General features: G+C 51.8%; 6 protein-coding genes across 11 annotated transcripts in view; 3 read left to right on the top strand and 3 right to left on the bottom strand.

The window, feature by feature from the left end:
• Window positions 1–26061: 26061 nt before the first annotated feature.
• Window positions 26062–37862, bottom strand: TMPRSS9 (transmembrane serine protease 9). The gene is given in 18 exon segments (XM_033136693.1): window positions 26062–26462; window positions 26672–26808; window positions 26994–27259; window positions 27791–28058; window positions 28552–28873; window positions 29156–29292; window positions 30311–30582; window positions 31428–31599; window positions 31700–32012; window positions 32109–32245; window positions 33481–33758; window positions 34225–34396; window positions 35272–35385; window positions 35745–35786; window positions 36202–36368; window positions 36474–36541; window positions 37424–37551; window positions 37803–37862. Coding segments are annotated over 18 exon segments (3159 nt in total). The 5' UTR covers window positions 37807–37862; the 3' UTR covers window positions 26062–26300.
• Window positions 37863–50796: 12934 nt separating this feature from the next.
• SPPL2B (signal peptide peptidase like 2B) lies at window positions 50797–66515 on the bottom strand. Of its 3 annotated transcripts, none has more exons than XM_033136512.1 (15): window positions 66390–66515; window positions 62757–62876; window positions 61058–61240; window positions 60003–60092; window positions 59664–59803; window positions 58679–58821; window positions 57877–57973; window positions 56310–56426; window positions 55860–55941; window positions 55499–55573; window positions 55201–55263; window positions 54659–54758; window positions 54174–54251; window positions 52474–52634; window positions 50797–51599 (listed from the first exon to the last, which is right to left on the bottom strand). In XM_033136512.1, exons 1-15 carry the CDS (start codon window positions 66453–66455, stop codon window positions 51288–51290), a joined length of 1827 nt encoding a protein of 608 aa, XP_032992403.1. In that variant the 5' UTR covers window positions 66456–66515; the 3' UTR covers window positions 50797–51287. The 3 variants fall into 3 exon arrangements, 2 of the variants coding, with proteins under 2 accessions (XP_032992403.1, XP_032992404.1); XR_004425777.1 differs by having other exon boundaries at window positions 51493–51599; window positions 52399–52634; XM_033136513.1 differs by lacking the exon at window positions 55201–55263.
• A 343-nt stretch (window positions 66516–66858) lies between these two features.
• LSM7 (LSM7 homolog, U6 small nuclear RNA and mRNA degradation associated) lies at window positions 66859–69669 on the top strand. Its single transcript, XM_033136514.1, has 4 exons — window positions 66859–66979; window positions 67979–68069; window positions 68304–68375; window positions 68916–69669. Exons 1-4 carry the CDS (start codon window positions 66956–66958, stop codon window positions 69056–69058), a joined length of 330 nt encoding a protein of 109 aa, XP_032992405.1. The 5' UTR covers window positions 66859–66955; the 3' UTR covers window positions 69059–69669.
• Window positions 69670–70981: 1312 nt separating this feature from the next.
• On the top strand, window positions 70982–75188 carry LOC117039513 (kelch-like protein 21). The gene is made up of 3 exons (XM_033136648.1): window positions 70982–71996; window positions 73009–73423; window positions 74790–75188. Exons 1-3 carry the CDS (start codon window positions 71084–71086, stop codon window positions 75100–75102), a joined length of 1641 nt encoding a protein of 546 aa, XP_032992539.1. The 5' UTR covers window positions 70982–71083; the 3' UTR covers window positions 75103–75188.
• Window positions 75189–76585: 1397 nt separating this feature from the next.
• On the bottom strand, window positions 76586–95543 carry ADAMTSL5 (ADAMTS like 5). Of its 2 annotated transcripts, none has more exons than XM_033136798.1 (12): window positions 95270–95543; window positions 90214–90274; window positions 85606–85742; window positions 84513–84573; window positions 83264–83372; window positions 82349–82476; window positions 81747–81870; window positions 80116–80199; window positions 79368–79531; window positions 79025–79268; window positions 77941–78012; window positions 76586–77598 (listed from the first exon to the last, which is right to left on the bottom strand). In XM_033136798.1, exons 1-12 carry the CDS (start codon window positions 95476–95478, stop codon window positions 77267–77269), a joined length of 1725 nt encoding a protein of 574 aa, XP_032992689.1. In that variant the 5' UTR covers window positions 95479–95543; the 3' UTR covers window positions 76586–77266. The 2 variants fall into 2 exon arrangements, with proteins under 2 accessions (XP_032992689.1, XP_032992691.1); XM_033136800.1 differs by having other exon boundaries at window positions 85606–85745; window positions 95270–95341.
• A 15229-nt stretch (window positions 95544–110772) lies between these two features.
• LOC117039587 (serine/threonine-protein kinase PLK2-like) overlaps window positions 110773–116782 on the top strand; it is a 15514-nt gene continuing 9504 nt past the window's right edge. For 2 of the 3 annotated variants that reach the window (XM_033136750.1, XM_033136749.1), the window contains exons 1-4: window positions 110774–111284; window positions 113536–113643; window positions 115630–115746; window positions 116699–116782. The exon at window positions 116699–116782 is cut by the window's right edge and continues 46 nt beyond it. In XM_033136750.1, coding sequence (XP_032992641.1) covers window positions 111171–111284; window positions 113536–113643; window positions 115630–115746; window positions 116699–116782 — 423 coding nt within the window. In that variant the 5' untranslated portion in view covers window positions 110774–111170. Of the gene's footprint in view, window positions 111285–113535; window positions 113644–115629; window positions 115747–116698 lie in introns of all 3 variants that reach the window. The other variant, XM_033136751.1, reaches the window with a different exon arrangement.

Genomic DNA, 116782 nt, shown 5'->3' with positions numbered 1-116782 from the left:
CGATCTGGATGGATAAATAAATTCATGGAGGGGGAGAGGGTTATCGAGGGCTTCTAGCCACAGTTGGCTCTGCTCTGCCTACACAATTGGAGGCAGCAAAACTTCCAAACACCAATTGCTGGAAACTACAGGGGGGATTCCCTTGCGAGCATCTGGTTGACCCCTGTGAGAACAGGATGCTGGACCTGGTGATCCCTCTTTGGCCTGATCCCGTAAGCGCTTCCGACGTTCTTGTGCCCCGGAAGTCACACACACACACACACACACACCGTAATATGGACTCAGCGTTTGTGAGCAGCGAGCAGCAGGGGCGGTGCGGTCTGGATTTACTGGGTGATTTTGGAGCAGGTTAGCAGGACTCCCATTTGTTGAACGAGAGGAACGTTCGCACAACACACACACACACACACACACACACACACACCACTTTCCAGTTGCAGGTAGGTGGTAGCCGTGTTGGTCTGCCTTAGTCAAAACAAAATAAATTTTTAAAAAAATCCTTCCAGTAGCACCTTAGAAACCAACTAAGTTTGTTCTTGGTATGAGCTTTCCTGTGCATGCACACTTCTTCAGATACACTGAAACAGATTGTGCTGCTGAAAATAAGAAAGCTTCATGGAGCCAGGAGTGGAAGGAACAGGGGATTCCGATTGTCAGACTCTCGATGCTAAATGTATAGTGTTAGTCCTACTCTGAGTAGACCCATTGAAATTAATGGGCACAGCCTGGAGGCTGTTTCAGAAAAGAAACCTGAGCCAGGTAGCTGTTCCATGGCTGTGCAAAGCAAAACACAGGATTCCTCTGGGGTGACCCAGAACTCAGCTCAGACAGGGAGATCATCAGCGCTTCTTCCTTCCTCCTCCTCCTGGGCCACTTTTCCCCCGTTTACTGCCAGAAACATGGAGGTTGGTCCAAGCATGGCAGATGTCTGAGGCAGAAGCACAGAGGATGGAGCTGCGGGCTGCTCTGGCCTGGCAGGGGCCTCGACACAAGACGGCTTTGTATTCTGGATGTCTGACATCCCTCCTGCCATGTAGCATCTTGCTCATGCTGTGACAAACCATTTTGATGGGAAATTGAGCCCCAACTCCTGGGAGGTCCAAACAGCAGCTGCTCTCTATATAGTCTGGACCACTGATGGGTTGATGATCCTTTCCAGTCAAATGTGGTGGGACACATTCCTTGAAGGGATGCCACATGCCCCCTCAAGAGCCGTCATCTTGCAGCACTTCTTAGGTCTCTCCCCATCACACACACACACACCTTTGCCAACTTGAAGCTGGCCATCTGCTACACTGGCTGCTTGCACATTAGATCTGAACTCTACAGCAGTAGAAATTTAGCAGTTTATTGTAATGAATATACACAGCAGAGTAGGTGACGTCTTCTAAAGAGACACATTTCAGGAGGGATCAGCACTAAAACCAGAAGCAGTGGAAGGTCAGGGGAATGAATCATAAAGATCTGTCATCTCAAGCACTTTAGCTGAAGCAGCAGCAAGGAGGAGAGACAGATTGACAAGGCCAAGCAAGGGAAGGCTCCCTCATTTGTAACCCTGCAGTGCTGGGCTTGGCTGCAGCCTGAGGTGGCCTTGCAAACACCAGCACGTGGCCCCTAGAGCCCCATCCCACAAAGACCACTGTGCATAGGAGACCAGGAACTCAGAGCAAGAGGCCAGGAGGGGTCCTAGGATAAATGGTTGCCCACTGCTGCTGAGTCTGGAAGGGAAGAAATTGAAGGGTGGATCTCTCCCAACACCTCACCTTGGTGTGCCAACAAACTCTTGGCTGAAGTGATGGCGGAAGCTGGAGTAGAGTTACGGCACTTCATCCATTATGCAGACACCAGAACTTGGCACATGGCAGGACAGAGGGCAGGAGGCAGAGAGGTCCCTCATTACGCTCTCCTTGTAATGGAGACCATTGGAAGGGAGCCCAGCAGGTTCTTCGGCAGAGGGAACAAGCAGCTCTTGCAGCGTGTGCAGAGCAGGGAGCGAGTGTCCACCCAGGCACAGCCATGTACAAATACCATTATTGTCATCACCCACTGTGCTTTGTCTGGGGCATGGACCAGAATTTAGCACCTTGAGAAACTCAGCTTTTGCATTTCACAAAGAACATTTAGAAATTCACCAAGTTCCCAGCCCTCATGACTGCAGAGAAACAAGCCAGAAAATTCAGTTGTGTGAGATCACAAGGTGTATATCCATGTGCTTGTGTTTTTGATGTCCAGAAAGCCAAAGCAGTGTCACACCAGTGGAGTGCAGACTCCTTGGGGGAATGTCAAAGAGCCACCAAAGAACAGCCAAGCCATCCTTGGCCACAGGCACCGAGGCTCAGAGTCTTGGAAGGTGTCTCCCCGCTCCCGGCCAAGCTCAGCAAGTCATGCTCCTTCTCCCTCCTCCCATGGGCAAAAGTCAAGGGGAGATGAGAGGGTCCAAGACCACAATAACAGACCACAAAGTGAGGAAAACATCCTTGTGGACAGGGAATGTTTGAACAGGACACCCCTAACACGCTGAATGATGTGCTCCATTTCCAGCCAGATTTCCAGTGGGTCTGGGTGGCCAGGAGAGAACCTGGCAGGGATTGAAGGAGCTTCAGAGCTGCTCTGGGGCACAAAGAGAGGGGCATCTTCCTGTGACACCTCACGCCTGGGCCTTTGATTCTGTGGCCAGGCTACAACATCCGGCAGAGAAACCCAGCAACTGACAAATTAAGTGGGTCTCTCTGCCCCGGGCTTCCCTTCCGAAATAGATTGCCAGTCCCTTTCTGGCTAATGAGGGAAGCACCCTGGGGGGTGATTTGCTCTGGAAACTGAGCGGGGGAGGGGCAGGGAGCTCCTCTGACACATCTGCTGCGGTTTCTGATAACCTCATTACCCAGCTGTTATTAAGGAGAGCAGCCAATGCTCACTGGCTTTCCATCTGAAGTCCCCCCCAGTGCTTAATAACAACCACCACAAGAGGGTGACTTGGAAACCACACCAAGCCACAACCAGGAAGCAGAGCTATGGAGATCCCAGCCACCTCTTCCTCCCCTGGCAACTCGTGGCAGCTGCAGCAACCTTCTTGCTCAGCACAGATCCCTAGGCCAACCCCCGTCTGGTTCAGAAGCAGGTCACCTGCTTTGTATGCAGAAGATCCTGGGTTCAATCCCCAACAGCACCTCCAGGTGAGGTTTGGAGAAACCCCCTCTCAGAAACCCCAGAGCGTCACTTGCGCTGACCTGGGTGGACCAGTAGTTTGGTTCTGTTTCTATGCTCCCTTCGGACAGTGGCTCCTTGAAGGACATCAGAGGAGCCCTGCAGCATCTCACCATTTTTATCAGACCTACCTGGAGATGCCGGGGGTTGATGCTCTCCACCCCAACCCTTTGCCCCAGAACCCCAAACATGCACATGCTCAGAAGGCCCTCGTTGCATGCACTCACGGGCTGAGCCTGACTGCAGAAATAGGCTGGTCTAGTGAGCATAGATGGTATCGTCATTTTGATGGAGAGATGCTTCCTCTCCCCTTTCCGATTTAGAGATGGGGGAGGAAGAGAATTAAATTACACTGGCAGCAAGGAGGTCCAGAGGCATCAGAGTTGCTTAGCAACCAGAGGTTGTGGGTCTGTGATGCTAGAGCAACAGGCACCTCCTCCCACCAGGTGACCACTGGGTGGGTAGAAGGAAGAGGCAGGCATTTTTACCTGGTGCATCGCTGTGGCCAACCAGTTTCTGTGGATGACTCATCTGAGTGCCTGCTGTCCCCTGAAATACTTACAAGGCAAACGTTCTGGCCCCAGCAAAGCCGTGCAATTACACCCCCACCCCTTGCCGATATACCATCCTAGATTCACAGAAGGCCAATCTCACATCAGACCCAAATCCCATGCAGTCAGCTTTCTCTGTGATCATATCCAGGTACAAACAGGTCATGGAAACCAAACCAAACCTATTATTCCAAACAAAACCAGCCTTGCTGAAAGAACAATTTACAGAACAAGCAGCCCCAAATGCATCCAAGTAAAAGGGCACATGCTCTGGATGAGCAATGATGCTGTAACTGTTAGAAAATCTGGAGTCTGTGACTCTTGCTTGGTCAGTTTAAAACACTTCTGTTGCCCACAGTGAGGCAAAGAAAGATTAAACTGCAGAGCAGACCCTGCAAGCCTGGATCCAGCCCATGCCTGCCCTGCTGAAAACCGGCTGCCCAGATAAATTGGTGAACATATTTCAGCTCCTCCTCCATGATAATATGACAGCAACAACCGCAGATAACAATGGCTCTCAATGAACAATTCACAGTGAGATCAAGTGTTAAACAGGGTTGTTTTATTGCCCCAACTCTATTTTTTATTTTCATTGCCATGATCCTACCCATTGTTGATTGGAAACTCCCCACCGGGGTAGAAATCATATATCAAACAGATATATAAGCTCTTGAGTAGGCTGAAAGCAAAGAGTAAGGTTAAAATAACTTCTGTCATAGAACTTCAATATGCTGGTGACAACGTAGTGTCCGCACACTCAGAGGATGACCTCCAAACCATCCTAAGTATCTTCACAGAAGCTTACGAAAAGCTTGGCCAATTGCTCAACATCCAAAAAACCAAAGTGCTGCACCAATAAGCACAAAACAACCCCTCTGCAGTGCCACAAATCCAACTCAATGGTGAACATTGGAAAATGTCGATCACTTCTCCTACCTGGGCAGTTACTTTTCCACAAGGGTCGACATTGATGCCGAAATCCAGCATCGCCAGAGCTCTGCAAGTGCAGTTTTCTTCTGATTAAAGTGCAGAGTGCTTAAGGACCAGGACATTTGCAGGGAAGCCAAAATGCTTGTTTACAAACAAAGCTATTGTACTACCAACCTTACTGTATGCTAGTGAAACTTATAAACGCCATATCCAACTTCTTGAAGGATTCCATCAACAGCGTCTCCAATGTTTTTTTTACACATCACTTGGGAAGACAGGCAAACTAATGCCAGTGTACTGGAAGAAGCAAAGATCACCAGTGTCAAAGCCATGATTCTTCAACATCAACTTCATTGGACTGGTCATGTTGTTCGGATGCCTGATTATCATCTTCCAAAGCAACTACTCTATTCCAAACTTAAAAATGGAAAGCATAATTCAACAAAAGAGGTTTAAAGACTCAAGGCAAATCTTAAAACATGTAGAATAAACACCGACAATTGGGAAACACTGGCCTGCAAGTGCTCCAGTTGGACAAATGCCTTTCCCAAAGGTGTCCTAGACTTTGAAGGCACTCGAACTCAGGACGAGAGGGAGAAACAGGCTAAGAGGAAGGTGTGAGGGATCCTATTCCCTCCCCTTTCGATTCTTCCCCAACCGTGACTCTCCCTAAGTTTCACTGTCCACTAGGATGAATCCTTCAGTGTTTATATGGGAGTTGTCTCTGGGGTACCTCAGTGCTTTACGTTCTTAAAGTGAAACTCCTGCCACCTTGGGATTCGCCCGCCCTGGGTTCCCAAACTGCTGCAGCTTGCCCTTTCCTTTCTGGCAACTGCGTGGCACCTTTGGCTTCCCTGCCCAGTCCTCTGTGTGTTAGGGAAATAAGCCACCCGTCCCCTTTCCCTCAAGGAAACCTCTAGTGCTTTTCCCCTCAACCACACCTCTAGAGGCACTGACGCACTGCCAGAGTCCACGAACGTTAAACACTTTTAACTTTATTAAGGTAACGTGAAAACATGGATGTCTTGAGTTATTACTGGTACAAATCTTCTTATATAATTCAGCTCAGTTATAATCTTTCCTGCATCCCGTTAGCAATGGTAATGACCTTTCCTCCCATTCCCCAAAGCCTAACCTCACAGTTTCTCTTTCTAAACCTCCACACCCAACTGCCAAACCCCCAACTGCCTTTCAAGGTTGTTCCCCCTCCTTTTAGAATGCCAACTAGCTCCGCCTCCCAGGGAACACCTACTTAACATGGGAGTGATAGGTTAACCCATGATGAACCAGGCCTTATTCCGCCACGCTTGGCAAACCCTCACCGTAATCAACTCCTGCCCGGAAACCTATGACCCCACTGTGGAAGGACGTGTGGATCCAGAATTGGCCTCCACAGTCACTTATGGAACTCACTCGGCTATGAATGATCGCCAAAGAAGTTGCTTTCTCCATGAAAACCCAAAGTGACTGTTTAGCAACGTTCAGCTCGATAGAAGTAAAGAATACCATCTTGAGGAAAAAGTCGAGAAAAACAGTTGGTCATAGATGGGAAGTTAATTGTGGTGTTTAGGGATATTCCAAATAGCTTTTTGCATAAAAGAAATGTCTATAAGGAATTGACCAAAAACCTAAATACTAACAAAATAAGGTTTCAATGGGGATATCCAGAGGGAGTCTCTTTTTACTATAAAGACAAGAAATTTAAAATTAAGACGGTACAAGAAATGCAGAAATGCAATCAAAAGCCAGTTTTAGGTAACCCTTTCATCGGGATAAATGAAATGGTTGCAATAGTAGTGAGCTCTTATTTCTGCTTGTTTCTGGCCTCTTCTCATCATGAAAAGAGACTCTGCCAAGGCAGCATCAAAAACTGCAGGGTCAAAGGAAGAGCATTGGCTGCGCCCACCTTGACTGAAAATATAAAAATCAGGCAGTTCATTGGACTTGCCTCCAACACACCCAGGTGGGGATCCTTGGAGAAACACAGGCATTCAAGGACCAGGCAGACCTCCAATCTCCCTCCCTCCTGCCCCCTTTGGAATCTGATGTTGCACGCTTTTTGCTTTGAGAGGTTCAACTCCTCTTAGGGAAGGAAGCGCAGGATTGGCACGCAGGAAGACTCACCTTTTGTTGCATTCTCCAAGTGGAAGTTTTCATCTTAGGAAAGCAGGATGACAGAAGGGAAGGAAGGAGAGACGTGGTGGGAAGATTTCTGAATTGGTTTTTTTTTTTTTAATGAAATCAGAGATGCTTTGCATGCAGGACACTTCCACCTCTGGGCCACAAAAGATACATGCCTCTTTGCCATCACAAAGTATCATCCTCAGGGTCTGTGAGCTTGCCCCTCCCATCACTAAAAGGAAGATAGCAAAGCCCTCAAATGACTCTACAAGCTGCAGGCGAGAACAGATGTTCTGCCCCTGGGAGGTTTATCATGCCTGGAACTGATACATAAAATAAGAATGTATTGCCAGGTCAGCAAAGCAGGTTGAGCTCCGTGGAGTGAATGGGCTGAAGAAGCAGCCATGGACAGACTTGTGAAATGGAGTCTGTGTGGAATTACGAGATAAGGCAGAGGGGCTCTCTGGGTGAATGGAGATCTTGAGCCAAGCCATTCAGGCGGACAGCTGCCTGCTCCGCACCTCCCTGTCATGCAGGATTTGCCCAGCCAGAGCACAGGGCGGAAGAAGCACCCACCACCAGCATGCTCATCACGTACCACCCCCAGCCCAGGCGCATGGAGACGCATTTGGCGCATGGGCCTCTTTCTCCACATGCACCCCACTAGCCACCCTAACTGGGTTGTGCAAATTGCCCGATAGCAAATGTGAGAGGAGGGATTTGCCTTGCAAGCCAGCCTGAGCATCCAACACCTCTCTTCTGAAGACACTCACCGCTGAACTGACCAAACCTTTTATCCGCTCGACCACATACAGAGGAGCCCTAAAGCCAGATGAGAGAGAGGGTGCCTTTATTTTTCCTGTGCATCGCAACCACTTATCCAGTCACTATAAACACAAAGGAAAGTAGGACAATTCTGTGCTTATTTTCCTTGCTTTGGGGGGGGGCAGCCAATGTCTGCCAACATCCAGTAAGGAACAAAGGCAGCAGACTGAGAAGTTAGAGGAGGATTTGCATAAATCCATGCAAGAGCCAGCGTCAGATTTATGCTTTGGAGACAGAACCATGGGGAAAGGCTGATTGAAATCAGGACAAGCCTTTTGGGAGTGAGGAATCCAGGCACTGCTTCTTCTCACCACCACTCGGATAAGAGAGCTCTGCAGCTTCAGACTGGAACCATCCCTGAGGCACCAGAGATTGATCAGGGTGTTTGGAGGGTGGGGAGGAGAACTAGGCTTCCAGTGGCCTACTTGTCGCTGGGTTTTGGAAGCCTGCGAAGACACAACAGCCCTTCAAAGTAGGCATGTGCTTTTTACAAAAATGCTTCCTTAAGTTTTCCTCTGCTCTGCTACATCAGGAAGCCCCCAGTTCTGATCTTGGTTCTGTCGCTAGGCGGCTGCGGGTTCAGCCCTTCCCTCTGCAATATGGGGGTAACAGAACCCTGACCCACATTACAGAAAGGGGGAAATAGAGGAAGGTTTAAGCAAGGGCTATTGGTGGGGTCCTCTCTGACAGGAGTGCCCAGCCAATTTAAGACCCTGCTTCTGAGTTGTTGCTTTAATGGAAGGATGTGTGTGTGCTCATGTGCCTCCCAGAGAAGCCGTGCCTGACTGACTAAGAGTAGGACACTGAGCGCTCTCCTTTCCGCTTGTTGCAAGACTTCACACACACAAAACCACAAAGCCTTCCGGGCAGATGCCACCTTGGTACTTCTGGAGTGATGGCAGCAGGCAGCACAAAGGTGGCCACTTTGAGAGACCCGGGCGGAGATCTTGGCCCTGGCAGGCCATGTTCCCCAGGTCAGCCAAACCCCATGGCTACTGTCCTTTTTGGGCAAGCACATCCTTCCAGGATGTGGGGTCAAAAGGGCCTCCCTACCCAGAAGCTTGAGGTGGCTACTGGCTGACATCTCCCAGCTGTGACCAGCAGTGTTTCCAGAAAGTTGTGTTTGGGAGCCCCTAAGGTTGGACCTACACGCACTGCATAGTTTTTGCCCACAGAAGCAGATGCCAGGATGTCCCGGAGGAGTCCGCTGGCCACCCCTCAGGAAAGCAACACTCACGAGATTCTTCACTGGCTGATATTCCTGGGTGGGGAGGAGGGTATATTTAATGCTAAGCATTCCAAAATACATTTGGCAGCCCAAGGGCACCTTTAAAAGAGAGGTTTGCTTCTCATTCCCAAAACGCAACAAAATGTTGCCAGTTTCCCAAAGAATTGTTATCTGTGTTGGATAACACATATATAGGCGATGGCTGATGTAGCCTCAGCAGGAGAGCCATCAACCTGCAAGGGGCAGAAAGGGATGTACTTAGAAGGGGGTGAATTTGGGAACCAAGCTCAGCAGCTTCTGTGCTTTAAGACTCCCATTTCCTTCTGGAATGCTCTGCTTGACTACTAAAATAAAGTTTATCATCCACCTTTTGACTGCAAAGTCTCCAAAGGTAGGAAGCAAACATGCCAAAAATTCATGAACTAATTGGAGCAAGGGGGGGGGGGTCTTCTAGATGCTGTTCGACTACACTCTCAAAACTGTGATTTTACATAAAGCAGTACAAATTACGCCTAGGCCCTAGGGTTGGACTCATTGGCCTTTATGGCCACTTGGATGACAAGAACCAGGCACATTAAGCGTTGCGCATTTAGTAACTTTGCCTGCAACTGAATACTCTGCAGGCTCAAAAAAAAAAAAAAGTCCATCATTTGTTGTTGTTGTTTAGTCGATTAGTCGTGTCTGACTCTTCATGACCCCAGGGACCAGAGCACGCCAGGCACTAATGTCTTCCACTGCCTCCCGCAGTTTGGTCAGACTCATGTTGGGAGCTTCTATGACACTGTCCAACCATCTCATCCTCTGTTATCCCCTTCTCCTTGGGTCCTCCATCTTTCCCAACATCAGGGTCTTTTCCAGGGAGTCTTCTCTTCTCATGAGGTGGCCAAAGTATTGGAGCCTCAGTTTCAGGATCTGTCCTTCCAGTGAGCACTCAGGGCTGATTTCCTTAAGAACGGATAGGTTTGATCTTCTTGCAGTCCATGGGACTCTCAAGAGTCTCCTCCAGCACCAGAATTCAAAAGCATCAATTCTTCGGCGATCAGCCTTCTTTATGGCCCAGCTCTCACTTCCATACATCACGACTGGGAAAACCATAGCTTTAACTATACGGACCTTTGTCGGCAAGGTGATGTCTCTGCTTTTTAAGATGCTGTCTAGGTTTGTCATTGCTTTCCTCCCAAGAAGCAGGCCTCATTAGCTCATGCTAAAGGCACCACAGAATTGTGGGACCCTGGTAAGGGTCACAATTCTGCCATGGGGCAGGGAGGGGTCTTCAAGAAGTCCCAGCCAGTCTAACGGTTAAACTCTGCAGTTTGGGCCTTGGGTGTGCAGCCACTGGGGGCCAAGCCTCCTGCCCAGGTTCCACCTTTTCCCTCTTCCTGCAGTGCAAGATTCTGCTCTCATTGACTGCACTGACCTGATCCTGCATCAAAAGGCCAAAAGGGAGCACAGCAAATCCAGGTCAGGGCAAAGGTTCTGGCGCAGCCTGGCACACACTGGATGTTAGTGAAAAGAAGCAGCCTTGCAAACACCCATGGTTAGGGAGTCCTGCCCGCCCCATACCCAGCACTGCAACTCAACAGCAGCCAAGGCCCACAACTCAGCAGGGCCCAGTCTCCGAAAGCTGCCCACCCCAGGCCAAACGGCCAGTCTCAGCCATCCAGAATAAGCTAATCCCTGGAGGCAGAGAGCTGGCCTGAGAAAATGAATGGTTCCCCCCCCCGCAAGCCTCAGACAGCCCACCCCACAAACAGCATTCCTGCCACCCCCACAGCAAGTGCTCTAAGCCCTGTGAGGTAGGTCAGAACTATTACTGGGAACTATTACTGAGGGAACAGGGTGCAAAAACACATTCTGGGTTTCCAGGTCTCTCTTCAAGCAAGAGGAGCTACGGTACTCCTGGTGTCCCAAAGCCATCCTTGCAATTTCCTGGCAGCCGTGGTGGGATGGGAGAGCAGTTTCTTCCCCTGCTGCACAGGCAGGAGCTCTTTCCTTGTCCCCAAAGAACATTGGCTGCTGGTGGCCTGCTAGCTGCCTTCTCCAAGCGAGGCAGGGAGCCCAGAGGAGAGCCAGGAGAAGCGTCCATAAGCTAGCAGTTTGCAGCTCCTGGTACTGTCAGTCGAGGCAGCGTGCTTTTCCACAGGCCTGCCGGCAGCTGTGCCTCCATGGTTGTTTTGCAACTCCAAGAGCGAGATGGGAGAAGGTTTGGGCTGCTCCCACCAAGCTCAAACTGTCCCTGTTTCTTTCTCCAAGCCATTTCTAGGCTGCTCCTGAGGATCGCTGATCCAAAGAGACTTACAGCATAAACAAGGCAACCAAGGCATGGACAACTATAAAGTCAATTACAAAAAGGAAGAAAGAAAAGGGCAGTTGCTGAATCCATGGCAGATGCCACAGCCAAGCCCCTCAGAGGACAGCAGCTGACCCCACAGAGACACTCCCCCTCGGGGATCGGCCTCTCCTGGCTCCTCAGATAAAGGTCTGAGCCACCAGTCAAAGCATTGGGGGGGGGGGGGTTGTGGGGAGGCAGAGGACTATGCAGATCATGGCCACAATCGTCACAGCCCCACATGCATTGCACACACCTGCGAGAGGCCCCTGGATGCAGACCCACGGACTGCCTGAGCCCTTGGAAGCCCCACCACTGCCCAGGCCCGTTGCTCAGCTTCTCTTATTTCCCACCTCTTGCTTCCAGTGCTTCAAAGAGGCACCGCTGGTTCCCTGCCTCCTTTCCACATTTCAGCTCCCACCTGAAAACTCTCTCTCCTGCCACCACTTCCTCTGGGAACATTCATCTGGGGGTGGCAGTTAATACCCAGGCTGCAATCAAAGGTGGATTAAGAGGCATCACAATGAATCACGGAGCCATGGCTTCTGCCTCATCACACACACACACACACACACACACACCAACATCCCTCCCCATCTCCCTTAGGGAATCCAAGCCTACATTGCTTTGTGGGTAGGATCTCTGGTACCAACTGGTGACACTCTGGACTCTCCTTCCACTGCCGCCACCATCCGCCCTGCCAGAAAATGTCTGCTTCAGCTGTGCTTCCCCCCCCAGCAAGTCCCAGGTGGGCTTCGCATCAGAAAGACCTGATTCAGGGGTCCAGCCAAGGAGATGAATGTGGGCCGACAGGTGGGCTGGCTCTTTGGACTACCCTTTGGAGTGGTTGGGCCAGTCCTAAGGCCACTGCTCAAGTCCCCTCCGTCACCGGAAAGACGGCAGCTGCTGAACTGCCTCTCCCAAGGAATAGCACAGGCCTTGGGGAGGGGGACGCTTATTGCCCTGCAAGGCTTGCAATGAATGAAGTCTTGGGGGATTTTTTTGGGGGGGGAACTCCCAGGGTTCACTCCCACCATTTCCCAGAGGAGTAGCCATGTTGATCTATTGCAGCAAAAGCACACCAGAAGCCATGGAGGCTCCCTCCCAACCCCATGGCTCCATGGGGGCACCTGCAGGGGCCCCCACCCCAGTCTCAGCACCGACCAGATAAGTCACAGCAATGCTGACATTTCCACAGCAGTACCCGAAAGACCAACCAGTTTAACAAATCAGCTTTTTTTGGGGGGGGGGGGGATGAAGGTTTCCGACAGCTGGCAAGTATTTGTTTCATACATTTATTTACTGCAAATAAATGTAAAATACTTGGGAGTGCAAAGGATTCCAGGGTGTGGAGGAAATTAAAAGGAAGTGACATATAAAAAAATACAATCTGTCACCATTCACAAACCATCCAGCTAATTAACATAAAAAAAAACTGGAATAAAACCTGCTATCCTGTTTCAGGCAGCGGGTGATAGGACTTCAGTCTGGCAATTGAAGCCCCCGAAGTGATGCCCTGCCAAACATTTGCTGGTCTTTCAGGAGTCAAGGCAAAACTCCTGCCTGACTCAGCCTGCCCTCAAGTGCTGCTCATCCTGAACATCTCTGGGGCGGCTGCTCCAAACTGCTTGGCGTAATGCTGGCTGGTTCTGGTCCTGCAAAGACTTGACTCCGGGTAGGAGGAGGCACCCGCCCCCTGCCATCCCTCAGCCTGTGAGGGGAACGTGGAAGAGGAAATGGAGACCAGAATAGCATCATCCAGTGACAGAAAGTATATCTGGCTTTTCAGAAGCGTTTCTTCAGGTGGGCGTCAGCTTGACAGGCTCAGTGTGGCAGGGAAGGAAGGAGGGGAATAAAGGGGGTGCTTGTTTGGCAGCAGACCCAGGGCCTCTTCCCTGTACCTGCTGCTGCCACAAACTGCCGAGAGAGGAGATGTGGTGGCAGGACCCATGCTCTGTGAGAGGGGGCAGGCAGGAGCCCCTCTGCCCACCTCCAGCTCCTGCAAAGCAGCTGATCTGCCTGCCTGCCTGCCTGCCTCCCCTTTCGCCTTGCAGCAATCTGTAAGAAATGTGACTTGACAGGCAGTGCTCCAGCGTGGGAGGGCTGCTCTCCTCGGGTGGGGGGCACGCGTCTTTGTGGGGCCCCAAAGGAAGTGCTCTTAAAGTGCACTGATGTGATCAAAACAGAAAGGCAGAGAGAAGGCAGGCTGTGACGGTGCAGGCTAGAGGCCTGGCTGATGGGCAAAGGGAGGGAGGGAGGGAGGGAGGGCAGAAGGTCCTCAGCCCTTGGGTGAGAATACCAGGGGGGGGGCAGACACCGTTCCTTCCACGCTCACTGAATCATGGGTCAGTGAGGGGAGAGGGTTGGCATCCTGAGACGAAGGACCCCACATGCCAAGACAGCGGGAATCCAGGGCCCAGACTTAAGAGGGGCAGAAGCCCAGTGAAAGGTGGATTTTGGGAAGCAGCTAAATCCCCCTTGAGAAAGGAAAGTACGGTAAGTTCGGCCTGCTGGAGGTGCAGCTGTGGGCCAGATGGGCACCTGCATGCAGGGGCAAATGGGGGGGGCTCTGTGTCCCACGGGGACTCCTGGATCTTTTGCATGCAGGAAACTGACACCTCCTGTTTCCAAGGCTGTCTCTGCCCTCCTCCCTCACAGAGACTGGCAGCTGCCTATTCCCAAAATGGTACGAGTGGGCTGGGTGGAACAGTGGAAGCAGCGCCTCTAAGGGGTCTTTGGGGCCTCTGCTCAGGTGATGGTGGGAGAGATGTTCCTGAGAGTGAGGTCCCAAAGGCATGGCTGGGTGCTAGACGGCCTCGCGGATTCAGAGAAGCCACCCAAGGGGAGTCCCTCGAGGGACACCATTGAATTGGTACTTTGTGAAGGAAGGAGACTCTTTGCCATTTGGGATTGGGTGCCAAAGCCTGGGTTGCAAAACGGTTGGTTTTTGCTTTAGCAGTGCAGAAAGGATTCTGAGCAACGGTTTGCAAGCCCTCCTCCCAAAACACATTGGCTGCAAAATGGTCGTTTATATTGCTCCATATATCTGAGTACTTTGAAAAGATTATTGACACTACGCTGAAAGGAGATCTTGCAATCTTCCAACAACCTGGTAAGGTAGACCATTAACCAACCTCTCCACCTGGCCCATGAAGAAAAGGAGGCTGCCCCATACACAACATCCAGGTCCCACTTGCTCCCCAGTGGACCAGGCCAGGGATCAAGGCCTCTCAGAGAGGAAACAGGGTGAGGTGCACAAGTAACTCAGGGCTCTTTGTCATGGCTAGCAGGGCAACACTTTGGGAAATTGCCATGTTGAAGTATTTCTTTTGTCAGAAGAGGTAAACTGCAGATAAACACTTTAAAAATAGCCTCCCATAAAGCTTAGGCAGTCATGGCCAGAAGTCAAATTGATGTTCTCAGCTGAGCCATCCATCCCATCCCTCCCTTCCCCTCCTTTGCAGCACTTTCACCTGATGTGATGCCTTCGCTGCTGCTCTAAGCGGAGATTTGCAAGAGATATCGAGTCAATATGAAATGTAGTCTGTTTCCATCTCCCCCACTTCCAAGACTCTTATCTTGCAAACCCTCGCTGGTCTCTTCCCAGACTTCTTCTTGTTTTTCAGAATACATTTTTTTAAAAGACACAATACCTGGACAAAAGCATAAAGGTAAAGGTAAAGGGACCCCTGACCATTAGGTCCAGTCGTGGACAACTCTGGGGTTGCGGCGCTCATCTCGCGTTACTGGCTGAGGGAGCTGGCCGCTTCTGGCGAACCAGAGCAGCGCACGGAAACGCCGTTTACCTTCCCGCCAGAGCGGTACCTATTTATCTACTTGCACTTTGACGTGCTTTTGAACTGCTAGGTGGGCAGGAGCAGGGACTGAGCAGGCCAGCCAGTGCTGACGTCAGCTGAAACAAGAGCCTCCCAATTCAGGGAGAGCCTAAAACTTCACGTGAACCAACAACAAAGCAATCCATCCTCTTCCTTTGGCCCACCATCATTTCTGCCAAGGCAAGTGCTGGGCAAAGTGGGTCTTGGTGTTCTCCCCGCTCCTTGGTTCCTTGGCCAGCTGAGATACCCCCCATCACAGGGGGCTGTACTGGTCTAGGGAGACCCTCACTCAGATGGTGTCCACCACCATGGCCTCCTTTATCCCTCTCCCCCACCAGCTGCCAGACACCCTGGGTGAGGTTCACTGGTGTTGACCGTGGCCCTTAGGAATAACAGAAGTGGCCTTATTCCAAGTCCATCTTGTTCAGCACTGCCAAAACTGACCGGTTTTCAGGACTGGAAATGTCACCATCAGGATTGAACCCGGGATCTCCTGCATGCAAAGCAGAATGGCTCCCTGATTTGAATGCTTTAGCTGTGATTTCTGCATCGCAGGGAGTGGACTAGATGACTCTTGGTGTCCCTCCCAACTCTACAATTCTATGATTCTAAGGCAGAATGAAGTACAGACAAAGGCAAAAGAAATAGAATAGAACATATACTAATAAAACAAAAATTAGATCTAATATGCTTGCAGGAAACGCACGTCACGCAAAATCATATAAGGATCCTGATAAATAGAAAACTGGGGGAAGAATTCGTCTCTTCAGATAAAGTTAAAAAAAGAGGTGTCGTAATATATGCCAAACCGTACTTGGAGCCAAAATTGATAGATAAAGACTCTGAAGGAAGAGTAGTGATAATAGAGATAAATGTGAAGGGGGAAAAACTGAAGGTGGTGGGAATCTATGCACCAAATGCAAATAGGAAGAAATTTTACGAATCCTTAGAAAAAAAACTAATTGATTATGTAGGAGAAAAGATTATTCTTCTGGGAGACTTTAATGGGGTGACCACTCCGGAGCTAGATAGAACAAGGAAGAATATTGGAAACAAACAACCTAAGTTACCATCCCCCTTCTTTAGAATGGTTGATATTCTCAGTTTAAACGACGCTTGGAGAGCACGCCATCCTCTGGAAAGAGAGTACACTCACTTCTCCGATCCTAATAATTCTGCAGGAAGGATAGATGCGATCTGGATACCCAAAGATCTTACACTAAAAATAAATAAGGTTGAAATACAGGCAAAAACAATATCGGATCATAATCCAGTTTACCTATGGTTACAAGGAAAGGAAAATGGACCGAGGAGGTGGAAACTAAACGAGACTCTGTTGAATGACGAAAATATATTAACCAAAGCTAAAAAAGCATTGGAGGAATTCTGGAAATTTAATTTAGACAAAGGAACAGACATAAAAGTGGTGTGGGATGCAGGTAAGGCGGTCCTTAGAGGTTTTTTTATAAAGGAGAATGCAATACGAAAGAAACAAAAGGAAAAAAGAAAACAAGAAATCTTGAATGAGATTCTTAAAAACGAAAAGGAACTTTATAAAAAACCAGAAAGCGGGGATATTAAGAGAAACATAAAACTGCTGCAATCCCAGTTTGCTATGATCATAAATGAAGAAATTGAGTGGAAAATAAAACTGGCAAAACAGAAGAATTTCGAATTTGCAAATAAACCGGGAAGACTATTGGCATGGAAATTAAAAAAACAACAAAGCGACAGAGTAATTAATAGAATTAAAATAGAGGATAAGATAATAACTGATCCGAAAGAAATTGGGAAGAATTTTGTCAATTTTTATAGAAATCTTTATAGAGAGGGAGATGAAACACTAAATGAAGTACAGGAATATCTGGAACAAGGCAACCTCCCAGAAATCACGGCAGAACAAAACAAAATGCTAAATGAGCCAATCACAGCATTTGAGATACAACAGGCTATTAAGAACGCCAAGGTAGGAAAATCGCCGGGACCTGATGGTCTTCCGGCAATTTATTATAAAAAAATGGAGGACATACTGTCGGACCCTTTGAAAAAAGTAATGAATAATATTTTGGAGACAGGCATTCTGCCAGAATCGTGGAAAGAAAGTTTTATAACTTTGATTCCAAAGCAAGGAACGGATCAGTTGGCAATTGCTAATTACAGACCCATCTCGTTGCTTAATAATGATTATAAGCTTTACGCTTATATCTTGGCTAAAAGAATGGAAAAAATACTTCAAATAATAATACATAAAGACCAGACAGGCTTTCTCCCCGGCCGCCTTATGCAAAACAACATTAGGAGTATAATTAATATATTGGAATATCTGGATTTACAAATTGATAAACCATCAGTATTAATGGCGGTCGATGCGGAGAAAGCGTTTGATAATGTTTCATGGAAATTTATGACAGCCTTACTAAGAAGAATGAAGTTTGGGGAAGTAATTAGCAATGGAATTAAAGCTATCTATACCAAACAGATGGCAAAAATCATAGTCAACGGAAATATTTCGGAAGAATGCGAAATTGGTAAAGGAACCAGGCAGGGCTGCCCTCTGTCGCCGCTTATCTTTATTCTAGTCCTGGAAATATTAAACAGGAAGATAAGAGAAGAAAAGACCATCAAGGGAATAACATTAGGGAAAAATACCTACAAATTAAGAGCATTTGCTGATGATTTGATTATAATGTCTGAAAATCCCAGAGAAAGTTTAATAAAAATATTGGAATTAATAACAGCATTTGGAAAGGTTGCGGGATTTAAATTAAATATTAGCAAGACCAAGCTGATGGCAAAAAATCTGCCATTAGTAGAAAAAGAAGAATTAGAAAAACTGACAAAACTCAAGGTATGTCAAAAGATAAAATATTTGGGAATCTGGATATCTACCAAAAACATAAATCTATATGAGGATAATTATGTAAAAACCTGGACAGATATTAAAAAGGACTTGGAGAGGTGGAGTAAATTGAAATTATCATTCTGGGGACGTATCTCCGTGGTAAAGATGAGCATCTTACCTAAGCTATTGTTCCTATTCCAATCTATCCCTATCATAGGGAAAATGAGTTACATTGAGGCCTGGCAGAAAGAGGTATCTAAATTCATATGGTCAGGAAATAGACCAAGGATTAAACATACTCTGTTAATAGACCATAAAAACAGAGGGGGGTTTGGGCTTCCCGACTTCAAATTATATTACGAGGCAGCATGCCTCGTTTGGATTAAAGAATGGTGCCAACTTAAAAATACTGAACTTTTAGATCTGGAAGGCTACGATAACCGTTTTGGTTGGCACGCGTACCTTCATTATGATAAAGCAAGAATTCATAAAGGCTTTACAGGACATATTATAAGAGGCGCGTTGTTTAAAGTTTGGGAAAGATATAAAGGCTTTTTGGAAGTTAAAACGCCCAAATGGATCTCTCCAGAAGAGGCTAAAGCCTTAAAGAAGAAAAATATGAAGGGGAACTGGTTAAAGTATAACGATTTATTAAAGGAAGAAAATGGCCAAATAAAATTAAGAGAATATGAGGAGGTAAAAGAACATCTGACAAGTTGGCTTGACTATCATCAAATATATGGAACATTCAGAGAAGATAGAAAAGTCGGCTTTGCCGAAAAGCCATCTAAATTTGAGACAGAAATAATAAATAATAATTCCAAAACATTATCAAAAATATATCAAATTCTCCTGGAATGGAAGGTAAAAGAGGAGGAAGTCAAAGAGGTTATGGTGAGATGGGCCCAAGACATTGGCCACCCCATAATGTTAGAACAATGGGAAAAACTCTGGAAAACAACAATGAAGTTCACGGCATGTTATAGCATTAAAGAAAATATTCTTAAAATGCAATACAGATGGTACCTGACTCCCTCACGGCTCTCAAAGATGTACAAAAATCTCGCAAATATTTGCTGGCGATGTGGGGAGGCCAATGGTAACATGTACCACATGTGGTGGACTTGTAAAAAGATTAAAGAATTTTGGAACACAATATATGAAGAACTTAAGAAACTATTAGGAATATCTTTTTCTAAAAAACCAGAGGCATTTCTCCTAAGTATTATTGGGAATGACATACCAGAGAGATTAAAAGATATCTTTTTATATGGAACAGTGGCTGCACGGATGCTGATCGCAGGAAATTGGAAAGGGGAAAACGCCCCAAAAATTAAGGATTGGCAAAATAAATTTCAAGAATATGTAGAGATGGCTCAGTTAACCAGCAGCCTGAGAGGAAATAATAGACAGGAGTTTGTTAAAAAATGGGAGAGATATAAAAAATACCTGCAAGGAATTGAAAATGGTATAAAGTCTGTGGCGGCCTTTGAATAACCCTGGAGGAAAAAAAAATGAAAATGAAAATGAGTTTGAGAAAAAGAAGCTGTATTCGGTAATGTAGAAGGTTTTGGATATAAATAAAGAAAAAAAAATGTTAAGTATCTTCACAAGCAGAAAAGGAGTACACAACAGGAAAGACAGGAAGTCTATTTATGTATTTATTTATGTATTTATGTACTTGAATTTGTTAGTGATGTAAGTATTAATTTGGACTTGGGTTATGCGTAGTTCTATGTAAATAATTAAGGTTTATATTGTTGTTTGTTTATCTTCTGATTTTGTATTATTATTTCTATGTTGAGTTTGACGAGTGTACGTTTATGTGTTGAAAATAAACTTAATAAAAGTGAAAAAAAAAAAAAAAGAAGTACAGACAAGCAGGAGATGGCCTTCTCCTCCTTTGTGGTCCCAGAGCTGCAAGCCGGCTTCCGTACAGAGGAGCCCCCTAAAGCTGCCCACTGTGGGGGTCCTATAACAGGCTTGCCTCTGCATTGTCTCATTTCTCCAGACCAAAAGATTTCCCAGAAAGCAGAAGCGAGTCCTCCAGACTGTGAGGAGCACAAACCAGCCATGAAAAGACCTCACCGCATGGATCCGCTCAAGCCCTCACTCTCTCCTGCTTCCAAATACCAAACACAACTTCATCCAGACAGGCTTACAAATTAAAAGGGAACTTATCAGCAATGAGACACCCAAGCAACAGAAATGTGTCCAGAAGCGATTAGCGAGCAAAAAATGATGCTGGGGTGTTGACAGCCACAAAGCATCTCAGGGAGGAGGTGACAGGAATCAGAGGAGAAGAGGCTTCCGGTTTCTGGGACGGACGGGAATGGCCGAGATACCATCGCTCCCAATCCCCATGGGGAATTTTGAGGCTGTAATGGGAGTATGCAGCCTCCCTAACCTTCCCAGGAGTGTGGGAAGGACTGCCTTGCCCACAGATGCCCCTAAATCTGCTCTGACCCTTTGGGAAAATGAGCAGGGGGGCCTGGGCAGAGAGCACCCAGGGGGGAGGCACTCCTGCGGCTGGCCCGATCATCCAAGATTCCCAGCGCTTTAACGAAAGAGGAAAAAGTATTTTCTTTAAAAACTCAGCCACTGATGGACAAGAAGAAGAGAAGATTTTATCACTGTATTGGTATGTGAAGCGGGACGGAAGGTGGGGGGAGCCCCGGACTCTGTGATTATATTTTGCTTTAATATTTTAAATAACGGGCAAATACCCCCCCAGAAGACCCAACTTTATTATATATAACAAGTGAGATCTGAAAGACTGATAATTCGAATTTGGTGGAGAATATTTGAAAGTATAAAGTACAACTGTGCGGGACTTAATGAAAAGTAAACACGCTGTCCTAATGAGTGGAGAAAATGATCATTAACATCTGGAAAAGGATAAAAGGCATTTTTTGCATGTTGATTTTGGCAAAAGAGAGAACCCCTTGGACACTGACTGATTTTAATTGGAAGAATTTGGTCGACTGCCCAGAAATGACGCAGTTGGAATGGCTGCCCGGACTGCATAAACTTGAAAATCGGAAGGGAGAAGGACGTCAAATCTTCTTTAATATATGAATCTTTAATTATGACTGGCTAATTCTCCTAAAAGATGTAAGTGGGTGCAGACGGGTGTATAATAAATTTGGAAAAATATTTGGAATATAAAAAAGAAGATGGCGATTGTTCATATGTGGCTTTTGGACTCAGTTCGACAAGGGGGAAGGAACTGTATTGGAGAAATACGGACTTAAATCCACACAGAGACACTGTTTGCTTTGATTTATCTTTCCTGTTGGAACATATCAGAGGCTGTGAAAATATTGGAATGCGAAAACAAAGGACAATAGTTAAGATAAAAAAACCTCTGGAATTTGAAGCATGGGAAGCCTTAAACAAAATCAAAATAATAATTCGGTTGATTTGGAACTTTTCTTGTTTTATTGATAATTGGATAAATAATTTGGAATGTAATTTGGAATGTTTCATATGATTCTGTTGTATTGGAAACTCTAATAAATATGATTTGGCAAACAAACAAAAAAAGGAATCAGAGGAGAAGAGGCCGTCTCTGTAGCAAAAGCCTAAGGGGCGAAGGAAGGCTGTTCATTCATGGCACCTCCTTGGAGATCAGACACAACTCAGGCAATCTGCAGTGAGGGCTCTGGAGGGCTCCCCTGCCCCAACTCCGCCATGGGTGCCCCCAATCTCTACCAGAGCAATAGCTGTGAGGGAGGGGTGCTGAAGCCACACACAACATCCTGAACAGCTCTTTGCACCCCAAATGCAGCATCCTATCACCAACAGCAACACTCAGGCTTGGAGTCAACAAGCTCTCCTGGAAGAGAAGTGCTTGCTCATTTCAGCTGAATCAGTTTCCAAAGGAAGCTGCCAAAATAACCTGGAAAGCTGGGCAAGTTGCCAAATGAGAAGCAAACCCAAGGCCATCTTCTCCCCATTAGAGCAGGTTGGCCATCAGTGGATGCAGCCCCTCAACCCTGGAAGGTGCTAGTCCAGGACCACTGGATGCGGAAAGGAAGCCGGAGGAAGCACTGGGCCAGGCAAGGCCATCAGAGAGGCAGGAAACGAAGACCCTGAGCAAGAACAGGGACAACAGCAGCATTTACCAAAAGGCCAGAAGGCACAAATATTCTCCACTGGGGAACAGGAAACCAAACATCTGTTCCAGCCTTCGGTTAGAATGTGTGTGTGTGGGGGGGGTAGGTAGGTTGGAAGGTAGGTAGGTACAGATGCAGAATAAATAAGCAGCCATAAATATCTTTATCAAGGCATCTTAAAATGAAACTTGGAGGGAACCATCTGTGCCCCAATTCACAATTTGCATGCCTCACAGGACTGTCTTGCGGCTCTTTATAACTCACAGGGACTCTCAAACATGCACCAACCCCTCCAAAAACTACTACTAGTGGCCTGTTTTATAGCACTTCCTGGTGTACGAACTGTTCTGGGTCCTTCAAAATTCAGTCTTAATTGAAGAAGCGAAGCCATGAACTCCAGCAATTCAAACCCAACCAGAGGGTCAGAGATGACTTCCTAGTTCAAGTTATTCAAATCGCAGAAAATGCCACAATCACCAAGAAGCTTGTGGCAGGCAGTTCAGGAGAGGGGTTATGGGCTGTATGGGGAAGGGGCAGTACCTCTGGTGATGGACACGTCCTGCTCCTTTGGGGGTAATTGTCCACTTTTGGTCCCCACCCTGCTCTCAGCTCTCACCTGTGGCTCCTGGAAGGTGTCTGCATGTGACAGTGGTCACAATTCCCTGGGAGTCAGCCCCCTTGAACACAGTGGGACTTAGGGAGGCAAGCATACAAGTGCCATGCTGATGATATTGGGCGAGTCTGGATCCGGGCAGGTTGTGCCCAGCTGTGACCCCCCTCAGTGCATTGCGATTCAAAGAGGTTTCACACAGATTAAAAACTGTTACTGAGGGAAAGTGTGTGCGTGTTCACCCCCAGCATAAGGGGAGAGGCCCCTTTTCATGTGGGCAGCACAGACTTGCTCAAGATGAGTCAGGAGCAGGACCCAGGAGTTCTGCCTCTCCTCCCCCCTCCCCATCGCACCATGTGCATTGGAGCGCACGAGACGCCGCAGAGAACAACCATCTGTGTGCAGGGAGAGAAAAGACCAAGTATTTGCAACGGGAAGGGCGGGCACTCAAAGGAGGCAAGAGGGGTCTCGGTCTGGACAAATGGCAGGGAGAATCTGGAAGACCAGAAGAGCCCTGCAGCAACAGAATGAGGCCAAAGGAGGCCCACTTCGGCCAGCACCCTTCATCTCCCCATGGCAAATCAGTGGGGCGCCTACAAGCAGACACGAGGGCAGCAGTGGCGCTGTCAGGTGGCCCTTTCCTCCCTGCGGTTGCGCTGTCGCCTCTCCTCAGGTGCCCCCCCCCGACACAGCGCCCCCTTTTAATCGTGGCGACACTGCTCTGGATTGCACCATTAAAAAAGAGCAGGAAAAATGAGCGCAAGATCTGCGTTGCTCGACCAGAGGACCCAGGAGGGGGCCTCACCGAGTCGGAGGGACGCAGATTCCTTACTGAGGTCCCTGGGAACCCTCACAGATCCCCAGGGAAAGAAGCTCTCCGAGCACATGATGCAAACGAGGAGCCCCAGTATCCTGCTCCCGGCAGCGGACGGCACAAAGCGAGGCCTGCTGGACAGGGCACCACGCTTCCCGCTAGTTGCTCCCCGCTCTCGCCGCATTGGGCTTTTCTCCCCCAGGCCGCTTTCTAAGTCCCCTTCTCCGGTCCAAAGAGCCGGAGCCGCTGCGACGCTCCTCCGCCTGCTTCAAGACAAGAGCCCCCCCCCCCCGGCCCTGCCCGAGCCTAGAGTTGTGGCCTCACTTTGAGGAGCGCCTGTTGCTGGGGAAGGGGCTGCAGCATCACCCTCAGCCGCCGCTTCGCTTCCTTCCTTCCAGGAGACCCGACTGCTCCCCGCGCAGGGGCAGCGGCGCCCCCCCACTCCAGCTGCAGGAGTCGGGGGGCAGGAGACCCTCTGCAGGCTGCAGCTCGCCCTCCTGCGGCCGGAGCAGAATAGGCGCGGCGGAGACCAAGACCTTCCCGCCCCCCGCCCGGCTCGGCCCTACCTGGGCGGCCGCTCCCCGCCGCGGGCGCCTCCCAGCCCGGCCTGCTCCGCTCTGCTCCGGCCGCCGCCGCCGCCGCCCCGCTCCACGCCGGGTAGCTGCAGCACGGGCTGCGCGGGGGCGCGCGGCGGCCCGACTGAGCGCGCCCCGGAGCCACCGCGCCATCCAAGAGCTGCGCCCGCCCGACGCCTCGCTCGCGAGTCCCCCCGAAAGCCCTCGGGACTAACTCCGGACTGAGTCGCTCTGGGCGAGTCCCGGGGAAGGGGCGCCGCTCCTGGGGGCCACGGGTCGGGCCAGCTTCCCACGAACACGAGCATGTTTTAGGGGACCGAAAAATGCACAGCAGAGCGCGCGCCCCGGAGGACTTCGTGGAGGGGCTTCCAGCAGGCGTCGGCTTTTTTGGGGGGGGGGGGTCTTCTCCGGCCACCAGCGTCTATAGGGCATCAATGGCATTCAGAATTCTAGTTACAGGTGGGTAGCCGTGTTGGTCTGCCACAGTCAAAACAAAATCGAAAATTCTTTCTAGTAGCACCTTAGAAACCAACTGAGTTTGTTCCTGGTATGAGCTTTCGTGTGCATGCACACTTCTTCAGATACTGGTAGATTCAGGTATCTGAAGAAGTGTGCATGCACACGAAAGCTCATACCAGGAACAAACTCAGTTGGTCTCTAAGGTGCTACTAGAAAGAATTTTCGATTTTATTCAGAATTCTGCCCGCCCCTCACCCTACTTGATCCAGATTTACCCTCTGGGGAGAATGAGCCTTCTCAGCAGGAGCCCTAAGCCCCAGCCCAGCTCCGTCCTACGGAATACAAACCCACTGCAGGGGGTTGGACTAGATGACTCTCGGGGTCGCCTTCCGAGGCTACCATTCTGTGATTAACCTATGCTCCTGCCTTCCCAGCCCCCCAAGTTGGCTTCCTGTGGGCCTGTGCTGAGAAGTGGAAGCAAGCTTTAGGTAGGGGGGGGGGGGTCAAGCTAGTGGGAGAAGCCGGGAGAACCAGCCTGAGGCCTGAATTAGGGGAGGGGTGTTGCTCCCCCCGTTGCTTGAGGATGTGTGAGAATTAGAAAATGAGTGGATAAACCATTCAGAGATATTTCTGCCTGAGAGTGGGGTCTCCGCAGTGTCCAGCAAATTCCAGGTGTGCCCCTGATTTTCAACATGGGCTGCTTCTAATTCCGTTTCCTTTTAGGACAGGCATGTCCAAAGTTCATTTGGGGGGCTTAATCCGGGCCCTGTGGCAGTTTATTTATTGGGGTCAAATTCTAAAAAAAGCTCAACAACTGCAACCCTAAAAAAACTCAACAACTTCGGTCCTTAAAAAAGCTCAACAACTTTGGTCGGCCCTTACACATGTTCACCTAATCAAATCTGGCCCTCTTTGAAAAAAGTTTGGGCCCCTCTGCTTCTTTAGGATAACTGGGTGCTAGTCGGCCCCACGCCTGGGCACAGTGCCATGACAGGGAGGGCTTGCAGGGGCACTGCTCACTGCTTGGCTGAGTCGCCCTCTGAAAACAGGCACCTGGCTGCTTCTCCCTGACATGCTGGATTTCTACAAGAAGGGACCTTTTTCCCTTTTGCACAGGGAAGCATTTAGGTGGAGGCCCAGGGAACCTCTTCCAGTTGAGCTCAAGGCCTCCTGCTGCTTTTTGTGAAAGTGGTGTGTGTGTGTGGTCTCTGTGGGTAGCAGGGGACTTCCCCACCCTGTTTCTGCAGATTTGGGGGCTGGCTTTGTTTTTAAGGGTAGCTTTGTTTGCGTAGCACAAAATCCGCAGCACACACCAAACTCCACAAAGGGGTTTGTTTAATTGTCCATTGCTCCGGCCTCCTCCGAGCGCTTCACTTGCTCACTTTGCACAGAGAAAGCTTGAGGCCACCCCATGTCCAGCCCTTCAGCACAAGGCAGAGCCCCCCACCCAGGGGGCGAAGCTATGATGGGAAGGGAGGTCGAGGCCGTGTCTCTGGCCAGACTGTCCAAGCGAAATGCTTTCTTCCTGAGGCAAACCTTCCTGAGGCAAGGATCCCCGTCTGTCCGTCCATCCGTCCTTCAGCCTGTGTTCCCAAGAGGCAGCTCAGGGTCACCTGCTCTCCTTCCATGAGGGTAATGGCCAGAGATCATGGGGTGGTGGAGTGGACCGGCCAGGAGAGGAAGGGGGAGCCTCCTCCTGCCCTTTGTGCGAAGTCCAAGTGAGGCAGGCGAGCCTCTTTATTCAGAGAAAACATGTCCTAAAAGTGCTTCTGTTGGTTAAAGGCAGGGCAGGGTCTTCCAAAGGACAGTTGTTTGTCTGTCTCCCGGCCAGGCCCCACTTCCCTGCCTCCTCCCTGAGTCACGCCTTGAGGTTCTGCGCGATCCAGCCCCGCACGGCCGTCACTCGGGCGTAGACCCCCGGGAAGTAAGGACGGGCGCAGCCGTAGCCCCAGCTGGTGATGCCCGCCAGGAACCACCTTCCTGAAGCCTCTTTGCAGGCCAGGGGGCCGCCGGCATCACCCTGCAGGGGAGGGAGAAGGCACCGAGTGTCCTTGGGAGCGGGGATGGGGCTCTGGGGCAAGGGGACCCCCCAAGCCCCGCAAACTGCCTCCTCTCCCTCCTCCCCTCTCAGAAGCACCTCCAGCTCCAGCCATTTCTGGCCAGCTGTGGGCTTCCCTCCCATCCCACCTGGTGCAGCCAGGGCTGAGGGGGGGGGCGCCCGAGACTCACAGAGCAGCTGTCAACGGACCCCTGCAGGAACCCTGCGCAGACCATGCGGCTGCTGATCTGGACGGGGTAGAAGCGGCGGCAGTCGTGCTCCCCAATGAGGTTGACGGCCGCCTTCTGCAGCTGCCTTGCCATCAGCCCTGCGGGGGAGGGCAGAGTGGAATTGGGCAGCAGGGAAGGCCCAGGGCCCAATCCTGCCCTTTGCCTGCGGGCACCCCATGGAGCCAGCTGATCCGAGGCTGCTTGGCTGCCTGGGTTTTGAGGGAAGCCAGAGCTGCCTCTTCCGGGCGCTCCCCTACCCAGCCGGGAAGAGGATCCCTCCTACCTCCCTCCTTGGTGGAGCCCCAGCCGGTGATGACGCAGCGGGCGCCCTGGCCGAAGAGGTGGGCGTGGTCTGGCAGGCAGATAGGCTTGATGGTGCTGGTGAAGCTCAGCGGGGAGGCCAGCTCCAGCAGCGCCACGTCGTAATCCAGCGTGTAGATGTTGTAGAAGGGGTGCTTGTGGATCTGGAAGACCTTCTCCACCCGCCCGTCCAGGCCGCTCAGGAAGGGAGTCCCCAGGACGGCCACCCACATCTTCGGGTCGCTGTAGCTGAGGAGGACGGTGGACTTGGGACCCTTGGCCAGCCCAAGGCCTGCCCCATCTCCCCAATCTCTAGGGGAAAGGGGGGGCAGGGCTGGCCCAAGGCATTTCGGCACCTGAGGAGAACCACCCAGTGGCTCCCTCCACTTCCCAGGCGGGGAGTAAAGATCTACACCAGGAACAAGGGTGGGAGGAGACCAGCAGCCCCTCCCCTCCACCTTGGTGCATTCCTTGGAGACTGCACCTGAGGCAGTTGCCTCATCTCGCCTCTTGAGTGGACTGGCCTTGGTTGGGGGCCTCACAGGAAAGGGGACCCCTGGGATCCAAGGGGAGGAATTGAGGAGGGGTCTGGCAGTGCCCTCGTGTGCCATGAAAACATTGCTGGCTTGGGGGGGGGCCCACAGAGGATGGGGTCCTCTTCCCCAGTTTTCTTCACCAGCAAGGAGCTTGTTCCTGGAGCAGGGGAGCAACGGCTGGCAGAAAGACCCCCTTTCCCACCGCTCCCCACCCCCACCGCTCATCCCAGCCCCCCCAACTCACACATCGAAGCAGTGGGCAGCCGAGAGAAGCCAGCGGTCAGCCACCACCACCGCCCCACACTTGTGCTCCTTCCTCCGCAGCCACAGGCTCGCTTGCCACGGCCACTCCCCCCGTGCTGCGCCAGTGCCCCCCACGATCTTGCTGAAGGCCAAAGCTGAGGTCGAGCCACAGTCTAGGTGGGTGGGAAGAGAAGCAGGCTGAGAGGACGCCTGGGCCCTTGTGAGCCCCCTGCCCTGTCTGGTTGTGGGTGAGCAGAGCTAAATGTGAACTAAGGGAGCAGAGGGGAGAGGGAGGTCACTCACTGCAGTTGGCCTCGTCTCTGCCGTTGCTGCAGTCCAGGACACCGTCACATTCGGGGTTCGCTTTCCCAATGCACACTTTGCCAGAGCACTTGAAGGTGGACGGGGTGCAGGGCACAGCTGGGGGCAGGGAGGGTGGGGAGCAAGTTAATGGGACAGCTGAGACCCTCCACCCTCTTGGCCTGCACAAAGGCCCCCCAACTCACTGGGCACAGCTATGTGGGCCACGAAAGGGCTGGGCACTGTGACAGGCCCAGCCCAAAGGAGAGGCTTCCCGGGGGGGGGCAGCGGCCATGTTTAGTCTCTCACTGCAAAAAAGATGTCCCCTGCAGTGTCCTGCACCCCCTGCCTTGGAGGCCAGGCTCCTGGGGGCATCAGCCTTCGCCTGCCACCCTGCTAATAATCACAATGATTTATTATTGATATGCTAAGCCTCTGCCCATCCGTGCCCCCGCCATGTACCTGCGAACTGGGTGGCTCTCGGGGTGTTGGTTGGTGGCCTGGCTGTGCTGGGGGTGGCCTGGGTGGTCCTTTGACTAGCCAAAGGCAGGCTGGGGGAGGAGGAGGCGCTGCCACTGGTTGTGGTGCTGGATGTGGTCGCGGCCGTGGTTGTGGAGCTGGGGCATGGTGAGATAGTTTCCAGGATCCAGGCCTTGAGCTTGGTGATGCGGGTGTAGACGCCGGGTCTCCTGGCCTGCGCACAGCCGACCCCCCAACTGACCAGCCCCGCCAGGTAGAACACGCCTGGCGTCTCCTCACAGGCCAGGGGCCCCCCTGAGTCGCCCTGCGGGGAGAGATGGGAGCAACCAGCTCAGGAGAAGCTCCTTCTGGAATCTCTTCTCTTCTCAACTCCGCCCTCACCAAGTCCCAGAGGCAGAGTGGCCCCTAGTGGGTCTGGAAAAGAGCCATGGCCCCCCCAAAGAAGGTCCTTTTAACCGGTGGCCCGCTCTGCAGGGGTCTTCCAATGAGCACCCAGCTCCGCGATCAGGTGCACTTTGGAAGCTGAGCAGGAATGGGGCATCCCAGGCTGGCCACCCTCAGTCACCCCAACCTGGGTCCACCTCACCTGACAGGAGTCAACCTTCCCGTCCAGGAACCCAGCACAGATCATCTGCTCTGTCAGGGAGAAGTTGTAGAGGACATTGCAGGTTTTCTGGTCAATGATTCCCACAGAGGCTCTCTGGAGGTTCTCTGGTTTGGAGGCTGCAGGGAGGGGGAGGAGCAGAGGGGAGGAGCAGAGGTCAGGCCAGGGGGAAGAGCAGTGTCCAGTTGCCAGTAGCTGCTGGAGGGAAGTTTCCAGGACACCCACGAAAGGAAGAGGGAAGAAAAGAAATACGGGGGTGGCCATCTTCAAATATCTGAAGGGCTATATCCCATGGAAGATGGAGCCAGCTTCTTTTCTGCTGCTCTGAGGGGGCGGGACTCAAATTGACCGGTTCAACTTGCAGGGAAGGCAATTCTGACTAAACATTAGGAAGAACGTTTTGAAGACACGAGCCATTTGATGGTGGAACAGACTCAATGGGAAGGCGGTGGAGGTTTTTGAGTAGGGATCTGTTAGGGGTGCTTGAGTCAAGATTCCTGCATTGCAAGGGGTTGGACTAGTGGCATGCCTCAGAACCTCTTCCAACTCTACAATTCTGTGAAACAGCCCGGGTAGACTGCTCCTGCACATGGAGGATCCACACACAAAAGAGTGTGTGTGTGTGTGTGTGTGTGTGTGTGTGTGTGTGTGTGTTACAGGTGAGTAGCCGTGCTGGTCTGCCATAGTCGAAACAAAATAGAAAATTCTTTCCAGTAGCACCTTAGAGACCAACTGAGTTTGTTCTTGGTATGAGCTTGGCATGTGTGTGTGTTGTTTTTAAAGCTGAACGTTCTGGAATATCCCTTCCCTACTAAGCTCAGCAGCCTGATTTGCATGCAGAAAGGTTCAGTCGTGGAAGGAAGGGACCCGGAGGGTCATCTAGTGCAATTCTGTGCAATGCAGGAATCTTTTGCCCAATGTGCGGCTCAAACCCATGACCCTGAGATTCAGAGTCTCGTGCTCCACCCACTGAGCTATTTGTCCTCTGCAGCATCTCCAAGCAGGGTTTGGGAAAGGCTCCCTGCTTGAAACTGCTGCTGCCAGTCAGTGTAGACAGCAGGGAGCTAGATGGACCCAACGGCCTTTCTCCTTGGCTCCTGCGCTGCCTGCAAGGGGGGGGGAGGGGGAAGCGCTTACCATTGCCTTCCTGGAGGCTCCCCCAGCCGGAGATCATGCACTTCCTGCCCACGGGGAACTTGTGGATGGCCAGAGGGAGGCAGATGGGCTGGATGACCTTGCCGAAGGGGAGGGGGCGCTCCAGCTCCAGGACGGCCACGTCAAAGTCCAGCAGGGCCGGGTTGTAGGAGGGGTGCGGCACCACCTGCCTCACGCTCACCTTCACAGAGCTGCTCTCTGCCGCCGACAGCCAGGTGGTGCCTGCGAAGGCTGTCAGGTGCTCCACCTTGGTGCTGCCAGCACGGGCAGAAACGAGACACGGGCGCAGACGCACCATTAGTGGCGGCCAGGCCAGGCCAGGGGCAGGTGGGTGAATGGGTGGGTGGGGGACTCATCTCTGGGGGGTCACCATGCCCACAAAGGGGTCTCTCCCCCCCCCAGCTCCTTCCTCTCCTCCTGAGTCACAACAGCCTGCCAGTCAGTAATCACACAGTTCAAAGTTGGAGAGAACTCTTTCTTTGCAAAAACGCAACCTCCACAGACTCGGCTGAGCTGCTCCTTCCCAGTGGCCTCACCCCATGGAAATCAGTTGCCAAGACTGAAAGTCCCCACCTCCCCACAGCTTTCAAGCAATCGGAAATTGCCCACTAAGCCTCCTCTGCCCAACCCAGGACCCTCTTGCTAGGGGTGGAATTTGTCCCATAGCAGTTCTGGGGAAATGGGTGGTTAGGTGTCCCCCAGTGCCGACTGATAGTGTGGATTGGTGACATCAATTGCCCTTAAGGTGCCACACCAAGCTACAACCATTATGGCACCTGAGTCCCCATTTGCAGAAGTTCCCGGGTTCCATTTCCTAATTCCGGAGAGCGGAGGGTGCGGAAAGGGGTGCACCCTCTTTCCCCCTTTTAAGCAGAGTGGGCAGGCATGGGATCCCAGAACTGCAGAGCTGGAAGGGACCCTGCCATGTAGGAATAGGCAGCTGTCCCAGGTGGGGATCAAACCTGCAACCTTAGTGTGGTCTGGGATTCTTTAGCGGCAGCAGTTCCTACATGGCAGGGGGCTGGCCTGGGTGGCTCTTGGGGGTCCCCTTCGAACTCTGTCATGTGGACCTGATGCAACCACCTTTCTCCCTACTTACTGGTTGAAGCAGTGGGCAGCTGAAAGGAGCCACCGTTCCCCGATGATGGTGGCCCCACAGAAGTGGTGCAGCCCCTCCTTCAGGCTGACCTGCCAGGGGACCTCCCCGCGAGAGGCATCCAGGCCCCCCACAATCTTGATGGGCTTGGAGAAGCCAGGCCGGCGGCCGCACTCTGCACAGAGAAAGAGAAGGGTGAGCCTGTGACAGCTGTGCCTGCCCCCAAGCCCCAGGAGGAGTCCAGTTGGGCCCTGTGCAGGCATGGGGCTTTCTACCTTGGGGGCGTGGTACCGTGCCAGCTGGCCTGCCCCCGGCCGTGGTGGGGCTGGGTAGGGGTTTGCCAGTGGTGCTGGTGCCCTTGGTGGACGCCAGGGGGAGGAGGGTGGTGGAGGCCGTTGTGGGGAGGGTGGTGCCTGGTGGGTCCGTGAACGTGGCCATGGTGTTGTGGATCCAGTTCCGCAGCCTGGTGACCCGGGCATAGACTCCTGGGCGCTTGGCCTCTGCGCAGCCGATGCCCCAGCTGACGATTCCGGCCAGGAAGAAGCGGCCCGAGGGCTCCTCACAGACCAGCGGGCCCCCAGAATCCCCCTGTAGGCAAGAAAGGGAGAGAGGAAGGGCACCGTGGCATCCCAGAGGCCTCCTCCCGGAGCTCCCGCTGCAGCCAGAGGCTGCTTCTGGCCATACCTGGCAGGAGTCGACCTTGCCCTCCAGGTAGCCGGCACACAGCATCCGGTCGGTGAGGGCATTGCTGTACAGGCTGGCACATAGTGTCTGGTCCAACAGCTCCACCACGGCCTTCTGCAGCAGCTCCGGCTTCACCACTGAGGAGAGAGGGGAGGTGGAGCCCAGTGGCAAGGCCTGAGGGGCAAGTCAGGTGAACGCATCCAGACAGGGACTCCTCCTGCCTGTTCCCGGCACCCTGCACTCTCCAGGGCAGGGCAGCTATGGGGCAGGCACTGAACTGAATGGCCATGGTGTTGTTGAATTGCATTTCACACAGGTCCCACTACCAGAATGCAAAGCATTCTCAGGAAATCATTTGCTAAGTCTGCGTTTGCATAACAAGGCATTGATTTTCACCAATTCCTATGGGTTCATTTCTAACTTTGACCCCAAAATTATTAGAAAACCCAGGAAAAAACCCTGAAACTTTGCAAAGGGCAAACAAGGAAGAGGGAAGTGCTCTCTTCAAATCCACTCCATGTTTTCTGATGGAATGGCAGCTGCGGACAAGCGAAACAAAGTAAGTCAGGATTCTTTAAGGCTGCTTGTTTCCTTCAAGTACAAAATGCAGCCCTGGCTGTTTGTATGGTGAGATTTTGGTATGAATTTGTCACGTTTGGACAAGGATATATTTATTTTTTGTCTGAAGGAGAGTTTGGTTAGCTGGACCTGTGTGCAATTCTTCTGAGGAACTTGTTGCTGCTCTTCTTTTTAAAATGTTGCTGCGCTTTCCCTTATAGTAATTGCAATGTCTGTTCACTCGCTTTTAAAAATGCTGCTTCTATTGCGAGCGCTACATTTCTTGCTGGGAAAGCAGAAGAGCAATCTTAAATCAAACCAAATCTGTGCTAAGGGTTGGCTGGTATCTCAGGATTAACAGAGGAAATGGGGGTGCTCAGTTCCTCCTGCCCCAAACCATGTTCCTTTGGGTGAAGCTGGCCAGGGGCAACGAGAGGGAAGAGGGTGTGGGGAAGGAGGCGGAGCAGCAGGAACCTCAACCCTTGTGCAGAAAAGCAACCTTAAGCTCCCCTCCTGCCCCCCAGTAGTGACCAGCACCCTGAGGGAACAACTGAGGCTGGAGTGCTCAACCACACCAAGACTCACCTTTACCTCTCTGCCTGTGGCAAAACTACCCACCGTACAATGCTGTCTGTGAAGCCAAAGAGAGCTCCTCAGGGGGACAGTTGCCCAATTCAGCCCCTTTTGCCCCCTGTAGGAGTCCTGCCTGAGCCACACCGCCCCCCATCTCCACAGGAGCCCTGTGAGGTAGGCTCAGCTGAGCCGTGGCCCCCACTCCTTCCTCCACTTATGCCTCGCCAAAGGTTGTGCTTACAAAAGTCCTCCTTGAGGTAGCCCCAGCCGGAGATGTAGCACTTCTTGCCAGAGGGGAAGATATGGCTGGAGGACGGCAGGCAGGCAGGCTGGACGTACTTGCCGAAGGGCAATGGCTCGGAGAGCGCCAGCAGCGCCACATCATAGTCGGCCGTGTCTGTGTCATAGGAGGGGTGCTTGAGGATGTGGCTCACGCCAGCCTTCACCGCGCTACTCTCGCTGCTGCTGCTCAGCCAGACGGTGCCTGCATGGGCCGTCCAGGTGCCCGGATCCTGGAACCTGTTGGCAGCGGGAGAGCTTCAGGGCACATCAATGGACCCCTTGCACCCTTCCTTCTGCCAGTAGACTTTGGCATGGGCCACTTTGAACAATGGATAGGAGATGGCAGCTCTTGCAGATAGTGTATGGATAAATACAAATATATCTGGAATGTGTTTATAAAAAGCACCATGACTTGTTAATAATGTTATTGTTTGAATAGCCATACTTCCCTCAAGGGCACAGGCAGAACCTGCCTTCTTGGCTCTGCCCTGTCCATTGGAGTCTGCCTTTGCATGCAGGGTGAGTCCCTGACACACCAAAGGCTTGAGACCCATCAGCTGCCCCACGTACCAGTTACCCCACCCACCCACCCACCTCCAGTCTCTTTCCCTAACCCTGCAAGGTTCTCAGCATCAGAGAGCTGCGCACTTGCCACATGGTGCACTTGCAGGAGAAGGAAGGAAATGGGTCCGGCTGGGCTTACTCGTTGAAACAGTGCGCTGCAGACACCAGCCACTTGGCAGCCAGGATTGTGGCCCCACAGAAGTGCTCGTTGTTCTCCCGCAGGCTGACTTGCCAGGGGAACTCCCCCCGGGTGGCCTCCGACCCCCCGACAATCCGGTTGGCTGCCTGCATGGCCGGCCGAGACCCACAGTCTGCAAGAGACAAGAGAGGAGAGGGAGGGAGGGTCAGCAGTCCCCACTCAGGGGGAGAAGTGGTCTGCAGTAACTCCAACATTCCACCAGGCGGCAGCAGAGTGGTTAGAAAGAGGCTGCAGTTACAATCATCTGCCTCCAGGTGGCAGCAGTGGGCAGAGGGATTCAGAACCGAGACAAAGAAAATCCTTCACTTGGTGAAACTATGGACTTTCCTCCCATGGACAGCAGTGATGGGCACCAGCTTGGACAGCTTTCAAAGGGCTGCTCTTTTGTTCATTGATACAAGGAGGTGCCAGCAGCAGGCAGTAAGAGGCATTCTCCTGGAGGCATGCACAGCAGGGGGGAGTCCACTTCTGAGATGGCAGCTCCCACCAGCCACTTCCAGTGTTCATCCTAGTGCCTTCCTCTTTTTTTGAAAGGGAGCACCGTGTACATTTAAGTGTTTAATGCAGGGGTCAGCAACCTGCAGAGGTCGTTTGACAGGCCCCCGAGCTGCCCCTGAACTGAGCTGCCCACTTGCACGCTGCGCTAAACCAGTGCAACGCAGGGACTCGCTTCCAAGGTGCCGAAAATTGCATCTCCGCATGTGCAGACAACGAAGATTGTGAGTGCGTGCGCTCCTGGCCCACAGAGGGATCTCCGCAGGACCAATCCAGCCCAGGCTGACCCCTGGTTTAATGCAACCACCAGGTGAAGAGAGGCCCCTTTGCTTCACCCTTGCAACCACGTGGGGGAAATCCCCGCCAGGATATGGGATGAAGAGAGAGACCCAGGGGAGGCCGCCCCTGGGTGGGAATATCCCAGCACCCCTAGAAGACGGAGGGGCAAAGAAGGAGGAGAGGAAGATGAAGAAGGAGAAGACTAGCACCCACCGCACTCTGCCTCATCGGAGCCGTCCAGGCAGTCACTCCGGTCATCGCACTCCACATTCTCACGTGGCACACACTGGCCGCTGTGGCAGGTGAAGGCCGTCCCTGGGCAGGTGCCTGCAAGGGTGGTAGCAGGATGGGTCCCAGCCTCTCCCCCCCCCCCGGCAGCTGCTCTTTGGGGAGGGCCAAGGTCCGGGGGGGGGAGGAGCCCCGTGGAAGCTGGACCCGCCTTGCCATGCATCCTGTCGCAGAGGCCCCAGGTGGGAAGCCCCATGCAGGCCCTGAGCACAACAACAGCCTTTTTCCCTGCCTGCTTAAGATGCCCAGCAACTGGCCACCTGCCTCCCGCAGAGCCAGCATGGCCAGAAGCCATAGATAGCCCCTTCCTCCCCCACTCCCCCATGGCTTTGCAGAGAATAAAACTGTTTTGTTCTCCACCCACATCCTGAGCTCACAAAATGTTAAAAGAAGGCTACCTGATTTCAGTCCTGTTCCTGAAGGGGAGTCGCTGCTCAGCCCTGAGAGAGAGAGAGAGAGATAGTGTGTGTGTGTGTGAAGAATGGGGGCTGGTCTCCAAAAACCCAAATGCTCCCCACGGAGGCCACTCAGGCCCAGAACTGGCCCCCTCCTCTCCTGAAATCCCCAGCAAGTCTCTTGAACCCACAGGGCTCTGGAGTGCAAAGATTTTCTAAGCTGCCTCTGGTCCAGCAAGGCCAAACCTTTTGGCTGCCACCTTGCTTGCTGAGATGCAAGAGCTGCCATCTCGCCCCCAGCGTGAGGGGGTCGCAGTGACTGGCCAGATCCGAATTTCTGCACTCTTGCTTGCTACCTAGCCTACCTCACAGGGTGGTTGTGAGGACAAGGTGAGGCCACCTGCCTGCCTACCTGCCCTCCCTACCCCTGGACGATGGGTGAGGGATGATTCCATGCTACCTGTGAGAGAGGCTGCCCAGATGGTGCCGTAGGAGGGCAGGGCGATTCCTCCGTTGCCCAGCGCAGCTGCCAGGCCCCTCTCCAGCGCCTGCTCTTCTGCGTCTGGGCTGAGCGGCTGAGAGGAGAACCACAGGCGGAAGTGGACCAGGATGCTGGCATTGCCCTTCCTGCCAAGTGGAGACACAAGCACAGGTGGTGGGGGCCAGGCTGCTTCCCCTCACCTGCTGCACCAGGGCGGGGCGGGGCAGGACACACTACGTGGCTCAGCCTACCTGTATTGCAAGATGGAGCACCTGGCACAGGTCCCTTCCAGGGCTGAGTTCTGAAAGCTGCTTTTGAACTGAGATGGAACAGAAAGGGGGGGGGGCAAACAGGTGCATGTCATGAACTGGTTGGGCACAGAGGAATGGTGGGAGGAACCAGCTTGGGGAACCTACCCCAGAAGAAGAAGGCTCAGAGCCTGGGGGGACGACGATGAGGTAGAAGAGGGAGAAGACGGGGAAGAGGTAACAGGGCTTTGTGAGCGGGGAGAGTCTGTGGCAGAGAGGAGTCCAGAATCGGAGGCAGAAGCTGAAACAGGAGAGGAAGGAGACCAAGAGGCAGAGAGGAGTCTTGGCTGGGAAGAGTCATGGGGGTATCCCACTCCTGTGCCAACAAGCTCCCCTCCCCGCTGTTCTCCCAGAACAAGAAGAGGCATGAAGAGGGCAGGGGAGAGGTTGGCTGCATGCAGGTGCAGTCTCTGATTGCTTGGGGAAAACCATGGGGTGGAGGAGGCTTAGACAGCTGTGGGGAGATGGGGACCTTTAGCCTCAGCAACCACTTCATGGGAGCAAGACCTACCAGAGGTGAGCTGCTGTGTTCATTAGGCCTGACACTTCTGTTTTTGCTAAGAGAGCACGAACTCCAACTTTCTAGGTGTGATTTACTGCTGGCTCCCCACTGTCAGCGAACCTCCTCCCTGCACCCCCAGCAGGAAAAAGTGGTGATATGGCACCAAAATTTGGTGCCACCACGTGGATCTTATCAGTGATTGATCTTTGCAATTTTGTGCTGCCTCGCCTCCTCCCCCCCCTAAATCCAGCACTTGAAGGGACCAGAAATCAAAGCCCACCATGGCCCCCCCAGCTCCCCAGTTCCTCCAGTGCTTATGGGGGAGGATTCATCTGCAGAACCACCCAGCCACCCACCCGCGCCCCCCAGGGGCTCTTCTCTCTGCCCTCACCAGCCTCTCCAGGACGGGGGTCAAGGTGCGGTGATAGCTGGAGCTCGGGCACTGCAGACTGCTCTCATAGCGCAGGCCCTGCAGCTCCACCAGGTGATCTGCCAGGAACTCCTGCTTCACCAGGAAGGCTGCAGAGAGGAAGAGGCATGGGGTGGGTTGGTGCAAAAGCATCAGTATTAAGGGGGGGGGCAGAAGCCTGGACAGAAGCACCCCAATCTGCACATAAACATTACAAAATGAATGGATGAAGTAATGCTAATGAGACATTGCAATGAATTCAGGTGTAAACGCCTGACGAAGAAGGGAAGCAGGGAATACGAATTTAAGAAAGCAAGGCAAGTTTGAGAAATGAATCAAATTTCCACAGGGATGGACTCACCCATCAGGATCCCACCACAGATGGCCGTGATGGCACCCAGGAGGATGGAGACCAGGGCCAGTCTGCAGCGGGTGCTATCTCCCCCAGCAACGGGGCGGCACTTCTCTCCCCCCAGCACTGGCTTCCCAGCGGGGACTGCTGGTGGCTCCATGCTTGTCTTGCAGACTGCAGAGGTTCTACATTGGGGAAAGAAAATGGGCTAAAATGGCTTTGGGAAGGGATTCCTGGCCCTTTCAGATTTCAAGTATCAGCTCTGGAAGATTTGGCTGGACTCTGTGCCCCTCCCACTTAGGCCCACCTTCCCCTTCCCATTGTGGACACGTGGCTTGCCAGTAAGACACGTGGAAAGGATCCTGGGGTCTAAAGTGGACCACATGAGTCCACAGGGTGATGCAGCAGCAGCAAAAAAAAAAAAAAAAAACCCTAATATTACTCTAGATTCAAACTACAAGAAAGAAGATTTCACCTAAACATTAGGAAGAACTTCCTGACAGTGAGAGCTGTTCAGCAGTGGAATTTGCTGCCAAGGAGTGTGGTGGAGTCTCCTTGTTTGGAGGTCTTGAAGCGGAGGCTTGACAGCCATCTGTCAGGAATGCTTGGATGGTGTTTCCTGCTTGGCAGGGGGTTGGACTGGATGGCCCTTGGGGTCTCTTCCAACTCTAGGATTCTAGGATTCTATGACTGCATACATAGAAGTCCAGTGTCCAGATCAAGGGAAGTATAGTCCCGCTCCATTCTGCCTTGGTCAGACCACACCTGCAGTCCCGTGTCCAATTCTGGGCACAATTTAAGAAGGATATTGACAAGCTGGGATGTGGGTCCAGGAGGGCGACCAAGATGACCAAGGGACTGGAAACCAAGCCTTATGAGGAATGGGTTAAGGAGCTGGGTATGTTTAGCATAGAGGAGACTGAGAGGAGATAGGAGAGCAATCTTCAAATATCTAAAGGGCTGTTCCATGGAAGGGGGAGCAAGTTTGTTTCCTGCTGCTCTGGAAGGGAGGACCTGAACTATTGGCTTCAAGTTACAAGAAAGGAGATTCCGGCTCAGTATCAGGAAGATGCGGTGCTGACCTGGTTGCATCTCAATGAGCTGCTTGGCACTCAGCCCTTCTCTTGTCCCTGGGAGAATCCGCAGGTGCTGCCTGGGGATGGGGAACCTTGGGATTGGGGCCCCTGACAAGGCAGCCAAGGAACAATTCTCCTTGAGCCATTTCTTGTGGAAAGCAAAGGAGAAACGGAACGAAAGCCGTTGCAGCCGTTACTTGAGGCTGAGAAGAATTCCCTTCTTCTGAAAGTGTGGGGTTGTTTTCCTGCACTTTCATTGTGAAAGGGTTGGGGAAATGCTTCTACTTCTGGGCAGATATTGGGATTTCATCGGTGGTGGTGGTGGGGGTCCTGCTTTCAACTAGCTGACACAAACAGACAACTGCAGTTGGGGACTAATCCTTGGGAGATCCTCCAACTCCTAGGGGCTGTGGGGGTTTCAGGGGGCTGGACCCCCACAAAGTGGATGGGCATTCCTACTTGGATGGTGTGCACGCACTGCATCATGTGGGGAGGGGCTTACCTGGGTGCCCACATTATTTTATTCAAGTTGGCACCTCTGCCTCCAACACATGACATGCTTGCTGGATCAGGCCAAAGTGGACCATCAAGCCACCAGCCACAGTGGCCAAATACCCCAAAAGACCTGGAAGTTCAGGTAGCCTGCTTCTGGACCTAGAGGTTCCATAAGGACATCAGAAGAGCCTGGCTGCTGGATCAGGCCAAAGGGGGCCTGTCTAGCCCAGTACAGTCATACCTCGTGTTGCGTTCGCTGCGGGTTGCGAACAGTGCGGGTTACGAACGTGCCGAACCCGGAAGTACCAGGACAGATTACTTCCAGGTTTGGTGGGTCGCGCATGTGCAGACGCGTCAAATGACATCATGCGCATGCGCAGACATGCCTGGGAGGGCAGGCAAATGGAAGCACTTACACATCCCCTGGCACCTGCAAAGTAAGCGCAGAGGCTTCCTGGGCACCGTCTGGAACTCTGGTAGTGAAACAGCCCTCTCTGTGTGAGGAGGGGCCAGTGCTGGCTCTCTCGGCCTCCCCAGGTTTATCTCCATCAGCGCCAGAAGAAAGGCCTCTCTGATTTCTCTGCCCAGCCCTGCCAGGGATCTCCCCAGAGAATGAAGCTTTTGTGGTTTTTGCTTTGTGAGAAGCGGCAGTTTTGGCCAGACTGCTCGGCATGTGAAGGCTGGCCAGAGGGCTGGAGTGGGCAGCCCTGTTCTTGCTTTTGCCTCCATCCTCCAGATCTGCCAGGCGGGGGTTGGCGATGCCCCTGCACTGACTGCCAAACAGCCATGGCCCTCCTGGGTTTGGAAAGCCCTTCGGGCATGAAAACCAACTTGCCACTGCCGGGAGGCATGGGAGGGGTCTCTGCACTTCAGCCACAGTTCCCCCCACTCCCTCGCACAGAGATCTAACCTCTCCAGAGTGGGAGGAAGGGACCAACTCCTAGAAGGAGCTCCCAAGGGTCATGTAGTCCCATCCTCTGCAAGGCAAGAATCTTTTGTCTCGGCCGAGTGTACCTGAAGGAGCATCTTCAGCCCAGCTCCAAAGGCCTTCTGGCAGTTCCCTCCCTGCGAGAAGTGAAGCTACGGGGAACCAGGCAGAGGGTCTTCTCAGCAGTGGTGTCCGCCTTGTGGAATGCCCTCCCATCAGATGTCAAGGAAATAAACAACTATCTGACTTTTAGAAGACACCTGAAGTTACTGTTTAGGGAAGCTTTTAATGTTTAATGCTTTGTTGCTTTTTTATATATATTCTGTTGGGAGCTGCCCAGAGTGGCTGAGGAAACCCAGCCAGATGGGCGGGGTATCATCATCATCATCATCATCATCATCAATTGCTTAACGTGGGGAACGAACCTGCAACCCTGAGATTAAGAGTTTAATGCTCCATCAACAGAGCCAACTCTTGTCACTGGAGAATCTGCCCAGATTTGCCATCAAAGCACAGCAAGAAGGGCTATAATAGCTGAGCTTCGATCGTCAGCAGCAGCTCTAGGAAAGGTTGGCAGAGACCCGCCCTGGAGAGCTGCTACCGCCAGCCTGTGTGGGCAATATTGAGCCTCACAGCCCAAGGGCCTGGCAGCTTTCCATGTTGAAAAAAAAGATAAGGGGGTCGCCAGGAGTTTAACGTGCAAATGAGTGTGCCTGCCTGCACCCCCACCAGGTGGGAACCCCTGTCCCAATTCACAATCTACAGTCACACCCCAACTCCAGCCTTTTACCTCCCCTTGCTAAAATTCCTCCTGGCCTACTATATGCTCAGCTGCTTTTGCATCAGCACAGCAAGTTTTGTAGACCCTGATCTGCGCTCAGATTCTTCCCCCACGCCCAGGGGCTTCTTCCTGACCCTTCAGGTACTGAGTCCATTACCTTGATGGACTTTACCCTACTAGGTAAGGCAATAGCTCTGGTCCAAGATGAGTCCAGTCAGGGTCACAAGGATGTCAGGAGAGCCCTGCAGAAGCAGCAAGCAGCTGGATCAGATCCCAAAGTGGGGCCGGCTGCTCTAGCACCCTATTTCTACACACAGTGGCCACCCAGGTGCCCTCCAAGGCTTGAGCGCAGCAAAGTTCCCCATGTGTGGCTTGCAAGAATGGATGGGAGGGTATTTTGAACTTTTAGAGCATTGTGACGTTTGGGAAGGTTTTTGTTTTTAAGTGGTGGGCCTTGGCAGGATATAAAGTCAACCAGCAAACCAACATTGTTTGCACCGAGGCTGATTAGCTTGGCTGCCCTTTTGGAAACTGTCCTGGACTGGAGCAAAGCACCGTCTTTCTCTGTCTCAAAATGTTAAGTTTCCTGATTTGCCACCAAGAACCGTAGAGTCTGACGATCCACCCACTGCTCTCTCTTGCAACCATCCTTCAAGCTTTTGGGAGGGTGAGATCCTTCTAAGGCAACGGAAACAATTCCTGGCTTCTGATGAAACGTCTGTTTTCACAGTCACTTGCCAACCAGGTGCCTCTTCTGGGAAGCCCCCCAAGAGCAGTAACTCTCTCCCCAGCTACCATTTCCAGAAACTGGGATTCCACTGGCTCTGGCACTTGGAGGGATGGCTTCCCTCAGTCCTCCTGGCTGGTAGCCACCAATAGCCTTAGGCCCCATGAATTTGTCAGAGTGTCAGAAGTTGGTGGCCATCGTTGCGTGGAGAAAGACTTCCTTTCGCCTGCCCTGAGTCTCCAGGCTTCCTTGCATGTCCATGCCAGGCATTGTGTTATGCCAGCAGTTCTCCCAGGGTGTGGCACGAGAGGATGGCAAAGGTGGACAGGAAGATTCCAGGCCAATCCAAGATACACTGAAACTTTTCTGTGTGCTATAGTATCAAAATAATTTTGTTTGGCTCTTCAGAGAGAAACAGCATCCACGCCTCTTGTCAAAAGCACTGGCTATTCTTCCAGAGTTCTCCGCAGCATATTGCTGTAAACAGGAATTTCCAATTCTGACAAATATGCAAGGCCAGAGAAGAGAAAGTCTTCTTGGTGTTGAACGAGATGAGAGCTTGCTAGTCTCAAATTAGACCTGACATAAATGAGATTGCCCAGCCAAAGGAAGCTCACACTGAGTTTGTATTCACACTTAAAGCACACCTGTAAGAGGCTGGTTTATAACTACATTTGGGGAAAGATTCTCGTTCTTATGTAGCCACGTTGTTTTATACTTTCTGGATGTGCCATGATCATGTGTTATAAAGAAGTTGCGTTCTAGGTTACAAATCAAGCACTGCTAGGAGTTCATACATTGGAAAACAAAACTAAGCAAAAAGAAATACTGCGGTGTGAGCAAATTGTTATTCTGAAAGTGTGGCTCAGAGAGAAAAGTTTGAGAACCACTGGATTCTGAGGAACGTCTCTCCTGCCTCCGCTTCCTCGCTTTTCCTTTCAGCTGAAAAGCCCCCCCAAGGTGGCAACTTTTCCTTGAAGGGGAAATCAACCAGAGCTCCTTGCCGTCCATTTCTGTCTCTCTTGGGCACACCACCCCTCCCCCACCCCCATGAGCCTCCCCAGCACCCAAGGGTGGTCTTTAAGGGAGTGAGGAAGGGCACCCTCAGGTCGGAGACTCACCTGCCTGGCCCAGGGCGGTCGTTTCAGCAGAGCTCACCTGGTTGCAGCCTGCGGCCATGCTCCACCCGCTCCCCTCTGTCTCTGGCTCCGGAGGGGAGGTTTTGTTGGGCAGGGAAGGTGAGAGGGGGAGGGGGAGGGGGAGGAAGGTGTGGGTGGGGGAGCTTAAAGGTACAGGCCAAAAGGAGCAGGGCAGCAGACCCCGGGTGAGGATCCTTCCCTGGCAGCGCCTGGCCACATGGGGTGCCATCTGCAGGGCCCAAAGTCCCAGGGGCTGCTGCAGCTGCTGCTTCCAAAATGTCTTTGTTCTCCTGAGCATTGATTATGGAATTTCCCACGCTCAAGGAGGATGGAGGGACAATTTTCCCTCAAGGGAAAGCTGAAGATTCTGGAGTGCTTCATTTTGGGGATAGGGATGGAGAGTTTGCGAAAGGATGGATGGGGCGGGGAAGGAGCCAGGTACAAAAGGTCCCAGGTTCAGTCACCAAAACTCACCAAAAACCAGCAGGCAACTATTCTAAGTGCTTATGCACCAACACTGGATGCTGAAGACATTAAAGAAAAAAATTACTCTCAGCCGGATACCATCCTACCCGAGATGCCTGAGGAGGATAAAATTACCCTCCTGGGTGATTTTAATGCAAGAGTTGGGCAAGATTTTGATCTGTGGCCTGGGACTATTGGGAAAGAAGGAATTGGCAACAGCAACCAGAACGGAATCTTACTTTTGATGATATGTGCAGCACACAACCTTGCTATTACCAACACACTCTTTTGACCAAAATATAATTTTTTAAAAAAAAACATCATGGAAGCATTCTCGGTCGAACCACTGGCACCTCTTAGACTATTTAATTGTCCAAGCTGAAGATTGCAGTGATGTGCTCCTTACCAGAGCTGTGACGAGCACTGATGACTGCTAGACAGATCACCGACTAATACGCTCCACGATGGCTATCAAGATTATACCTCAACGCAGGCTTCAAGGAAGGAAACCAAGACTCAAAATGAACACTCAAGTCCTCCAAGATCCTATTAAGCGGGATCGTTTCCAAACAACCCATAAAGACCATCTGCTTTCAGATTTCCCAGATAAAATTGAGGAATACCAGACCAAGCTAAAAACATCCATTATTGCAGCCTGTGAACAAACTATTGGTTACCAAACCAAGAAACACCAGGACTGGTTTGATGAGAATGATGATGACAACAAAAGGAAGGCCTTTCAGATCTGGCAAAGAGATAGAAACTGCGCCACTAAGAATAAAAATCTATGCCAACACTAAGGCTGAGGTTCAAAGAAGAACCAGAGAACTAAAGAACACCTGGTGGATAAAAAAAGCTCAAGAGATCCAGCACTTAGCCGACACTCATGATGCACTGAGTTTCTTTAAAGCCACAAAGACCTTCTATGGGCCAATAAATCATGGCATATGCCCCTACGCTCAGCAGACGGTACCACACTTCTAAAAGATAAAGAAGCTATTGCACTGCGCTGGAAAGATCATTACCAACATCTCCTTAACTGCAACTCCCCCGTAGCTGCTGAGGTCCTCTCACAAATTCCGCAAAAAAAGGTTAGAGATGAGCTTGCAGCATCTCCAAATCTGGGAGAGTTGTGTACAGCTATTAACCAAATGAAAAACAACAAAGCCAGCAGACCTGATGGGATACCTGCCGAAGTCTTCAAAGTGGGAGGAATTGAACTTACACAACAACTTCACAAGCTCATCAAAAAAATATTGGAGAGAGAAGAGACCCCAGCACACTTTAGGGATGCCAATATTATCAATCTCTTTTAAAAAGGAGACGGAACTGATTGTGGAAACTATCGAGGCATCTCTCTATTAGCTGCGGCTGGCAAAATTTTAGCAAACCGTCTCTTAACAATATCCGAGGTGACCCTTTTTGAATCCCAAAATGGTTTTAGACCTTCTAGGGCACAGGTGTCAAACACAAGGCCCGTGGGCCTAATCCGGCCCGTCAGACCTCGTCATGTGGCCCGTGTAGCCGCCGCCGGCCGCCAGCCTTCACCTTTTATTCTCGCTTATTTTTTTTAACAGCTTCAGCCGGTAGCGATTTTTAGGCCGTTCTAGGACTCCCCTTCTCTATAGACCGTCCCTTCCTCTTTCCCCCGAGTGCCGACCCCCTTTCTTCCTCGTCTCTATGATCCGCGCGACCTTTCGGAGGCGATTGGCTGAGGGCGGCTTGGCGGAGCTCTCTCGAGAGGCCGGCGGCGGGGGGGTGGGGGGAGCGAGAGTGGCGCTGGGAGGAGGGGGGCGGAGCAGGTGACGGGGCCTGGCGGAGGAGGCGACGGCGAGCTCGGTCGGTGAGTAAAATGGCGGTGCCGGTGGGGGGGAGAGGGTCACCTGTGGGTGGGGAGAAAGGCGGCGGCAACCCGTGAGGGGCATGGGGGCCTTCTCCATGGCGGGATGTGGTGGCGGCTGAGGGGGAAGCAGCCATTTTGGGGTGGCGTGAGGTCTGCCTGGTGGCGCCGAGGGGTCCGCCCCAGCTCTGTGCGGGCGAGAGGAAGGAAGCCCCGAGACGCGGCCGGGAGGAGCGGTGGGCGGGCAGCTCATGTCGCGGGAGACTCTGCCGACGCGGCCGCTTGGGTTTTTTCCCATCTTCTCTCCCCCTCCCCCCCCAATTGACACGACGCGGCCTCATCTTCGCGCCTGTTTCGGAGGCCAAGCTTTCGGGGTTTCGTTTCTTTTATTGTTGTTATTTATACACTGCTCCCCCGACACGCTCGTTTTTATTTCAAAGAAATGCAAGCTTTCGTGGAGCACTTCTTTTTTTAAAAAAAAAAGGGGGGGAGGAAAGGGAGAAACTGGATCCGATTCCTGCCTTGCGCGAAACGGATTGTGGCGCCTCTTCTTCGCAAGCTTTTTTTTCAATAAAATCGTTTTTCAATAAATTGTACAATAATTGTACATTTGAATATCTACTTGCCATTATTCTGACTATGTTTCCGCTTTCAGTGCTAGTTATTACTTACATTATTACAAAAAACAGTAATAATTGAATGCAGTGACAATAATTTATGATAATAAAGAGTGGACACATAGTCCTACAGATACAACCGGCCCTTTGAGGGTGACCAAACTGCTGATGCGGCCCCCAATGAATTTGAGTTTGACACCCCTGTTCTAGGGGGACAGTGGACAGCTTCAAGAAAAATGCAGAGAGCAAAACCAACCCCTATATATGGCGTTTATTGACCTGACTAAGGCCTTCGACACTGTAAACCACACTGCCCTGTGGACTGTCCTTCTGAAAATAAATTTGTGAACATCCTTTGGCTCCTCCACGATAATATGACAGCAACAATCACAGATAACAATGGCTCTCAAAGTGAACAATTCACAGTAGGATCAGGTGCTAAACAGGGTTGTGTTATCACCCCAGCTCTATTATTTTAATTGCCATGATCCTACACTTTGTCAAAGGGAAACTCCCCACCAGAATAGAAATCATACTGTATTGGCCCAAATATAAGGCACACTCAAATATAAGCAACACCTTTAAAATTGGAGGGGGGGGGGAGAAAAAAAGAAAAAATACCCAAATATAAGCCGCTCCATTGCTCCATTCCTCGCTGCTCCTGGCTGCATACTGGGGGGTGGGGGTCGCACTGTGCTGCTGGTGGCCTTTCCCCTTCCTCGCTCTCTCCCTTCCCAGCCTTGGGGGAGAGGATGGAGGACAGCGCACGCATGGGGCAGGAGCTGATTTGCCGCGCTCCTGGCACTGTTTGCCCCGCACTCCTGGCTCCATACTGTAATGTCGCGAATATAAGCTGCCCTTTAACTTTGCAGGCGGAATTTCAGAAAAAAGTGAGGGTTATATTCAGGCTAATATGGTATATTGAACAGATGAAAAGCTCTTTAACTTGAGTAGGCTGAAAGCAAAGAGTAAGGTTACCATAACTTCTGTCATAGAGCTTCAATATGCTGATGACAACGTAGTGTGTGCGCACTCAGAGGACGACCTCTGAACCATCCTAAGTATCTTCACAGAAGCTTACAAAAACCCAGTGCTGCACCAACAAGCACAAAACCACCCCTCTGCAGCACCACAAATCGCAACTCAATGGTGTAACGTTGAAAAGTGTCAATCACTTCTCCGATCTGGGCAGTTGTATTTCCACAAGGGCTGACACTGATGCCAAAATCCAGCATCGCCTGAGCTCTGCGAGTGCAGCTTTCTCCCGATTGAAGTGCAGAGTGTTTGAGGACTGGGACATTCGCAGGGAAACCAAAATGCTTGTTTACAAAGCTGTTGTACTACTAACCTTACTGTATGCTTGTGAAACATGGACCACTTATCAACGCCATCTCCAACTCCTCAAAAGATTCCATCAACGGTGTCTCTGAAAATTTTTACACATCACTTGGGAAGACAGGCGAACTAATACCAGTGTACTGGAAGAAGCAAAGATCACCAGTGTTGAAGCAATGATTCTTCAACATCAACTTCGTTGGACTGGTCATGTTGTGCGGATGCCTGATGATCGTCTTCCAAAGCAACTACTCTATTCCAAACTTAAAAATGGAAAGTGTAATGCTGGTGCTCAACAATAAAGGTTTAAAGACTTTCTCATAGCAAATCTTAAAAAAAAATGCAGTATAGGATTGAGAAACATCGGCCTGCAAGAGCTGCAATTGGAGAACAGCCTTTACCGAAGGTGTCATGGGCTTTGAAGACACTCGAACTCAGGACAAAAGGGAGAAACACGCTAAGAGGAAGGCATGCTTGGCAAACCCTCACTGGGATCATCTCCCACCCGGAAACCAATGTCCCCACTGTGGAAGGGCGTGTGGATCCAGAAGTGGCCTCCACAGTCACTTACGGACTCACGTTAAAGCCACGTTTATGGAAGACAATCTTCCTTGGCTACGGGGGATTACCAAAGAAGGTCAGCACCCACCGGTTGATCCCCCTTCCTTTCCTTCCTATGGCTGGAGGTGCGTAAGGGTCTCCAGCCTCCAGGATGCTGCTATTTTGCAGAGGAATCCAAGAACAACTGGGCACAATGCAAACATCCTGAAGCATCCTATCACTTGAGCAGAGCCAATTCCCTTTATCTGTCTTTTAAAGAAACCCAGAAAACCAGTTAGGAAAGTGGAATGCCCTGGGAAGTGTGTGGGGGTGAGCTGCTGGGTTGATCAGAAGATGGAGAACTGCCCTGTAAGTGGATGGAGAAGGGTCACTGTGAAAAGGACCCTTTTGAGCAGGTAGGTATCAGCTGGTGCAGAGGGAGGAGGGTGTCCCCCCTCCCCAAGAAGAGTCTCTTGCTGCCAGAGCAGAGACAGAGGCCACCTGTGTTACCTGCTTGTCATTATGGATGAGCACAAGAGATCATTGTCATCCAGCAGCCTTTGATTCTCTGCAGCCGAGATGAATCACATTCAGGTTCCGCCAGTGGAGCCTTTGAACTGGCTGGAAAGGGAAATGGAGGGGGGGCTCCTCCCCTCCCCCTCGGGTGCCATGTCAGGCCACCCATTGTCCATCTCCATTTCGCTGCCAGCAAAGGGACCCAACAGCCCCAGCAGAAGGCAGACCTGGGAAGCCCAGGAGGCTCCCTGAGGAGTTGTAGCACCAATAGCTGCACACTGGGCGCAAAGCAGAAGCCCCCCTCCCCCAGAGGGGGGAAGGGGCCCCTGGGTGCACTAGGCCAGGATCGGGGGGGGGAACCCACAAAGAAGAAAGCTGTGCAGAGGTCAAACCGCTGACCTCCTGCTCAGCTTCTGCAAATAAGCAATTTCCTGGCATGGGAGAAGTGTCTGAGGGTGGTGCTGTCTGAATGTGCACCTTCTGCTGGCAACACAGCCAAAGGACACCACCACATCCTTGTCTGGGAACTCACAAACCTGCAAGCCTGGGCCAGAGCTTTCATCTGTGAAGCCAGAGGGAAGCTCTCAGAAGTGCATTTTGGGGTGCGGTGATTTGTTTCTCCAGAAACCTGTATCAATGCTGGCTCCTTTCCAAATCTCCTGCGGACACCCCCACCAAATCTCTTCCTGCAAGCAACACTGTGCTCCACGGTTCTGATAAGCAGCTAGTCCTGAAAGAGGAAGTGGAAGATGGCAGACAAGCCCCCAGCTGAGTGTTCCCATTTCCCCCTCCCTGGATCACACCTTTTCAAAGCCTGCCATCCTTCCTTCTCCCGCAAAACTGGCCTTTCTGGTTTCAGGGCTCCTCTGGGCCATGGCGGTTAACAGTGGGGCCGCCCTGAACATCCCTTTCAAAAGCCAGGCAGTAACCCAAGAAGAGAGCTCAGCTGTGCGGAGCTGCTGCCCAGAGCCAGATTTGAGAGGCGGTGGCGGGATGGGGAGCACAGCATGTGCCAAAGGACAGCCGGAGTCACGTAGCAGACCCTCCCTGGGACGGACAGGAAGGCTGCAGGGGCCACTCAGGGATGGGATCTCTCTGCGGGGTTCCCGCTTAAACACGGCCGAAGATCCTGAGCAGCCTCAGCAGGGAAGAGAAGCTGAGACCCTCTGGCAAACCAAACAGGGGCAGAAACACAGATGGCACCTTAAATCTGGGCTGTGTTTGCCACAACAGAATGTCTACTCGTCATGTTGTTGAATTCAGGGCTTCCTGAGCAAGAATAAATGGGGCCCATGGGGAACTCCAGAAGAGGAGGCAGCTGCTGGATGAGGCCAAGGGGGGTCCTGCCTCACCCAGCGGCCGACTGGGTGCTTCATTGGAAACCCTGCAAGCAGGATCCGAGCCACTCCTCTCCTGCGACTTCCAGGGATTATTAGCTTGTCTTTGTTCTCATTTCTATTCTGTACTTTTGTTTTTTTATATGGCGATTTTATATTGTGAACAGCCCTGCAATCTACAGCTACAGGTCGACAGACAAATTTGGCCAACGGATAAAATAAAGAATGCAGCTCCTCTTTGCCAGTCAAGGCTGGGAGGAATTGAGTGGGAAGGGGTCCCAAAGGCCAACCCACTAAGACCACCTGCCCTTCTGGGGAAACTCCACCCCCCCCCCCATTTGCAGAGGCCAATGTCCCCTCCCTGCCTGACGCAGAAGAGAGGGGGCTTCTGCCTGCGTGTGCCTGGGGGTGTCCCAGCAGCCTAGACCACCCTAGGAGATGCTGAGAGGAGCGTCAAGAACCAGGAGACACACACACCCCCCCCAAGGTGGGATGGAGGGGCTGAACAAACAGACTCCGGAGCCCAGACTGCGTCCACGACTGATACTTTGTCAAGTTTATTCTCCCAACCGGCTTTTGTAAAATAAAAGTCCCATACAGTATACGTTATTTATAAAATGGCTTAAATTAAGGCATAATCCTGCAGTGTCTAAGACAAGCGTCCATCATTCTGCACAAGCGATAGGGGAGGGGAAGGAAGCCCCCCCCCCTCCAGACCCAGGAAGGGGGAGGTGGCGGCTGCAGCCCCCCAGGGATGTGCTTTGCAGAAGCCGGGAGATGTGGCAGTGCTGCTGCATCTGAGCCCAGAAAACAAAAAAAGGGTCACCAACAACACGCAACGCGATATAATGGGGGGGGGGATACACACAAAGACCCACAGAGGGGAAAGGGCCCCCCAAAAGAGACCCGGGTAGGAGGGAGGGGGTGTCCACACAGGATCAGCCCCCTCTTCCCCCAGGGCTGGGCTGCCCCGTTGCCAAAGGTGGGAGAGGGGGTGTCCCACGCTGGAGATTCCCAGAGCGGACCAGCGCCCCCCACAGCACAAGCTCAGAGGTGGTGCCCCCCAACTGCCCCCACCCCACAAAGGAAGGTGGAGCAGACCCTTCCCAGAGGCCTTTGCTCCTTGGTGCCCTTGCAGCCAAAGTGTGCGATGGGAGGGCAAATGAAGCAAAGCGAGTGGCAGAAACCAGAGATCCTTTTCTTGGGGGGGGGGGAGGGAGAGAATCTCTTTTGGAAGCAACAGAATCCAGCCCAGAGACGGCCAGAAAAAAAGCAGGAAGCGGGGTGGGGGCTCCCCTTCTCTCTTCACCACCCCAGTGATCCTAAAGCAACGCCAGCCCAGTCTGTCCCCCCCCCCCAAGCTCAAAATACTGCCTATGTTTTCCTAGGAAAAGTTATCTGAATACTATCCCAGCATCATGAAACAGGAAGGGAAAGGCATCTGCTATTTCGCTTTTAAGCTATCGCTGAAATTCTAACCGGGACCTTCATTAAGCACCATATTTGGGGAAGGGGGGGGATGCCAGAAGTGAAGCGCCTGTCCTCTTCTTTGCACACAGTTTCCCGGCGCTGGATGGCCAAAGGGACGTGGTGCGCGTCAGTGCTGGGTGCGAAAGGCGGCAGAGTCCGTCTTGTAGTTAGTCTCAAGTTAGTCTGTGATGGGGAAGGGAGGGGGGGATGGGGGCGAAAAGGGGTCTCCTAGTCAGAGGGGATCTTTCTCCCGTCCTCCCGAGCGCCGGGCTCCTCTATATGGGGCGGCTGTGGGGAAGCCGCTGTGGGCTCAGTCTGTGCAGCCACTGCCTCCTCATGCTCCTTTTCCAGGAAGGGGGCACAGCCAGACTCCTCTCCTCCGCCATCCGGGGGGCTGCCGCCACCGACCATCTCTTCCGTGGGAGTCGGGGTGGCTGGTTGGTCCTTGGCTTCTGGGCGAGACGACGGAGAAGTCTCCTCCTTGGGGGCCGCAGGGCAGCTGACTGGGGAGATCACCAAGGGGGGCTGAGGTAGGTCTTTCTGTAAGCAGGAGCAGCCCCACATTACCGGGGAGGGGGGTGAGGGAAGGAGAGAGAGAGAGAGAGAGAGAGAGAGAGAGAGAGAGAGAGAGAGAGAGAGAGAGAGAAGGGTAACTACAACACAGTCATGCTTTTGTAGACACTCCCCTCATTCAGCCCAGGACACCCAGGAGTGTCCAGCTGCCCTCTAGACTGGCCCAAATGGAACCAGGGGGCAGCCAGGATAGGCCTGGGCTCATTCAGTTCACCCAGGCCAACTCCATCTCCACTTCCAAGCCTTTTGAGGGTATCTGAGGATTTCGGTGGCTGGATCCTGCCCCAGGCCCACCCAGCTGAGCATTCAGTCTCCCCCCCCCCCGTGGGAAGCCCCCCCATGGGTGGTGGCACTACAGAGGCAGCTGGACTCTGGAAGGTGGAAGGGCTCCTGCTTGCGGGCTTCCTCAGGCCTGATCCAGCAACACCCATGAACGCCTCTTGCCCCCTTTCTAAGACGAGAACACCCCCTCTGCCCCCCCCCCAAGCGACGGAGAAGAACTGTGGAGTTGGAAAGGGACCCTGAGGGTCGTCTAGTCCAACTGCATGCAATGCAGGAATCACAACTTGTGGGGAGGAAAGCTGGCCATCAGTGGCTTCTCTGTCCCCCCCCCCCCATGTGCCATCCTCCTTCACCCCCAGCAGTGAATGGTGGCCTCTTTTTGGGGGAGGAGGGAGGTCTGCAAAAGCCACTTCCAAAAAGCAAAAGTCTTTCATTGCTCCCTTTCGGGGGGTGGGGGGTAATGCCAACAAGAGTTTTACTCAACTTTAATTCTAGTTAGGGGGCTTTTATCCTAACATTGGCCTTTTCTGGAGGAGACTCATATCAAAGTGGTATTCACCGCAAATCCGCTGCCCGTCCAGAACATGGGCAGCTCCTTGCGCCAGAGCGCCACCACGAAGCTGGTGAGGAGGGTGGACGGCACCAGGTACAGCAGCGCCGGCTGCCCCTTCTGCATCAGAGCGAGCGCCACAAAGGTCACCAGGAGGCCCAGGCCGTAGGCTGCAGGGGGAGACAGGGGGGAGAGAGAAGGCGGGGGCTCCTTTTCAGCTGGCAGTCACCCAGAAAGGCCCCCCTCCCCATCTCATCTCATCTCATCTGTGGGTGAATTCTCACATGGGAATAAACACCTCTGCCCCTTCCAGCTCTGCTTCAAGGATTTATGGAACGTCACAAATTATAATGGAAAAGGCAGGAAAACTCGGCACAGAGAATCGTTCCTCCTCTCTGCTCTTCAGCCATCTGGACAGAGGAACAGCCAGGGCTGGGCGATATTTGGTTTTCAACTTTGGTTTTCAATATTTGGTTTTCAATATATCACCAGCTAAACATTGTGACAGACGGATGTATCATGACGTCTGAAATGAGGATGGAGCTACGGAGAGGCTTCGGCTGGCGTCACGGTTTTTCCTGCATCAGAATTCTTTGCATAGCTATGCTATGCACACACCCACATCATGGAACAAAATAGAAAATTCTTTTCAGTAGCACCTTAGAGACCAAGTGTGTTTGTTCTTGGTATGAGCTTTCGTGTGCATGCACACTTCTTCAGATACACTGAAACAGAAGTCACCAGACCCATGTATATTGTGAGGGGGTGGGGAGGGGTATTACTCAGAAGGGTGGTGGGAATGGGTGATCAGCTGATAGGTGTGGAAAACCTGTTGACGACTCTTAACGGCTGCAATTAGTCTTGCAGGGAAAGGCAAGGGGTGAGATGGCTAAAGATAGCTTTGTTATCTGGTGACTTCTGTTTCAGTGTATCTGAAGAAGTGTGCATGCACACGAAAGCTCATACCAAGAACAAACTCAGTTGGTCTCTAAGGTGCTACTGAAAAGAATTTTCTATTTTGTTTCGACTATGGCAGACCAACACGGCTACCCACCTGTAACCCACATCATGATTCGTGATATATTGCCAGGTCAAAAATTATGGAAGATGAATGTCAAGCTGAATTTGGATGTTATATCAATTAACGCCTAGCCTTATACAGTAACAGTCACCACCCGTCTCTCCTTCAGAGCCTGTCTAATGAAGAAGTCTGTTGCTATGGGAACCCCGTTGCTGGGAGAAAACTTGCTGCTAAGGGAAAAGCAATGCAGGGACTGCACTAACATCGTCAGTCCTAACAAAATAAAAAAAATTCCTTCTAGTAGCACCTTAGAGACCAACTAAGTTTGTTCTTGGTATGAGCTTTCGTGTGCATGCACACTTCTTCAGATACACCGTCAGTCCTGTTGCACATGTGGAGATGGGCTGCACCCAGAGGGCTCCCAAGGGACCTGATCCACCCACAAGAGAGCCACTTCTCAGGACAAGAGCTGAAAAGCAGCGCTGTCGCTGAATTACTGGCAGGCTCTGCAGTTTGAGGCTCTGCACAGCTGCTGCTTTTGACACGGCTCGTGGCAGGAATGTGGCACATAAATGAACTCCGCCAGTCCAGGGTAGGGCAGGAGGTAAGAAGAGGGGACCGCTGGGTTTCCCAAGGGAGGAGGAGAAGGTGTTGGCAAGGATTCGGGGGGGGGGGGAACCAGACGTACCAATGGTGCAAGCGACAAAATAGACCCGGGAGGACTGGACCTGGATGTCAAAGCGATGGCAGTAGGCCACCAGGAGCCCTGGGGAGGAAAGAGGAGGGAGCCTGAGGCAAGGGAAGGAGGGCAACCCCCCTGTCCACTGTCTGCATCATGGAGTGACAAGGCCAAGCAGGAACACTCCCTGGAGGCCGCCCCCCCCCCACCCACATCCTCCAAGTGGGGCAGCAGGGAGGCAGTGTCCCTCCCTCTGGCCTGGCCCTCAAAGGCAGACTGCCTCTAGCAGCAGCGGTTCCCTTGAGCTGCCTGGCTGCCAGCCCTCTTTCAAGGGAGCAGAGGGGGGGCAGCATCCCCACTGGACCAGCCCCATGGGACCCTGCCCTCTCCTCTGCCAGTCCTTCTCTCAGGGCCAGGCTGGGGGGGCTCTTCTTTGCCTTCTGTGGGCCGAGCAGGGGCTCAGCCCCAAAGCAAGGTGGGTAGGGAGGGCCTACCTGGAACCAGAATGTCCCCGAATCCCAGGAGGGAGAAGGGTCGGTCACACAGTGCCAGCGGAGAGAAGTTGAGTCGGGGCACCTTCAGCACCATTGGAAGCTGTCGGGGGAAGGGGGTCCATCCAGGTCAACAAGCAGCCCCTCTGCTGCCCCCAAAGGGGCCAAAGCTCCCACAAGCCCTTGCCCCACAGAGTAGGGAAGGTATCTGGCAGTTGAGGCGAGGAGGGGGCGACAGGGGATGGCACAACCCAAAGCCCCCCAGGCGTGGGGAAACTGCCCTGAACCCAAGCAGAAGGATGGAGGAACCCCAGAAGTGCTTCTTCTCAGGCTTGACCAGAACCCAAAACTGAACCTGCCTGCTCTCCAGGGGTGCTTCCCAACGCCTCTTCCCTCATGGCTGAGGGGGTCTCTGGGCCATTCTGGGCCCACTACATGTTTGGACCACGACCTCTGGCCTTCTCCCAGGCTCATAACGGCATCGCCTCCATTTTGTCCACCAGGAAGAGGCCGTCTCCCCCTACCAAAACCCAGGACGCTCTCACCTTTTCGTGAGTGGAGGAGTCTGTCGGGCCGGCAGCCACTTCCACCATGATGCTCTCTCCTGTCTGGAAGGGAAATGTGAGGAGGGGCAAGAGGACAAGAAAAGAAAGAGGCCTCCTGGGGGGGGGGGGAGGAATGTTTTTGCCTGGTGCCCAAAGACATGCAATGATGGGGAAAGCATCCCAGTCAGGGAATCGGGAAGGGGCTTCCGATGGCCCCAGGGGAAAGACCCGGCCCAACTCTGACTCCTCCCGATCAGCCCAGCCACCCCCTGCCCACCCTGGCAGGCCAATTATGCACCTTCGTCAAGTATGGCGTGATGAAAACGAAGAAGACGTCATAGACAAAGAGGACCAGGAGGAGCAGCGTGCAGCCCTGGGGGGCAGAAGGGAAAGGGCAGGAGGTGAGAGGAGCTTGGGGTTTCCCCTCCGCAACCCCCAACTGGCCTTCCCTGAAGTGGGGAAGGGAGGGGTGTCACTCCCAGAGGCTCACCGTTGATTCTGCCTCCCCCCTCACCCAGGTTATCTTTCTTCTGGCCCATCGAGTCACAGAATACATTGAGAGGCGGCCTCAGGCCCAAGCCAGGAGGCCTATGTCAGCCTCCCTCCCCACCGTCCTGGGGATGAGCCCCCCCAAGGCTCCCGCCCCGGCAAGGCCTTACCTTGAAGGTGGGCAAGCGGATGGTCTTGAGCATGTAAAGGCAGAAGGCGATTCCCAGCGCATCTTGCAGGATCCAGGCCCACCTGGGGGAGGAATGACCATGGCTCAGGGCAGAGGGCAAGTGGGACCACCCCCTCCAACAGCCGAGGGAGAAGGGTCAAGCCACTGCCCCTTGGGCTCTCTCCGGTCGCCCTTCCTCCCCCCATGGCCAGCTGGGGTGGGTTCTGGGCGTTCCCTCCGCCCTGCGACACGTCCCATTTCGCCCTGTGCCCAAGAAGACACTGCAGAGCTGGAGAAGGGGAAGGGCAGAGGAGGAAGAAAACCTTTCTGGAGCAACTGATGCGAGTTGAGGGGTGCAAAATAGCACGTGGGGGGAGCAAGAGGCTCTTCGAAGGGACAGGGGCCCCCACCCACCCCAAGGGGAGAGCACAAAAGGCGGCGCATCACTCACTGGTCCTCATTGCGGAAGATGCCCCAGACCAGGCTGACGGCGACGCAGAAGACAGCCAGGAGCAACATACGCACTTGGGGGCGCTTGTGGAAGTAGGGCAGGTTGTTGTCGGGGACCCTGAGGGCAAGAGGCGGGGTGAGAGGCCTGCACCCCACTTGGCGAGAGGGGGAGGGACCTCTTGGAGCCTCCACCCCAGAGAGCTGCCTGATGCCGAGTCAGGTCTGTTCCATCAAGCGCAGGTTTCCTCCACAGGCTGGCAGCAGCAGGTCTCCAGGGAAGGAGTCTTTGCTCAGCCCAAGTTGGAGATGCTACTACTGGGGGAGCCTGGCACCTTCTGCATGCCAAGCAGGTGCTCTGCCAAGGCATTACGTAACCATCCCCACGGGCAGTTTCCAGGGGAGGAGGTGCTGGGGAAAAAGCTTCCCTGACCAAGGCCACGCTGGAGAGCTGCTGTCAGTCAGAGCCAAGGTCACCAAACTCAGCAGACGGACTACTTTCCCCCCCTATTCTATGGGCTCAGGGATGCTTAAGAAAAGACACCTCCCTCCCTCCCTCTTAAGTTGCTCAGTGCCACCCCCTCAACCCCCCTCCCCCCACACTTGGTGTGGAGGCTTTTGAGGACCGAGGGAAAAGGGGTTGGGGCCAAATCCAGGAGCCCCCACAAACAGGGGCACAGCTCTGACGTCTGCAGATATAGGGCAATATACACATTTAATAAATAATAATAAATGGCTGCACTCAGGGTTCATGCCCTTCGTTTTTTGTCCCGGCGAAGGACTTTCTGCTCTTCTATGTAGCTCAGAACAGCCCCCCCCCCCCACTCTCTTTGTCTGATCTGTGCAAGAAAAAGGCAAAAAGATCTCAGAGATCCCAGCAGAAGGAAGCAAATACTGCCAGACCTGCCTTGCACCGATTCAAAACCCCACAAGGCAAGTGCCCTTGGAAAGGCATTTGTGCACTTGCAAAACGCACAGGGTGGGTTCTCTGCCTGCTTGCCAGGGAGGAGATCTGGTGAGGCTCTGTCTTTCAGTGCTTTCATCTCTTTGCAGTGAGAGCGAGGCCCTTTCTGCAACAACAAGGTCCCTTTTCTTGTCCAGCTGGGAGTCAGCTGAGAGTCGGGAGGGAGCCCAGAGAGCCATGGAAGAGGGGACCCCGCCTTCCCCCACACATACAAGGAGGAGCAAGAGATCCACGTCTTGCCCATCTAATGCATTTAAGAATTCAGAGCTGGTTTCCTAGAAACTGGTTGCTAAACAAGACCAGCAGCGACAAAAACCAACAGCCCACACACATTAATATTTTGCAGCCAGCAAAATAAAAATATATCAGAGAGGGAAGGCAAAGCACAGCTGCTCCCACGTCCCAAAGGAGGAGGGTTTGGGGTTCTGTCCAGCCCCCCACAAGCATCCATGCCCTGATAACCTGTTTCTTTCCACGGTGTGTGTGTGTGTGTGTGTGCGTCTATGGCCAGGCAGGATTTGAACCCAGTCCACTGGCCCCCGCAAGCTTTATGTGCCAGGGCCACTTGGCTGAAGGTGGCAAAGCGAGACAGTCTTCTGCCTCCTACCTGCATTTCCCCAGAGGAAACCTTCGGACAAACGGGGAGAGGCAGCTGTAGAGGCCGATGGAAGCCGCCAGGCAGAAAATCCCAATGATGGCATACACTGCAGGGGGGGGGGGGAAAGGGGACAAGGAAAGATGAACGAAGACAAAGGGCAGGAGAGACGCTGCAGAACAGCACCGAGAAGCCAGCGCAAGTACCTAGGTCAGTGGTGGCGAACCTATGGCACGTGTGCCACACTTGGCACACAGAGCCCTCACTGTTGCACGCACGCCATCAGCCCGTCCGCACTGTTGCCCCCCCCCATTTGTTCAACGCTACAACTTGCGTCCGCTGTTCAAACCCGGAACCTTTTTTTCTTTTCTTTCTTTTTTGCTGTTAGCCGGAGATTGTGTTCGGCAATTGTTCTGTTTTTCAATTTGCTGCGCCAGTGGCTGTTTCTGATTGGGCGTAACAGCGTTCGTTTTTTAACCCTTACTGTGCTGGGGTTTTTGTTTTGGTGATTTGGCAGACGATGATGTCGGTGCTGCACGTTAGTTCCAGCAATGGTATTATTCATCATTTATTTCTCTCTCCCCCCAAAAAAGCTCAGCAGCTTTGGGGCACCCTCCCAAAAGCAAATCAACTTTTGTGCAGACCCCCTCAAAAGCTCCAAAACTTTGGTCAGCAGCTCCCCCAAAAAAGCTCAACAACTTTGGGGGTCTCCCCCCCAAAAAAACCTCAACAACTCTGGGCACTTTGCGATAAATAAGTGGGTTTTGGTTTGCAGTTTGGGCACTGAGTCTCTGACAGGTTCGCCACCACTGACCTAGGTGGTCATAGAAGTAATAGAGCAGGACGAGCATCGAGCAGCACATGACCACAAAGACGCAGATCATGATGGGGGTGACGTCCACCGTCTCGTCCTCGTGCTTCTCCATTCCGTCGTCCCGTTTGTGCTTCATGTACCGCCTGCAAGGGAGACGAGATGAGGTCAGCTGGGGCTGGAGGCCCTTGCTGGCACTGCACCACTCATGGAGGGGCCAGCCGACGAGAGGGGAGGTGTCCTGCGAGGGCTCAGCAACCCCAAAACGATGCTCAGGGGTGCCGGCCTCCCCCCCCCCCCGGCAAACAGGCCCTGTCTCCACGTTTCACGAAATCGTTTGCAGCCATGAGATGTGGGTGTTAGCCAATGGCTCCGTGGGAAACGCATGGAGGAGGGAGGCAGCCTGCCAGGCTATTTGAGAAGTCATGGGAGGAAGCCCTAGCAGTGACTCCCTCCAAGAGCTCAATGCAGGGGTCAGCAAACTTTTTCAGCAGGGGGCCGGTCCACTGTCCCTCCAACCTTGTGGGGGGCCAGACTAAATTTTGAAAGGGGGGGGGGGAAATGAACGAATTCCTATGCCCCACAAATAACCCAGAGATGCATTTTAGATAAAAGGACACATTCTACTCATGTAAAAACATGCCGATTCCCGGACCGTCCGCAGGCCAGATTTAAAAGGCGACTGGGCCGCATCCGGCCCCCAGGCCTTAGTTTGGGGACCCCTGGCTCAATGATTGGGCCTGGATGCAAGGAATCCTATGGATCCTGGATCCTGTGCTGCCTCGACCTCACCAAACACCTTCTATGTATTCCCAGGGGCTGGTGCCTTGGACTTAGCAGGTGGAAGCTTCTTCCGAGGTCCCACATGTTTTGATTCCAGAGAAAGCAGCTCTGAACAGCCAAGAATGCAGGATGAGCCAAATGGCACTGCAGGGAGCTGGGCTGGACGACCCTTAGGGGCTTCTACTGGCCCCCTGCCCCTACTCACTTCTTGACATCTCTGCTCCCTGCCCAGTAGCCTCCGACAGCCACCGTCCCCACAGCCATCACGAAGATGATCACCATGTTGTAGTCCAAGACTGGCTCATTGGGGGCATACATGGCCACCTTGACCGAGGGCCCAAAGCTCTGAGGAAGAGGGAGAGAGAGAAGGGAGCTCAGCTGACCCTAAAAGAGAGTTGCCCCAGGAAAGAGCTACCCTCGGGGGAACAGGACGTCCTCCGGGAAACGCAAGTGTGTGACTGGCCTAAACTCTTGGGGCCCCCAAAAGCAGTGCTGCCCCCAATGCCCCTGTGACCCTGACTGGGGAACTCAGACGGGGTCTCACCCTGCCAATATCCAGCATGTCCGCGTAGCTCAGCAGAGCCACCGGGATGTCGATCTCCTCATACTGACTGCGATTGCCGGCCGGCGGGACCTGGAGGGGATGAGGGGGAAGAGCAAAGTGATGCTACACACACCGCCCCCTCCCAAACTGCCCATCCCCAAAGCCAAATGGTGCGTCAAACCCAGAAGTGCACGCAGGCCCCAATCCTCCTCTGTTTGACTCATCAATGGCTGCTGCGCATTTGGAGGCAACACCCATCGCAAGAGCAGCAGCAGCAGGAAGGGGGAGGGAGCCTCCCAGCCCCAGAAGAGGAGATGAACGGCTTCCTGAGAACTCTTAATTGTTCAGAAAAGATTTTGAAGGGGGACATTAATCTCAGGAGAAGGTACGTCATGCAGAAAGTGAAGAAAATTAAAAAGGAAAGTCAGATGAGTAGAACTGCACAGCCAAGGACAAGGCAGGGATGGAGCTGAATGGCCAGGAGGGGGCAGAGTGCCTGCCAGGCCAGGGACGGGAGATGCAACTGCAACCTGAGGAAGGGTTTTAGAAGATAAGAAACTAGGCCAAGAATATTAAAAAGAAAAGGGGAATTGTAATTTATGTAAACCCAAAATTGGAAGCAAAACAAATTCTTAAAGATCATGAAGGTAGGATCCTGGGAGTTCAGTTAACAAGAGGGAATGATCAAATAGTTATTGCAGGTTTATACGCACCTAATGGAAATAAGACATTTTTTTTAGGGAAGTAGAGCACAATTTACTTGAATATATAAATGAGATTATCCTGATGGGAGACTTCAATGGTGTTACATCTATTGACTTGGACAGAACAGAAAAAGAGAGAAAATAAAAGGGAGAGAAAATCATGAAGCTTGGGCCAGCTGCCAACTCTCAACCTAGCCTTCCTCACAGGGCTGTTGTGGGGATAATATGGAGAGCGGGGAGATGCATGAACACCACCTGGAGCTCCTTGGGGGAAAGAGGGTGGGCTACAAATGCCCTACAAATGCAGGAAAAAGTGTCGCCTTCTCTCCCCGCCCCTCCCCGGGGGCTCACCAGCCTCTCTCGACTGACAATCAGCAGCCCCCTTGCCCCGTTGATCTGGGCCAGGCGGACTTTCTCATAGAAGGTGCAGTTGCCCCGCATGACCATGGGGATGGTGCTGCTGAAGCCGCCGTCAGGGACATCTGAAGGAGCACACAGGACGGAGACCGTCTGGTCCTGCAGCTGCAGCAGAGACTGGAGGAGCAAAGGAGGAAGAGGAGAACATGAGGAGAGGAAAACGGAGCCCTCTAAGCTGCTCCTCACCTTCAGAGGAACAACAAAGGAAGCTCAAAACGCCCCAGATGCAACAAGGCAGCTCAAACAGGCCTGAGCAAAGAAAGGTGTTTCACCCCAGGGACAAAATGATCGCGAAGCGGGCGCCAGCTGAGGCCCAAGGGGAGGGTGCTCCGATTCATGGGGATGGTGCTAGACTACAAACTCCTAAATTACTCAGGGCCCCAATCCTTGAAGAGCCAGCTTTGACTGAAATGATCACTACTGTTTGTTGTCCAAAATTAATGCTACTGAGCTCTTTTTATGATAGTGAGGTAGATTGCCAAAAGAATTGGTCCCGTATATGATTTTGGAAGACTGAATAGCCATTGCAACTTAATGGAAAACAGTCCTAACTCTTACACTGGGCGCTTGGCACCACTCTGGAATAGAGGCTATAATAGAGAAAATCACGCATAATTTGAGATTTCAGTGAGGACTAGCATCTTCAGACACTTCCAATATGATTTGGCATTCCTTTATTGCGCATGTACAACGGAACCATCATTTTCAAGGCAACCCTCATCCCCAGCCATGCAAATCTTGAACTAGACTTAATAATCTGGTAACATTGTGATGGTCTTTACTTGGACTTTGTTACTTTAACCCCTGGGCAATGGGACTCAGCCTACATGGCTGCTTTGTAGTTTGGTTTCTCACCTTTCAATTTTCGTCTCGTTATAATTGTTCTCTGACAAAACGAAGTAATAATACATTTACACAAATGCACAAAAGGTTTTCAAAGTTTATGTGTGGCACTGCGTGTGACTTTTAATCTCAGAGTTATAGAGTTGGAAGGGACCCCATGGGTCATCTAGCCCAACCCCCTGCAATGTAGGAATCTCAACTGAAGCGTTGTGGGTTTGAGCCCCACATCGGGGGGAAATATTCCTGAATTGCAGGGGGCTGGACTAGACCAGTGGTTTACAACCTGTGTGCCGTGGCACCCTGGGGTGCCTTGAAGGATGGTCAGGGGGTGCTTCCTTGTGGGGCAGTGTGAGGCGGCACCTCTCTTTGGGATGGGGGGGCAGCTCAGAGACCAGGGGCAGCAGCTGTTTCAGGACTCCTGAGGAGAGGGGGCTGAGGGAACACTCCATAAGGGAGGGTGTTCGATAAAGGGTGAGAGACTGCCCACTCAGCAGGCAAGGGGTGACATAACTGGGCTCCTGAGCCCCACAGGGGTGCTGCAGAAAGAATGTAGTTGGTCAAGGGAACTGTGGACTCAAAAAGGTTGAAAACCTCTGGACTAGATGACTCTTGCAGTTCCTTCCAACTCTATGGTTCTATGATTTTCTGTGACTAATCATCCACCTTGGGATCATTAACTTGACCAAGGATGGGCTAGAGATGTAAGTAATGATGACAAGCAGGGCAGGTGCCACCCTGGGGAAGGGCTCCCTCCCTCCCTGCCAGCTGAGGTGCCACAGGAGCCACTCACCGCCTTGCCCAGGTCATGGGGCAGATGAGCCCACTGGGAGTTGAAGAGAATGCAGTAGTCCTTCCCCTTGGAACTCCCCTTCTCGGAAAAGACGCGGACCATGCCAAACTCACAGGAGACCTGGAAAAGAGAGGGAGAAGACTTGCTTCCCATCTGGGCTCACCTCCCATACGGATGAAAGAAAAGGCTCCTGGATCAGGCCAAAGGGAAACCAGCAAGCAAGATTCGAGCACAAGAGCCCTCTTTTGTGGCTTCCAGCAACTAGGACTGAGAGGCATCACTGCCTCCAACCCCGGAGGTTGGCTAACAGCCATTTACAACCTTATTCTCCTCCATGAATTTGTCTAATATTCTTTCAAAGCCATCTAAGTTTGGTGGCCATCACTACCTCCTGGGGAAGGGAGTTCCACAGTTTAACTCGGCGTGAATAAGTCCTGTCTTTCACCTGCCCTGAATTTCCCAACATTCAGCTTCATGGGAGGCCCACAAGTCCTAGTGTTATTGAGAAGGAGAAAACTCTCCGCACAGGACTGATTGAAAACCCAAAAGTGGGCCAGGAGTGGGCAGCAAGAGGAAAGCGAGGGGGTGTTGCAAATCACTCCAACTTCCCATCAACTTTGCAGGCTCTCAGGTGCCCACACAATCTGGACTCAGGATGCTTTTGGGACTTTCCACATGACCCTTGCTGTCCACCAGGATTTATGGGCAGACCCCCCCCTCAGCCAACAGGGGGGGCATGCCAGGACATCATGACCGGAGTTGGCAACTTGGGCTGGGAATCTCTCTCCTTCACTAGGGAAGAACCGGCCACTTAACTGCTGTGGGTGTAAGATTAGAGGGCTCAGGTCTTCATCTCCACCTGGAGGAAGGGAGAGTCAGCAAGTCACTCCCAAAAGCACCACAAGCGACACAGCCTGGCTCTCCAGAGCTGGATGCTGCAGGGAATCACTTGAGGGCAAGGCCCCATCCCGCTGGGGTCTTCCAAGGCATGCCATTTCTGCAGCCACCACACCCGAGGTCCACCACCCTGTCTCTCAGGGGGCTTCAATACTCCACCCACGGGCTGCTCTCCAACACCCAGGGGGCGAAGGGGGCCCTTTGGGATGCGTGACTTTGTTGTGGTTGCTATCACACCCTTCTCTCCTGAGATTCTTTGAGGCGGCTCAGTCCTTGGACCACACCTTGCCTGGCACCAGCCGGGACATCACCAGTTCTCCCCTCACCCCAGCAAAGTATCTACAGTACTTGAAAGAGGGTCACAACAGCAGCTGCAAAGGACTTTGAATGTCCTAGATGAGGTTTTTTGTTTTTGTTTTGCAAGAGAGGCTGTGAGGGCAGTCACTGGCACGTGCTGACACCCCCAAACAGCTGGATGGGGGATCCCTACCAGCTGTTAAATGCAAAAAGGCAAATTAAGTTCATTACAGCAAAGAGGCCAGCTTCCCCCCCAAGTTTCCACCCAAAAGATAATGTCCCACCACCACCTTTCCTGGGGAGATGTACCCAGGATGGCCACCTCTATGGGTGGCCATGGCAGTGTTCTCATGACCCAGGAGGGCCACTAACAAACAATTCACAGGAACAACGATTTAAACAGGTCGTCTTCCCCCACCCAAGACAAAGATTAGGTGTTTTTATTTTTGCTTTTATCTAATTTTTAACTTTCTTTGATAATATTTGGTTCCATTTATATTGTCACAAACCACTGTGGTATATGTTTATGACACAACGGTGTATAGTTTTAATAAATTATTAACTAAGAGGGCAAGGGACAAAAATAGGTTCTCTCCTTGCCCAAGGAGTCTCCCTGGGATTCCCCTGGAGAAAGCAGCTGTGCTCATCTTCTGCCAGTGTGGAAACAAGATTTGTGGGCTGAGTAACCCATTTGGGCTGACCCTGCAGACGTCTTCCTGGTGCACTGGGCCCATTGCATGAAAGGGGAAACTGAGGCTGTGACAGCAGCAGCACCAAAGTGCAGGGCACAGCCCAACCTGCATCACTGGGGCAGCAAGTCAGTTCATACACTTGTCAACACCCAAGCGCTATGTGCTATTTCTCTCTCTCTCTCTTTCTGAATATGTTTCACACTTCCCTCCCTTCCTGGCAGGGGCGTAGCAAGGGGGGATGGAGGGGGCGGGGGGCCCCGGGCAGTGCCCCTGCTGAGGGTGACACATCAGGGGCCAGCCCCGCCCCCTGGGCTTTTTTTTTTTTACTTTTTTAAAAAACATTTTTTTCTTTTTAGGCTATTTTCAGCACTGCCGGGGTGGAGCCCCCTCGCTGGGCCGCCCCTTGCTTCTATGCCGAGCTCCGCTGCTGGCTGGCTTGCGGAGCCGGGACATGGAGAGGGGCGGGCCAGCGAGGAGGGACACCCTTCCTCGCTGGCCCTTCTCTCTCCCTGCCCCGACTTGCGCTCCGCCAAGGGAGCCCGGGCGGCGGATTCGGGAGTCCGCAGAGACTCCCGAAGCCGCAGCCCGGCACCCCCGGGGGCGGGGCGTCGTGTGCGTCGTGATGTCATGACCCCAGGGGTGCCTCTTGGCTTCCTGCCCCGGCAGCCAAGGGGCTAAGAACGCCCCTGCTTCCTGGTCAAAGCATTTGCCAGCAGACTTTTCCATACAGCAACTTCTAAGCCCATTACTGCAGGGGGCCTAACCAAAAAATGACCCTCAAACCCCAAAGGCTACCTCACCAACAGCAGAGAAGGGCCGCATCCCAATGATGGCATGCTTGCTGTGCATGCAGGATCCAGAAACAGTACTTCCTGGAAAGCCACTGGCTGCCAGTCTGTGCGGAGGTGAGGCTGAGCTGGACAGCTCCCAAGGGCCAGTCTCTGGGCAAGGCAAAAGCCATGAGGACTAGCAGCCCTCTTTGTTTCCTGCAGCTCAGCAGGGCAGAGCGCCCTGGCTCCACACCCAAAGGGCTGTGCCAGATTGAGCACAGGAAATCAGCATCCTGCACAACTCTTTCCGTAGAGTTGCAAGGGACCCTCAGGATCATCTAGTCCAGCCCTCTGCAGCACAGGAATATGAAGCTGTTGAGGCGGGGATCAAACCTGCAACATTGCCGTTATCAGCACCAGGCTCTGGGAAACCTGGCTTCCCAAGCCGCCTTGTGCATTAGCTAGAGCAGTGTTTCCCCAACTTGGATCTCCAGCTGTTTTTGGACTACAACTCCCACCATCCCTAGCTAGCAGGACCCGTGGTCGGGGATGATGGGAACTGTAGTCCAAAAACAGCTGGGGACCCAAGTTGGGGAAACCCTGAGCTAGAGGACTAGCGCTCCGCTTTGCTCCAAGGGAAATGGTGCAGCTTGCGAAGCCAATCTCGGGATCCCGGGCCAAAAGATTCCTGCCTTGCAGGGGGGGGGGGGGGGTTGGACTGGAAGACCCTCGGGGGTCCCTAGCGCCCCAGCGTCTCCGGGCGACGGACAGGTGGAGATGGCCCGCTTCCTACGCCTCTGGGGCGCCGCGGAGAGCGAGGCGGCGGGGCTTCAGCCCATTTCGCGGAGGGGGCAACTGAGACGCCCCCCCCCACGGGAAGAAGCCCCGCCTCCCACTGTGGAAGAAGGGCCCCCCACCCGGACCCGAGGGAGGACTGGAGAGGAGCCCCGCCCTCCGCACGAGAAGAGCCTCCTCACCTGGACCGCCAGGAGCAGCCACGACCCGAGCAGGGCTCTCCGCCCCAGAGAAGCCGCCGCCGCCATCGCCGCCTTTTGTCCTCCCTGGAACCCGGGAGGGGGGCGAGGGGGGAGGGAGGAGGTTCTGCTTCCGGTACACACCGGAAGTGAGCTCCCGGTTACCCAGCAACCCGGAAAGGAAGCCGCTCTCTTTCTCTGGGCGAATAGGGATTGGGGGGACCGGAGAGTCACACAACCACGTTATAGAGAGGGACGTTTAAAAAGCGCCGAGCGGTAACTTAGCGCTCTCAGGGCCGGTCGCGAGAGACCCTCCCGACGCTTCAGCCCGCTGTCCGCTCGCGGCGGGCGGCACTTCCGGTCTGGGACGGAAATAGGCTATCGAAATCCTCGCCTCCCTCTCGCTCTTAGGGCGACGAGGCAGTGGAGTCGGGAGCCCGAGGCCTAGAGCGGGCAAGACAGCGCCGGGAGGAAGAGGCGGGGCTCGCGGGTTGGTTCCTGGCCCTACCATTGGAGGAGCGGTAGAGGCGGGGCCTGTTTGAAAGCGGGCGGAAGTGGCGCGAAGCGGGATGCCTGTGGAGAGCAAGATGGCGGTGAGTAGAGCGGAGGGGATCCTGGGGGTGGGGTGGGAAGAGGGAATGTATGCAGATTTATGCAGGCGGCGCTACGACCAGGTAGGCGAATGAGGCGCTGACGTCATGCAGGCGAGGCCCGCCATCATCCAGTGACCATTGAGTGATAGGCTGCGCCTGGAGCGGGAGGCTCTATCACGGCTCATCTCGTGCTTCTCGGAAGAGCCTCTGCCGGCCAGCGAGGACGCGACCACGGAGCCGAGATGGGGCGGCTTCCCTTCCTCCTCCCCCTCCTCCTCCGCAGGCGGAATAGAGCCGCAGAGTTGGGGGGCCCCCAGGGGTCATCCAACAGAACCGCCTACAAGGCAGGAATCGCAGCAGCTGGAGAAACGCTGAGAGGCGACCAGATCCAGACTCTGCTTGAGAACCTCCCAGGAAGTCCTGCCTAAGCCTCTGGAGCAGCAGCAACAGCAGACCAGCCTTTCCGATGTGGGCAGGTGGCTCTCCAGTGTGAACATCCTGGACTCCTCCTGTGTTTAGAGCAGCTGGACAAAGCCGGCAGGGTTGGTTTAAGCTCAGGAGGAGGCAAAGTGCGGAGGCTTCTCTTGCCTGGGCCTTTTCCCTTTGTTGCACCCACTTGGTGGGAGTTTCCCAAGGGAGGCAGGATGAGAAGTGGCCCGATGCTTTTGGCCCTGGCACAATGTGGCAAGGAGGACGGGGAGCAAATGAGAAAGTGTTGGCTTCGGCTCTGGCCCCACCCACTGTCCTGATGGACACCCGCTTCCTCTGTCCCAGCTAGCTCAGTACTGTCGACTGGCAGATGCCCTCCAGCATTTTAAGCGGGGAGCATTCGCAGCCCGACCCGGCGATGCCATGGGGAGGGGTTTAAACCTGAACCCTCAGTGGGCTAAAATGAGTGGGCTAAACCTCAGTGGGCTAAACTGTTTCATTCTCCCAGTTTACAGTAAAACAAGCTGGAAACAGCTCACCTGAGCCCCCCTTTCTCCCACTTCAATTTAGGACAAAGAGAAGAAGAAGAAAGAAAGTATATTGGATCTGTCTAAGTACATTGATAAAACCATCCGTGTGAAGTTCCAGGGTGGCCGGGAAGGTAAGCAGAGTCTCCATAGCACCTCTGCTGTTGGGGACCCGACACTGTGCCTGTCACCGCCTCTTCATGATTCAGCGATTACATCGCTGGTGTGCTTCCTCCCTGGCATAATCCTGCTTCTTAGGGAATTGCCACTGTAATTCCCAGAACGTAACTGTAACATCACAGCTTTCTGCGTTCAGCCTTGCTGTGGTTCCCAAGGGCTCCTGACTGTTTCCCTCTGTTTTCCCACAGCCAGCGGTGTCTTGAAAGGATTTGACCCCCTTCTAAACCTGGTGCTGGATGGGACCATCGAGTATATGAGAGGTGCGTATTTGACCCCAATACCCCCCACAGCAAGCTGGTGACAGGAAAAGAGCAGGCTCTTCTCCATGAATTTTCCCCATCCTCTGCAGCATCAGGCCACGGTCCTGCTCCCCCTTTTCTGCAGTAGCCAACTAGATGCCCCAACAGACAGAGGAGAACAAAGGCTCCCAACCAACTGGGCTGGTTCCGTGTATCGCCCATGGCTCCATCAAGGAGACCTGTCCAGTCACAAGTTCTTCTGTTCTCCACCTGTTCCTACTCAGAGTAGACCTACTGAGATTCAAAGACACAGCTGGCTTGGGCCCAGTAATTTCTGTAGTTCTGAGTGGGATACAGCCTAGCGCTGCTGCCACAGCTGATCCCAGGAGGCTTTTGTCTTGCTGAGGGATGTTGAGCCTCAACTCCTGCCTCTGGCTGCCACCTGGCTCCCAGGTCTGAGTTCGAGGCACTGACTTTGGTGCAGAAAAGCACCAGAGCTTGAGACCAGGATAGCTGGTGGGACCCAGTGTTGTAGCTCTTTCTGGGCTTTTTCCTTTGCAGATCCAGATGACCAATACAAGCTCACAGAGGACACCCGTCAGCTGGGACTGGTGGTCTGCCGAGGGACCTCGGTGGTCCTCATCTGTCCCCAGGACGGCATGGAAGCCATTCCCAACCCCTTCATTCAGCAGCAAGACGGCTAAGCCACTCTGGGCTCTTTCTGCAGCTAAAATCTTGAGAGGACTCGAAGAATGGACTCTCCTGCAAGGGGAACATATTTTTGTATGCTATGTTTATACTGGCAAAGGACCTTGTTAACTTATGTGAGGTGGTTGTTACTGGGTTTTAGTTATCCCCCCTGCCCCCATTTTGACACTTTGTCTCACAAGGAAAAAAGGGTTTTGCCAGGAGAGGCCCTGAAAACTATTTCAGAAAGTAACCTTGTTTTGCTATGAACTTTCGACTCCAGTCTAGAGCCACTGAAATAGCCTGCTGTATTTATGTAAAATATTACACAGGAAGGTGGGGTTTTTTGTTGTTGTTCCTTTTACCTCCTTGGCCACAGCTGTTCCTACATTGGCTTGCTGTTCTGTCCCCAGAGCTTTGGAAGGGACTGCCCATTTTCCCTTTGGGTTAATAGTTTCTGCCTTCCTTTCTCCAGGACAGTTGTCTGCTAGGAGGGGTCAAGCGCTTTGCCAAATGTCAGGAATTGTAATGACACCTGTGTCCAACTCCTCTTAATTTCCAGGTGGCGACTCTTTCCTTTTCAGGAGAATTCCTGAAAATCCATGAATAAAAAGCTATCCAAAACTGACCTAGAATTTGTAAGACACTGCTGCTTTGAAATGTGATATCTAAACTCGGAACGACAAAGTTTATTTGGGACAGGATGGGAGCCATCTCTACCTATCACCAATCTCTTTGAATCAAGTATAGATGCCTGAGGTGCAGCCACAATGAAAATGTAGCAACTACTTCATTTTAAAGGTTCTCTGCTCAAGCAGCACTTCTTTACTTGGCTTCTTTAGTTGCAGATGTCAGTAGCACAGTACGGCTGCCTACAAGGAGTGAGTGTTTACCCCAGGAATGACGTACGAAGAGCCTGCTGGATCAGGCCCATCTAGCCCAGCCTCCTGTCTTTGCAGTGGACAATCTTCCCTAAGAACCCAGGAATCCAGACAAGGCAGCAATGCTGCTGAATACCAGCTGCTGGAAATCACAGGAGGGGAGAGCTGCTCTCTTACTCGGATCCTGCTTACAGGTTTCCCACCTGGTTGGCCACTGTGAGAAAGAGGAGGCTGGGATAGATGGACCTGATCCAGCAGCCAGGCTCTTCCAATGCTGCTGTGGAATCTCCAGTTTCAGAGGCAGTCTATCTCAGGGGTAGGCAACCTAAGGCCCATGGGCCACAAGTGGCCATTTAACCAGCCCATGAGCTTCCCCCAAACCAAGCCGCCCGCTTGGCGAGTCCCCGTGTGCTGCGCTAAACCGGTGCAGTGAAGGGACTTGCTTCTGCAGTGCCAAAAATTGCGTCTGCGCAAATGCAGACGTTGAAAATCGTTTCGACGCAGACGTTGAAAATCACGTCTACACAGACACCAGAAATCGCAGCCGCTTGTGCTCTGGCCTACGGAGGGATCTCCGCTGGAGTGAACTGGCCCAGGCGAGGTAAACCTTGCTGACCCCTGGTCCATCTGTATCCCTGGGTTCTTTGGGGCACCTGTGAGAAGAGGCTGCTGGGCTTGACACGCCCCTTTGGCCAGGTGCAGCTGCTGCTGCTGCAGGGCTCTGCTTCATTCCTCACAATTCCAAAATGGGCCTCCACGGACAGAGTCAGTCTACCTTAGAATGCTGCAGAACCAGAGCGGGAGGAGGCTACTGCTCTCCCATCACTTGCAGGGTTTCCTTTGGGGGCATTTAATTGGCCGCTGGGCTGGATGTTCTGCCTTTGACGTGGTCTGGCAGCCACACTCTTCTGACAATCTTTTGGAACCTCCAGGTGCAGAGGCAGTCTCTCTTGGTCCCGGCAGGGAAAGAGGGACGTTGGGCTTGGCCTGATCCAGCAGCTCTTCTTACATCCTGGCGACGCCTCGCAGCCTGGGCAGCTGAGAGGGAGCCAGAGGGAGGGATCTATTTTTAGGGGCCGAGTTGCTGCTATATCTGTCTTGGTTGCCTGGCCAAAGCCCTCCTGCGCAGCCCAAAGTGTGGCCTGCTTGCACCCGGTGAACATGGCTGGCCTGGAAGGGGCGTCTTCTGGGGACCAGTCAGGAGGCCATGTGGTCCTGGAGGTGGGCGACAGGCAGTTCCCTGTCGAGCGCTGGGCCTTGGCCCGCTACAGTCGCTACTTTGAGGCCATGTTCTTTGGGGGCACGCGGGAGCGCACGGCACCTCGGATCCGGATCCAGGGCCTGGACCCCACTGCCTTCCAGGCCCTGCTGGCCTTCACACAGACGGGCAGCCTCCTCCTTGACCGCAACAACGTCACAGACCTGCTGGAGGCGGCTGACTTCCTGCAGCTGGACTGCGCCAAGCGGCGCTGCGAGGCATTTCTGGAGAGGGAGCTGCACGTCTCCAACTGCCTTGGTTTCCTGGCCTATGCGCAATGTTTCTCCTGCGCTCACCTGCAGGCGGCTGCACTCTCTGTGGTGCTCTCACACTGGGCCGAAGTGTCTTCCGGCGAGGAGTTCATGGAGGCCCCTGCAGAGACGCTGCGGGCGCTGCTGCGGAGCGACGATCTCTTTGTGAGCCGCGAGGAGGCGGCCTTTGAGGCGCTGCTGCGGTGGGTGGCTGCCGACCCTGCTGGGCGGGAAGCAGTCTTCCTGGAGCTGGCGGGCCTCATCCGCGGGCCCTTCCTGAGCCTGCCCTTCCTGGAGCGGCTGGTGCGGCGCTGCAAGAGCCCCCCAGGGCAGGACACCTCGGGGCGGCTGCTGCAAAAGCTGGATGCTTGCCCGCCTGCCAGCTGGAGACAGGCGGGCCTCTCGCCTTGCGTGGGGCGCAGCCACGAGGTCCTCTTCGTCCTGGCTGGCAAACACGACCAAGAGCAGCAGGAGCTTTTCCAGTTCCAGCCAAAGACGCAGGTGTGGCAGTCCAGGGCTCCCCTGCAGCGCAAGAACCTCACCCAGTATGCTGTGGCTGCCATCGGTAACTCTTCTGGCCTCTGAGCATGCACAGAGTGCGAGCCAGCCTGCAGGTGGCTGGCATTTTCCCCATGCTGTTGAGAGTTTGGTCTCTGCTTTGGTGCTCTCTGGGTTGGTGTGGGCAGGCAGAGGGTTTCACCTTGAAGTTTACGTCTAGTGGAATGCGAGGGTGGGAGAGGGTGCCAGCTGCGGCTACCTGCTGCCAGGAGGTTTGGCTGCACTCTGCACATGCTCAGAGGTTCCCTTTTCTTTAGACCTGCTTCCTGCTTTGCAAGAAGCCTGGGGAAAACATCTTCTACAAAGTGTACTGCTGTGCCATGGCCTTGCCTGATGTGGGTGGCGCTGCGGTCCAAACCACTGAGCCTCTTGGGCTTGCCAATCAAAAGGTCGGCAGTTCAATCCCTGCGATGGGGTGAGCTCCTCCTGTTGCTCTGTCCCAGCTCCTGCCAACCTAGCAGTTCGAAAGCATGCCAGTGCAAGTAGATAAATAGCTACCGCTGTGGAGGGAAGTTAAACGGCGTTTCCATGCACTCTGGTTTCTGTGACAGTGTCCCATTGCACCAGAAACAGTTTAGACCCAGAAATAATAATGCTAATGAGGATGCCTCTAACTGGGTTGCCCCGGCCACTCTTTGCGGCTTCCAACAAAATGCTAAAACACAGAAATCGCCAAACTCCTTGTCTTGGGCTGCCTTCCAATAGATGTTTATTTCCTGGCCATGTCTCCCTCAGCCTCGATTCGCCCTGTCTCATACCTCTTTGGGGCATCAGGGAACCCCAATGGAAACGGGGGCAGAAACAGCCATTGTCTCCCAGTTGCATGTATGCAGTTGGTTGTCCTCATCTTGTCCTCGTTGCTTTTGCTTCACGCCGAAAGGAATGCAAGATGTGAAATATCAACCCTTGGAGACGAACCGCTTTGCGTTCAGAAGGAGGCAACGCGCAGCAGAAGCGAAGCCGTGTGGTGGGTCTGTGGCGGAAGGGGGAACGGCCTCTCTTGTGCTCTCTCTCCACAGGCAACTTCCTCTTTGTGACGGGCGGCTACTTCCGCGAGGAGTTCTCCTGGTGCAGCGTGGGCTGGGTGCTGATCTACAACAGCTGGGACAACTCCTGGCTGGATGGCCCGGCCATGAAGACGGCACGCCACAGCCACTGCGCTGTGGGGGTGGGCTTCCACCTCTACGTGATGGGGGGCAGCACTGACGAGGGGGCCGTCACGCCCGAGGTGGAGCGCCTGGCGCCCGCTGACTCCTCCTGGGAGGTCACCAGCCCCCTGGCCCACCCCGTGGAGAGGGCCGGGGCGGTCAGTGTGGGGACTCGCGTCTACGTCGTCTGTGGCCTGGACGAGAATGGAGATGTCTGCCGTGCTGTCCAGCGGCTGGATGTGGAAACGGACATCTGGGATGTGGTCTCCTTCTCTCCTCTCCCTAGGTGAGGCAGCTCTGGAGGTTGGGGTGTTAGGGGGGCCACATCCTGCTCCTTCTGGAGTAGTGTCTCGTCCCCGTCCCCCCGCATTCAGCTCCCACCTGTGGCTCCTAGAAGCTGCCAGCAGGTGGCAGTAGCCACAATCCTGGAACGGCTTCGACTGGCCGGCAGGACCAGGTGAAGTGAGCCAAGGGGTCTCCAAACCCTCAGTGAGTTAGGGGCTTCTCCTGCATGTGAAGACAGGCTTTGGTGGGCAGAGCGGACAAGACCAAGACGGGGTCCAACGGACAAGCAGGCAGTTTACACATGCTGTAGAGAGAAGTGAGGAGCCGGTGGATCTCGCCCTCCTGGGAAGGAAGCCCATTGAGGAGAAGGAAAACTCTGGTCCTCATCCTCCACTGCGTTGTTAGTGGGGCAGGAGATCTGGAAAAGAATTCACATCTGGCAACCAATGTGCCGTTTTGTTTTCAGACAGTAAATGGGGTAGACAAGTCCAAAAAGCCCAGGACACAAATTTTAATGGCCCCTTTGCAGCTGTGGTGGCTCATGTTTAAACCTATCTTTCCATGTACACGTATCTGAAACCAAAGAGGCACATTGATTGTCAGATGGGGAAAATACTGGCTTTATTTTCAGCTCTCTGACTGCAATATGTGGAATATCTTCAGAAGAAAAGAGTCGTGAATAAATCCAGAGCAGAGCCCCTAAGGTGGTTGGGTGCCTCCTTCCGGCAATTTGAAAAGAAAAATATGAACTTTAATAATTGAAATAGAAAATGTTAACCAAAATAATTGAACAGAAAATCAAAATAATCAAACTCCGCAGTTGTCATCCTCTCACTGACGCCTTCCTCACCTGCCTCTGCCCCACAGACCTGCAATGAGTGCCTGCGCTTTGGGGCTTTCACCCTGATTGTGACAACCTCCCCCCCTTTACCCTGGGCCAAGACGGCCTCTTCTGAGCCAGGATGCGCCTTCAGAACTTGGAGGCACCTGCTGTCCGTCTGCAGGTTTGCCAATCATCCCTCACACTGTCCATTCCCCCATCTCTCCATTAAATTTGGCTATTCTGCCCCATTCCTGAAGGGAGCCCCCCCCCCCCCCAGTCTCCTTCTAAATGCAGCAGTAAACTCGTGACTGCCCAGGCTGAGGGATGTCTGGAGCTGCTTTGCACCTGGGACACCTCCAGGCAGGGAAGCCCAAAACATCTGGGCACCTGAGTCATCTCCCAAAATGGCACACACCCAACTCCCCACCAGAGGCAGGGGAAGATTTGCATCAGGGACAGGAAGAGAAGGAAGATCTGCCTTGGGATCGGCTGCCCCCTGGCGGTCACCTCCCCATGCCTGACGCTCTCCTCTCTCCACCCCCAGGTATGACCTCTGCGTTGTGGCTCTGAATGGGGCCATCTACACCGTGGGAGGGGGCGCCTTCCGCTTTGACGTGGACTCGGGCGAGTGGACGCCGGTGGAGGAGGAGTGCCTGGCGAGACGGTTCTTCACAGGGTGCAGCGCAGCCAATGGCAGGATCTATCTCCTGGCGCAGAGACAGGGCAACGCTGCAATCCCCAACATGGTTCTCTTGGACCCTTACCTGGAGATGTGCCAGGAGGTGGACAGCAAGCTCCCCTGCCCACTGCCCATCCACGGGATGGCCTCCGTGCGGAGATTTGACATTTGTGCATGACACACACCTCCAAGGCGGCAGTGCGGGGGACGGAGGGCGGGACAAGTAGGCTGCCCTCTTCTTTTTCTCTCCTTCATTTAGGACAAAATGACCGTTTGGGTATCCAGCCTCGCCCACCACAGGTGTGCAGATAGCCTGCTCCTGCAAAGGGGGCTCAGTGGGACTAGGCTTCCCCTCTTTGTGTGGCAGAGGCAGAGCCGCACGCCACCTCCTGGCCAGTGCTTGTGTTCCTGGCAAAGCTGCCTCTCCGCTCCCTCTCTGAGCTGAGTTCAAATGACAGGGAGAGGAACTTGAACAGAATAAGAATAAATGCAAGTTGCCAACCAGGACATTGATGGGATCAATCAGCGAGTTTGGGGGAAATGAGTGAAACGAAGTCAGGATGTTGGAGACGTGTGAGATGGCAGTGATACTGGTGTGGCCATTGGGTGTCAATCCTGATCCAGATTGCAGTGTGTCAGGGCCAAGGTAGGGGTGGTTGCTGCATGGGGGGGGCGGTCATTTTGCAGCAAATCCCCCCAACTTCTGTTTCCTTGCCTGAAAGCACAGCTGGGGGGGGGGAGAAATCTGGCAGGTGGCCCACGTGGAAGGGAAAATGGTGGTGGAGATGGGGGTATATCCTGTTTATTAGTTGCATTTACTGCTCTCCCTCACCTGGACTAGGCTACAGAGCGTTTGCAAGTTCTCCGAGTAAATCACCCGGCTGCCTCTCGCTTTGCAATGCACCTCCCTGCTTACTTTCCAGGGATCCCAAGGGACATCTAGTCCAGCCCCCTGCAATGCAGGAATCACAGCTATGGAATCCCTAACAGATGGCCATCCAACCTCTGCTTAAAAACCTCCGAAGGAGGAGGGTCCACCTTCTTCTTAGGGCAACAGATCAGTCAAAAAACCTAAATTTGGGGGCAGAATCCTTCCTGCAAAATACTAACCCTTTGGGGGCAGAATCCTTCCTGCAAAATACTAATAATTGCTGCACCATAGTTGTCCAGGAGAGGGAGCCATAGGCTGCCTGTAGCCTGGATAAATGGAGGATGAGGCAGGATGGTTTGGGGAGTGTGGGGTGAGCTGCCCTCCCCTGAGGCCACGGACACATTAGCACCTTAAAAAGCACCAAGGTCCTCTTCTCCCCACTGCTGCATTGTACGTCCCCCCCACCCTCACTGCCCATCACTCCTGCTCACAAGTTGGCAACTGTGCATGTGCAAAGGACGTGTCAAATGTTTGCTTTGCTGAAGCTAGTTTGAGGGTGGCTTGGGAAGTTTATGTGTGTCATTAGAGAGCCAGGGTGTTGGATTGGGACCTGTGAGACCTAAGTTCAAATCCTCCTACCTCGCCCATAGAAAGTTCCCTGGGTGGCCTTGGAGGCCAGTCCTTGCCTCTCGGCCGATATCCCAGTGTGGTTTTGCCGAGAACCATGTGCACCATATATTACGCTCCCAGGAGATATAAATGCAATGAATGAATGAATCAATGCAGCATGTCAGACCATAGAATACCTTTACTGGTTTCAAGGAGCAGAAATGAAGACTGAGCTTACGAGGCCAGAGGGACTCTGTATATGCCCCGGAGTCCTCTTGCAGGCAGCGTCCTCTGAGATCTTGGGCAGAGTCAGCCATGATGGCGCTGTGGCTTAATGTGTCCAGGAGATGGGCGGAAGTGCAGAGTTTACTGCAAGTCAGGCCATTGCCTCCTAATTTTGGCAAGGGGAAGGAGAGCATAGCCATTGGGGGCAACCCACCACCGCAAAAGGACACCTCTGTCGTGAATTCTGTCTAATTCTCTTTCGAAGCAGATTAGCAGCTGCCACTGCTTCCTAATGCAGGGAGTTCCACATCTTAACACAACCCCCTCTGTGAGAAGAAGTCCTCTCTTTTGTCTCCCCTGATGCTTCCAATGTTTTCTGCGCAGAGTCGAAACCTCAGCATGGCAGGGCATGTTGGGGAGACGCAGAATCCTATCCCCCTAGCACTTGAGTCCAGATCTCCCTGGGCAATCCCGTTGTGTGGGAGAGGAAGAGTCTCCCTTTGCACTTGTGCTCAGACGTCAGACGTGAAAGATCCGTGTGGCACACCCAGAGGTCTGCAGAGGATCCGGACTCCAGGCCGTTTTCATGGCACTCCGGTGGTAGGATGGTGGGCGCGGCAGAGACGGGACCCCCACCTTAGGGCGGGGTCCCTCTGGGCGCTACCCCACCCTGGGAGCAGTGCTTGGGGACGTCCCTGAGCTGCAGGTCCTCGCGGGGAGTCCAGGGCCGGGCGTAGCCGCCCCGGGGCAGCAGCAGGCGGTTGAGGGTGTGCTCGTAGTTGACGTGGCGCCGGGCCATCAGGACGTACTCGCGCTGCTCGGCCAGCAGGGGGCAGTCGCAGGCGTCGGGGACCCAGACGAACTCGCGGCGCACGACGGGGAAGCGGTTGCGGTAGGTGTGGAGCACCTGCACGTCGTAGCGGGTCTCCTGCCCCACCCGGCGCTTGGAGAGGATTCGGGCGCGAAAGACTGCGCAGGCAGGGGAGAAGGTCAGAAGGGTGGGCTCTCCTGCAACGGCCTGCCTTCAAGCAGGGAGAAACCCCAAGGGGAAGAGCCCCAGTAGCAGCCAATCTCCCCCCCCCCAGCGACGGCCCTTCGAGGGAGGGCTCTCCTTATCCAGCTCACCTCTCCACACTTAACAGCATCCCGAGAACTCAGGAGCTTTGGGGATAACAGGAAAGGGGGTGGGGGTTCCTTGGCATGGGACCCTCTACGCTCCTCCCCACTTTGGCCCTGGAGGGAGGAGGGAGACTGCGGTGGTTTGGACTAGATGACCCTTGAGGTCCCCTTCCATGCGGAGGGGCCACATACCAAAGTCGCTGCTGCAGTAGTGGTGGATGCGCTGGGATTTTCCCCTCGGAGAGTTGCATGCCCCGCACTGCCCTGCAGGATGAGAAGGAAACATTTTGTGGGGGGGGGGAAGCTGGGGGGGCACTGACCCCCTTATATTTTATGAGGAGTCTTTACTGCACTTCAACCCTGCCCTCTTTCCCCCTAGACGTCTGGGTCTCTGGCAAAAGCCCTGTGAAGTAGGTCCGGCCGAGAGTTGGTGACTGGTGGGATTTGAAGAGCTGCATGGGGCTGGAAACCCAATTCCAGGCCAGCTGTGCATGCACACAATAAAGAATCCTAGGAACTGTAGTTTGCACCGAGCTGAGCTACAGTTCCTAGTACCTGGGGTTCTAGACAGGGGCTTCTCCTGCTCCTCAGGCTTTTCTTTGTTGGGGTGGGCTGCCCCTCCTTGGAGGAATCTTCCTGCGGCATCAAAGGCTGCCAGAAACCAGCCTGGGCTTTGTGGGTTCTGTGGCGAAATGTTGCACTAATGAACTCGCAAGCTGGGGAGCTGCCTGCGCATGCCGAGAGCCAGGAACCCCACCTCAAATTATGGGATGGGAGCAGCCCAAGGCTCCCAGGGTGCCTGGAGGGTGCAAGCTGCTGAAAGCAGCAAAATCTGTGGAGAAATTTATTCATTTCATGGCACTTCTATCCACCTCTTCCTCCAAGCAGTTCAAGGAGGCTCATGTGGCCCTGCTCTCCCTTCTCATTTAATTCCCACACCAGCCCTGGGAGGTAGGCAAGGCAGAGAGAGGTCACCCGGGGCACTTGGGTAGCTCAGTCAATCCGCCATTGCTGGGGGTTGGGCTAGATGACCCTTGGGGTCCCTTCCAACTCTGCAATTCTATGAAAACAGGACATTGGAGCTGGAGGAGGGGGAAAGCAAGGGGAAGGCAGACATCTCTTGGAGATAAACATTTTCTTGTTGGAAATCTCCCTAGATTTCCAACAAGAAAATGTTTATTTCCAAGAGCACTCAAATTCCTGCACCCTGAAACTATTGTGTGGGTGAAGGAAGGAGAGATGGACAGAGAATGGGGGGGGGTGGATTTGAGGATACCTGAGCTCCCTGGGGGCACTTTGGCAGGCAAGGGGGTTCCCTCTCGCTGAGGCGTCTTCCTGGCGATGTCGTTTTGGGAGGGCGGGGCTGGCAGGATGGCTTGCTGCTCCCTTGGTGGGCTATCCCCGACTTCCCTGGTCTGGGGCTGGCGAAGGGGGCTGGTGTCACTCTGGATGGAGTGGAAGCGCTCATTCGGGAGCCAGAACTGGAACTCAATGCCCGCGTTGGGCTCCTGGAAAAGGACCTGAGGCAGGAAACAGGCATTGGGTGCATGGGCGAGACCCAGTTAAGACCCTTTGCACCCAGGTGGAAGACCCCAAAACAATTCCCTGGCCCATCTCACCATGACCAGCAAGTCCTCCTGGATGGGTCCAGCTGCCTCAAGGCTCTCGTGGGCATCCGCTGTGCGAGTGTAGCGGACTTGGGTGCCTGCCACCTCGTACGTCCCTGGCCAGTCGATGGCCCAGTCACCATTGATGATGTAGCGCTGGTTTGCAGTCATCAGAGCTGGGGAGGGGAAGGAAGGACGTTTGGGGGAAGCATGTCCACAAAGGACCTCGGGGGCTTTTGGGGAGCTTTTGGCTGGTCCCTCCTCCCCAGCCAACCACCCCAGAACCCCCAAGGGAGCCTCTGGGTGCCTCCAGTTTCAGAGGAGGCGTGGGGAGCTACCACAGGCAGGGCCTGCTTGGGGGTGGCCCCTCAGGGCAATGCCATTGTCCTTGGAGATCAAGAGGGGTGTTTGTGCAGAAAGCAGAACTCTCTCGGAAGGTGGTGGGCTCTCCTTCCTTGGAGGCTTTTAAAGAGAAGTTGGGTGTCCACCTGTCAGGGATGCTTTTGCTTCAATTCCTGCATCACGGGGTTGGGCTAGATGACCCTCGGGGGTCCCTTGCAATGCTTCTAGGATTCATGGGAGGTTTTTTTTTAATGGAAGATTAATGCCAGGGGTTCCTGAATGTGTGTCCATTTTGTAAAAGTGCAGTTTCAAAATAGGCAGTTGGTAGGATGCAGTTCTTGGGGTCCCCACCACCACCAAGGGGTCAGCATCAGACATGGGTGTGGGAATAGGAACCTGCCCAGCAGCCCCCTCCTACCGAGGTAATTGCGGCTGCGGTCTGTCACCTTGATGTGTCTAGCGCCTGCCGGGATCCGAGTGACATTCTTGTAGCCAAAGTAACCTGTGAAGCAATCAGAGGAGAGCGGGTCAAGTGCAGGGGGGGGGAGAGTCCACTGGGGAGGGAGGGGGTGAGGGGGCTGCCCAGGGGGAGGTAGCCAGGGGGTGAAGAGGAACTGCATTTTGGGGAGGGGGGAGGCTCAGAGTGTGACGTGCAGCGCTGGACAGAGGGCTTCCTCCGATGTACTACTTGAAATGTCAGGAGTTGGATGGACACCTGTCATAGATGCTCTAGCTGCAATTGCTGCACTGCAGGGGGTTGGGCTCTCCCAATTCTGCTATTCTGTGATCTCATGCTTTTCAGTGAATTCCTGTTGGATCAAAATCTATGTAGGAGCAGAATTCCCTGGCTTCCAAGATCCAAGTTTGGGGCAAGTTCTCTTTGGTGAGGGGATCCAAGCAGAGATTTAAAATCACAAACTACGCAGCAAAGTAAAGCATGGAAATGTAGGCTGTGATTCCTTCAAATTATGCCCTTCTCAGTGAGTTCCAAAGTTCCCTTTGGTGAATTAAAAATTGATTTACTTACTAACTCTCTAAAGGTCAGATTCATGAAAGTGACACAGGCAGTAAAAAGTGGTGAAAGTTCCTAAATTGTTACATGGAAAGAAATAAAAAGGAATTTAGAAATTTGGGGTAGAATGAATTTATCGTTTTGGGGAAGAATGAATTTATTGTTATGGGGGAGAATTTCAGTGATTAAAATGAATGTATTGCCAAAATGTTGTTTCTATTTCAATCAATCCCAGTGATAAATAGTGCTGGATGCTTCAAAGGATCACAAAAATATTCTAGATTCATCTGGCAAGGGAAGAAAGCAAGAATAAAATATAAATTGTTATCAGATATTGGGGGGGGGGGTTCCGCCCTGCCAGATTTGAGATTATACTATGAGGCATCTTGCATCTGCTGGACCTGGGAATGGATGATATTGAAAAATGGAGATGTGTTAGATCTAGAAGGACATGTTAATAGATTTTGATGGCATGCATATTTATGATATGATAAAGTGAAAGGAAATAAAGGCTTTCAGAATCATATAAGAAAATCAAATTTTAAAGTATGGGGAGCTTCAGTCCTGGCACAATGTTGGGTTTTTGGGCCTGAGCTGGAGCAACCAGCTGAAACCTTTTTGCACTTTGAGCTTCTCAGGAGGATGGAGAACCTAGCTCCTCCCAAGGTGAGCGGAAGTGGTCCTAGCTAAGTGTGGCAGGACACCTGACTCTATGGTATTACTCCCTTCATGTGTTAATTAGACTTAAGCCTGTTGGTTATAGGAGGCTGGTTACCCCACCATTTTGTCTGCATTTTCCTAGCTGCAAAAAGGACACCTCTTCTCTTTGTTGTTGCTCTGGGGCAGCGGAGCATTTTGAACCATTTCCGTTCTGCTGACTTCAGTCCCTGACAAAGTGGCATGTGCGTTTGCCCAAAGCGGGGAAGGTGCTGGGGAGGGGAGGGGGAGGGGGAGGTGCTTGGGGGTGAGGAGGAAGAGCATGAAAAAGCCAAAAGCCAAAGCATTCACCCACGGAGAACGTCAGGGCATTGAATCACCAGAGCTGGGAAAGGCTGCCCGGAAGACATGCTGCACCAGGACGCATGACTCGTTCCTGCCTCCGCAGACACCGCAGGCATCCGCCTGAGACTCCGAGCCCAGCAGCCCATCGCAGCCAGCTCTCTGGAAGGGAGACCAAGAGGGGGGAGCATCAGGCACCAGACTGGGGGTGGGGGGGGGTTGATAAATCTGTGCGTCTCCAGCAGAAGTCTAGCACATTCCGGAAGCAATCAGAGCATAAAAGGAGCTGGACGCTGCATACCCCAAAGGGACCCCCCCCCCAGTTAGCATCCTGTCCTATTTACACCCTGTGCACCCCTTATGTGCCCACCTGACTGGCCTGCTACTGGTGCCACATAAGACCCATTTTCCACATTAGGGTGGCAGCATCTACACTTTGGAACTCCCTGACTATTGATATCAGGCAGGTGCCTTCCCTGGACTCTTTTGGGCTCCTGCTGAGAAACATTCCTGTTTAGACAAGTCTACCTGCATGTTTGGAAAGTTGATGCGAGTTTTAATCTGCTTTCAGATTAAAAAATTCTTGTTTTAGCTTTTGGGGGTTCGCCTCAGGCCCTGACCCAAATCTGATGGGACTCACCAAACAACGGCCGCTGATGCAGAGGTCCCGGGAGTCTGGGCTGCAGCGGGTCCCATCCAGGACCCTCCCAAAGGTGTAGTAGAAATTGTGCCCTACAGCCAGGCAGTTCAGGTCGCAGAGGTTGGGGGCTGGCAAAAAGGGAAGAGGAAGAGGAAGAGGAGAAAAGGGGTCAGCCTGGACACAGAGGTCCAGCTCCAAGGGTCTTCTGGCGGTTCCCTCACTGTGAGAAGTGAAGTTGCAAAGAATCAGGCAGAGGGCCTTCTTGGTGGTGGCTCCTGCCCTCCCATCCGATGTCAAGGAGATAACCTATTACATGACTTTCAAAAGACATCTGAAAGCCGAACTGTATCAGAAAGTTTTTTATGTGTTGTGTTTTATTGTGGTTTTATAATTTGTTGGGAGCCACTCAGTAATAGTAGTAGTAGTAGTAGTAGTTGTTGTTAATAAGTACCATCAGGGGAAAACACCCACTTGCCCCCAATTCACACTCAACAGAGCAATGAAATGAACCGGAATGCAGCTCATTTGCACTTCTATGAATTTTGCAATGTCATTTCTCGACAACCCCCTCCCCCAACCCCAAATGCATATTTTGTAGGAGGGGGAATGTGGATAAAAATGAATATATTCATGAAAATACCATGTAGAAATACATTGCATAATAGGAGGAATTGCTTGATTGTGTGTGTGTGTGTGTGTGTGTGTGTGTACATATGGAAATTTGCACTAAAATCCTGCCGAATTTTTGTGAGGATAGATAGATGTGTGAATGTTGTGAGATTAGAAAAATCAGAAACAGGGAGAAATGGAAATGGGAAGATTTGTTGCCCTGCTCCTTAAAGGACAGCACAAGAGGGGGAAACCTTGTAACCTCCCCATGGGCTTTGGATCGAGATCTCCCCAGGCCGAGCTCACCTCCGTGGAAGGGGACCCATTGGTAAGGGGTCTGGCTGCCCAGGACTGGCTTGCCGTCATAGAGGGAGCACTGGACAGCCCGGAAGGGGACGGATCCAGGAGGGCACTCCTGCAAGAGAGGAGGAAAGCCACAGTGTGAAAGGACAATGAGATGCAAAGAAACAGGGACCCAGCCTGAACTCTCTGGCCACTGCCAGGATTGGGGCCCTGACGTCACCCATGGGGGGGCGGGGCTTGCACAAGAGGGCTGGAAAGATCTGGCTTTCAATAATAACTTTCGCTTCACCACCCACCGTGGATCCACCTCTGCCTCTCAGCCAACTCCCGGTGACAACTGCTAGGTGACTCTGGAATTCCTCCCCAGCCCATTGGTGGTTGCTAGGCAACGCCAGCCCTTGACCCCCACTCCCCAAAGCATCCCTTGACAGTGGTCCAAAGCGAGGACCCTCAAAGCTTTCTGCATTTTTAGGACCCCCGCTCCTTATTTTTGCAGTTGTAGTTTGCTTTCAGCTCTTTTTTATCATTCTGCATTTGTTATTTTCATTATGTATTCTATGTTTTGTAAACAGTGGTACCTTGGTTCTCGAACTTAATCTGTTCCGGTAGCCCGTTCGACTCCTGAAACTGTTTAAAAACCACGGAGCGGCTTCCGATTGGCTGCAGGAGCTTCCTGCACTCAAATGGAAACCCCGTTGGATGTTTGGCTTTCAAAAAACGTTTGGAAACTTACTTCCACGTTTGCAGCATTCAGGAGCCAGTTTGTTCGACAACCAAAGTACCACTGTATTCTAATGTTATGTTGTGAACTGCCCTGAGATTGATGGGTTTAGGGTGGCATGAAAATTGAATAAATAAATAATAAGTTTTAACCAGCCCTGGGACTTTAAGGTGAAGGGCAGATAATTAATAATCATTAATCGTCAATAATAACAATGAAGAATAGGGAGAAGGAGTGCAAGGCAAGCTGCAGATATATTTATTGCTGTGTTGCGAGTCCACCTCCTTCCCTCCACAAAGCTCAAGCGTAATTCTCCCCACCTCTCCATATCTTCCTGTATCAGTCCAAGGGATATAGAGGCTGGAGACTCTTCAAAACGAGCCTTGTGGCTGATTTGAACCCTCTAACCTGGACCTGATACAAATGCAACCTCAAATACAAATCCCGCAGTAAGTGTGTACACTTTATTCCTTAAATAAATTCTTCCTTCCTTCCTTCCTTCCTTCCTTCTTTGACGAGGCAAGTACTCACGTCCAGTTCACACACCCGGTACTGCCTGAGAGGCCCCTTGCACATCTCCTCCTCGGGGAACCTGTATGCGAAGAGGAAGCAGGGCTTACTCCCAGGTAAGCAGCAAAAGGATTGCTTGGGCATGCATTCTCAAGGTGCTGGGGCTATATACTGGTGAAGTGTTATATTGGCAAAGCATGGCTAGGGCAGTATCCTGAGGAGTTCAGCCTTTTGGCTCAAAAGGTGGCACAGAGGTATTTCCGTATACAAGCTACCAAAAGGCATCTTATGAGGGGGGGGGGACCCACCCTCCAAGTGTCCCAATTTTCCAGGGACAGTCCTGGAATTACAGAAGCCATCCCAGTTTCTGGTAGTCTTTCATTGCAATGCTTCCGCAGCTAGCCAGTTCTTAGGAAATGTGGAGAGTGTTTATTCCTTTATTGTAAATGGAGCCTGGCACTGCCTACTCAGAAGTCAATGGAGCTTACTCCTAGGTAACTGGATCAAGACAGCTCAGCCTTACTCTGAGCTGATAATTAACTATTGTTGTTTTCTGCTAGGTAACACATGAGTGTTTAACCTTAGATCACATGAGAGGTATTGAATTGCCAATATGCCATCTTGGGAGGGTGGTGCCTGGAAGTCATTGTTTCTCAGGCTCTGTGAAAGTGAGGATGTAAATGAAGCTCTCCAGGAAAACAGCTGCAGGAGAATTGGATGCTGTCAAGACAGGCAGACCTCTGCTTCTAGGTCTGTTGGGATCATTTCATATTTTGTAAAATGCTGAGTCTGTGTCAGTCCACAGGATCGTTTTGAAGAAAGTTCTTCAAGTAAAGTGTCAATTAAACTTATAGGCCTTGTTTTCATTTCAAAAAGGAGTCTATTTTTATGTGTCCAGTTGCTTCAAATGGAGCAATATTAATATCGGAAATATTTCCAATGTGGGAGAGCCTCCAGGTTGGCCTCTAGGGGAGACGGAAAGCAACTGTTGTGATTCGAACCCAGGTCTCCCCCACCTAAAGCCCAGCAGGCCAACCACAACCCCCATGCTAGCACCCCCCAGGCAGTCACATGCCATGGCCCCCTCCCCAACAAACAGGGCAGGCCAGCTCACCTGATGCATCGTCGTGTCCGAAAGGAGGCTCCGTCCCCGCAGGTACTGGAGCAGGCACTCCAGCTGCCCCAGTGCGTCCATGCCCCGTGGCCCAGCTGGCGTCTCTGGCGGGGCCGGGCGCCCATGTGGTCTGTCCCCTACTTAAAGGAAGATGTCAAAGTCACCAGGCTCTGGCAGGTGCGGGGGCAAGAGGGCAGCTTTGGGGATTACCTTCCCAATTCCCCTTGTCATGAGACGCAACGTTTTTGGAAAGCAACCATGCCTCGTAGGGGCCACCATGGAGAAGGTCCTGTCTTGAAGGTCTTCCTTGGAAGTTTTAAAGTAGAGGTTAGATGGCATCCAGTCGTCAAGCATCCATGGCCATCCAATCTCTGCTTTAAAACCTCCAAGGAAGGAGAGTCCACCACCTTCCATTCCACATTTGAACAGCTCTTACTGCCAAAAATTTCTTCCTGGCGTTTTGGTGGAATCTCTCTTTTTGTAACTTGAAGCCATGGGTTCAGGTCCTACCCTCTGAAGCAGGAGAAACCAAGCTTGCTCCATTCTCCATGTGGCAACCCTGGGAGGCAAAACATCCCCAAGTCTCTCAACCATTCCTCATAAGGTTTGGTTTCCAGACCCTTGATCGTCTTGGTTGCCCTCCTCTGCTCATCTTCCAGCTTGCCAACATCCTTCTTAAATTGTGGCGCCCAGAATTGGACACAGTATTCTGACCAAGGCAGAAGAGAGTGGGACTATGACTTCCCTTGATCCTAGACTTCTACTGCAGATGCATCCTTTGTTCTTTTTTCGCTGCTTCATCACATTCTGTGCAGCAACAACAAGGTCCTTTTGTATTGTTTTTATTCAGGATTTTATTGAGTTACAATAGTACAAACATCACCTCTATTTTCAGATAATAAAGATCATAAACAAGGTCCTTCAGATGTATGGCTTAGTCATTTGGGAATATCCTGAGCAACAAGCCAGAGAAATTGGGGTGGGGCCCCCACCTGCCTCCATGCATCCTCCCCTCCTTTCTCTGTGAAGTCTTCCTCACTGCCCAGTGAAGTGTGTGTGTGGGGGGGGGGGGCTCTTTCAGACTACACAAAACACTCCTGCCATTGTCTTGGTAATTGTCTGTTTCTCATCCTTTCCACTCCCCTGAAGGAAACCCTGGAGCCTCCTTCCAAAGTCTGCTTTATCTCTTCCCAGACATTTGGAAAGGTCTTTCAGCGCACCATGAAGAAACCTTCCCTACAGTGTGAAGGAGCCAAGCTCTGCCTGAGCCTGCAATGCGCACACAACTCACAGACAGAGTAAAGCTCCTTCCCAAAAGCTCAGGCTGCAGGCAGGAGGGGAGATAAGATCAGCCTTTGCTAAACAGCCCAGATGCAGGAGGGGTTGGGGGGGGGAGAGATCCTCCTCTCCACCCCCCTTCCAGCAGTGGAGCCTGGGAAGGCCCCACTCTGTTTACAAAGGGAAGGTCAAGGGAATTAAATGTTTATCGTGGGGCTAAGCAAGCGGCAGGACCACAAGGTGGAGGCGTCCCCAGTTGTGGCAGAGTGACCGCAGTGACCACAAGGGAGGAATGACCGAGGAGGGAAAAGGGGGTGCATGGGGAGAAAAGGAGAGGGTGGGTGGGTGCGTGCAGCTGGCCAAGAGCATTGGGGCTGCGTCAGAGCAGGTGGGCAGCTAGCTCATATCTTGCACAAAAATCTGCTTTTTTAATTTTTTTTAAAAAACACCACTCAGAAATCCCCCAAAGCTCACAGCTCACAGGGATCTTGAGCCTCCCTTCTTGCTTCAGAAAACTAAGAAGCCCTTTGCACAGTAAGATGCAGGCCCTCCTTCTCCAGCAGAGAGAGCATCCACATGGTATGCAGGAGGCTCCAGGCAGGACTGGGAGAGACCCCTGAGTCTCAAAAAACTGGAGAGTTGCTGCTGGTCAGTGCAGACAATACTGAACTAGGTGATCCAAAGTTCTGGCTCGTGATAACGCTGCTTCATAAGAAGCTAGCAACCGAGATAGACTGCCTCTGGAGCTGTAGGTTCCATAAGGGCCTAAGCAGAGTCAAGCCAAAGGGGGTGCATTTGGCCCACTCCTGAGAAGGGAGCCCAAAAAACCAAAGGGAGACCTTTGCTCTCCTAGTGGGTTTCATGAAATTGGTGGAGAGGGTGGAATAAACAGATTGGGGGCCAGCAGACTGGAAGCTGGGGGGGGGGGGGTCTGAGCATTACTTCCATCATCAAAGCAAGCAAAGGCAGGCCTGGGGCGGCCATCTGCCAGGGATGCTTTAGCTGAGATTCCTGCATTGCAGGGGGTTGGACTAGATGACTCTCAGAGGTCCCTTCCAACTCTACGATTCTAGGATTCTAAGATTCTTTTTTGTCTTGGATGGAAACTTTCCTTGCAGCCATTGCCCCGCCCACTTTTGCTCCTAGCTCCGCCCGTCAGTGGCCTCTGGCCCCCAGAAGGAGATGTGCCCCCCCCCCGGTCCCCTTTGTGTGCTCTCCTCCGTTGGCGTCACAGATCCCAAGGGAAATCTTATTCTGGCTTCATCCTGCTCCCGCCAAGAGTCCTGGGAAAGGGGCCAGGATGATCGCCTTACCTCTGGACATTTTCAGCCTAATTGCATTAAAACTACAGTATTTACAAACTGGACGCTCTCTGCTGCACCCAGGTCTCACTGCTTCCTGTTGACGTCAGAAGCAGCACTCTCCCTTCCCAGAACCTCCCAGAACCCCAGCTCCATTCACTAGGCCTCACTCCCCCTCAGCCACCGGTCCCAGCCGCCTCCCAATCTGCTGCCCCAAACAGAATCCTGAACCTGAGGAAGCAAGGGGGGAAGCAGCAGCAGGACCCCTCAAGGAAGCGCAAGGTTGACCATGCAAATGTCGCCTCCTCTGACCAGACACTGGGAGACTGAGCTTCCACCTGCAAATCTTGCTCTCTGCCAAGCTTGGCTGGAGGCTGACCAGTTTGGCCATTGCTTGGGCTGGCTGTCAGTCCAAACAAAGGATGCTCTGTCAGAATCAGGCCCACACAGGCCCATCTGGTCCAGCCTTCTCCTCTCACAGTGGCCTAATACCCCTAAGAATCTAAGAATCCAGATAGACTGCCTCTGGACCTGGAGGTTCTATGTGGATGTAAGAAGAGCCTTTCTTCTGGATCAGGCCAAGGGGACCCATCTAGTGCAGCACCCTGCTCTCACAGTTGCCTGTGGAAAACCTCCAAGGGAGGCAGGAGCGTAGCAAGGGGGGTGGGCCGCCCCAGGTTCCATAATGGAGGGGGTGACAAATCATCAAGGAACTTTTTTTTTGAATTTTTTTTTTAATGCCTGCTCCGAAGGTCTTATCTTACTATACTAGGGATTATATAGCTATATATGGAATTTCATGCATATCAGTTAATATCTTGACCCTCCTCCACCAAAATAGCTGTTCGCTTGGCTGTTTTTCTATGTCATGAAGGCTGAAATTTCAGTTCATTGGGAGCACTTACTGTTCCTAACCCTGTGGAAAGCCATCTAATTAGACTTTAATTTGATTTTGAGATGTTTTAGGAGGTAATTTAATTATTGTTTGATTTTATACCAATGTTATGTATCCGATGTTAGCCACCCTGAGCCCGACTTCGGCTGGGGAGGGCGGGATATAAATAAAAGTTATTATTATTATTATTACTTGTTATTATTCCTTTGTAAGAAAATATGAAATAACGTAAAACCATTTTTTGCGGGGGGGTGTCAATGGGGGGGTTGACAAGAAATTTTCCACACCGGGTACCACCTGACCTTCCCATGCCTCAGGGGGAGGGGTGGACAAATTTTTTTTGCCCCCGGGTACCAATTTACCTTGCTACGCCCCTGAAGGGAGGTCCCAGCACAGGAGCAACCCTCCTGTCCCGCGGTTTCCACCAACTGATATTTGGGTGCATTGCTGCCTCCAAATATGGAGGAAGAGCAGAGCCCCCCTAGCTAGGAGCTGGGCGTACAGCTTCCAGGTCATGTGGCCAGCATGACAAAGCCGCTTCTGGCGAACCAGAGCAGCACACGGAAACGCCGTTTACCTTCCCGCCGCAGCAGTACCTATTTATCTACAGTGGTACCTCGGGTTAAGTACTTAATTCGTTCCAGAGGTCCGTTCTTAACCTGAAGCATACTTAATCTGAAGCACCACTTTAGCTAATGGGACCGACCTCCTGCTGCCACTGCGCCGCCAGAGCACAATTTCTGTTCTTAAGCGGAATTCTTAACCTGAAGCATACTTAACCCGAGGTACCACTGTACTTGCACTTTGATGTGCTTTCGAACTGCTAGGTGGGCAGCAACAGAGACCGAGCAACGGAGCTCACCCCGTCATGGGATTCGAACCGCCAACCTTCTGATCAGCAAGCCTTAGGCTCTGTGGTTTAGACCACAGCGCCACCTGTGTCCCTAGTGCTGTGTTCTACCAAGCCACATTTGGACTCTCGCCTTCCTTCCCTCCTCCCCACCACCTCCCCGCCTGCTGAAGAGTTCTGGAGAGCAACAAATCAGCCTCAGCAGCACGACCTGGATCTGCCAGCATGTGGGGGGGGGGCAGGGGGCCCCTCTGGGGCTCCCAGTCACCTGCTCTCCAACTTACCTGAACGGTGCACAGGAAGGTCAGCCAGATGAGGAAGGCAGTTGTCAGGGGAGAGATGCTCCTGCAAGAAAGAGAAGGAAATACTCTAAAGAAGGCCTATTGCCAGCTTCATTAATGGCTGGTCCTGAAATTTTGAATCCCCTCCAATCTGGTGCCAATGTTTTGTGCTAGTTTTGTGCCGTGAACCCCTCATTTTGTGCCGCCGCCCCAACTGAGTAATTGACACTCAAACTGGAGAGAGGGGTAGGAATACCCCAAAACCCAACGTTGCCTGATTGAAGCTTCTATAGTATAGAAATCAGGGGAAGGAGAGAGAGAGGGAGGGAGGGAGGGAGGGAGGGAGGGAGGGAGGGAGGGAGGGAGGGAGGGAGGGAGATGGATGGACAGGTCAAGTTGGTGGACGTTGCTACCGCTTGTGGCAGGGAGTTCCACTGTTTAACAAGAAAGTCCTTCCTTTTCTCTCTCCCAAATCTGTTCCTCAGCTCCGTTGGATGTCCATGATTTCTATCAGTAGAAGAGAGAGAGGAAAACTTTCCTCCTGCCACTCTCCCCATTCCAGGCGTCACTTTATAACCTCCTACCAGGTCACATCTGCCTCACCTTTCTTGAAACTCAAAAGTCCCAAACACTTCAGCCTTTCTTCATTGGCTTAACTGCAGCCTCAATTTACAGAGGGTCCCCCCATGGCCAGGGGACCTCTGAGCATGTTCAGAGGGCCTTTCCCCTTATGGTTCCCCCCCCCAAAATCAGTCCCCTGGGCAAGGAGAGGAGAACACCAAGCTGCCTGTTCTGGACACCACCTGACGCTGCCAGATTTATTCTGACATTTCGATCCTGTGGGTGGGTGAGAGGGTGAGAGGCAGCAGCGATGATAAGGGGCTCACGTGCCCTGGAAAAAGAACAGGGGGGGGGAGAGAGGGAGGGGTCCCCTCAGAGGGTGCCAGTTGCATTCAGGGCCTACAGAAAATTATGCAGAAGAGAGGAAATGGGGGTGGAGAGAGAGAGAGAGAGAGAGAGAGAGAGAGAGAGAGAGAGTTTTCCTTTCTTTCTCTCTAAACACTACAACGCCTGGGCAGCCGACAAATGTGGAAGATTTGGGGCAGAGAAAAGGAAGGATTTCTCAGTTAAACTGTGGAACTCCCTCCCACAGGAGGCAGCAATGACAACAACCATCCTGGACAGCTTTAAAAGAGGGTTGTACAAATTCACGGAGGAGGAAAGGGCGATGGATGGCTCTGCCCTGCCTCCACAGTCTGAGGCAGCAATGATGCTTCTGAATCCCGGTTGCTGGAAACCACAGGAGGGGAGAGTGTTGCTCTTGCACTCAGATCCTGCTTGTGGGTTTCCCAGAAGAGGTCTCTAGTTGGCCTCTGTGAGACAGGATGCTGGGCTAGACGGGGGGAGGGGCGGCACTTTGGCCTGATCCAGCAGCCAGGGTCTTTGTATGTTCTCATGGAACCTCCAGGCTCTGAGGCAGTCTATCTGGATTCCTAGTTTCTTAGGGGTATTTGGACCCCGTGAGGGCTGGGTGGGCCCCCTTGGGCCTGATCCAGCAGCCAGGCTCCCCTTATGTTCCTAATTAAAGTGGGGAAAAGAAAAACCCAGACTCTCCGGAGACAAGGGAGAATCAAGGGCACAGGCGGGCAAGACGCCAGGGGTTCCTCCGCCCACCCTGCATGAGCAATGAGTCACCCAAAGCTTCTGAGAGTGCAAAGCTGGTAGAATCTCAGTCTTTCATCACTCCAATTGCCACAGTCGGTTTACAGCAGCAATAAATTACACGCACACATGCCAGGTGGTTGAGTGAGTCTGCAGTGCACCAGCCTCCTTCTGGAGGGGCCTTTGCCAAGCGGGTGCTTGCCAGATGTTTGGGGGGCTGCACCTCTTTCCAGCTGCGGGACGGAGGAAGTTGCCATAAGTGGGAGTAGAATCATAGAATCACAGAATCATAGAGCTGGTAGGGAGCCCCAGCGGTCATCCAGTCCAACCCCCGTGACAGGTGGCCATCCAGCCTCTGCTTAAAACCTCCAAGAAAGGAAAGTCCCCAACCTCCCGAGGAAAACTGTTCCACTGTCAAACAGCTCTTAGTGACATGAAAGTTTTTCCTGATGTTGAGACGGAATCTCCTTTCTTGCAACTTGAAACCATTGATCCAAAAAATAATTATTGGCATTGATTCAGGACTGCAAACCTCTTATGGACTTTTTGCATGAAAGAGAAAACAAACTTGCAGTATTGTGATTTAAAGATTGAAAAAATACTGATTATAGGAGATAGGAAGGTTGGGTGTTAAGGAGTGAATACTGTGCAATGCTTAGCCATCTGTCAGGAATGCTTTGATGGTGTTTCCTGCTTGGCAGGGGGTTGGACTGGATGGCCCTTGTGGTCTCTTCCAACTCTAGAATTCTATGATTAGCTGCAGGACAAAAAACTTTATCTTTATCTTTATTTTTCTCTTTTCCCCTCTTCTTTCTCTCCTTTCCCTCTCTCTCTCAATTTTTTTTTAAAAGTTTCTCTGGATTGGTTCTTTTTTAGATTAAGTATGTAATGTATTACATACTTAGAGTCCCATGGACTGCAAGGAGATCAAACCTATCCATTCTGAAGGAAATCAGCCCTGAGTGCTCACTGGAAGGGCTGATCCAAGTCTGGCTCCAAGACTTTGGCCACCTCATGAGAAGAGAAAATCCCTGGAAAAGACCCTGATGTTGGGAAAGATGGAGGGCGCAACGAGAAGGGGACGACAGAGGATGAGATGGCTGGACAGTGTTCTCGAAGCGACCAACATGAGTCTGACCAAACTGCGGGAGGCAGTGGAAGACAGGAGTGCCTGGTGTGCTCTGGTCCATGGGGTCACCAAGAGGCGGACACGACTAAACAACTAAACAACAACATGTAATGTATTATAAAAAGATATTTTATGATGGGTATGATTTTTTGCATATTTTTTAGACAAGTATCAACAAAAATACGATTAAAGAAAAAAAGGAAGTGCTGGGACATGGCCACCAGTTCCTGGAATGGCTCCCTGCAAGTTGAGCCACGCTAGCATTCCGCTGGTACAGTGATACCTCTGGTTACGTACTTAATTCGTTCCGGAGCTCCGTTCTTAACCTGAAACTGTTCTTCACCTGAAGCACCACTTCAGCTAATGGGGCCTCCCGCTGCTGCTGCGCCGCCAGAGCGCGATTTCTGTTCTTATCCTGAAGCAAAGTTCTTAACCTGAAACGTTATTTCTGGCTTAGCGGAGTCTGTAACCTGAAGCGTCTGTAACCCAAAGGACCACTGTATTAACAAAGCAGGTGGAGTGGAGATCAAAGCAGTGGTCCCTTTCCTGCTGTGTGAGGGCAGACGGCCCCCTACCCTTCCCCACATCCCTTCCTATGTAGGGCAGAGCAAGCACTTGCTCCCCCTTCTTTTCAGGCCTTCAGGGCAGGGGCAATTCTTGCAATGCAGGGGGTTGGGATAGATGACCCTTGGATCCCTTCCAACACTACATTTATTTGATTCTACAGGGCAGGGACAGGCGCTCCCTTTCTGAGCACCTGGAGATGCCAGACATCACTTAAGGCTGCCTGACTCTTGCATGCCTCAAAGACGGCCGGAGGCAGAAAACAGGGGCGGGGAGATATAAACAAGATTTAAGGGGCGTCACATGAAGTTCTGGCGCAGCAGGAGCGAAGCCAGACTCGCTTCCCATTCTCCTGCCTAAGCCCGGGGGGGGGGGGGGAGCAACAGCTCTGCTGGAGCCACCAAAGCTCAGCTTTGGCCCTCTGAGCATTCACAGAGTGGCTTTTCCTCAGCCTATTCTCCAATGTCTGATAGGCCTACATGGCCCTAACAGCCACCAGGCCTCCTTCTCTCTTAAACTGAGAAAGTGCAGCTCACAGGCACTCCCTGGGCATGGAATCATAGAAGCATAGATTTGGGGGGGAAACCCAAGGGTCATCTAGTCCAACCCCCTGCAATGCAGGAATCTCAGCTAAAGCCTCCATCACAGAGAGAGGGTCGTTCAACCTCTGCTTAAAAAGCTCCAAGGATGAAGAGTCCACCACCTCCCGAGGAAGACTGTTCCACTCTTGAATAGCTCTTACTTTCAGAAAGTTATTCCAGTTGTTTAGTCGGAATCTCCTTTCTTGTAACTTGAATCCATGGGTTTGAGTCCTACCCTCCAGAGCAGGAGAAAACACACTGGTTCCCTCTCCCATGTGGCAGCCCTTGACATATTTGAAGATGGCTCTCCTATCTCCTCTCAGTCTCCTCTTAGCCCAACTCCTTCAACTGTTCCTCATCACACTTAGTTTCCAGACCCTTGATCATCTTGGTCACCCTCCTTCCAGATTGTCAACACCCCAGGGTCCCTTCTATGATTCTGTGATTCTGTTAAGGGCTGCAAATCCAGTAGTCCAGAATCCTAACGGGGTGGGGGTGGGGGTGAGGGGGTGAGGTGGAGAGTGTCCAGTTGTCTTTGTTTGCCTCTAAGCAGCTTAGGATAAGGTTACCAGACCTCCCCGTTTCCCAGGGACAGTCCCCGGATTTACAAACCAGTCCCCATACAAAATCCTGTCATTCCTACTGAAGTTGAAAAGTGTCCCCGGATTCACTGAAAAAAATCTGGTAACCTTAGTTTAGGAACAGGGCAAAATGCAAGCGAATAACGTCAATGAGAAGTCAGAGAACAGGGCAGCCTGCAAAACACTGAGCTGGCTGAAGCTCAGTATTGTCTACACTGGCTGGCAGCAGCGGCTCTCCAGGGTTTCAGGCTCAGGGGTCTCTCCTAACTGGAGAGGCCAGCGGAGATTAAACTAGGGACCCACAGGAGAGGTTGAGGTCAGGCACCCGAGGGAGATGCTTAAAACGTCGCCCCCCAAAAGTCTGGGGAGATACATGCGTTGGTGCTTGCGATGGTCTCGATGTGCCTTTTCCACCCCACAACTCCGGGAACGGCAGCCTGTCTGCGACCCCCCCCCTCCCCACAGCAACTTAGCCGAGCCATTCCGGCCCGAGCCTCAGTTTCCCCCATCTCCAACGCGCCCCGCCGATTAGCCCCACTCACCCGGCGCCGTCGGAAGCGGCGCGCTCCTGGCCCGCGGGACCCTCCCTGGCGCCCGCGGGCCTCCCAATCCTTCCCAGGGCCGCATCTCCTCTTCTCCCCGCCCGCATCGCGGCGCCGCTGCGTCCCGGGACCTTTATGTAAAGCGGGCGCCCGGGGGCACCCGAGGTCCAGGCGGCTTCAGCGAGCGGGTCCCCCGCGCCGAGACTCATCCTTCCCGCTGCTTCGTCTGCAGCTATGGAGCGGGGCCCGGCGGGGCTTGGACGGCGTCCCGGTGTGTGTGTGTGTGTGTGTGTGTGTGTGTGTAAAGGGAGGAGGAGGAGAGAGGGAAGGAGGGAGACCCCCCCCCCACTTGCTGTTGCCTCTTCCCCAGAAAAGTTGCCGCTGTCCTCGGGTTCCTGAACATGTCAAATTCCACCCTCCAGCAACTGGGATATTTTTACGCAGGCAAGAAGGGTGGGGTGGGGGGACGGAATTGAGGGCTCTTAACCCTGTTAACGCGGCGCAACCCATTTCAAGAGCATGGCTAAAAATACCGCCCCCCCCCCAGCTCAGCCCACACGCGACACCCCACTAATATTGCCCCTTTTTATTGTAGGCGCAAACTTTTATTAGGGTCGCAAAGGGTGAATTTCTAGGGGGTGAGACTGAGAGAGGATTAATATTAACCCCCTCGGTCTCCTGCCTCATTTTCCAGGCCGCCTGCCAAACACATGGCGGGGAGGGGCTGGCTATAAATAAATGCGCACTCTTTTTTGGGGGGGTGTCAAAGCAGAGAAGGGGGCAGGCAACGGAGAGAGGGAGCAGGACGGTGGGAAGTCGGGGGTCCGTCCACGACACACTCACAAAAATTGGGCTGTCTCCCCATGGCAGCGTGCCCACTCACAGCTCTTCAGCCCAGCCTACCTCGTGAGCCATCGTGGAGATGAAAGGGAGAGGATCCCCTTTGTTGCAGGAATTTATGTATGGGGGGGGTTGCCCCTCCAGCAGATATCATGCACATGCAGCACACTACCAAAATCAGCACAATCACTTTTGTGATTTGTCCCCACAAAAAAAACTCCATCACAGTTTCTTCCTATCCATTCAAAGGGCCTCTGGCTGCACAATGCCAAATGTAATAATTCACTGACAAATGTATCTACGTACTGGCTCACTGGGAAAACTTCAGAAACTCATATAGACATGTGAGCTCAGCTACCCAACAGCCCCTCTGCCTAAGTGAGAATCAATCCCTGGCATCCTGATACCACCTGAGTGCCAGACAGGTAGCCATTCCAGAAATAGCAAACCCAGATGAAGACAAAAGGGTGTGATTAACTTGCCTGGGAAACAACAGGGAAATGTAAATATCTCTTTTGTTTCACTTGATGGGTGTTTGGTGGAGGGCAAGGGGAGGCATGGGGCAGGGTCCAGGATGCTCAGATTACTGCCACCAGACCTCCCCTTTCATGATGTAACCATGATGTATTAGTGATGTAGTTGGGGGGGATGTAACATGGGGTTTGGAACTAATAAAAATTTGGGTTCTCTTTTGTACGGGGCTTCCATCTTGTTTCACCTTGTGGCAGGTGGGAGTCCTGTCGTGATAGTTTTCACTAAAGACCAAGCCTACTGGCTGCTGTTTTGCTCTGGTATTCCTGGCTGGTGTCCTTGTATTTTGTCCAAGGGAGCCCTCAGATTTATCTGTTAACACCTTGAGATCCTTAGAGGAGAGAAAGTGTGAGATAAATGCCTTTATTATAAGAAATAGTAGGGGGAAGTGGGGCATATTGATGCAGAAAAATTCTATCTCATATTTTATATAACAAAAATGAGTCAAATAATTTTTTTTTTTGCTTTATGCATGGCATATCTAATCAATATTATAATAGCAATCAAAAGAACCATTAAAGTTAGAAGATAATGAGAATATAATGACTTTTGAGTAAAAAATGGGTTTTGCATCATTCTGCCCCACCTAAGGGGCACTTTGATACAAAGCGTAAATTGTATGAGAGTTGTAATTATTTACAAAAATTTAATGAAAAAAACCCCATTTTTTATTGTGAGAGATCATAATCAGCCTTACAATTTGTTCCTTAAAATCTAAATTACATATCAAAACTAACAGTGTTTCATACATATCATAGACTTTATGGCAGGTTTTCTTAACAAAACATCAAAACTTATATTAATCTTTCCTCAAACACCTATCCATTAAAAAAAAAACTTTGGAAAAACTTTAAAAAGTGTAAGAACTCACATTAGGTAGTCAAAAATAGTAATTTAAACAAATGCTTATAAAAATAAGATAAATAAGATAATGTTTAGTGTCTATTGCACATTATATCCACTTACCGGTAAGTCAATAGAAAAAGTATAAAAAATGATGTTCGAGGTGTGCCCTTTGAGAAATTTGGTTTTGGCAACTGCAAAACAACATCCTTGAAATCAAAGCTTGCCTTATCTTCTACAATGGGGAAGACAAACATATAAGATCCTATTTTTTTCCTGAGATATGACACTTGATTATTGGTCATATTATATTTAGAAATTACTTTGGCAACGTAGTAAACAACAGTTCTTTTCTTTTCAAATTTAATGAGTAGGAAATCTCCAACATTTATATTTTCAGGATTGGAACATCAAAATTTACACTATAGCAGGGCACTTTATACATATCAATGTGCCCTGTGTCTTATAGTGTATCAAAGTACCCCAACGGACATTTTCAAAAAACTAAAACTTATTAATAAAACCACTGAACTTATTTAAAAATCACGTGTAATCCTGATTACTGAGTGCAATAACTTACCTTTGGTATTTTTAAATCTTAACTAAAAGACGTAAAACAGCATTGGAACACTTTTACATTTCATTAATTTTTTAGTTGGCCGCGCCTATCCTTGTCAAACGCCAACAGCTAACTGGCGGGCAGCGCAGTCACAACTGTTGTACTTACACATGTATAGACACATGTGGTTTTTTCCTTGAAGCTGTCAAGTGGTGAAAATCATGTCCACTGTCCCCAACTCCTTGAAAGATTCCATCAATGGTGTCTCTGAAATTTTTTTTACACATCACTTGGGAAGACAGGCGAACTAATACCAGTGTACTGGAAGAAGCAAAGATCACCAGTGTGGAAGCAATGATTCTTCAACATCAACTTCATTGGACTGGTCATGTTGTGTGGATCCCTGATTATCGTCTTCCAAAGCATCTACTCTATTCCAAACTTAAAAATGGAAAGCATAATGCTGGTGGTCAACAAAAGAGGTTTAAAGACGGTCTTAAGGCAAATCTTTAAAAATGTAGCATAAACACTGACAACTGGGAAACACTGGCCTGTGAGCGCTCCAGTTGGAGAACAGCCTTTACCAAAGGTGTCATGGGCTTTTAAGAAGTGTGCATGCTACTGGAAGCATTTTTTTTTTATTTTTTTATTTTGTATGGGCTTTGAAGACACTCGAACTCAGGACGCAAGGGAGAAACGTGCTAAGAGGAAGGCACGCTTGGCAAATCCACGCCGTGATCAACTCCTGCCCGGAAACCAATGTCCCCACTGTGGAAGGACGTGCGGATCCAGAATTGGCCTCCCTAGTCACTTACAGACTCACTTTAAAAACCGTGTTTATGGAAAACAATCTTACCTGGGTTACAGGTAGGTAGCCATGTTGGTCTGCCATAGTCAAAACAAAATAAAAAATAAAAAAATCCTTCCAGTAGCACCTTAGAGACCAACTAAGTTTGTTCTAGGTATGAGCTTTCATGTATCTGAAGAAGTGTGCATGCACACGAAAGCTCATACCTAGAACAAACTTAGTTGGTCTCTAAGGTGCTACTGGAAGGATTTTTTTAAAATTTAAAATTTTGTTTTAATCTTACTCGGCTAAGAGTGACCACCAAAGAAGAAGAATAGACACGTTTTAGTGATGTCACAACACAAATAACGTTTCTCGAAGTTGAAATATTGTTGGTGTATCCATGTGCCCCGCCTCCCCCTATTTATGAATTAATTGCCAGGCCTTCTCCCTAAAGTCCCAGGACAGGTTGCAAACATCAGAGCACCTCTTCCGAGGCTCTCAAGGTGCGTATGGCTCCCCTCCCCCCACATTTCATCCTCACAACAACCCTGTAAGGTAGGCTAAGCTAAGAGATGAGGACTGACTCCAAGGTCACCCAATGAGCTTCATGGCTAAGTGGGAATTCGAACCCTGGTGTCTCTTAGGTCCTAGTCCAGTACACTAACTATTAGGCTGCACTGGCAACTGACAATCACAGAAAGAAAGCACGTCCTAAAAATACACCTCTCATGTGCACAGAAACCTCTGGTGGAGAAGAATTATGGGTTTTGAGAGGTTTGGGGGCAGGCAGACACTGGGAACTTTAGTTCTGCAAGGGGTGGGTGGGAACTACAGCTCCCGGGGTTCTTTGGGGGGGGGAAGTCATGCGCACTGGAGGTGTTTTTTCCAGGAAGGGGAAAGCTTTCCGAAGTTTCTTGGCCAAATGCCCATTGCATAAGAGTTCTAGTTGGTTTGTGTTGTGCTGTTGTGGAATTTTCGTCTTTTCTTTTCTTTTCCTTTCCTTTACGGAAGGGTGAGACATCCGTCCATCGGAGGGTGTGTTTGTGCAGAAAAGGGAGACCAGTGGGAAATCTTGACACCTTCCTCACCTTGGCAGTCAGAACTGCTCGAGACAGAAATCCAACAGGTCAAGCTCTCCCCTCCGCCACCTCTGTAAAGCTGCGGAGGGCGCACAGACCACTTGGATTTCTTGCTGATCTTAAGGTGAAAGATAGCACCCCCTTACTACGGACCAGAAAGATCCAGAAGTGGAAGAGGCATTTTGGAAGAAGGGGCTGATCCTGGAAGGCAGCGGGCGCCATTAGGCGGCAGAGAGCCAGCTCTTGTCTTCACTCCGCCCAGCCTTGAATGTTCATAGGACTATAAGAGCGTGCAGGATCGTTGTTCCCCATCAGCAGGGGGTTGGACTGGATGGCCCTTGTGGTCTCTTCCAACTCTATGATTCTATGATCTGGTACTCACACGGGTAGACTGCCCCGGGCATGGAGGTTCAGCGGACCTCCACGTGGCGAGCCCTGAGATTGGATCAGGGGCCAAAGGGGGAAACCCCCAAGCAAGAACCGAGCGCAAGGGCAGCTCTCCCCTCCTGCGGCTGATCTCCAGAAGCATCTCTGCCTCCGACAGAGCCCAGCCCTGGTGGCTAGAAGCCCTCCAGACTCCCTTCTCCCCTTCTGTGAGTCTGTATAATCCTCTTGGAAAGGCACCCAAGTGCGGGAGGCGGCAGCAGCGTCTCCAAATTTGGTTCCCACCGAGAACCGAAAAGTGCGTCACTCTGCAGCCTAGTTGACTTTGTTTTGGAAAAGGCTCCCACTGAGACAGCTTCCCAGTATTTTATTTTTTTTGCCCCAGGCTCGGGAGAGAGAGAAAGAAAGAGAGACCTTCTGTTTTCCAGAGAAGTCTTGGATGCTGTCCTTTGGCACATGCAGGGGGGAGAGGGGGGAGAGATGGACAGCAGGCACCCCGCCGTTTGCAGATGGACACTTTCTGTCTCTGTCTCTTTTGGGGTGGGGCGCTCTGGGGAGCGCGGAACAAAGAACATTTAAGGGCACGTAGGCGCCACGGCCACCTCTCGGCTGTCTGTCGTCCAGCACGCAAGAAATGCAGCCTTAAAAGCCCTGGCAGGACATGTGCGGGCTTTTTAGAAAACAAAAATAAAAATCAATCAAGGACCAGGCAGACAGAGGTGAAATTGCAACTGCACCCCTGTCCTTTGGCGGTGCTTACCTGGGCACAGGCAGGCTCTGCCCTGTTCCTAGAATCATAGGATTGTTGAGTTGGAAAGGATCCCAAGGGTCATCTAGTCCAACCTGCCTCCCCCTCCCCCACAATGCAGGAGTCACAGCTAAAGAATAATCAAATTGCAGAGTTGGGTTACTGTTTCCTCAGACAGTTTGGCAAATGGGTTTATGAGGTTTTTGTTTTTATTATGTATTTTGTGTTTTTTATATTCTGATTTTATGATGTGAACTGCCCTGAGTTCTATGGGTATCTGGCAGTATACAATTTTTAATGATGATGATGATGATACAAAAGAGCCCCCCCCCCTCAGAATTGGCTTGCCGTCAGCTCCTGAAGATGCACAAACACACCTGTGTAGAAGCCAGCAGTCACCTGAGCTGAACTTCTTCTGGTTTTATTGTTTTTAAAAAGTTCTTACTGTCAGAGAGTTCTTCTTGGTATTGAGTTGGAATCTCCATCCTCATAGCTTGAAGCCATTGGGTTGGATCCTGCCCTCCGCAGCAGGAGGGGACGAGCTTGCTGCCTCTTCCGTGTGACAGCCCTTAAACTCTCCTATCTCCTCTCAGTCTGCTCTTCTCAGTCATACGTACACAGGTCCAAACATACACAGGTCCTTCAACCATTCTTCATGAGGCTTGGTTTCCAGACCCTTGATCATCTTGTTCTCCCTCCTCTGCGCACCTTCCAGCTTGTCAACATCCTTCCTAAATTGTGGTGCCCAGAATTGGACGCAGGACTCCAGGTGTGGTCTGACCAAGGCAGAATAGAGTGGGACTATGACTTCCCTTGATCTGGACCAGGGGTAGGCAACCAAAGGCCCGTGGGCCACATGCAGCCCAATCGCCTTCTCAATCCGGTCCACAGACGGTCCGGGAACTTCGAAGTGTGCATGCACACAAAAGCTCATACCAAGAACAAACATAGTTGGTCTCTAAGGTGCTATTGGAAGGAACTTATTTATTTTATTTTATTTTTTGGTTTTATATAGTAGTTAATTTCTTAGCAGCCATTTCAGCACCCAACTATCATATAAATCCTTTTGTCTTCATGACGCTCCACCCAGCTCTTAGCCTCTGCGTGCTTCCATGGGACCCTTTCCTGGGTTACTCAGGCGCTGCACATGTTTGCATAGTTCATTCAGTGCCTACACATGTCCCTCATCAAAATGCCATCCCATATAATTCCCACCATTTAAGGCAGACTATTTCCATGGAAAATCCAGTAAGCTGAGAAAACAAAAACAAGAGACACACACACCCAGGGCAAAAGGCAACCCCAGATTATTCTTATTTTGGCAGTCTCTCTGTGTGTGATAAGGGGGGGGGCATTTTGATTAGGACAATATTGTCCACACTGCAGGGGGGGGGGAGCTCTGCCTGCCTGAGCAGGGATGAATTGGCCCCGAAGGGCCGTGTGGAGGAGCCCCCGAATCGATGATCCCAAAGCAAGGTTTCCCCATCGCAGGTTTCCTTTGCTGATCAGCTTTGAGGAACATCATGTCCTGAGCCAGGACATGAGCTATGTAGCTCAGTGTTGCCCACACAGGCTGGCAGCAGCTCCCTAAAGGGTTTTCCAGGCTCAGGGCTCTTCCTTCCTTTCCCAGTCCTGAGAGAATCATGGAACCGTAGTGTTGGAAGGGACTCCAGGGTTCGTGTAGTCCATGGCCCTGGACAAACAGGAGAGGAGACAAGAGATAGGAGAGCTCTCTTCCAATACTTCAAGCTAGTAGCACGAGCACAGCCTGACTCACACGGGGAGATGTGGCCTCCTCCTATTCCTCTCCCCTTTGGTGCCTGAAAAACACCACCAAACCAAGGGCTGGCAGGCAGAGGGGGGAGCTGGGTGCATCCTGGTCGGATGCCAGTCCTGGGAGGGAGGGCAGTAACTCGACAGAACAGCTGCCAGGTGAGATAACAGCCCCTGCCTTGCAATAAGGGGGGGGGTGTTTGATGGCAGCTACTCACCTTCGCCTCTGCCAGTTCAGGCTTCCTAGATAGGAAGGGCTCACCTGGAGGCTCTGTGAGGCAGGAACTGTTCTGGGGGCAAACCCACCATGATATTGTACTGGGGGGGGGGCTTGTTAGAGCAAGGAAACCACCTGGGGAACTGTGCTTCATACCAAGCATAACGAGGAGGGAGCCCTTGGCAGATGGAAGGCACCCGAGAACACAGAATTCATAGAGAGGGATTGTGGCCAGCCTCTCTTTGCAAACATATTTAATTTATGTTGCTTTTAACATGCTGGTTTGTCATAGAATCACAGAATGGTGGAGTTAGGAGGGATCCCGAGGGTCATCAAGTCCAACCCCCTGCAATGCAGGAATCTTTGCTAAAGCCTCCAGGATAGAGGGCCATCAAACCTCTGCTTAAACACCTGCAAGGAAGGAGAGTCCATGAACTGCTTTGAGTTGCTCCTCATTTCCCTCGTGCTATATTCTTCAAGTTCTCATGCTATAAGAGAAGAACTTCCCTCCCTCCACTTTCTCTGGGCCATGCATAGAATTGTATAAATTTATAGAATTTTTATAGAACTTATAAAGAACCTTTTAATGAGGGTGAAAGAGGAGAGCACAAAATATGGTCTGAAGCTCAACATCAAGAGAACTAAGATCATGGCCACTGGTCCCACCATCTCCTGGCAAATAGAAGGGGAAGAAATGGAGGCAGTGAGAGATTTGAATTTCTTGGGCTCCATGATCACTGCAGATGGTGACAGCAGTCACGAAATTAGAAGACACCTGCTTCTTGGGAGGAAAGCGATGACAAACCTAGACAGCATCTTAAAAAGCAGAGACAGCAGCTTGCCGACAAAGGTCCATATAGTTAAAGCTATGGTTTTCCCAGTAGTAATGTATAGAAGTGAGAGCTGGACCATAAAGAAGACTGATCGTCAAAGAATTGGTGCTTTTGAATTCTGGTGCTGGAGGAGACTCTTGAGAGTCCCGTGGACTGCAAGAAGATCAAATCTATCCATCCTTAAAGAAATCAGCCCTGAGTGTTCACTGGAAGGACAGATCCTGAAGTTGAGGCTCCAGTACTTTGGCCACCTCATGAGAAGAGAAGACTCCCTGGAAAAGACCCTGATGTTGGGAAAGATGGAGGGCACAAGGAGAAGGGGACGACAGAGGATGAGATGGTTGGACAGTGTTCTCGAAGCGACTGACATGAGTTTGGCCAAGCTGCAGGAGGCAGTGAAAGACAGGCGTGCCTAGCGTGCTCTGGTCCATGGGGTCACGAAGAGTCGGATACGACTGAACGACTGAACAACAACAAGAAGAAGAAGGGTGCTGAGAAATGCAGCTCCCAAGAATCTTTTTTTTAAAAAAATAATATTTATTAAATTTTTAACAGAAAAAACAAAAATAACAAACAACATAACTACATTAACAACAAACATAAAAAACACAACAAAAACAACAGCTATTACTTTTCTTAAAAATATGATATTTCCTCACATCTTGGTGGGACTTCCTCCAATCTCCTCCTCCTGCATCCCTTATGAATACTTTTTTTGTAACTTCCAAAATCTTATAATTCTATTCTAATTTCTAACAACAACTAATCCATTAATATCTCTTACCTCTTAACTTATATATCAATGTCTAATTACGGTAATTAAACTTATATCTTATCTTAGCCCTTATCATATTATAGCTAAATCAATACACTACAATTCTACAACCTGTCTTGACCTCAAAATATATCTAATTTTCAATCCTACAATATTCTTTTAAATACAATTTAAAATTTCCCCATTCTTTCTCCACCGCGTCGTCACTCTGGTCACGGAGTCTCCCGGTCATTTCTGCAAGCTCCATGTAGTCCATCATTTTCATCTGCCATTCTTCTATTGTTGGTAATTCTTCTGTCTTCCAGTTCTTAGCTATCAAAACTCTGGCTGCTGTTGTGGCATACAAAAACAAATTTCTATCACTTTTAACAATGTTCTGACCTAAGATGCCCAGTAAAAAGGCCTCTGGTTTCTTCTTAAATGTGTTTTTCAACACTTTTAAAATTTCATTATATATCTTTTCCCAGAAGTCTTTCACCTTAGGGCACGTCCACCACATATGGAAGAAAGTTCCTTCTGTTTGTTTAAATTTCCAGCATTTATTACTTTGACCATGGTATATTTTGGCTAATTTCACAGGTGCCCAAGAATCTTTGGCAAGGGGGATTTCATGCTTTGAAGGCATGGAGTGGATCTATGCTCACAAATACATTTCATTGTTATTCCTGGGCTTCTCCTTCCTTGGAGGTCTTTGAACAGTTTGGGCAGCCGCCTGTTGGGGATCCTTGATCTGTGATCCCTTGGGTGCCCTTTGGCTGACCCTCCCAACCCTACAATTCTATGACTCACTGGAGGGTTTTCAACAGAATTTGGATGGCCTTCTGTTGGGAATACTTTAGCTGTGTGATTCCTGCATTGCAGAGGAGGCGTGCTCTGGTCCATGGGGTCACGAAGAGTCGGACACGACTGAACAACAACAACAACAATAGAACTGCAGAGGAGGAAGGCACCCTGGGGTCATCTAGTCCAACCCCTTGGGTTGGGGAAATTTCAACATGTTGCCTCTCACTTGCTTTTTCTCTAAGCTAAGGGGATGCTGCAACTTTTCCTCCTGGGGGCATCTCTCCATCCCCTTGATCATTTTGGGTGACCCATTTTTTAACCTTCCCCATCTTCACATCTCCTTTTTGACAGGAGGTGACCAGAATGGCACACCATCTTCCAATGGACGGCATCATGTGACTGCCAGTTCCATTCCTAAGGACCTTCTCTCTCTCTCTCTCTCTCTCTATCTCTCTCTCTCTCTCTCTCTCTCTCTTTCATTTTCATGCTGACGGAAGGAGAATCCAGTTCTGCGGACAAGTCACGCTTTTGAGTGCAAAGTGCTTCATTGGCAGTAATTTATGATGACTGCAGGCCACAGGGTTTGGGTTTTTGCCTTCTTTGGTTTGGCCGGGGGGGGGGGGCAGAGAGACGTGGTCTCTGTGCATGTTGGACATGTGCAGACGTCCACAAAGCACAAAGCCTTCTCCGTAGGGGTGGTGGCACACCTCGCAGCTGCCTCGTACCTGAACTGCCACCCAGTGCTCACACTTCCTATGACCCTCCTTAGGGGATGCGGCTGGGTGGGGAAGAGGCCTCCCTTCCCAAACAGCTGTGGGGAGGAGGGGGCTACTTTGGCTACCATCCAGGGCTGCAGGGCTCAGTCCCAGCTGTGGTGACATCAGTTCCTGGAGGGGAAACACTGAGGAGAAAGGGGTGGGGGGCAGACCCACACCTTTTGCCTCTCCTGGGAAGCCTTTGAGCTGCACCCTGTTAAATCAGGCTCCGCCTGCATCAATTCAGAGGGGGACAATCCTCCCCTCCTAAAATCCTTCCAGATGTTTTGCATATGCAGCAGGAGGGATAGATTTGTGGGAAGCAGGCATCCAGACAGTGAGTTGGAAGGGAACCCCCTGGGTCATCTAGCCTAACCCCTGCAATGTGGGAATCGCAGCGGAAGAACTGCAGAATCGTGCAGCACGTTGGTGACAAAAATACATACAATTGTTTCAAAAATATTTACTATATTTATCAGTTTTATAAACAAGAGACAATTACTTGCAAGATGCCACAAAAACTTGTGAACTACCCTAACTAAGATGAACTTGTTACAGTGTTGGTCTGCCACAGTCAAAACAAAATAAAATAAAAAAATTCCTTCCAGTAGCACCTTAGAGACCAACTAAGTTTGTTCTTGGTATGACCTTCCATGTGCATGCACACTTCTTCAGATGAACTTGTGATGACTGATTTAGCTCAGTTCTTACAGATGCTTGGCTCAGTTTTCTGGGTTTATTTGTTTAAGGTAAGTTCTTAAGGATTCAAGAAATAGGTAAGTTCGATGTTATGCACAGTAGCTGTAGGGTGCTGTTGAAGTTGTACGGAAGACAGGGTGCCGGCGTTCTACCCCTGTTTCGCCCTAGCAGTCCAAGTAATTAGGAGGCCGCTGTTTCACCCCAGATGGGGCCAGCTTGCTGGGGTTGGCAAATAGCACACTCCCCAGGTGGTTTTCTGGGCTTCTTCAGTGGTCTAGTCTCGAAGCATTGATGCATGTACAACAGCACCCCACGGCTACTGTGAATAACATCGAACTTACCTACATGCTGGAGATGTAACAGAGAAAATGGGTCCTACACACATATGTGGTGAAACTGTCCAGATATTTGCATATTTTGGAACAATATATATGAAGAGCTTAAAAAAGGTAATGAGATTAAAAACAAAAACAAAACGAGTATTATTCATGTACGGGATAACAGCAGCCAGGGTATCGATAGCCAGAAATCGGAAAAATAAAACATTACCCAGTACAGCAGAGTGGCAAACTTTAATGGTGGAATACCTGCAGCTAGCAAAGACAACTTGAAGGGTAAGACGACAAATGACACAATCAGTTCATAAGGAGTGGAGGAGTTTTAAAGAGTATTTAATGAATAACGGTATAAAAGGAACTCTCATGGCAGAATTAGACTGAACCTGGTATTGAAAACAAATTAAAATTGAAAGGAATAAAAGAAAAATAAGTAAGAAATACAAATACATAACTGTGCGATATAATATAATTATTACACAAAATACAGTGAGATTAATTGGAAGTCATTTTTAATATGTTGGTTTTATAAGTTGTGGAAAACTAGTACATATGGTATTTCTTGGGTCTCTGGACCGTAATAAAGATTTTATTATGGTATTTTGTTGGTTATTTTGTATGTAAAGCTTGTTTATTATGTGTGAATTTGTTTCCTGTGGTTTTATGCTTTCTCTTTTTTTGTGAATTTTTCCATTTTGGGTTTTTTGTGCAATATTGTTTGTCTTATAAATGTTTCCTTTTTAAACAATAAAGAAAAGAAAAAAAGAAAAGACCAGAAGCCCATAAAACCCTCCTCAGCCTGCCAAATGCTTGAGCACAATAACAATTTGGGACCACTTTTTCCAGATTGCCGGTATTTTGCAACAACATACCTGCTCATTCAGGGTGTGCAATTAAAAAGAAGTTTTTCCTTCCTGTTGCAACAAAACCACATTTCCCTCCCCCACCCCCCAGGTTGAGCTTTTTGCAGAGTTTTGAGGGAATGCCCTGGGAATGGCAAGAGAAACCTGCTCAATTCAGTCCTGTGTAACTTCCCCACAGACAAACCAGAAAGAAGGTGCAATAAATCGAGATCTCCATTTCACCTCCACATGAACTTTCTACAGGCAAATCAGATGGAATCTGGCTGTCTGGGGATGGTGATAACAGAATCCTAGAATTGTGCAGTTGGAAGGGACCCTGAGGATCATCCAGTCCAGCCCCCTGCAAGGCAGGGATTTAGGCAGCTGTCCAGTAGGGAGATCGGAACTGCAACCTTGGCATTGTCAGCACCATGCTCTGGGCACCTGAGCTCGGTGATGGTGGCAATGATAATAGAAATATATTTTGTACCCTGCCATCCGACTGGGTTGCCCTTTAAAGAACATCCAACCCCTCCTGAGTGAATCCTGGGAACTGAAGTTTCCTGAGGGTGCTGGGAGCTGTAGCTCTGTGAGGGGGCAAACTACAGTTCCCAGCATTTTTTGTCAGGTGGGGTGGAGAGGGAAGTGCTTTAAGTGTATGGTGCGTGCACAACCTGCAAGTGTCTCAGCGACAACGCGGAGGACGGGTCCCTTTCCGCTGCCTCCCATCTCTGGTGCTGGGGCGCCCCCTAGAGGCACACAGGCTATACTGGCCTCCCGTCATGCCATCATTGGATTTGAGGAGGGGGGCTCTTCCAGTCACACACTTCACAGGGGGGTTGGCACTCTTGTGCAAGACCCACTACTTCCGGGAGGCAGGGGGATGCATATCCAGACGGGCACAGCAGGGAAAGGAAAATGAAGGAAAGATCCCCTGGGAAGTGTGGGATAACAATTACTCAGTGCAACAAACGACGAGTGAAGATGAGTCCTCAAGGAAACGACCCAAGCAAGGTGCCTGATGCAAGTCAGACTATGGCTCCGTAGAGCCTGCTGGCAGCAGCACCTTTTGCATGCCAAGCAGGTGTTCCGCCCCACTCGCACACTAACCACCTGGCCATATTCATAGAACCATACAGTTGGAAGGGGCACCCAAGGGTCCTCTAGTCCAACCCCCTGCAATGCAGGAATCTCAGCTAAAGCATCCGTGACAGGTGGCCATCCAAGCTCTGCTTAAAATGGTTTCTAAGCATTCCTGCAGCAACATTGATGTTCATTGCTCTACTCTGGTCCCATCCATCCCATCCTGATGTTTTCACTGCAGATGCAGCTCTCTCTGTCTGTGTGCTTCTCTCATTCGCTGGTTTTCAGCCACTCACCTCTTTGTGTAGTTGGGGGTCCATATTGCCATGCCTAGTGGCACAGGGAAGGTTCTGCTGCCCATTGTTGGCTGGCATGCTGTGTGGGGCACGGACTGCTCCCCAACATGCCTGGGATAGCTCAGCCATCCACCCATTATCCACAGATCTTTGGGAGATTCACAATAGATAGCTCAGCCCATATAGCATGAAGCTCTTAATCTCAGAGTCGTGGGTTCGAGTCCCTCGTGGGGCAAAAGATTTCCGCAGGGCAGGGGAATCTCTACACTTCTTTGATTCTATGATCCCAGCAAAGCAGCAGGGTGCTGTCGATATTCTTTTGCAGGGTACTGGATTGTCTTCTCTGCTTCGTGTAACACTTTGAAACTTTGTCTGATTTCTATTGGGAGTCTTTTGAATGCAAAGCAGAGAAAATTCATAAGCAAAGAAATAAATGGTCCACAACTCTGGTTATGCTCTCTATGTAAATGAGTCTTCTTGGCCATGATTGTCCACTTGTTAGAGGTTTTGATGCCTAGTTTTAAATAGAATAATAGAACTGCAGAGTTGGAAGGGACCCCCGAGGGTCATCTAGTCCAACCCCCTGAAATGCAGGAATCTCAGCTAATGCATACATGACAGATGGATTGTTTTTGCGTTCTTAGCAGTTTTTAATTGTCTTATGTGTAAACTGTCTTGAGACAGTGACTTAGAAGGCAATTAATCAATAAATTGCACAGAAATGGATAAACACAAACAATCTGCCTCTGGAATTGTGGTATAAGATTAAGGACCCTTGGTATCTTTGGTATTCACAACTTTATTGTATTATGGAAAAATCTCAAAAAAAATAAATCTCACCAGGTAAAAAGAACTTAGGAGACGTTGCAAATGGGGGAAGGTTCACCCACAAGATTTGCATGATGAAAGACTCAGGAGAATAATTTTATGCAATTGGGTGGGACTTTTAAAATCTTACATTTCAAACAACGACCTGCACGGCTCCCAAAACAGAAATACTGTCCCGTCTTCCTAAATTACGTGTTCGTTTACTATCCCTTTGTAGAATTATTTACCGTAGAAGCATCTCTCTGACGGCCTCCAATAAATCAATAAAAAGTAGCGAAGGAATGACTAATACCTCTGTCCAGGAGGGGGCGCAGGTGCCGCATCAGCCTCAGCCAGCTACAGGCACGATGTGGGTCCATCAGCATCCCCACCCACCACCCCGACCCCCGACTGGTTATGGGGAGAGAAGTCCCACCCAGCCCAGAAGGCGAAACGCTCACCCCCACCCGTCCACCTCTGGACAGACAAACCCTCCAACTCAGCACTGGCGCAACCTCCACCTTGCTGGGATTTCTCCTGGGAGACTTTGGGGTTCCACTGCCCACGGGTGGGGGGCACCTACCTGGGCCTCGCCTGTCTGTGGACTTCCAGGGTGCTGGAGCAGGTGGGCCCACACCGCTTGGACCTAATCCGGATGCTGGAAGTCTGCCGAAGAACCGAGCGCAGCTCTTTAAACCGGTTCGTCTCGTCCGGGTGCTGCGCCGCTTCTGCTCCGGATCGCGGATCCCCGGCCCTCCAATGGGCAGAGGAGGCTGTTTGGGCAGGGGAGGCCCCCCTGGCCGGCCCCCCTTTCTCTCCACCCCCAACCCCGCCTTATAAGAGGACCTGGCATCGGCTCCCTCCTGCTCAGAGACTCTAAGGAGCAGCCGGAGGAGTTTGCAAAAAAGAGGGAGGGTGGGGGGCACCCGATGGGGAGGATGGAGCACCCCGCCTGGAGGAGGGCAGAAGGCGAGAGCCTCAAATACTTCATAGAGGATCCGAGCACGGGGACGCTTTACAGGAGAGGGCAGCTTTTGGGGAAGGTAAAATAATTCTACGGTTATTTTGCAATTTCCTTTCCTTTTCGCTTGGCTTGGGGATTTTGCAACCTCGGTTATGAATTGCAACTCTAATTTTTTGGCATTTTTAGATGACGTTTGCGGGATTTTCTGCTCTCTTAGCTCGTTCACAGGGATGCGTCGGGTGGAAATGGGCCTGTTGGAACAGGCGCAGACAGAGACCCCCACTTTCAAAGCGGTGTGGGGTGGCGGCAGAAAGAAAGTTTGTTCTCTTTGGGGGGATTTGCAAGAATGACGCCTCCCTGTTGGGGGAAACTGAGTCACCAGGTGAAGAGGTGAACCAAGGTCACGCAGGAAGAACTCTTGTGGAGAATCAGGTGCCCCCTTTCCCTACCAGGATTGAGCACAGGACCCAGGCGTCCAGGTCCTAGATCTTATCCACCCAGCCTGTTTTCTTTCCTCTGGACCCCCTGGGACGAAACATGGGGTCCATTTTACACTCCACGCGCGCATTTTAAATTCACGCATCTAAATCTGCGAAACCTAGTTTTTCTTAAACTCTGCATTGTCTTATGTTCACATTTTGGGTTCCTGCGTCTTTCTTCTTCCACTGGTCTCCCCACGCCGAAGGATTTCAGGAACCATTTTTTCTAACGGTGTTTGCCCCTTTTGCAACATATTAGACATTCGCGCGTCTGTCTTTGCAGCGCCCGGAGCAACGAGACGGCTCTCTCTGTCTTTCCGGAGCTCCGAGCCCGGAACGGGCTATTTGGGGAACTGCGGGACGGGTGTCAAAGACACAAAAGGCAACTATCTCTCCCCCTCCCCCCAAGGCAATTCTGCTGTCACTATCAGATCGTTTTCTCTCCCGAAGCAGCCGGCAAGCTTCGGGGTCCCACAGAATCCTTCGTCATCCAGCTTTGTTTTGCTAATACATGATGAGGAGTGCAGTGGCTACACGTGCTTAATCCGGAGTGGGTCGATGTTTTGTATTTGGGGAGCCGGGACTCCCGCTCTCCCCCCAACAAGTCACAACACCCACCCACGCCCCCAGGACTCAGGAGTCCTGCGCGTCTGAGCCCTTTTCCCAGCTTGAGCCCAGAGACATCCGGATCGGGGGATTTCCCACCCGCCCCTTTTTCACTCTGGATCTGCTCCGCTTTCTCCCGGATGAGGTCGGGCATGCCCGGGCTAGCTACAGGTGGGTGAGAAAGCCCCGCCTGCTCCAGGCGCCAGCCAATTGGGAGCGGGAGAAGCAGTCTGCTTTGGTTTTTGAGCAGAAGGTGCCCCTTGATCCGGAGTGAATCCCTACCTGGAGACGCCAGCGGGGCTTGAGCCCGCTTCTCCTTCTGCATGCCGAGCAGGTATGCTGCGGCCATTCCTGTGGCACACTTGTTCCACGGGAGGTGGGGATGTTTAGCCTGCAGAAGAGGAGGCTGCGAGGAGATAACTGCCTGCCTCATGGAAGATGGAGCGAACTGGTTTTCTAAGGATTGTTAGACAGGACGACCTCGGAAGAAGGTGGAGGACTCTCCTTCCTGGAAGTTTTTTAAGTAGAGGTTGGGTGGACTGGATGCTTGAGTTGATATTCCTGCCTTGCGGGGAAGGGGGTTGGAAATAATGATGATGATGATGATGATGATGATGATGATATGATATAAAAATTTATTACTTATACCCCGTCCATCTGGCTCTGTTTCCTCAGCCACTTTGGGTGGCTCCCAACAGAATATTAAAAACACAATAAAACATCAAACATTAAAAACTTCCCTAAACCTTCAGATGTCTTCCAAAAGTCAGACAGTTCTTTATTTCCTTGACATCTGGTGGGAGGGCGTTCCACAGGGTGGGCGCCACTACCGAGAAGGCCCTCTACCTGGTTCCCTGTAACCTCACTTCTCACAGGGAGGGAACCGCCAGAAGGCCCTCAGAGCTGGACCTCACACTATGGGTCTGAATTGACGGCCTCGGAATTTGGGGACCTCAGAGGCCATCCAGCTGAGGCAGGACAAGCCTGTGACCAGAGGGAAGCAGCAGCACAAACTTGGCTTTGGAGCCAGGAAATGAATCATAGAAGTGTAGAGGGATCCCGAGGGTCATCTAGTCCAACCCCCTGCAATACAGGATTCACAACTAATCAAGCCTGTATGTGTGTGTGTGTGTTTTAGGGCACACACAGCCCACCCACGCTGCCTGCAACAAATGGAGTTCCACACCTGCCCCGGTTCCTGGCTGACCCCCCCACCTGCCACCCTCTTCCTCTGTTTCCCTGCAGGGCGCCTTTGGGAGATGCTACAAGTTCACAGACACCTCCACCAACAAGGTCTATGCCGTGAAGGTCGTGCCTCAGTCTCGGGTCTCCAGGCTGGACAACCGAGGGAAGGTGAGCCCAGATGTGATCATGGGGCGGGGGGGGGGGGGAGCCAGTGGGCTGAGCATCATAAGAAAAATGATTATTATAGATGGTGCCATCTTTAGCTGGGTGCCCCTGTGTTGGAGTGGAGGAGGACTCTCCTTCCCTCTCCAGTGCCAGTAAGCACCCCACCTTCCCTTTTAAAAATTTGCTGCTAAGAACGGGTTACTTCATTTGCCCTCCTCCCTCCCCACCATTTTTCCTTTCATGCTTTGTCTTCTCGATTGCAAGCCTCTTTTTCTTAAGCTGGAGAGTAGGATAGAAATGCTTTAAGGAAGGCCCTTCCTCTCCTTTCTCAATATTCCCACCCAAAGGGTGGCGTTCCTCTGCACTTGAGCACTTAAACAAGGCCTAAAACCATGCAAAGTGGAATGAAAAGGAAGCTTTTCTTCCTCTCCTGACACTGGAACTCGTGGGCAAAGCTGAAATTCCAGGAGATTAAAGAAGGCAGCACAGAGTTAAACTGTGGAACTCCCTCCCACAGGAGACACTGACGGCCACCAGCTTGGATGGCTTTGAAATGAGGATCGGGCAAATTCAAGGAGGAGGAGGCGGCTCTGGATGGCTACCTGCCACAATGGCTATGCTCTTGTCTTGAGTGAGAGGCTTCCGAATCCCAGTTGTTGGAAACTGCTGGAGCGGAGAGTTGCTCTCGTGCTCGGATCCTGTTTCTGGGTTTCTCATATTGGTTGGCCACTCTGAGGACAGAATGCTGGGCAAAATGGGCCATTGACCTGATCCAGCTGGCTCTTCTTACATTCTGATGGAACCTCCAGGTCCAGAGGCAGTCTATCTCGACTGCTTGGTTCTTAGGGGTATTTGGCCACTATGAGAAGAGAAGACTGGAATAGATGGGCCCCTTTTGAGTCTGATCCAGCAGTCAAGCTCTCTTTAGTTTCTTATGATTCCTCAATGGTGCCTCCATGGACAGAGCCAGCCTATCTTAGAACTCTGGAGTGGGAGAAGGCTGCTGCTATCAGGTCCTACTGACGAGTTTCCCTTTGGGGTGTCTGGTTGGCTCCTGTGAGGGCAGGATGCTAGCTGCGATGGGCCTGATCCGCCTGCTGCAGGGCTTTTCTCAAATCTGAGAAAACCTAGTCAGGTGGGTGGGGTATAAGTAATAAAATTATTATTAATTATTATTATCATCTCTGAAGCAAATTCATCCAGGGGATCTGATCCGTGATGGATGCCCTGCCATGACCCTGCCCCTCCTGATCCCAGCGTGGTTTCCTGCCTCCACTTTCCCATGACATTTTACCCAGCCAGTGGCTTAGTGTGCATTGCTGGTGTCCGGGACACTGCCTACCTGCGCAGGGGGGAGCCAGGTGGACGTTCTGCAAGGGGCCTGGGGATGTGGCGGCTGGGCCAGGCTGGGCTCCGGGCACATTGGCAGACAGGGAAGGATGGGGCCACCAGGATGCGGGGATTCCCTTGGAAGCCAGCGCCTGTTTCGCACCCCTCAAAATTGTGTGCCCAGGGCCACGACCCCCCCCAGTCCCCCACACTACACCCTTGCCATCCTGGGATTGGAAGCTCCTTGGGGCAGGGAATATTGCAAAAAGCACCCAGTCACCTAGGATGGCCGCCAGGCGCCATGCAGCTCTCGTCTGTCGCAGAGGCTCCGAAGGGATCCTGCCCCAAAGTGCTTCCAGTCTAAGGTTCTGGAAAGTGGGGAGACTGTGAAAATGGGGGGGGGCAAAGGGCAACAGTCTTTAGCAGAGGCCGAGGCCGGCGCCTTCCTTTCTTGTTGCAGATTCTCCATTCGCTTTGCTCTCCTTTGTCCTTGGACGTCATAAATATATACACCGTAGATATTGCCGAGTTTCTCGCTGACTTCAGCACCTGCACCCGTGACTCCTCTCCTCTCTGCTGGCGCAAGGTGGGTGGGTGGGTGGGTGTCTATGTGGGCACTTCAGCAGGAACCTCGTGGTTTTCTCCCCCCACCCCCTGCAGGTCGAGCGCGAGATCGAGCTGCACAGCCAGCTCAAGCACAGGAATGTCGTCGGCTTCCACCGGCATTTTGCTGACCAGGAGAACATCTACATGGTCCTGGAGTACTGCAGCCGGAAGGTGAGAAAAAGAGAGAAAGGGAGAGCCAGAGGAGAGAGGCAGCTGACAGGCTGGGCCCTCAAAGGGTTTCCTTCCTTCCTTATGGAAAGTTGTAAATTGCAGGGTTGCAATGCAGAAATTGGAGTTCAAGAATCCCTGGGGGAAAGTGACTCAGTTTACTCCGGTGCTTCTGACAAATGCCCAATCTGCTGAAGTTGGCCACTGGAGCTTCTCCACAGCATCACCCCTTGCTCTGAGGTCCAGCTCTGAGGGCCTTCTGGTGGTTCCCTCCCTGCAAGAAGTGAGGCAACCAGGCAGAGGACCTTCTTGGTAGTGGCACCCGCCCTGTGGAATGCCCTCCCACCAGATGTCAGGGAGATAAATAACTACTCAGTTGTTAGAAGATCTCTGAAGGCAGCCCTGTATCAGGATGTTTTTAATGTTTGATGTTTTATTATGTTTTCATATTCTGCTGGAAGCTGGCCAGAGTGGCTGGGGAAACCCAGCCAGATGGGCACAGTATAAATCATAAAAATTATTATTATTATTATTAGCTCAGAAGGTGCTAAGAAGTTGGCACCCTGAAGCTAACCGCTAACTCTAACCCTAACTCCCTCCCCAACAGAATGGGGAGAGTCTGGCACCAATATTGTCCCCGGCTGCCCTCCCCATGCTTTCCCCAGTGCAAAACCAAACAGAGCTTCTGCCCCTTGAGGAAGGAATTTCACCAGGTAGCTCATGACTAAAGGTGCAGGAGCCCCATCCTTTTCTGCAGTCTCAGGTCACCCTGTTTCACATTGCACATGCATTGCACAAAAGGGCAGGCAATTCAACAGATGCAGCTGTCCCCATAAGATTTCTTTCTTTTTTCGGGGGGGGGGGGAGTGCAATCCAGCCACCATGACCTGTGGGGAGTGGCACCCTTTGGGATTTGGAGTGGGGCTGCTGAAACCCTGATATTCTCTCTCTCCAGTCCCTGGCCCACATCCTGAAAGTCCGCAAGACGCTGACGGAGCCTGAGGTCCGCTTCTACCTCAAGCAAGTCATTGCTGGCCTG

The sequence above is a fragment of the Lacerta agilis genome, chromosome 18 (assembly GCF_009819535.1).
Source record: "Lacerta agilis isolate rLacAgi1 chromosome 18, rLacAgi1.pri, whole genome shotgun sequence".
NCBI lineage: Eukaryota > Metazoa > Chordata > Lepidosauria > Squamata > Lacertidae > Lacerta > Lacerta agilis.
Note: the sequence above shows the minus strand (reverse complement) of the source record. Positions and strands in the feature narration are given on the sequence as shown.

Bases quoted from the DNA above. Each gene is read 5' to 3' on its own strand.
- SPPL2B (XM_033136512.1), bottom strand. From the start codon at position 66,455: ATGGCGGCGGCGGCTTCTCTGGGGCGGAGAGCCCTGCTCGGGTCGTGG. The intron at 61,241-62,756 runs GTGAGTGGCTCC...TTGCTCCTCCAG, and splicing joins CCCATGACCTGGGCAAGGCG to TCTCTGCTGCAGCTGCAGGA. The intron at 55,264-55,498 runs GTGCATAATTGG...TTTCCCTTCCAG, and splicing joins TCACGCCATACTTGACGAAG to ACAGGAGAGAGCATCATGGT.
- LSM7 (XM_033136514.1), top strand. From the start codon at position 66,956: ATGCCTGTGGAGAGCAAGATGGCG. The intron at 66,980-67,978 runs GTGAGTAGAGCG...ACTTCAATTTAG, and splicing joins CTGTGGAGAGCAAGATGGCG to GACAAAGAGAAGAAGAAGAA. The intron at 68,376-68,915 runs GTGCGTATTTGA...TTTCCTTTGCAG, and splicing joins GACCATCGAGTATATGAGAG to ATCCAGATGACCAATACAAG.
- LOC117039513 (XM_033136648.1), top strand. From the start codon at position 71,084: ATGGCTGGCCTGGAAGGGGCGTCTTCTGGGGACCAGTCAGGAGGCCAT. The intron at 71,997-73,008 runs GTAACTCTTCTG...CTCTCTCCACAG, and splicing joins GTATGCTGTGGCTGCCATCG to GCAACTTCCTCTTTGTGACG. The intron at 73,424-74,789 runs GTGAGGCAGCTC...CTCCACCCCCAG, and splicing joins TCCTTCTCTCCTCTCCCTAG to GTATGACCTCTGCGTTGTGG.
- ADAMTSL5 (XM_033136798.1), bottom strand. From the start codon at position 95,478: ATGAGTCTCGGCGCGGGGGACCCGCTCGCTGAAGCCGCCTGGACCTCG. The intron at 84,574-85,605 runs GTGAGCTGGCCT...CTTCGCATACAG, and splicing joins CGGACACGACGATGCATCAG to GTTCCCCGAGGAGGAGATGT. The intron at 77,599-77,940 runs GTATGTGGCCCC...CTGCCTGCGCAG, and splicing joins CTACTGCAGCAGCGACTTTG to TCTTTCGCGCCCGAATCCTC.